The 144,179-nt window shown below is 33.0% G+C and overlaps 7 protein-coding genes and 2 long non-coding RNA genes across 9 annotated transcripts; 7 read left to right on the top strand and 2 right to left on the bottom strand.

The window, feature by feature from the left end:
• The first annotated feature begins 19,473 nt into the window (after window positions 1-19,473).
• On the top strand, window positions 19,474-21,060 carry LOC137811545 (ribonuclease 1-like). The gene is made up of 4 exons (XM_068613332.1): window positions 19,474-19,665; window positions 19,759-19,914; window positions 20,224-20,422; window positions 20,553-21,060. Exons 1-4 carry the CDS (start codon window positions 19,489-19,491, stop codon window positions 20,774-20,776), a joined length of 756 nt encoding a protein of 251 aa, XP_068469433.1. The 5' UTR covers window positions 19,474-19,488; the 3' UTR covers window positions 20,777-21,060.
• A 5,399-nt stretch (window positions 21,061-26,459) lies between these two features.
• LOC137811544 (uncharacterized) lies at window positions 26,460-29,284 on the top strand. The gene is made up of 7 exons (XM_068613331.1): window positions 26,460-27,214; window positions 27,523-27,594; window positions 27,796-27,863; window positions 27,977-28,133; window positions 28,436-28,516; window positions 28,623-28,712; window positions 28,911-29,284. Exons 1-7 carry the CDS (start codon window positions 26,942-26,944, stop codon window positions 29,028-29,030), a joined length of 861 nt encoding a protein of 286 aa, XP_068469432.1. The 5' UTR covers window positions 26,460-26,941; the 3' UTR covers window positions 29,031-29,284.
• Window positions 29,285-69,435: 40,151 nt separating this feature from the next.
• LOC137811543 (zinc-finger homeodomain protein 11-like) lies at window positions 69,436-71,740 on the top strand. Its single transcript, XM_068613330.1, has one exon. The coding sequence runs from the start codon at window positions 70,329-70,331 to the stop codon at window positions 71,430-71,432; it is 1,104 nt and encodes a 367-aa protein (XP_068469431.1). The 5' UTR covers window positions 69,436-70,328; the 3' UTR covers window positions 71,433-71,740.
• An 18,811-nt stretch (window positions 71,741-90,551) lies between these two features.
• Window positions 90,552-94,719, top strand: LOC137811542 (uncharacterized). The gene is made up of 5 exons (XM_068613329.1): window positions 90,552-91,445; window positions 91,557-92,947; window positions 93,220-93,633; window positions 93,953-94,182; window positions 94,282-94,719. The coding sequence occupies exons 1-5, from the start codon at window positions 91,276-91,278 to the stop codon at window positions 94,537-94,539; spliced, it is 2,463 nt and encodes an 820-aa protein (XP_068469430.1). The 5' UTR covers window positions 90,552-91,275; the 3' UTR covers window positions 94,540-94,719.
• Window positions 94,720-101,174: 6,455 nt separating this feature from the next.
• LOC137811541 (large ribosomal subunit protein eL34-like) lies at window positions 101,175-103,000 on the top strand. The gene is made up of 4 exons (XM_068613328.1): window positions 101,175-101,370; window positions 101,486-101,565; window positions 102,473-102,582; window positions 102,679-103,000. Exons 1-4 carry the CDS (start codon window positions 101,292-101,294, stop codon window positions 102,770-102,772), a joined length of 363 nt encoding a protein of 120 aa, XP_068469429.1. The 5' UTR covers window positions 101,175-101,291; the 3' UTR covers window positions 102,773-103,000.
• Window positions 103,001-111,204: 8,204 nt separating this feature from the next.
• On the top strand, window positions 111,205-111,754 carry LOC137809709 (uncharacterized). Its single transcript, XR_011080800.1, has 2 exons — window positions 111,205-111,268; window positions 111,348-111,754. It is a non-coding gene; the product is annotated as an uncharacterized lncRNA (long non-coding RNA).
• Window positions 111,755-113,882: 2,128 nt separating this feature from the next.
• Window positions 113,883-118,585, top strand: LOC137811539 (TMV resistance protein N-like). The gene is made up of 5 exons (XM_068613327.1): window positions 113,883-114,585; window positions 114,809-115,910; window positions 116,126-116,404; window positions 116,516-117,298; window positions 117,401-118,585. The coding sequence occupies exons 1-5, from the start codon at window positions 114,083-114,085 to the stop codon at window positions 118,439-118,441; spliced, it is 3,708 nt and encodes a 1,235-aa protein (XP_068469428.1). The 5' UTR covers window positions 113,883-114,082; the 3' UTR covers window positions 118,442-118,585.
• A 232-nt stretch (window positions 118,586-118,817) lies between these two features.
• LOC137811540 (uncharacterized) lies at window positions 118,818-120,619 on the bottom strand. Its single transcript, XR_011081094.1, has 2 exons — window positions 120,096-120,619; window positions 118,818-119,252 (listed from the first exon to the last, which is right to left on the bottom strand). It is a non-coding gene; the product is annotated as an uncharacterized lncRNA (long non-coding RNA).
• Window positions 120,620-123,810: 3,191 nt separating this feature from the next.
• On the bottom strand, window positions 123,811-125,722 carry LOC137809708 (protein FEZ-like). The gene is made up of 3 exons (XM_068610802.1): window positions 125,350-125,722; window positions 124,938-125,242; window positions 123,811-124,791 (listed from the first exon to the last, which is right to left on the bottom strand). The coding sequence occupies exons 1-3, from the start codon at window positions 125,531-125,533 to the stop codon at window positions 124,075-124,077; spliced, it is 1,206 nt and encodes a 401-aa protein (XP_068466903.1). The 5' UTR covers window positions 125,534-125,722; the 3' UTR covers window positions 123,811-124,074.
• Window positions 125,723-144,179: the final 18,457 nt, after the last annotated feature.

Raw genomic sequence — 144,179 nt, 5'->3', positions numbered from 1 at the left:
GCCTGCAGCAAGGAGCTTCTATGTTTCTTCTCTAATCGCCTGCCTCCTTTCTTCGTTGAACTTTCTTCTTCTTTGTCGCACTGGTCTCACCAAGCTGTCCATCGCCAGATGATGGCACAGGAAGTCGGGATCAATTCCGGGCATGTCCGAAGCGGACCATGCAAACGTGTCCAGATGCCGCTCAATCACCTCGGCGATCTGGTCCTGGAGCTCAACCTCTAGAGATCTTCCCAGCTTGAAGATTTTTCCCCCGATCTCTTTCTCGAGCCACTGCTCGACAGGTTTTGGTCTGGATTCTCGGGCGATCACCGCCCTGGCGATTCCCTGTTCTCTCGCTTCCTCAGGGCGATTCTGCGCCTCTTCCTCCTCCAGACCAGCGTTTCCCTCTACTAGCTCAGCGTCCACCATCTCCACGTCCCTTCCGGCGATCTCGTCCGCTACCGTCGATCTGGGCTTCACACTGGGAGGTGGGGTGGTTGTTACATAGCTCACTGATCTCTTGTTTTTCAGGCTATTCTCATAGCACTTTTTCGCTTCTTTCTGATCAAACTTGATCGTGATCACCACCCCCTCCATAGACGGCAACTTTACCTTCATGTGCCGAGTCGACAGAATGGCGCCTATCCTGTTAAGCGTGGGCCTTCCCAACAGGATGTTGTATGCTGAAGGAGCGTTTACGATGAGGTACTTGATTTTCTCCGTCCTCGAACCAGCCTCATCTGTAAACGTGGTTCTCAACTCAATATACCCCCTGACCTCCACCTGGTCACCAGCGAACCCATATAGGCACCCTCCATAGGGCCTTAGCTGGTCAAGGGGCAACTCCAGCTGCGTGAAAGTCGGCCAGAACATCACGTCTGCCGAACTTCCTTGGTCCACCAGAACTCTGTGGACCTTCCTTCCCGCCGTAACCAACGAAATGACTATGGGATCGTTGTCATGAGGCACAACGTCCCGAAGATCCTGCTTGGTGAACGTAATGTCCACTTCCGGCGAGTGATCTTCAAACATATCCACTGTCATCACCGACCGCACGTACTTCTTCCTCTGCGATGCGGTGCATCCACCACCTGAGAAGCCTCCTGCGATGGTGTGGATTTCCCCATGGATAGGCATTTCGTGTTGCTGGGCTTCTCCACCTGCTGGCTGGGAACTCGACGCTCCCTCCGTCCTCCTATCCAGCAGATAGTCATTTAGGAACCCGCTCTTAACCAGATCATCGAGCTGATACCCTAAGGACAAACACGAGTCCAAAGTGTGGCCAAAGCCCTGGTGAAACTCACACCAGGCGTCTGGCTTTGGTCCCAGCACCTTGTCGCCCACCTTCTCAGGCGCTTTCAACCTGCAGATATGTTGGGAATGGCGATCAGGTCCGCTAATCCCATAAAAATCTTGTGCTTAGGCGGGCGATTGTATTCCCGGCATGCTGGTTGCTGGCGCCCCTGGCTCCTCCCCTTGTTCCTCCTATCGTAAGGATGGCGAGTCCTCTGGTCCTTCCTGGCCGCCGCCGCTGTTTCCAGCACCCTTTGCGGCTGGATTCTGGTCTGGGCGCGTGGCCTAGCGGGAGCCACGCTCCCTCTCTTCTCAGCGACCTCACTTTCGTCGGCGATGTGAGCCACCGCAAGTCGCCTGACCTCAGCAAACGTTGCAGGGTGAGCCCTGATCAAGGCCTCGCAGAATGGTCCCGGCAGCACGCCCTTCTTGAATGCATAGACCAGCATTTCTTCATCTTTGGCCGGCGATCTGACCATCTGCGCTCCAAAGCGATTCAGGTAGTCTCTGAGGGACTCTCCCTGGTACTGCCTTATATCAAACAAATCATAAGACACCCTGGGCGGTGCCTTGTTCACGATGTATTGCTTGACGAAAACCTTCGAGAACTGCTGAAAACTGGTTATGTGACCGTTAGGTAGGCTCATAAACCACTCCAACGCCGTTCCCTGGAGCGTGCTTACAAACATCTTGCAATACACGGCGTCTGACCCTCCCGACAGCATCATCTGCGTATGGAACGTGGTCAGATGGGCCTCTGGATCCTCCACGCCGGTAAAGACAGCCTTGACAGGGACCATGCTCGTAGGAATGGGCGTGTCAGTAATCGCCTGAACAAAAGGCATAGGGAAAACGCGAGGTGGCGATGACGGCGCCACCTCTTCATCAGAAGAACGCCCTTGCTGCTCCTGAAGAGCTTGACGCAGCTCCTCAGTCACCTTGCTGAGCTCCTCATTCCTGGCGCGAGAGGCGACCAGGTCCTCATGCATTCTCGCCTGCTCTATACGTGAAGCTTCCACAGTTGCCTGCAACGAACGCATCATCTCCGCCATCTGCGCCATGGTCATGGCAGCGGCGCCTTCAGCAGCGACGGGCGCAACCGGACTTGAGCGATTGCTTCTCATTTTTCTCATGAAACTCAGCGAATCACAGAATGCAGCGAACAACACTTACTTTAGCTACGATTGAGTCAGCGATCAATCGGAAAAACTATGCGAGACTCCGCGAGAAAACTCAAGAACACCGCAAACCTTCAAAGAAACTTGCAACTTCACCAAAAACCACTGCTCTTCCCACGGACAACCAAACGAGCGAAAGAACTCAACTCCACCGAACAAATTACGCGTAACAGCAGGAAACCCTTTCTTCACCGATCGAAAACCCAAACGAACGGTATAAAACGCGAATTCACCGAACGAAACTCAAGCAAACAGCGAACGATGGTTGCACCAGCACACAACCACGCAGAAAACTTCGAAAACCTCCAAGAACTCACGCTGTGGATGGGAGCAAGTTTTACACGGCCCCACGGTGGGCGCCTGATGATCCTGCCTGTTGACCAGAACGCTGGAAACTGCCTCGTCAAAGGATCGACGTGTGCACCGCTTCACACCTCCGTTCCTCTTCGAGATCCACCTCGAGAACCTGCAAAGAAACAGAGCGGCGCCGCTGCGGCCGATCGCACTCCAACGCCCAAGTCAGTGACCGAATCACCAAATACTAAGAGAACAAGAACCGTGCAAATCCTCTCTCACAGTCAGCTCTATAACTCGCAAGCGTAAAGAGTATAATCTGAACGTGCGTACCTTAGAAAGTTCGTTGAGAACTCTTATATACCTGGTTACTTTCTCTCTCTTGGCAGTTACAGACTTGGACACGTGGCTCGTATCCAACTGTACACGTGCCATCATCCGGAGCCTCCTTGACTTGGGCGCTGCTTCTACTCTTGTTTTACTAAGTTACCCATGCGTGGTACTACCCAGTACATAGCCAACTTGGGAGTGCGATCTCTACTGGAACTGGCGAGTCAGGGTGCCTTCATACACCTTCCCTGTGGTCTCGCCGGCCGCCTTCATAATCTGCTTCTCCTTCATCTTCGGCGATGTGCTTTCTCTGGCGATCTCCAATCGCTTGGCCGCCTGAGTTCACATCTGGCGACTTCATCTTTAACCCGGTGATCGCCTATTCTGGTATGCTGGAGATCGGAACACGCCAACTTAATAACTGGCGACTTCACGAGCCCCCCGACTTCCTTCCCTTCTGCCAACCTGGCGCCTTGCCAACACGCCTATACTGTAGCTTGACGCCACGTCATCACTTCCGACTACCAGGGCGGTACAAGTCTTTTATAGGTCAGACAAACAAGGACCTATGGAGTCACTTCCTCTTTTTGTTGAACCATCACAAAACTTCTTCAAATATTATCTTAGTTATGCATGATGCACATTAAATAATTTTTATAACCTTATACAAAACTATGTTTTCTAACTTCTTGTTTGCAAATACAAGCAACTTATCATAAACCTCATAATTCCCTCTTTACTTCCATATTGAAATTCTTAGTCCACTTAGTTCTTAACACTACTAATTTGAATCTTTAACCCTTACATCTGGAACTTGTCCCGTGTCTAGTCTCTTTTGATCAAACAAGTACTTAAGATTCTTAAAATATTGAATGTAACTAATAAATCTCTTGTAACAATCAATTAGGGATGTCTTATTCCTAACTAGACTTGTAACGACATCGTTACTAACTTTTACCAATCATATTGGGATCTATAGGTTGTCTTATTCACATCTTCACTTTTTTTTACTTAAATTTTTGGATACTCGAATCTTATGTCTACTTGGAAAATAATGATGTTTCATGCAATTTGATCCATCATACTATTATCCCTCAACAATCTGGTATATCTTTCAAAAATCCACTCATAATCTACATTTGTCATCCTTCTTCATTACCAACAATATTGGTATTCCTCATAGTAGCATACTCGACCTAACAATTATTTTTTTCCAATTTGTTTTTCAACTTTACTACTCAAATGAAGTTATTTTATAAGGTGTCATTAATGCCAACTTTTCTCGAGCACCAAACCAAAGAAAATTCCACTTTTATATTTGAAGACAACCCTAACACTTGCTTTGGAAAAATGTGGATAAAACTCCACTCTCCCGAAGTACTACTTGTCTAACCTATATTATTTATCTCTATTTGAAGTCAGATTATGAAATAAGTTACCTTAATTCGAGTAATGTTCCATACTCGTTGTGAAACTACTCATTCCATATTATTTCAATTTAAAGATGTCACATTTTTATTCATCATAATTAAAAATAAAGTGATTGATATAAATTCAATTCATCTCCAAAGATTATACCTAGGTCCTCCAAAGACAGACGGTAAGAAAAACCACCTACCCTGTATATATATAAAAAATACTACACTAAAACAAATGTTGGTGTAAAACTATTAGCTGAAAAGACCGCTTTAAAACATACAATCAAACACTTACACTGATTAAATTTATTTCCTAAAATAAATTTGTGTTCAATATCAACTTCACAATATATAGAAATAACCATCCCAAAACATATATTAAAAAGTATACTCTACTTTTAGAATTAAGATAGAAAATCATCTTGATTTAGTCATGAGTGTGCACCCTCACCACTTTATCAAGATTATTTTCATTCTTAATACGTTCATCCTTTTTCATAACAACCAGTTTGACCCAAACACAAAAAGGATTTCAAACAACAACTTTGTTAAACATCCTATTAGAAACTTTTAACTAAGTCTTGAAGCTAGACTTAAACAAAAATCTACATGTAAAAGAAACACAATAAACCCACTATCATCAGGTCATCTTAAGATGAACCGCTCTTTTACCATTAAATGTAACACCCCAGAAAATACATCTAACTATTACAATACAAGTTTTACCAATTTCTATACAAACTTGATGTTTTTCAAAATATTTCTATTACAAGATTATGACTTATAAAAATACAAATATTAACAATATAAGGTTCAAAACTACATCCCAAAGCCCTCCAGACCCTCCGACACCTGAATGATCATCTGTTCATGTATGTTTTACAGACATCGTAGTTCACAACACAACAAGAAAAGCAAGGGTAAGCTAATGAAAAGAAATTCCATAACATATTTAATTCATGCAAAAAGAACGAATCAAACTAATCATTTATAAACATTTATTTAAATGTTGTCATATAAATCTCAATACGAATTTCATCATTCATATAGACCACACGTGGATCTATTTTCAATCACAATCATTGAATTTCATTTCAATCCCACTGAATACACATGAATCCATCATCTTCTGGAATACTCATTAAGTATGCATCTACCAGAGACTAACACCTTATCCAAAGATTATTAGCAAATCCAAGAGAAATGATCAGGGTAAGTTCAAACATCTAATAATGAGTGTCTACAGTGGGACCCGGTGTGTATGAACCCCCTCTCAGCTTCTCACCACCTGATATCTTAGTCTATATGACTTAGATCATCAGTGAAGCTAGAGCATCTCCGTTAAACATAGACTTTTCATATTTAATGTCATCAAACAACAACTCATACACTATCTCAAATATATGACATTACTTTCATGCAATTTTCATCATTCACATATAATACATATCATTCAATCACATAACAAGTAAAAATTCATACCATTCAAGCACTTTTCCAACATCAAAAACAATATTTAACTTACAAACTATCGAAATATAATATTTATACATATTCACACAACATAAAATTAAACAATTTTATCAAATAACATCACTGCAAGAGAAATTGAAAATTGGGATCACGTGCCCTGCATATTCAGATCTTCTAGCCTAGGGTACTATTGAAAGTTAAAGTTAGCTTCTCTAACCTAAAATTCCACTTATGAAAATTCTACCTCAAACAAAATTTAGGAACCTAGAACAAGTTATTCAAGTATTACCAAATTTTAGTATGGGCTTAATCAAGTTGAGAAAACACGTTTCTCAATTGGTCTCACTAAGATTGATAACTAAAAAAATAGATAATAAAGAATTTTTATAGTAAAAATGAACTTACTCTATTTGAAAATTTGATCAGGTAGAAATGTAGTCTGACTCCTCTGAGTTACAGCAAGGCATGATCAGATTTTGGAATAGATGAGATATGAGAGAGAAATTGAAAAGAATAGTGAGAGTGAGAAAGAAAAAAGAAAAAAAAAGTGTTACCATATTTACGCTCTTACAAAGTCTCTAATAAAATATATTTATTGGTTAGGATCATCATATAATTAAATATCATTTAATAAAGTTTTTTTTGATTGATTTTTGTGCAGAAAACAAATTTCTACCATAAACACCAAACACCATTTTACTAAGAGTGGTCATGGATTGGATTTTGGGTAATCCAATCCAAATCCAAATATTTGGATCAGATTTATAATCTAAATCCATATTTTTAATTAAAACAATTTGGATATCCAAATCCACATATTTGGATTGGATTTTAAGTAAAAATCCATATTTTTATTAAAAAATTAACATAATATTAATATAATAATATATATCAAAAAGCTAAAATATTATATAAATATTAAGAAAATATAATAAAGTTATAATTTAATAAAACTAAAAAAAATTAAAGATAACATAATATATACATTTTTAACATTAAAATATACCTACCTATAATACTTTAATTAAACTTTGAAAATATTATATCCATTTATTATGTACAAAATATTGGAACAAATAAAATTACAAAGAAAATGTAAAACTTGATTGCATAATAATGTAATGTGTGTGAGACACTAACTAAAATTAAAAAAGTGAATAAGAGGTGGAACCAAGAGGTGCAGGAGACTCAGAGAGAGAGAGAGGTGGAACCAAGAGAGAGAGAGCAACTAAAATTTTTAAAAGTGAATAAGAGATGCAAGAGAGAGAAAGAGAAAGTATAGAAAGATGGTTTGGATAGAATAGAGAATTTGGATTGAAAATCTGGATCCTTATAAACAAAATGGATAGCTTCTCTGAAAATATAATAAAATATGGATCAAACTAAAAACTGGATTTAAATAAATAGATTTTTAATGGATTAGTGCAATGCAGAAATGGAGCAATTTTTAAAAGTGAATTTTTTCCCAGCCCTACATCTTACATAACTTCTATGAATGAAGGGTATTGATTTGAATTTTGATTGCATGCAATGGACAATGGCACATGATCATGACTTGTACGTTGATTGAGGAAATAGCCAAACCTTATTATTACACTGTAGTTGGCAAGACACATGTTTTTGTCCTTAAGCTGCAATCAATAAGAATCAAACCTTACCGGTTAGGTGTGGTAGGCTCCCATCCATGACTCAAGTTACACATTTTGTTCCACTAAAAATATTTCAATTATTGATCTTTGTTACCATAACATTCATTTTTGCATACAATTAACTTAAATATAACACTTATTTAAGCTAGTATAAAAGATAACTTAATTAAGTAAAATAAAAGAAATAAACACGCATAAAAATGAAAATTAAGATTTCACATTTTCTAAAATTTAGAAACTAAATGCAAAAAAACAAAATAAAGGGGCCAAAATTATACTTATGGTTAAAAATTCAAGTATACAAATGCATCCTAATTCGAGGGGAGTTGGAATAGGTTCTAATCTTTAAAATTAAAACTGGTGATTAGAAAGAAACAAACTAAGTGAGAAAAAAAAATTAAAGATATTAAATGAGGAAAAGCAACATGAAAGAAGTAGCTAAATATTATTAGATGGAGAATGAGTAAGTATTCCTTTTATGTATTAAGTTTTGGATTTAAATTAATTTTTTAATAAACTTATATAGTAGGTATCATTATGGAATCTTTACAACCTAGTTAGACTCACACTTCAAGATCATCAATTTATTAAAATATGTTTGTAAAACAATTTTAAAAAATATATATTTTAAAATAACTTTTAGAATATACGTTTTGAAATAATTCAAAAATATTTTTTGAAATAATCAAAAATATTTTTTAAGATAATTCAAAAATATGTTTTTGGAATATTTTAAAAAATAAATATAAAAAATAGATTCAACTAATTTTAATGAACTAAATATTATTGAATTTTAAAATATAGTGAATGAACTATTAACTATCTGTAAACTTAAATTGATAAATTTGATCTAGTATATATCTCAGTAATAGATTAATTGAATGAACAATAGATAAATAAATTCATTTGCTACTCTTTGTATTGTGTTTGGATTTTTTTTAATTATGTTTGAATAATATTTCTTTGAATTATATCTTGCTTGGATACTTTTATTGTGGTTATTAGTTCATACAATTTTATTTTTATTGTTGTTTGTATTGACTCTGTTAGCTTATATATACATTAAACTGAATGTCTAGGAATTTATTGTCACATGAAAATATAATTATATATGAATATATTTGTTGGTAATGTTGATTTTGGTTTAATCCCAAGTCTCACATCGGTGGGTTCATTGTTTGGGAAAGAGGTTTAAGGGTTATAAATTAAGCTCTCCTCCTTCACTTTTATATATCCCAATTTGTAATATCTTCTCTCATAATAATAAAAGTGAGTTGTATTTGCTGTGCTCGGAGATTAGGCTAAATTGGTCGAACTCCGTTAACAATTTTCTGGTGTGTTTTTTTTTCTCTTTATCTCTTTTATTATTCCGCTTTATTTATTCAATATTATTTGTCGGGTAGCTCTGTTAGGGTTCTGTTTTAGTGGGAAAATTACCCGTTTTTTCCAACAAGTGGTATCAAGAGCCAAAGGTTCGCCTTGGGTTGTTTGAAATTATTTGTAATATTGAATATTATATTTTGAGTTTGTAATGGCAAATCAAGAAGAAGAAGCGAAGGATGTATCCAGAGTGTCGGGCTCCTCGTCATCATGGTCGAGGTTCCCAGTGTCCACTTTGAAATTGGCGGTGGAAATATTTGATGGCACTGGACATTTTGGCATGTGGAAAGGAGAGGTCTTGGACTCTCTTTTTCAGCAGGGTCTTGATATTGCTATTGAAGGAGAGAAACCAAAAGAGGTAGAGGAGAAAGACTGTCCAAAACTGCAGAAGAAAGGGAAGGCTCCGCAAGATGCAAATGTTGCACAATGCAAAAGTGATGTGAAATCAGATATCTCTTTAATTGTCTCGCTTTCAGCATCATCGTATCCAGATGAGTGGATATTGGATTCAGGTTGTACCTATCATATGTGTCCCATTCGGGAATGGTTCTTTGAATTTCAAGAACGTGATGGCGGGGTTGTTTACATGGGTAATGATAATCCATGTAAGACAGCTGGGATAGGTTCAATCAAGTTGCGGAATCATGATGGATCCACCAGAATTTTGCGGGATGTACGGTATGTGCCAAAGTTGAAGAAGAATCTCATCTCATTGGGGGCTTTAGAATCTAAAGGCCTAGTTGTGACGATGCGAGATGGAATTCTTAAAGCAACTTCAGGAGCACTAGTGATGTTGAAAGGTGTGAGGAAGAACAATTTGTATTATTATCAAGGTAGTACAGTGGTGGGGACAGTAGCGACAACAACTTCTAGCTCTATGAAGGATGCTGAGGCAACGAAGTTGTGGCATATGAGATTGGGACATGCTGGAGAGAAATCCTTGCAAATTCTTACCAAGCAGGGATTGTTGAAAGGAACGAAGGCTTGCAAACTTGAATTTTATGAGCATTGTGTTCTGGGAAAACAACGAAGAGTGAAGTTTGGCACTGCAATTCACAATACCAAGGGTATTCTGGATTATGTGCATTCAGATGTGTGGGGACCTGCCAAGACTCCGTCAATCGGAGGTAGGCATTATTTTGTCACTTTTGTGGATGATTTTTCCAGGAGAGTTTGGGTGTTTACTATGAAGAACAAAAATGATGTGCTTGAAATTTTCCTTGAGTGGAAAGCTCAAGTTGAAAACCAGACAAGAAGGAAGATTAAGGTTCTCCGAACAGACAATGGAGGAGAATACAAGAGTGATCCGTTCCTGAAGGTATGCCAAGATTGTGGCATAGTTCGACACTTCACTGTTAGAAAAACACCACAGCAGAATGGGGTGTCAGAACATATGAACAAGACACTTGTGGAGAAAGTTCGTTGTATGTTGTCTAATGTTGAGTTAGGCAGAGAGTTTTGGGCTGAGGCTGTGACATACGCTCAACATCTCGTCAATCGTTTGCCATCATCTGCTATAGATGGCAAAACCCGGTTAGAGGTATGGTCTGGAAAACCTGCAACTGATTATGATTCTTTGCATGTTTTTGGTTCTATTGCATATTATCATGTGATTGAATCAAAGTTGGATCCACGGGCAAAGAAGGCTCTTTTCATGGGCTTTAGTCCTGGAGTGAAGGGATGTCGTTTGTGGTGTCTAGAGGCAAAGAAGACGATTATCAGCAGGGATGTTACCTTTGATGAATCTTCCATGTTAAATAAGGTAAATCCAGAAGGAGCTGATAGTACTCCACAACAGGTGGAGTGTGCCCGGAAGCAGGTGGAGTTTGAGCCGACAGTGGTGATCCCAACACGAAATACCACAAGTGACTCTCCTATGGCAGAAGAAGAGTTAGATGAGGAAGAGGTTCCTACCCAAGAATCTCAACAGCAATCAGCGCCAATTGCAGTTAGAAGACAAAGACGAGATATTCATAAGCTTGCTCGTTTCATGGATATGGTTGCCTATGCAGTTCCAGTTGTTGATGACATTCCATCCACTTACCCAGAAGCCATTCTGAGTTCAGAGAGTGGTAATTGGGCAGGTGCAATGGAAGAGGAGATGCAGTCTTTGAAGAAGAACAAGACGTGGAAGCTGGCACAATTACCAAAAGGTAAGAAGGCAATTGGGTGCAAATGGGTATTTGCAAAGAAAGAAGGATTTCCTAATAAAGAAGATGTTCGCTACAAGGCAAGGTTGGTTGCTAAAGGCTTTGCTCAGAGGGAGGGAATTGATTATAATGAGGTATTTTCTCCAGTTGTTAAACATTCCTCCATTCGAATTTTGTTGGCCTTGGTAGCACAGTTGAATTTGGAGCTTGCTCAAGTTGATGTAAAGACCGCGTTCCTACACGGTGATTTGAAGGAGGAAATCTATATGACTCAACCAGAAGGATACAAGGTTGATGGTAAAGAAGATTGGGTTTATAAACTTAGCAAATCGTTGGATGGACTGAAACAATCTCGAGACAGTGGTACAAACGATTTGATAAGTTCATGAAGGATCAAAAGTACAAGAGAAGCAAATATGATCACTGTGTGTATTTGCACAGACTTGAAGATGGTTCCTACATTTACTTACTCTTATATGTTGATGATATACTGATTGCAGCAAAGAGCCAAGTTGAGATTGACAGGTTAAAGGCTCAGTTGAGTAAAGAGTTCGAGATGAAGGATTTGGGGGAAGCCAAGAAGATTCTCGGCATGGAGATAAACAGGGACAGGGAGAGGGGAAAACTTTGGCTGTCACAGAAGCAGTATTTGCAAAAGGTACTACAACGTTTTGGTATACACGAAGATACAAAACCTGTAAATACCCCACTTGCTCCTCATTTGAAATTGAGTAGCCGTTTATCTCCGACGACTGATGAAGAACGAGAATACATGGCGAAAGTCCCATATGCAAATGCAGTTGGAAGCTTTATGTATGCAATGGTGTGTACGAGACCAGATATTTCACAGGTTGTGAGTGTTGTTAGCAAGTACATGCATGATCCAGGCAAGGGACATTGGCAAGCTGTGAGATGGATTCTACGGTACCTCCAAAATACCTTAGATGTTGACATTTGAGCAAGATGAATCACTTGGTCAATGCATAGTTGGATATTGTGATTCTGATTATGCAGGTGATTTGGATAAGCGACGGTCTACAACTGGCTATTTGTTCACTTTAGCAAAAGCGCCAGTTAGTTGGAAATCTACCTTGCAGTCTACGGTGGCTTTGTCTACGACAGAGGCAGGGTATATGGCGAGGTTGTGAAGGAAGCAATTTGGCTTCATGGGTTGCTTAAAGACTTGGGAGTTGGTCAGAAACAACTTGAGTTATATTCTAACAGTCAGAGTGCTATTCATTTAGCAAAGAATCAAGTCTTTCATGCACGGACGAAGCACATTGATGTTCGCTATCACTTTGTGCGTGAGATTCTCGAAGAAGAGGAGATTGTTCTCCAGAAGATTCACACTACGGAGAATCCTGCAGATATGTTCACCAAGGTGGTTACAAGGACCAAGTTTGAACACTGTTTAGACTTGGTTAATATCTTGCACATTTGAAGTTGGCGCCCGGAGGCGCAAATTTGAAGCACTGCAAAGTTTGTTTTTGTTATGTTTTGAGAAGATTTGTTTTAGGTGGAACTTGAAATTAAGCTAAGGTGAAGATTTGTTGATTTTGGCTTAATCCCAAGTCCCACATCGGTGGGTTCATTGTTTGGGAAGGAGGTTTAAGAGTTATAAATTAAACTCTCCTCCTTCACTGTTATATATCCCAATTTGTAATATTTTCTCTCATAATAATAAAAGTGAGTTGTATTTGTTGTGCTCGGAGATTAGGCTAAATTGGCACAACTCCGTTAACAATTTTCTGGTGTGTTTTTTTTCTCTTTATCTCTTTTATTATTCCGCTTTATTTATTCAATATTATTTGTCGGATAAGTCTGTTAGGGTTCTATTTTAATGGGAAAATTACCCGTTTTTCCCTAACAGGTAATTATCTAGGAATTTCTTTTGTGTAATTACCTACAAATTCTGAACTTAACTATCTAGAGATTCATCTATTATTTATAGATTTTTATGCGCCTAATTACCTACATATATTTTCACACATAATTACTTATGGATCCATCCGTACATAATTACCTATAAATTTTTTCGTAAATAATTAGCTACAAATTCATTCGTACATACGTATATACAGAAATTACCTATAAAAATCTCCATATGAATTTAACTACAAATTTAAAATATCCATATATAATTGTTACCTACAAGAAATTTACCTACAAACTTTTTATAGATAATCCGTAAATAACTTTGATTTATCTTCGGATTATTTATATATACTAATTTCGACAGTGAATAACCATGATTTTTCTTATAATGCTTAACCAATTTCATCCATTTATTTAAGAATATTTATAAATAATAATTATGGTCGTTCAATTTGTAAGATAGGATAGTGTTAGTAGGTATGATCAAATGATCAACTATTAGATTTAACTAAAAAAAATATGTGTATTGAACTAGAGATATAGTTTTTTAAAACTGAACTAAGCTACAAAGCGGTTTAGATGACCAAGCCTAAATTAGTTTTAGATTTTTTGAACTATTTTCAATTGTTTTGAACTAAATTGTTTTATAAATTATTAGTAAACCTTATAAAACGAAATCATACTATTCTATAAATAATAACATATCGTATACTTGTTATGTTTGATAAAATTAAATATTTAAGATTAGTTAATAAATAGAATACATATTTGATAAATTTTATAAATATGTATGGTCTTTAATTTATTAAAAATTTAGTAAAAAGTCCTTCATTTTATCAAAAAATTCAATTTATATTAAACTTGCGCAACTAAATTTATTTCAACATGAGAATATTTATAAAAAAAAACTACAAAAGACCACGTACTAAAACCATGTATATAGCCTATAGCCTAATATGTGATGTCATGACTTTAATAAATAGACAAAAAGCAGATTAGTTGTCGAAAAGTTATCACGAAAAAAAAAACGATGTTACTGAATTGGTACAATCCTAGTGTGATTTGGATATTAATATTTATGCTTTATTTCTTATAAATTTAGTTCAAATTAAATGTGTTTTTCTACATTTATATTTTTATAAAAATTTCACCACTACTTTAAAAATAAAATACTTTACTCGATTACTTAAACATTTTTCCATTAGTTATTATATTCCAATATAGAAAGTGAGGTATATTCTATATAGATTTTTAAATCTGTGTAATATATGCAAATATTACAATAGTTATAAAGTAACATCTACTAATAAGAGCTAAAGTATAAAAATAACATATTACACTAGTTATTGCCTTTACTCATGTAATATGTTCATCATAGTCTCATCATATAGTAATATAAAATGATGTAAAAGAGAGACATCTTAGATAGATTATTATCTCAACCAATATAATATGTCATTTTTTTACATAATTTAATATGTCCCTCTTTTCCATTAACTTTTACCTTAATAGATGTATATTGTGTTTTTTTTTATATTTCTTATTAGATTTATCTCTTTCCCAACCTATAATTGTAAACCACTTAACAAATCCCAGATTTCAAACAAAATAAATTTCAATATTTATCTATGCTAATAAATATCAAAACCTGTCCAAAAATTAAGTTAAGTACATGAAAAGCATTAAAACATAACTCAACCAATAATAACTACTAATACAAACTAAACTGGTTATATCAAATGACAATGGACCACACATAATTCTAAATCATAACACATACTAATTTATAATGCATAAAAAATGTCTTGTTCATTTTTGACAAAAAATTTCAATGGTTTTATGTTCAATGATTCGTAATCAGCAAAACATATATGTTATATTATAAAGCATCTTGTGAGTTGGATTTTGTGCTAACCAGTGTAAATCTTGCACTCTATGAAATATACCTTGTGAGCTTTCATTATTCTCTTTGTAGAGAGTTTTCTCATATTTTTTAAAGGTCTTGATCTCAGGGGGAAATTATAACTGATTATCTTGAAAGGTGTAAGAATCCTTATGTACATGAAAAAGTGTAGAATACTCGATGACCTGGAGAGGTGTAGAATACTCGATGACCTAGATAGTTGTAAGAATATTTGGTGACCTGCAGAGGTGTAAGAATACGTACCAGGAGAGGTGTAGAATATTTGTGTACTTGGAGAGATGTCTAATACTCATGTCAGTGGAGGCTCTTAAGCGAGTTGCTTAAGAGAATTGGACGTAGTCTTAATTGTAGGATGAACTAGTATAAATATGTGTCTACTTCTCTTTACTCTATATTATTCTAAATGCTACATTTGTTGGTTTGTTATTTTGTGATTTGAGTTCAGATTCCATTCAACCTCCTCCCCTTTTAAAGCTAATTGCTCCTTTAACATGTACTTATAGACAAGTTTCCTTTCATCACTCTCGATGTTGAACCCTAAAGGTCTCAAAAAAAAGTTAGTATTCTAAAGTTTAGCCATAATCTTAACTTCATTCATTAACTCTACTAGACCTTGGTGTGAACTAACTTTTTATTTTAATTTTGTGTCCATCAACTAATCAACTAATGATCCTTGAAATTATTATCATATCAAATACATATAAAAATAATTTCAATTTAACTACGTGACTTTGATTAGTTATACACAAGACCACCCTCTCCCAACTTATTATCACAAGAGAATTTTTTGTTTTGTGGCAAGAATAATATATTTTCAAATTGAATATTTCAATCTCAATTATTTCCTTTCTTTCTTCTTTCTTGCCTTTGCCATATTTTCCCATTGCATTACCCCAATCTCAATTACCACTTCCTGTTGCTTTTATTTTTCTTAGATGAAAATAAAATACATTTGAAGTTATAATCAATGTTGGTTTTATATGAAAGAAGATCAATAAAACAAGCACTACTAGATATATGATAAATACTAACATAAAAAATATCACTAATTTTTTTAATAATATTTTTTTAATGAAAATTAATATTATAAAATTTTTACTACAAATTTTTAGTAACTTTTTTTAACTAAGAAGTGACATTTTGAAAATGTTACTAAATTTTTTTAATAATATTTTTTCAATAAATATTACTAAATTTTTAATAAAGAGATGACAACTTAAAAATAAAAATGTTACTAAATCGTTTTAGAAATATTTAAGAAAAAAAATAACATTATAAAAATGTTACTAAAAATATTTTGTAATTTTTTTCAATAAAGGGATAACATTTTAAAAATATTATTAAATCTTTTTAGTAATATTTTTTAATAAAAAAAGTGATATTTTAAATTTTTTATTAAAAGTGTTTAGTGATATCATTTTTCAATAAAGGTAACATTATAAAAATTTCACTAATATAGATATTTTGTAACATTTCAACTAATGTTACTAAATTATTTAATAGAAAATTTGTTTTATTACTATCAATAAGTGAGATTAGAAGAAATATCATCACAAATGTTATTTCAAAGGGATTGATGTTTGAAATAAATCTTCAAATGTTTCAATAACTAAATTAGATTCATAAAATTAATGGTGCTAGCTAAACTATGAAAATATATATCTCCTTCTCCTTGGATAAGTAACAGAATGACAATTGGGAAGGGAAAATACAATACAAATAAGATTTCTTGGATAAGTAACAGAATGACAATTGGGAAGGGAAAATACAATACAAATAAGATTTCTTAATTTACAATGCAGACATATTGTGAGAGCAAAATTCATACATTAATTCATTAGTAGACTATATCAGCATAGTATTGTATTAACACTAGGATAAAAAACTACCACTGACCATACAAATTTTCTATACAAATGAATGTTAGCATGCTTTGTAGGAGATAATAATACATACATGTTTGTTTCCAATAACCTAAAACAGCATAATCACCAGTTAGATGTAGGAGGTTACCATTTTCTAAATCTACTTCTACAATCCAAATGAACTTGCATAACTCGTTAATATACTTGGTTGAATTTCCTGCGAAATCAGACAGTCAAGGTTTTTTATTCATTCTAAACTGGAGTAAAATATATTAAGACAACATGATTTTGAACTTTATTTACGAAAAGGTAGAGTTTGTACCCATATAAAAAAATGTATATTATTGAGGGGTTATTTGATAGTAAAAATGAAGAATGAGAAACTATCCTTATATTATATAAAAAGACAAAGAGAAACATGCACACAATTCCAAGTATTTTATTTCTTTAAAATCAAAATATCAAAAATAGTTTATCAAACATCAAGAACAAGGGTTGATATTGTTGTATTTAGCATACTTCTACAATAGATTTGGGTCAAGTTTTCTAGATTTTTCCTCCATTTCATGCAAAAAATAGTGTTTATTCATCAACTTTGTTTCTAATTATTTACAATAACTTAAAATTTTATATTCATACACACTGCCACAATAATGAAAACCAGAATGACCTTTGAATCATAGACTTTTCAGAGTATCAACCTATGTCCTCACCAAAGTTTAAAATACAGTAATTTCAGGAGTAGCTATCAGCATTAGTCAATGCACAATTTGACCAATGAAAACTTATATTAGTTATCAGCATGTCTTTCGTATCTCTTATGACATAAACCATAGTGATCCAAGCAAGTTTGAAGCAGCAAAATGCGTCCTAGGGCTCCAAATTTAGCAAATTGTCAACCACACAAAGTACAAGTCAATAACAAATTCAAAACAAACAGTCAAATATAGAGAAAACTCCAAATATGAATAAATTACACTAAGTTCTTGAGCTCAGTAATAAATATACAAGGTTAAAACATTGTGGAGATTTCAAACATTGTTAAAATAGTGATTTCAAACTCATCAACATTAGTATATCAACTTTTTTTAAAAAGAACTAGAGGAAAGGTTTCACAAAATCATTATATTAACACCATATTCCTTATTTAACTTCTCTTTTTAATTCATTGGTGTGCTTACTCCTTTGCACTTCTTCAACTTTTTTTTTTTTTTTGCATATTTTTCTTGGCAAATAAACACATCATTCTCACTTTGTTTGATCTCTATTCCAATAAAATAATTCAGAAGACCAAGATTAATCATCTCAAAAGCCTACATCATTTCTTTTTTTTTGAACTCCAAAACCAACCTTATAATCTTTGATTACCAAAAGATCATCAACATAAAGGGAAATTAAAAGAAATTCATTTCCCTCAAGTTTAACATAAAGAGTGGAATTAGATAAGTCTTTTACAAATATGGCTACATTACATATTTGATAAATGTTTGACAACAACCTTGTGCTCTTTATTGAAGATTCATCTTCTAATTCATTTTTACAATACTTTGTTCTTTGTTTCTTGAGTTGATCATCTTCAATATTTGTAAAAGATTTAATTGTTGCATGTGTATATTTCTAATTTTATTACTAATTTTTATTTAAAATAATGCACAACTCTAGTTATAATCATTTTGACACTTAGAGGATGATACACTTTGTAAGTTTTTGAGATTGAATTTTATACTACAAAAATACTTATAATTCCATTCTTATCAAGTTCGTCATGCTTAACTCGTGGAACAAGCACAAAACAAACATAACCAAATTTATTAAGAAAGGTTTATATCCATACCAAGCCAAAAAAGAGTTTTATCTTTCAATGCCTTAGATGGAAGTTTATTTTGAACAAAAATTGTTGTGCTGTTACTTTTGCCTAAAATTGTTTAGGTAAATCCTTTTATAACATATCCTTTATTGACCTATTTCTTCTTTTACTAACTCCATTTGGTGTGAAGTGTATGAAGATTTACTGAGAAAATAAATTAAATTGTTACAACAACTTTGACTTTTCACCATTTTATGCCTAAATTTTAAAAGAAAAATTCAAAAATTCATGAAAAATCTTATATGAAAATAATAAGCAGAGACTACCTTGTATTAATGGTGTTCTCTAAGGTGCTACCTTATGAATTAACCACGTGTGTAAAAGGAAATCAATTCTCACCGACCAAGTGTGTAAGATAGACTTTCTAGTAAGCCTATTTCCCATGTGAAAGGCAGCTGTTTTTTTGGTCCCGAATGTGAACGCATCCAAAACAGCTGCCTCCGTTTTGGGCTTTTTTGTACAGGTGCCCAAATTACTATTTGCCCATCCCTCCCAAAAACAAAACAAAAAAGCCCGATAACATGTCTGCATAAAACAAATAAAAATCAATAAATAAATAGATACACGCAATCCCATTCGACACAATCATAAACACTTCTTTTTCCAATACATTGTATTGTGTTGTGTGTGGACTACGGAAAGAAACAAAATTGGTGAACCGACGTGTAGCTATTATGGTGTGATTAGTTGCGCACGTAAACCATAGTATGAATGATTAAGGTAGTTAAGTCAGTGACCGTTATGTATCTTTCATAATCCAAGCTTTCACACCTACTCACCTTCCCTTTCACATCTCTATAAATTCATCAATCCATGCCTCCACCAAAGTATCATAATCCAAAAAACCTCATCAAAATTTCTCTGTTTACTTCTAAAATAGAGGCAATCATGTTGTCCAAAGGGTCCATCTCGATGAAGCTTTTGCTGCTTCTGCATTTGGCCATTCTCTGTGTTTCACAGGATTTTGATTTCTACTACTTTGTTCAGCAGGTTAGATTGTTTCTTTAAGGTTGCCGAAGGTCATTCATTAGATTAGTATGGTTTTTATTCTTTTTCTTACTTCCAAATGTGTTCTTTTATCAGTGGCCAGGATCTTACTGTGACACACAGAACAGTTGCTGCTACCCAACCACTGGGAAACCCGCTGCAGATTTTGGCATTCATGGGCTGTGGCCTAATTACAAAGATGGCTCTTACCCATCTAACTGTGATTCAAACAATCGTTTTCAGCCATCCCAGGTACTTTATTCCACTCCAATTGCTCGCACCTTTGATTTTATCTTGATGCCGTTACATTCAGCAATCTCTTGTTCCCAAGCTCATTATTGTTTACTGATTTACAAATCTGGTTGGTCTAGTTCAGAATATTTTCAATCTACAAATAAATAGTACCCATGTTGCAAGGATTACTTTTTCATTATCTTTTATTTCACCGTACTTGCTTACTTCTTTTGAGTCAAGATTACTTCTTTCCCCTAACGAATGACTTGATGAATAGGTTAAATATGTAATGCTTCAACCAATCTAATAAATTACTTATGGTGTCAGATATCAGATTTGACAAGCAGTTTGCAGAGAAATTGGCCCACTCTAGCATGCCCAAGTGGTAACGGGGTCCAATTCTGGACCCACGAATGGGAGAAACATGGCACTTGCTCCGAGTCACTCCTTAAGCAACATGACTATTTTGAAGCAGCTCTCGATCTGAAGCAGAGAGCCAACCTCCTCCGAGCTCTTACGAATGCGGGTACGTAATACATTATTGCTTGTTCAAAACTGGTTCAATGATTGCATATATAATTTTGTAATGTCATAGCAATGCTTTTATTAGTGTATATTATGACCGTGTCTCTGATAAACACGCATTTGGATTAAAGGGATACAACCAGATGGAGGGTTTTACAGTCTCAGCAGCATCAAGGGGGCTATAAAAGATGCAATTGGGTACACTCCATACATTGAGTGCAATGTGGATGCATCACGTAACAGCCAGCTTTACCAAGTTTATCTGTGTGTGGACACTTCAGGGTCTGGCTTCATCGAATGCCCTGTGTTCCCTAAAGGCAAATGTGGGTCCCAAGTAGAGTTCCCAACTTTCTAACACTTCTAGGAACCACTTGGTGTGTCAAGTGCACCTTCCCCTTCATGTCTGTTGCTGATATGATATTTGCATTTGTTTGCATTATAGTTTCTCTCATAGCAATTAATTCTAGTCCATGCTCTTCAATTGTAAGTGTGCTTTAGTCCATGCATGACTTGGTCAGGCAACTAAACCTTTATAATATTGAATACCAAGTTGAGGTAGATTATGCAGCTGAGAACCATGAAAAAATTGTTTTTAAAAGCACTGAGTATTAATCAAAATTTATTGTTATGTTGTTATTATTTTCATTTTCGCTCTCCAAATATGTAAGACTTCATTTGCTTCCAATATTATACTGGTGGTGGGGAAGTATCACTAGCGATTTCCATGGATGTAAGTGGGCCAATAAAGAAAATTGCCTTTGGATAATGAGATTTTTTTTCTTTTCTTTATAATATAGAGTTACGTGTCAAAATGCACAAGTACTGAGTTGGAAGTCATTTCTTATTTTAGATTAAAATAATAATTTAATAATTTTATTTTATTTTAGCATTCTTGTGAAACAAATTGAAAAGTCACATAAATTTAAATTGTGTACTCTAATGGAGCAAATTTTTAATGAAAGAGATCAATGGTGGTGAAAAAGATTGGAATTAGGTGTGATTAAGTTTATACAAGTCACCGGTTAAACTATTTAAGTCTACGAGCGTTTTGGTAAAATAAGTCTTGCAGTGTTCATTAATTAAAATTTAATATTATTAATTGAATTAAACTGTTATAATTCTCATTTTCGAGATATTCTAATTATTAAATTTTTAATTTAAAAATTTTCTGAATCAAATATATAGTTTATTTAAAACCTATTCAAATCTCCACCAGCAAGGTCAACTTCTCATTCTTAACTTTTAATGAAACTGATCTCATAATATTATTGTATTTAAACATATTTTCGAAGTGACGTGATATATTTGGAATTTTTATTGTGCTGATAAAAAAACTATAGATTATTACAAAAATAAGTTAACAAGTTAAATCGTCACAAATTTAATAACCGTTAAAGTTACGTTATTCCTCTCGTACTCATTCTGTTACTTTTTTAAGAGTTTTTTTTAAGAAAAAATATAATAAAATTTTTTAACTTCAATAAAATATAATAAATTTTCTACTTTATTTTTTTTATCACATTTATAAATTAATTAATTGAAAAATATAAATAATGAAAAAGTAATTAATTTTATTTTTAATTTTACAATTAAAAAGAAATAACAAAAACACTTTAAAATAATTTAACACTTAAAAAGTAAGAGAGAAAATTTTAAATTTTTATTATGAATTAATTATCATTTTTATGTTTTGTTTGTTTCCATTACTTACTTGTTCATGCACAAGAGAAAGTGTGAAAATAGGTGGCGAAGGAGGTAGGAGGTCTATTGACATGTTTCCTCCCAAAAGTAATGTGAAATGTTTAGAAAGACAAGTTGGTATTGGCAAATGTTTGTTGCTCTTTGTAAAACTCAAACACTTTGAATATAATTCATATTTTATGTGCTATAAACTAGGTGCAACTATCCTATGTGAAACACTAAGAGTCCATTTGGATTTAGGACATTGCGATTTTCTCTCGATTCTCAGGTTAATTGTGTGTTTGGTGGATTATTGCGATCTTCAAAATGTTCACTAAAATTTCCAAGTTGCATTTGTCTCGTATGAGAAAAATCTGAAGGTTCCACTTAATAAAAGTAAGTTAGGAAAATGTTATGACTTTCATATTTGAAATTTGGTAGTTGGCCTTTATGTGTAATGATTTTGTGACTTTTGGCAAAAGAAGGTCCCCTTCACCAATTGTTTTCATGTTTTTACAATTAGGCATTTTCTTCAGAGTTTTTTTTTTCAGTAGTTATGAATTGAGTATATTTCATAAAAAACACTAATGTTCTTGTGTTCTCACCAACATACTTGGGAATAGAACACCAGAAAATGAACCTTCCAATGTGATCTCACAAATCATCAAGCAAAAATATGATGAACCCAATCCTGCATGGAGGAAGGTTCGTTTTGAGCTCAGAGATAGATGATTTGGAGAGTTTAAGGAAATTTGAGTTATGATTACGTTTAAAATGTTATTTAATATTCTACAATGTTTGTTTTCTAATTGATTTTTCATGCAGAAAGAGTATAGGTGGGATCCAGAACAAGACCAACTCATTAGATCCATTTTTGATACAAAAGACTCTCATTCTTTAAAAATACTATGAATAAAGTTAGGCACATGATCAAGATAAGGGGACATGAGTTCTACAAAATTCCAAAATAAGAGTGTCATTGCCAAGGCAAATCGGGTTGTTGAGAAGAGAGCCTCAACCTACCGTGGTGGTTTCACATCTATAGCAGCTCACTTTGAGAAAATGGTAATATTATTTTTTTTTATATTTAATTTAATTACAATATATTAGACTTAGTTATTCAATTATATATTTTCATTAATTTTATGTAGGTTAAGGAGTTTGAACGACAACCAACTTCTTGAGAGGTTGTGGAGAGAACGAAGAAATTGAAGATTGGAGAATGGGTCAATGACAAGACTTGCAACCTTGCGGTATGTTTAAACTTTAATTTATAATTTAATTTTTACTATATGTTTTCTTCTCAATAATCAACTTGATTCCATTTTCAGGAGAAATATAAGCAACATCGAGAAAAAGCCCAAGAACAGTAGATGCTTGAAGGCTCATCTTTGCAAAACTCTCATGTTGCCTCCATTGATGATAATGAAATATACATTTATGTCGTTGGAGGTGGAAATAAAAAAGGGAATGTATATGGACTTGTTGTATCGAGCAAAACATTTAATAGTTCTACAAGTGCTCACTCTGCTACAAGCGAAGCTCCAGTAGTCCATCAAATAGGAGAAATGCATGAGACTATTCAAAAGCTAAATGTTGAACAAATGACAAAAGATGTCAAGGATAAGCCATCGAATAGCCTCCAGGTCTCCAATTTAGCCTCCAGGTCTCCAATTTGGCCAGCGAATTAGCCACCACAACTTATTTAGTTTTAATTAATTATTTCAATCTATTAGCGATAAAAAATAATGTTTGTTATCACTTTATACTTCAGCGACAAATTTAGAAACTGAATTCCCATCAACAATTGGTCACTAATTTGGCCTTGAAATTTTGGTGAGCAAACTTTCTGCGACGGAATAGCAATCAAAATTTTAGTTGCAAAATTGCGACCAATTTATCATTCGATCTTTAAATGCTTTGTGACTAGGATTTTCGCTTCCATATTTATTTGGTAGTTATTTCGGTCGCAAATGTACTTAGCAACCAATTTTTGTGGTCGCTAAAAATGTTTTTTTTTTGTAGTGAAAAATATTAATTTGCTACTTTAACATAATACAAATGATATTAACAAATAACACCTGCACAAGTCAGACTCTTTCTTCCTTGAGGGCTTTTTAAATATGTACAATTAGAGACTAATATTTGATCCAATCCGAAATTTGAATTGACAATGTAAGCTCTCCAAACATCCATGGTTTTGTTTGTGACCTTTTGATGAGTGTGTGAATAAAGAGTCTTAAATAAAGAAATGTTTGTAGAATAAAGTTTATTTGCATTTAATTTTAGAAATAAGAATTTACTTTTATGTGTAAAATAGATGCAAACAATAATTTTGTATTTGGATCTATTAAGTCCAATAAGCTAACAAGGGTGAATATTGGAGGGTTGAAAAGCAAAGACTATTTAGAAGCCAATCAAGGCATGGAAGCCCAATGTGAATCCCAACCAAACGTGTAAGTCAAAGCCAAAGAAAAGTTAAGGGAAAAACTAGGTAAGGCAATACGAATGATAAATAAACACATTCTCGGATGTATTGGATCAATTTGTCCCGATTTTAACAAAAAATCTTCATAATGACGAGGTATGAGCATGAGTATGGGTAATATCTGATTTTTAAATTAGGTATAGTAATGATGATGCACATATTCACCTCGTCCCCTCAAGTCGTTCCTATACACATCCACATCCTTATATATGTCGATGTTTTAAATTACTAACATACTCATAGTTTAATAGGTAACATAACAAATTCATCTTCATTATTCTCTCTTTCCCTTAGTTTAATTTCATTTGGAAAATCCTTATTTCTTTCTTTTCCACACAATTTATTATTCTCTCTCTCAAGTGTTGTTCAACTTCTTCAATATTTACAAAGTTCACTCTGGTTCTTAATTACAAGCAAACATATTAACCTGAAATGGATTACAAGTTACGAACAAGAGGTCCCACAAGAAGGACTCATGTGAATCATTATAATCGTAACTCGTTATATCTCCTTGATTGTATGATCGTAAAATGAAAACTATTGTCATATCCTAATATTATAACAAAAAAAACTGTTAAGTCTTTTCAATGAGTCATTTGACACAACTAACAATTATTGTAACCTCTCTTACATCTTCTCACAACTCTTCATCACTAGTAACTCCTCAAACCTCAGTATATCTTTATATATAAAAAGATATCAACAAAAAATATGAAAATTTTCTTTCAAAGATCAACATTTTACTCAAATGTTTTTCACAACTTATAAGCTCTCGTGTATAATTGAGAAAATCTGGATCAAAGATATAATTTTTGTTTCATAAGCCTCTTGATATTCTCCTCCAGATTTTTTTTGGGGGTGTTTAATGTACTATTTGACATTAAAATACTGTTAGTCACCTTACACGATCTTCCGACAATGACATTACATGCCTAATAGCACACGCTAATGATGTATTAAGACTCTTGGATCAAGTTGATCTAAATATAGAAATAATATTAAAATATTATAAATATATTGACATTTTCAAATAAACATTATTCATTAATTACACACTTATTACACAATTAATATTCTTTGATGACTTGAATGTTAAATTGTCTTTCCATACACTCTACCCTACCCATAGAAAATAATACGAAAACTGAGAAGTGCATGTTTTTGTCTGGGTAGAAAATAAGAACATATAAAATGACAGTTAGTGAAAGAAAATATTCTTTCTTATAAAATCGTTTTAGCCTTTTTAAGAAAAAAATTATTTTAGTAAAGCTCTCTTATGTTAACTGTGACTAAAAGATTTTGAGTGTTAAATTCAAAATCAAACTTTGTAATATTATTTATTTAATTTTTTTCTAATGGTCTCATAATTTAAATATTAATATTAATTTTTAATTGAAGTTTCTTTGAAATTAAAGTTATTAAAATCTTATCTACAATTTATTATGTAAAAAAAAACGATAAAATATGGCTGTGCTCATTTTTAAAAAATAATTAATTTGTTGAAGACAACAAAAATACCCGACCATGGTAACGGCTATTTACAGTAACATTCAATGAATAATTCTAAATCAAAAGATAAAAATCATAAAATAAAATTTCCAAAAACAAAATGCCCAATCCAATAATTAGACAGCAAAGACTAAAAAGATAACAAAAAATGGAAGAAAAAAAAAGTTTGTTTAGCTGTCTTCAACTAAACATGAAGGTAGGACCAAGATTAGTTTTTAAATAATTTTATTTAAAATTAATTTATTCACGAGATAAAATTAATTTATATATGTATATATATATATATTAAACTATAAATATTTTATATATTTTTTAATTTTATTTATTAATTTATATAAATATTACAAATTTTGAAGAGCTTAAAGAGAGAAGAAGGTTGAAAAGTCCTAAGATGTCCGGTGTGGTTGGTCCCGAACCCGATCCGGGAGAACGGGTCGTTTACGCGGCAACGCAAGACGCCAACGATAACACAATTTCCTCATCTTTTTCAAAAAGACCATAATGGTCTTTTCAATGTTCCAAACTTGCAAATATTAAAAAATGGCAAGAGAGAAAGCTAAGACCATGAGCAACACCCCCTTCCCTGTATATTCGCCCAACGCCATTTAACACACGCACACACTCTCTCTCTCTTCCCCCTTTCTCGCTCAACCCTCTCTCTCTATTTCTTACAAATTCTCCTTTTTCTCCGGCGAGTCTCAGATACCCTCATTTACTCGGGATCCGCCGATTCACTTCGCGATCCCGGGGTTTTTCTCGAACCCGTTCCACTTCTCCTTTCTCTCCCTTTTTTTTTTTGATTTTTTTTTTTAAATTTTGAAAAAAAATAAAAAAAAAGGATCAATGAGCGATCATCTGGTGCTGTTCGTGGACCGTCTGGTACGGCCCGTGCCGGTGGTGGAGCCGCTGGCCCAGCACCCGGTCCAGCCCTCCCCCGAGCCCTCGACCCCCGTCGATGAGGCTGCGGCAGGCCCCTCCGGCCCCGCTTCGGTGGCCCAGGACGACAGCGACGACGAGGACTCGCTGCTGCTGCCCTTGGCGGAGTGTCGCATTTGCCAAGAGGAGGATAGCATCAACAATTTAGAAACGCCCTGCTCCTGCAGCGGTAGTCTTAAGGTACGCACACGGATTCCGATTAATAATTTTTTTTAAAATTAACGTCTTTTTATGAAACAAACAATGTTATTATGATTATGAAGCTATGATGATCCAATTGGGTCTTTTTACTATTGAGAGGTCAGAGCAATTTTCATGGTGGCCATATGTATTATGAATCTGTTTGGCAAGTAATTGGTTCCGTGGATGCGAAGAATAATGGGGAACAATGTTGTTTGTGTGGCATCATTGGTTTCTTTTGTATTATGTACGCTTTCGTTTCTGTCTTTCTCTCGATAATTTGATATCCGTTGGGATTTTTTCCGCAGTATGCTCATAGAAAGTGCGTGCAGCATTGGTGTAATGAGAAAGGAGACATAATTTGTGAGATTTGTCACAAGGTATGATTCTTTTACATGCGATTTTCTCATCTAGGGGAACTTTGCCTTTCCAATTTTTGTATGGTGGTTAAATTATGGTAATGCTCATGCGTTATTTTAACTGGTAACCTTTATTGAAGAATACTTTTGTGCTATGGTGTCTCTGGATTGATCTGTGTGTGTGTACTGAGTTTGTTTCAATTTTGTTCATGTAATTCTCAGTCGTATGAACCTGGTTATACTGCACCACCACCTCGTCCTCCGCCTGAAGAAACTACGATTGATATAGGGTAAGCTTAAAGTTTCTTCTTTGGAAGTCTCTAAGTTTTTTGGTTTTGTGTATAAACGATCCATTTTTGTGTTTCAAACTCTTCTCACTTGTGAATTATGATCATTTTTGCAGTGGAGGCTGGACAATCTCTGGCATGCCATTGGATTTGCGTGACCCCCGCCTCTTGGCAATTGCAGAGGCAGAACGTCAATTCTTGGAAGCTGAATATGATGGATATGCTGCTTCAAATGCCAGTGGAGCTGCATTTTGTCGTTCAGTTGCTCTGATTGTAAGACACATTAATCTTGAAATCCTTTTTAACGAATTGATATTAGAGCCCCAGAAGTATAAACCTTTAGGCATTTTTGTTCGGAATTTTAAGGAAATCCATTGTACTTGCTAATTATCTTTGGGTTCTTGATGCACATTGACTACGCAAGTAGTATAATCTTTTGTTATATTTGTTTGGAAGATTAAGGAAATCAATATTTCTTTGGTATGATCTTTAGGGTTTATATTCATAATTGATTATGCTAATAGTATGCTAATAGTTGGACATAATTTTAATCCAATCCATTCTATTTGATTCAGTTAATGGCCCTATTACTTTTGAGGCATGCACTTTCTGTCACGGATGCTGATGCTGAAGATGATCCTTCTACTTTTTTCTCTGTGAGTAACTTTAGTTCATTTTGTATAAGTGGTTCATTTCATACAGAAATTGTATTGCCCTAAATATGTTGTCCACGGTAACTTATTAAATGACCATTTTCTGCAGCTTTTCTTGCTTCGAGCTGCTGGTTTTCTTTTACCTTGCTATATCATGGCCTGGGCAATCAGTATTCTGCAACGCCGGCGACAAAGACAAGTAAGTTTCAGTCCCAATTCTGACTCATCTTTGTTTCTATTTTTCTAATTTAGTGTTGGTATTTGTTTTCAATATGCTTTTGGGCTTCCATTTTGCTCATATCTCTTGGTCATGTTGCTGAGAAACTGTAAAGCATGCAGATGAATTAGTTGTTGTGTTCTAGGAAAGTCTCATTGTTTTCATGTTATGGTGAAACAGGAGGCTGCAGCACTAGCAGCAACTCAAGTTGCTTTTGTTCTACAATCTGAACAACGTAGGGGTCTGCAGTTTGCCATAGCACAAGGACCAACAATGAACACACACCAGGAACAAGTGTAGTTTGATGGCAGCATTTGTATCACTGGCGTGTTTACCATGGAAAGAAGGCTTTGTTGTTATGCCATGCATTTTTACTCATGATTTTCTAAGCTCTAATGTATCTATTCACTCTGACTTGAACAACTTTGAGATGGTGCTTAACATTTTTGGAAGCATAAACCTTCGAAAAGAACATCTCATTTTGTTATATTGGGAGTTCAAGTCTTTGAAAGTTGTAGCAGTGTTACTACTAGTAAATTTTCCGAGTTACTCCATATCGATAATGTTGTGCCTGTGCCTGTTTTTCTGCTCTTGTTTTTCTCCTCCGTGATAATTATAACTGAAGCAATCTAAAGAAAACGATGGAAGCAAACAAAATTTTGAATCTCTCATTGGTAATTGGTGGTTGTTGGCTTTCTATCCTTTCTGCATTGTTTCCAAATGTCATAGCGATATTCATAGTTATAAGTAGTTTCTATTGAATGCAACCAAGCATGCATTGTATGTATGCTGTAGAGGAAGCCTATTGAAATCAACCAGCAAATTGATCATTGATGAGTAACTTTGAACTTATAATAAAAGATATTCTTAGCTTAAAGGGTGATAAAAATGATTGTCAGTTTAGCAGCTTCAAAATAATCATTATTCTTTATTACAATCTAACCTTAATTTGAAAGAGTGCACTAATCACTCAAGGGTAATTCACTTCCTGCAAAATAAAGTAAGGTATGAGGGTAGTGGACGGGCAAACACTTCCTGTATTTTAAATGACTTTGAAAACCAAAAACTGAAAATTTAGAACTAGTCCAAACATGGCATAATTATTGGTTATCTCAAATCTCTATTTTCATCCTTTTTATGTATCTTTTCTCAAACTTGATGTTTTTGGTTATGGTATTTCTTTTTTTATTGATTGTGTTATCAGTTGGGCTTAGATAATTAAATTGCGAATATTCAGTAATTGACAATGAGATTTTGTGACAAAACTAAATGGTAGTTCATCCTTTTCTTTCCACAGTTTCTATCAAGTCGAGTCTTTTAGCTCTTCTCATAGACCAGCTTTCAACATTGCATCCTCAAAAAACCATTTAGAATCATTAAATTGGTCTTCACTAAATGAACACAACCACATTCCCTGTCTTTCTGTCATAAATCCATTTGGTCTGTCTAAGAATGCAAATGAAGAAAGTAGTTTTTCAAAGTGTTTCTCTCATTGGCATATGAAAAAGTAAAAGATGAGAACGCGCTTTTTTTTCCCTTTTCCAAACATGCCAGTATAGAAAATTAGATAGAAGAACAATTAATACACACAAGAAATACAATTAAATTTATAACAAACATAAATGTACAATTAAATGACAATGGAAGAGATTGGTTTACACGTATCAAACAAACAAATATGACCACCACTTTATTAGAAATAAATCTTTTATATATAGTCAAAGAATGACATCATCTAAGAAGAAAATATCTAAAACTTGTGGTGTTGACTACATATGGAGAAAATGAAATGAAAAAGAAGTAAAAGAAAAAATCGAGTCTTATATTTTACTGTGTGACTGACATCCAACTTTTCTTTTGCGTGTTTTGGTCAATCTTTTTTACACAAGACTGACATGGTAGACATTCAAGAATAACAAGCCAATTAAATTACTGATCATTTATCTTTAAAATGTAATATATAAATATTAACAATAGAAATTGTTTTTTGTACACACTTTTATCCTTTTTACCTATTTTATCGTTATGTTTTCTGATTAATTTTTTAGATTATATAATCTATAAGAAACTATTCATAATATTTTTTTACATATTTTATTGCAGTTTTACTTTTCTATGTTTGGAGAATTATTTTTCATTGTAATAATAGTTATATTGATTCTTTTAATTATACTTTTATTTTTTTTATTATAAAAAGTGTGGAATAGTAGTGTTGGTTTATGTTGTTTTTACTAGTCTTGATTCCATTAATATATAACAATTAATAGTAACATGCAACTTTTTTTATGTGTATATATTTGGTTATCTTTCTTTTTTTTTTTTTTTTTTTTTATCTTTTACATGTTTATATTTTGGCAAATTATTCCTCCACCTCACGTTCCTTTTCTTTCATCTCCGTATTAATTGTGAAAAGTCGATTTCAACTTTTTAAAAAATTTAAATAATCCTAAATAAAACATAACTTCATACTTTCCTTCTAGTCGCATGTCTTTCTTTCAGCCATAACACTTCTATTTTTCTTCAATTGTAACGTTTGAGAAAATATTTCTTCAATTGTAGCATGTGAAAATGTTGACGAGAAGATTTTGGATTTGACATTTACCACTGCGACCACTTAAAAATAAAGAATAAAACATCACACTGTTCACCATATCTAGAAGGGTATTATTGAAATTAAAATAATATAAATATTGAGGATAAAAATATGGAAATGTAGACAGAATTTGCTTTATATCTTTTAACAGTCGTTTTAGTTTTATATGAGAGGTGAAAAAATGAATTAGTTTGACCCACGGGGAATGAAGTTGGTGAGCTGGTCTATCATGGTCAGGTAGGTTACAAGTTTTAATTCTCAATTTTTTTAATTGTGTTTTACATTTTAATATATATATATATATATATATATATATATATATTAATTAAAGCCACACTTAATCATAATCATGTAAATAATTTTTAAAATTTAAATTAATTAATATTTCTAAAGAGATAATTTAAAAAATATTTTTTTTAAATATTAAATTATTTCATTATAATTAATAATTCAAACTAAGTTTTAAATTTTAATGATTAAGTTACTTTAATGTTACATGTTTACATTTTTTCAAATAATATAATATGAACAAACTAATGGTCTAACTTATCATGATCGACTTAGACTTTGTTATTACTAACTGTTGGAGATCCCACATCGACTAAAGATGAGAGCCTTTCATAGTATATAAGTGGGTGCAAACCTCACTCTATTGAGCCGGTTTTATGGGGTTGAGTTAGGCCTAAAGTCCATTGTTATAGTAAACTATTATTATCTTGAATGATTGAAAATATTTTATTATATAATTATAAAAATTATTAAAAATAAAATTATTTTTGGTTATTTTTTAATAATTTATTATAATTTTATCTTTTATATGTAAAAAATATTTTTTTTCCATAAATTATTAGGGACGGTAATGCAGGGCCGGGCCGGTCCACATACCGTTACCAAAAAGTGCGGATGCGAGCTTACTAATAAAGTTTGCTAACCCGTTTTGATCCGTTCTGCATAACCCGTAGTCCGCGCAGGTCAACAACGGGACGACGGGTTGACCCAATGGTTCGCATAAATAAAAAAATATTTATTTATTTTTTTTAAAAAGAAAATCATACCCCATTCACCAATTATTGTAGTGTGACCTTTAGTTTATTTTATATTTAAAAATATTGAATTTAATGTACTAAAAAAGAATGTTTTAGTTTAATCATCATAAGGAGTTAGTATTAAGAGTGATAATGAATTTAGTTTTAAGTAAAATCTTATATTTAAAATTTGTTAATAAAACATAATATAAAGAAGAGATTTCAATAGGATAGTTAAAAATTTAGTCACCTTCATTAAAATATTTTGTAGTAAAACTTTGAGAATATACTTTTATATATTTTCATACATATATAGGGAAAAAATAGATGCAAAAAATTAATTTTAATCGAGCCTTCTAACAACCCTCATACTTGAATTTATAATTTTATCTTAATTGAATGAATTGAAATACAGATAAAATTTTAATTTTTCAGTAGTAGAAATAAGTTTTTTTTTTCAATAATTAATGAAATTTTAATTTTTGAAAAAAAAATAAAGTTCTTATTCCAATTTGCCTGCTTGACCACATGTTACCTCTTATGCAGGATGGACGAGTGAAATGAACTCGCACTCCTTGCGCGGGACTAGCCTACCCGACCTGCATTTTGCAGGTCAAACACGAAACTAGCTTATGTGAGAGATGTTAGCCCACATTACCACCCGTATAAATTATATAGAATTATAAAGTCATAAAAATTATGAAACTATATAAAGTTAGTAGTATATAAAATTTTATATAAAAATATATTATATTGTTTGTGCCATATAAATTATAAAATTATATACATATATAATTATATAAAATATATATATATATATATGAAGTTCTATAAAATTATAAATTTCAATAAAGTTATATAAAATATATTATTTATATAATTTGAACAATAAAATATTTAAATATATTATTTATATAAAATTACAAATTAAGAAAATTTATCATTAATCTTGAAAAGAGGATGGAAAGGTTATTCTTAAAAGAAAAACAAACTTATTAGAGGTTCTCATGATAGATTTTAACATTAGAAAATCTTTTATATATATCTATATATATATAAAATATGAAATATATTCAATTTTGCGTGAAAGGAATATATTTGTTGACAAACTTGTTAACTTAGAGTTTATTCATAAAGAACAGTTTCATTGGTATAATAGATTTTCATATAATCTTTTCTTATAATTCTTTATTAATAGATATAATTTAAGTAGTTTTTCTTAGATTTTTTAGACATGGTTTTGATTTAATCTCCCATATTTCTTCTATTTTCTTTCTTTCTTTTAATAATATTTTTTTTTCATGTGATGGCAGATGATTATTGTTATTTGAGATGTCAAGTTTCATAATGATGTCTAACACGAAAATTTTTATAAAAAAAAACAAATATTCACATTAACTAAATCGTTTTCTAAAATAATTATCTTTAAGATAAAACTTTAACTCAATTTCTATGTCTATAAACATATCAATTGAAGAGTTTCACCAAACACTTAATCTACCTTACCTTGGTCCACTATTAAAAAAGGGGCACATTGTTAAATATCTCAATCACCAATTTGAACCACATTCTTACTCTATCCTAATCCATTATGGATTCACAACATGCTCAATTACTATCATAAGAGTCTCAATTTAAGCACTGGCATCTTCACAAGCAGCAGCTATGGGCTTAAACCTATTTTTCTTCCTCTCATCCCAAATCCCATTTTCTATATGTCTAACCTGAATCCATTTGAAAGGTTAATCATATTTTCAACCGAACAGATGTTATCTTAACAAATATTATGTATATTGAAATTTATTAGGATCTATCTTCTTCAAGTGAAGTAATTCTTATATGAAATGTATAAATTTAAAATATAATATATAATTATTTAACTTTAATAGTTATTTTCTTTGTTCGTAATACCATGTTTAGATGTTTTCGGCTTATGCCTTTATAATTATTTTAGTTTTTTTTTCTATAAAATGATATTTAAAATCATTTTGAGAGTTTAGTTTGAGCTATATATATGATTTGTTTTTTAACGACTAAGAAAATAATTTTAAAATAAAAGTGGTATAATTAAAATGATATCTAAATATTTTATTATTTCATAAAAAATGTATATAAAAAAAATGTTATTGAGGTTTCATTAATATAATCACCATCTCTTTAAGAATTATTTTTTTCCTCTTTTGTCTTTTCTCTAAAATTTTGACCACCTCCTTAATCACAATGACAATCGAAGGTTACCATTAGGTCCCTGACAATAAGTAAAGTAATACAATCTGATCAAATTTTGGTTAGAGTAAGTTCATTTTTGCTCATTTTTCCTTTGAGTCAGTTTTGAGTTTTAGTGTTTAGTTGAGTAAATGTGGTTGCATGTAATTTTTATAACTTCAGAATTAGTTCCTGTTAGTTAACAATCTTAGTGATATGTTTGGATCATTGACCAAGAATCTGTGGTGCAAGTTAAGTTATCCTTGTGTTCTTTATGAGTTGGAACTCTTTGTGAATATGCCTACTTCTAATCAGGTAAGGAAAACTAGTTTTACTCTTCAATATAACCCCAGGTTAGAAGATTTGGATGTGAATATGACCTTGGAAGTGTTTGAAAGGTAGTATGAGGGATTTGAATTATAAATATTGAAGAATTGTTTATTTTGAATTTGAACGAATTAGATCTAGAAATCATGAATATATAGATATATAGATTGATATGGAAATTCTATGTTGTCAAACTTTGAGCAAGGTGATATCAATTTTGGTTTGATATGTTTTGTGAAAATACATATTTGGTATTTAAATTTTTAGAGAAATCTTCAAGTATATCATTTGTATTAAGTTTATATTTGTTAATTTCGCTCAAGCAAGATATTTTCACTTAAGCAAAATATCCTCAATCAAGCGAGATTAGGACACTAAAATTTACCTTGCTCTCGGTTGTATTTTCACTAAGCAAAAAAGTTTTCACTCAAAACAAAAATGGAAGAAAATTGGCTTGTTCTCGGTTCTATTTTCGCTTAAGCGAGGGATTCTCACTCAAGAAAAAATAATACTGGAACTGTTTTCAGCATCATTTCCATTCAAACGACAAAATTTTCGCTCAAGCTAAAAACAACTCAAACTTTGAAGTTTGCTTTTGGAATACTTTTTTTATAATTGTTTATTGTTTTAATTAAATTTTATGTAAATATTTATTTATATATATAATTGAAAATAATTAGTTATGTGTTTATATCATTTTTAGATATCCTTGGATTTAAAAAAATATATTAATTGTTGTATAATTGAATGATGTAGTGATGTCTAGTATTAGATATGGATTATGTGAAAATCCGATCTAGACATAGTATTTTCAGAAAAGAAAATAGTGTGTTATGATTGTTACGATATGCATTGACTAGGGATTCATCTAAAAGGAGGTATTCTGACTCTCCTAGTATATTGAAATCATATAGATCAAGATTATAAGGTGTTGAGAATCAAAAGAGGTTCATATAATTTTTGTTTGCAATTTAAAAAACAATCTGGTCTGACATATCATATGAATTAACCATGTCATATGAGGTTATCTGATGTTGAGATTTTTATGTGCATACCTGTGTGGATTTCACAATGAGATAATATGATATGTGAAAATATGAGTATAAGTCAATACACGAGTGTTCTAGAAATAGAGTCAAGTGTTTATGTATGTTGGTAAGTGAATTTTTGACCTGAGGAATATTGATTATGAATTATTTGTAGACACTTTGACCCCCTTATTAAAATGTAATGTATGGAAAGTCATAAATTACATGTTCATGATTGGAAGCTAAGTTGAAAATTTTAAAACACTAGTTTACCCTACTTTTTATTTTGTATTTGTTTTAAAATTTGTGATGATATGGGAGTTGATGAAGTTGCGAGTGGTAAAACTCCACATTAAACAAATGAAGTGACATACATTTATATTTTTGTTGGTTTGATTTTTTATATATAGTTCAGGTGATGCAACTAGAGATGTTATATGTTTTAACTCTTTAACCTAGTTAGAATTTGCATATGAATTTTTATTTATTTATACTATTTTTCATTTTTTTTAGTTTCATTACTTGTCATATTTTAAAGTTATTAGCCTATAATTTCTTCAAATAATTTATTATGTGTAAAAATTATTAAATGTTCCAATTTGTATATTTTATAAAAATGTATATCTTATAATTTAACTATTATGTGAATGATTTATCTATAACAAGTATTATTTATATAAATTCTTTTAATATTATTACATTATATTGTAATTTCTTTTCTCAACCTACATGAATTAAAAAAAAAGACAATCTTGCTATATTGTATATTTCACAATGGTTTATATTCACTATAAGAAAATTATTAAATAGAGATTAATTTTAGAGATAAAAAATAATTAGTCACTATATTAACGAGAGTAAATATTATTTTAAAGACTAAAAAAGTTATAATATCTAAAATAATTTTTATTATTAATAAAAAAAATTAAATTAATATATTTCAACTACCAACTTTAAAATCTAATTAGTTGGTAGTTAAAATTTTGATAACTATTTAGATAACAATTTAAAATTTATTTATTAATAATAGAAATTACTTTATATATAAAATAAAATTTAATTTTTAAAATAATATGTAATTTAATTAATACATGTAATTAGGTTCTAATAAACTTTAAATATCTAACTTCTAAATTTAGGTTCTACCTAATATTTTACTGTAGTGATTTATTATATGTAATTAATATTTTTAAATCTCAATATCCTATAATATTTCTTACTATGATTGTATATAAATGCACCTAATATTTTATAGTATAAACTAAGGAGAATACAAATTTATAACACTTATCAGTAATGGTAACATATAGAGCTGGATCTGCTTGTGTAATTCTTACACTATATGAATGTAAATTTATACATAATCTGTAACACATTAACTAAAGGTGTGTAACTCCTTGATTTCGTTGGTTACTCGCAATCCGGTCATACTAGGTTTAACAATTTTTTTCTTTTTCATTTTCCCTAATTTAAGAAGGGCACTCTCTCAATTTCTTCTTTCTCTTTTATGGTACAGGGGCTACGTTTTTTGTTTGTTTGTTTCTCTAGTCCTTTTCTTCTTTATTCAATCAGTGCATTGACTTCAAAGTTCTATAGTAACACGAAAAATATGGATGTATAGAATTCTGAAGATTTTGATTTGATATTTTTATTAGATAAAAATTCTTCTAATTTTATAATTAGTCATCTTGGTAGTCTACTGAATAATTCAATAATTGGTGCGATCTCTAGAAAGTGGTATACAATTAAACGAGTGGCGATAAAATATTTGAATTTCAGGATATAATATACAAATGACTAACTATTATAAGAAATTCAAGTATAGAGGAGTAACATAAAAATGAAGAATATAGAGAGAAAAACCCTGCAACCCATTTTCTTCATAAAATGTGCACTGAGTCAACTGAGTCCGGTGTGATATGAACTCGAAGGCAAGTTTGGATGAGTCTGACATGAACTCAGCCGCAACAGCAACCCTGTCTGAGTCCTCCACAACATTCTACGACATCAACTAGGAATCTTCCTTTTGTGTTTGTGCCTGCTGCTTTGGCCATTGCGGATTGTTGTTTACGATAATTACTTGTGCCTGTTGAATTTCCTTAACTCATTGCTCCCAATGTTTATAATATGACTCAAGAGTAACATCACTGCCAATTAGCAATGCATTGTACATGGACGACCCTTATATCATTACCATGCCACGCAAGTTTTGCAAAGACTAATAACAACTAGTTATGAACAAGGGTTAATATAATATTTTGTTATTATTATTATTTATGATTTGAGTAAATTAAAATTAAGGCACATATAATAATAATAATAGTAGTACTAATATATAATAATAATTTTTGTGTAAAAAAATTATAGGATTAATGTACCAAACCACATATTATAATAAAATTCTTATTTTTACTTAATTATTTACAGAGCTCATAAAATTTTTATTAGCTTTAAAGTATGGAAAAATAATTGAATTAGGACTAAAATGTATTTGTATATATTTCCTAACTAAATGTTTCATTTTATTCATTTTTATCTAATTTGAAATTTTCTATACTTTAATAATCTTTCTCTTTAAGTATAATTTTTTTATATTTAATGTTCTACATCAAAAGGAGTTTTTTTTCTACCAATCCATTTTTTTTTTCATTTAACTAAAGTAGTTGAGTCATATAATCCAATCCAACTATTATAATATTAACCTAATTTAGTGATATACAATTTTAATGTGATTGTAAGTATTAATTATATTTTTACATATTTATATGTTTTATATTATATTTTTTAAATGTTTATCAATTCACAATTCGAACTATGAGGCTTCAAATTTGATTTACACTTTTTTTTTTTACATGATTGAGTACAATAAAAGTTTGTTCATTTGGTTAATCTTCCAAAATACTTTCAAGTTCTAGATATTTTAACAAAACTTCTATCAAAACCATTCTTTTATAAATATAGAGATAAACTTATTTATAAGTTTAGACCCACCATAAATTCACGAGAGAATGATAATAAAACCATTATAACAATATATAATAATTTTCATGTTATTTCATTTTGAACTCCTTCCCCTTATATATATTTTAGAGTGTTAAACTCTTTTATGTGTAATAAACTCATTATATCTCTTCTCCTTTCTTCCTAAGAGAACATATGTAAGTATTTACATGGAAAGTAAATTGAATTTGTTAAATTGAACATCTAAAATTATATATTTTGGTCCTAAGATTTATAGGAATTAGTCGGCAATCCCATCTAAAGATGAAAATGTTTTAAGGTTCAAAGAATAGAGACAAATTATGTGCAAGATCCTATCATTTGTCCGTTCAATCAATTCTGTAGTTTGATTTTTTTTTTATTTTTTCATTTTGTCTATTGAAACCGTCATATATGCTAACATTGCTACTCGTTTGTGGTACAAAATTTATTACCAATCAGACGTGGTTTGAGTGGATAAGTTTCACTTACAGGAAGATGCTGCTTTAAAAAGTAAAGCCAGGATAATGGTTATCCATCATGATTGATAAACCATTTCATGCATATCAAATTTGCACAATCAACATTATCCATACTAAACATGATTTTTTTTTTGTATAATTTTAATTTTAAAATATTTATTATATATAATAATAAATTATATATTAACACATGTCAATTAACTAAAGGTTTAAATAATACATCTCTATAAAATGTTTTGTTTACTTTTCTCTTCTGTTAAATTTGAAATCAGTTCTCCAGTCTTTATAAAATGATAGAATTTTTACTTTAGTTTCCCTAAAATGTTTTTATTTGTTTTTCATCTTTAAAATAATTAATCTTAGTCAAATATTTATTTTAAGATGAATAAATAAAATTATTTTTGTACATTTTATAATTATAATAGTATAAAGGTTTCAATATCTAACAATATATAACATACTAGTACGTTGGAATCTTCAATCCACATGTTTTTCAATACACGGTTAATAAATATCACGTAATATTAAGAATAAAAACATAACTTTTAGTATTAAAAGAACTAAAAACAAAAAATCACTGCTAATAAAATCAAAATTCACAATTAAAACTCTTATTAGAAATTGGATAAACACGAATGTTGAAATTTATGCAACATGATTTAACCAATGTATTGATGAATTAATCCTATTCGATATAGGATGATTCAATCAAGAAAAATGTTTAGTAGATGCACTTTTTAAGAGATAACAAAAATTCGATTCAATTATTAGTTTTTGAAGATAAGATTTTTGCTTGATTCTCTCTCCTTCGAAAGGTTTTGGTGTTGTTAGGGTTTGTGTGGGTGACCGTTTATTCTTCAACTTGGTGGTGGACAGTGGTGGCGTAAGGGTCGTGGGTGCTGATCGGTGGTGGCTCGGTAGGCTGTCGAGACGCTGGTAGTGACGCTACGACTTTCTACATCTACATTCAAGGTGTATTCTTTCCTTAAATTTCTTCTTGTAAATTCTATTGCACACAACCAAAGTTGTCACCTTTTTCATGTAGCCAGTTCTAATTTGCGTTAAAGTCACAAATTTTATCAAAATTTGTGGTAAAGTCATGATTTTTATCAACATTTGTGTTAAAGGCAAGATTTTTAGGTGGTGCGGCTAGTGGAATGGGGGCGGCTGATGTAGGCTGGTCGGCAGCTTGTTAACCTTTGAGAATGGCTGAAGGCTCTACGAGGTTCCTCATCCCATGGGCTTGTTTGATGGATCAAGAAGTGTTCTCTAATAAGAAAGTGTCTACTATGTCAAGCCAAAGGAAGACTTTTGCTCAGGCTTAATACATGTGACATTCCTTTGTCCCAACTACCTACTCCTTGTATTAAGGGAGACATGGTTGTTGTTCGGGTTGATGAGGCAGATTACTTGGCTGGTCTTGAGGATTGCAAGACCCATTTACATGGTCGGATTATTCTATCTAAAGGGGATAAACCTCTCACACACCTTATATTTAACTAAAAATTTGCAGCCGGTGTGGAAGGCTCTTGGACTATGGAAAGAAATTTGTCTTGGGAAGGGTTTCTATGAGTTTGATTTCATTTCTTTAGAAGACATGCGATAGGCCCTCGGGATGGGTTCATTGCAGTTATCTCCTGGTTTCTTGAGATTTTTTGCCTGGACTAAAGACTTTATTCCAACTACTATGAAGGGTACTAAAACTCTGGTCTGGGTTAGAATCTACCATTTGCCTTTGGAGTATTGGAGATCAATGGCGATATTTTCCATCACCAGAGGTCTTGGTACTTCTTTGTCTTTGGATGATCATACCATGAGAAAGAATAGGGGTTTGTTAGCTAGAGTGTTGATGGATATTGATTTGTTTTCCCCTTTTCCTGATCACCTCTTGATTGAATGTCAAGACTTTGCTTTTGTAGCTAATGTGGAATATGAATGACTCCCTCCATTTTGCTCTCACTGTAAGATGATTGGGCATGAGCTTGCTCAGTGCCGCATGATTCATGATTAGGGTCGTGTTCCTGGACCTCAACATAAACCTTATCAGAAAACAACTTCTGATGAACAAGAAAAGGGGAGGGTTGCAGTTCCTAAACAACGTAAAAAGTATCAGAAGAAAGATTCGCAACAGAAGCTTGTGGAAGGCCCTATTGATAAATTGACAACTAATGCTCCTAGCGGGGAAAATGAAGGGTCACTCTTTATGATAAAACAGATGAAGGGGGGATGATTTTGCAGATATGCCTCCTCTCGAGGATGCCTCAGATCATGATAGGTCCTCACTCAGGCAGGGGTTGTTCACTCCCACTTCAGATATTTCAGAACCGGGGATGGTAAGGAATTCACCTGCTGTTAATATGTTATGCAAGCCAAGGGTCTAGAGTCACAACTTGTAGTACATTCAGTTACGACTTCTATTGATGATCATCATGTGGAGGTCTCTGCTCCTATGGTTGTACCATCTTCGTCGCGTCTTACCTCTCTTCAGTGGGCTAAATCACCTGGGGATACTAAATCACCAATTAAAAATCCTATTGATAGTCATCATGTGGAGGTCTCTGCTATTGTGAATGTACCATCTCCGTCGTGTCATGCCTTTTACTGGATCTTGTTATACTTGTTGTAATGGAAGGAGAGGGTTGCATAGAATTCATAGAAGACATGATAGAGCTTTATGTAATGGAGTGTGTCTGGATTAATGGGATTCTTATACTTATCAGGTTCTTGTCAAAAATTGTTATGATCATTCCCTTATTCTTTCTAGTCTTGCTAGTAATTTTTTAAGAAAGGTTAGTAATTTTCATTTCTTTTCGCTATGACTTCAGGACACTTCATGTATGAAGCTTATTCATGATTCTTGGGCTAATAAGATTGTTGGTTGTCATATGTTTATTTTGCAGTATAAGTTAAAAAGGTTGAAAAATGAGTTATGAGACTGGAATAAAATTTCTTTTGGTAATATTCACAATGCAGTTTTTCTCAAGCAGGGTCTCCTCCTTGGTATTCAACAAAATTAGAGACTACTAGATTTTCTGATATTGATGGGCTTTTCTATCAAGAAAAGATTGCTAAGGAAGAGCTTCATCATGCTCTTCACTGTCAATATTTGTTTTGAAAATAAAGGGCTAAGATGTTATGATTTAAAGATGGGGATCAAAATACTTTTTTTTCCATATCGTGGTCAAGAGGAGAAATAATTCTAGTTGGATTCATTGTCTACGGATTGATAATGAGGTTATTAAGGATCCTAAACTCATTGAGGATCATATTTTGGACTTTTATAAAAATCTTTATGTTGAGTCTATTTCTAATGTTCCGGATACAAGTAATATGGAATATTTTATTGGTACTTATATTCCTAAGCTAGTTTCCTTTGAGGAGAATATGATGTTGATTAAATGTCCTGATTTTTTGGAAATCAAGAATGCTATATTTAATCTTAATGGTGTTTGCAATGTTGTTCAACAGTTTTTTAAACAAAACTGGGTTCTCCCTGGAATGAACAGTAATGTGGTATCTCTTATTCCTATGATTCAAGGTGTTGACTCCATTAAAGATTACAGGTTAATTGTTATTGCTAATTTCAAATTTAAGATTATTTCCAAGATACTAGAGGATAAACTTGCACTTGTGGTTGCTAGAGTCATTTCTCCTAATCAATATGGGTTTGTGCAGTGTAGATAGATTCAGGATTGCATTGGTATTGCTTCTAAAGTTATTAACATACTTTCTAAAACGATTAGAGGAGGTAATGCGGTTTACAAAGTTGATATTCATAAAGACTTTGACACTCTGAGTTGGAAGTTCTTATTATTAGTTTTGACACGCTTTTGTTATCACCCCTCGTTTATCGGTTTGATTAGTACAATTATATGTTCAGTTACGCTTTCTATAAGAATAAATGACAGTTTGATGGGTTTTTTTCCTTGTAGTACAGGTGTCAGACAAGGTGATCATTTGTCTCCTTTACTTTTCTGTCTTGCAAAGGAAGTTCTTAGTAGAGGTATCTCTAAGCTTGTGAATGATAAGAAAATTCTACATATGGCTAGTCTGCAAGGTTATCTCACTCTCTCTCCTATTTTACATGCTGATGACATCTTTGTTTTTTGTAGGGGGATAATATGTCTCTTAGAAATTTGAGTATTTTTCTTAAAACATATGGTGATTTTTCTAGTCAATATGTTAATAACTTTAAGAGTAGTTTTTTCACCATGGATAATTCTGCAAGATTTATCACCAAAATTCAACGTATTCTTTCTTATAGTCATGGTTGTTTGCCTTTCAATTATTTAGGAGTGCCTATCTTTGTTGGTGCTCCAAAATGTCGATTTCTTCAACCTTTGACTGATAAAGTCAAATTGAAGTTAGTATCTTTGAAAGGTAAATCTCTTAGCATGATGGGTCAGATTTAGTTGGTCAATACAGTGATTACTGAATTTCTAGCTTATAGCTTTAATATGCATAAATGGCCTGTTTCACTTCTTAAGCAAGTTGAGTAGTGGTGTCAAAATTTTATTTGGACTAATGATATTATGAAAAAAAGGCATAGTTACTATGAATTGGGATACGATTTGTTCTCCTTTTGAGAATGGAGGTTTAAATATTATTAATCTTTGTCATGAAAATAATGCATATGTTCTTAAGCTTGTTTGGAACTTTGCTTATAGCAACAAGCCTTGGTCTTTTCTCCTAAAAGTTAGGGTTCCTAAATCAAAATACGAGTTTAGAATGGTTTATAGATCATCGTCTATTTGGCTTAGAATTAAGCAGTTTTATTGTACTGTACTTGATTATACTTCTTGGACTGTTGGTAAAGTTGATACAGGTACTTTTATTAATTTATGAAATGATAAATGGTGTTGTACTACTTCTTTAGCAAATATTGCAAGGTTATCTGATGGTGTTAGCATTCCGAATATAGTCCCTTAGTTTTGAGCAACTTGTGATTGAAATATTCCCTTGTCTTTATAGCAGATACCTCATTTTTTAATCATATCATGGTTGAGGATGAACAGGATATTCCTAATTGGATTCTAGATGAGTCTAGTCATTTCACTCTTAAATCGGCTAGGACTTTTTTCTTGGAATTAGGAGTTCCCTGTGGTTAGGGTAAATTCATTTGGTCTTCATCTATTCTGCCTTCGAAAACTCTAGTTCTTTGAAAAAAATTTCATGGGCGGCTTTCTATAGATCAACATATCCAGAATAAAGGTTTGTATATATATTCTATGTGTACTTGTGAATAGCACGCAGAATCTATTCAACATTTATTTTTTGAATGTTTTAATGCTTTGCATATTTGGAGTTGGGTTCGACAGATTTTTCTTACTTCTCATTTCTTTAATAAGGATGATATTCTTTCTGTTATTAAAAGTGATGGTAGTTCTTTGGTTATATTGATTAAGCTAGAGAAAGAAGTAACTTTATGGTGGTCATCTTTGCTACTGTAAGTAGTCAATGCCTTTTGTTTGTGTGTATGCCTTTGCTACTAGTCTTGCTTTATACTTTTCAACTGTCCCATTAGCCTTATATTTTATTTTGAATATCCATTTGCAACCTATGGTTGTTTTTTCCTTAGGCAGAAGAGTAGTCTTCCATGTTTGATTTGACTCCAAAGCAGATATCTCACACTATATAACTTTTCTCCAACAGTCATGTTTCACAACTTCAGAATAAGTGTTTGGCTCAACATGTGAATAAAGAGACATGCCAAAAGATGTGTAAGAAAGTAACAAATTATTATAAGACAAAACATAATTCAAAAGATATTTAACTCTTGAAGATGTATCAAAAACATTAAGATTACAATGATAGTCCTTTAGATACATAGGTAGTTTTTTTTTTTATTCTGGTACTCATTTGCACAGGTTGATCTGATTCAGAATTTTGTTGTGTCATGATCTTCATTGAAGTTTTGGTCTATATGGGAACAAAGTTCTTCTGGAACCTCAATGTCTGACTCATAGTTATTATTATTGTTATTTTCAACATTATCACAAGGTGCAAGAATGACTTGTAATGGATGACTCAAAACAAGTTGATCTTCAGTAAACAAAATTTGATCATGAATGTTAGGACTGTTAGTTTCATTGTTAGTATCTTGAACCATTTGATATGGAAAAACATTTTCATAGAAGACAACATTCCTAGACACAAAAAATTCTCTAGATTGAATATTCAACATAACACATCCTTTTGTCCCCCTTTTAAAACCAATAAAAACACATTTTGATGCCCTTGGATCAAATTTTCTTCTATTTGTAGACAAAGTGCTAGCATAGCACAAAGATCCAAACACCTTTAATCCATTAAAATCTGCTACAGTTTTGTAAAACATTTCATGAGGAAAGGAATTATTTAAAACAGGTGTTGGAAACATGTTTATAATATGCTCAACATGTATCACAAAATACGACCAATAAATTTTGTGTAAATGAGATTGTATCATGAGAGCTCTTGCTACATTTCATATATGACTAGGTTTCCTTTCAACTATGCTATTTTGTTGTGGAGTATTGACACATGATGTTTGATGCACTATTCCTTTGTTAACAAATAAATTAGTCATGAAAAATTCAGTCTCATTATCACTTCTTATTATTTTTATTATTGTCTCAAATTGTGTTTGAACAAAAACAACAAAATTTTCTAAAGTCTTGACAACTTCAGATTTTTGTTTTGCAAAATGACAAACATTACAAACAATAGATTTGTTATATTTAACAAAAGGAAATTTAGTCATGATAACATCAATATGTTTATTTGAAACATGTCCTAATCGAAATGACAAAGGGTTTCTAGATCACTAGTATTGACATTAACATTGTTGATGGTATGTGCATATTTGATGGGTTTGATTTGAAGCTGATAGGATGAGATCCTGGGTATATAAAGTCTATTTTGCATCATAGATGAACCAATTATTTTAAGGAGTTCTTGTTTTGAATGTGACAACCATTAGAGTCAAAGGTAAGATCACAAGATAAATTATCAATCAATTTTTCTACTGAAAGAATATTAAAGGTGAAACAAGGAATATACAAAACATTGTCTATGACATGATTTTGATTGAGAAAAACATTTTCAGAATAATTGGCAATGACTTTATTTCCATTTGGTAAGGATGAACAAAAGTGGTCAGTAGCACCACTATCAAGAATCCAAGAACTGAAGGAAGAAAGAAATTTATTACCAGTTTGTGTTGTCATGTTGAAAGGAATAACATACACTTAATTAGAAACATTGCCACTGGATTTGGACTGTTAATGTTTGATACTGCTCAAGAGTAAAACCAATTTGTTGAGACTGCACTTTTATCTTTGAACCTTCATGATTTTGCTCATCATTATAAAATCTTATTTGAAAGAATAAATCATTTCCTGATGATCAGAAATATGAATTATGTCTCGTGAGAACCTCTACTTTAAATGATTTCGTATGTCAAAGGCATTATGCATACATATGATGCTCTGTACGATGAGTCTTGAAACAACCTTGAACATCCAAGAAACAACCAATATATTGACTTTTTTGCCATGCTAAAAATATTAAACTGATATGAGTGAAAACATCTATGATTCTATCAATTATTTGAAATAAACAAGATCAATACTAATTTGATCTCTCAAAAATAATAAAAAATAAATTATTATCAGATAAACTAACATAATAAAAAAAATAAAAATTATAAAAAATCAACCAACTTCATTTATAATAAGTGTAAAAAAAAAAATGAGTATCACTTCAATAAATTAGAAACAAACAAAATAATCATAAATCTAAAAGTATATATTAAAGATATTTTTATACAAACAAATCACTCTTCAAAGTCCGTATCACTTTTAGTAAACATCATTAAAAGTATCGTTGCACAAATTCAACACCTCGTGTCAATTACAATAGCACTGTTTAATTTAAAATTCAATTAGTAGAATTGATCTTAGTTAAACAAATTAAAAATATTAAATATAATTTAAATACATAATTAAATTAATTATTTTAACCTATTTAATGTTTTACAACCCAATTATTCAAACACCTGACCCGATTGACGTACTTTGAAAGAGAGAAAAAAAAGGGACGATGGATAGTTGACCAGTGGACATAATAGTTTAAAAAAATTGAGATGCATCTAAAACAAAAATATATAGGAGATTATGAAGCATCATGCACTGAATAATAACCAGCTAAACCTTATCTTTTATTAAAAGTTAAAAATGCTTTTGTCAGAAGATATTTTGTTTTCCCCACCCTTCACCTTTTCTGCATCTGTAATATATTGTATGAAAGTTCATAAATGCCTTTAGGTGGATGCTGATCCACCACATTTCAAATTTACTTTGCTACACATCATTGCTTAAATAAATTTTTGGAAGGAAAAGAAAAAAAAAGCAACGGGTATGTTAATCTTGGGTCCACAATATGCATTTGACCTAAGGAATCTGGTTCTGTTAATGAAAAGCATGGGGTGCCTATCTCTCTCAACCAATGCAATGCAAGCTTCAAAATATTGCATTTGGGTTATGTCAGTGAGTCCCTAACAAATGTGTACCAGAATTGGCAGCAGCATTTGGTAACGCCATGCTTCCCTTACTATAACTTCAATTATTGCACTGAGCCCATGTTAGTTGTCTCCTTTACTATCTTTTCTTTTAAACCTAACCACAACTTCAATCATTGCAGTAAATCCATGTTGGTTGTCTCCTTAACCAGTCAAGTTTAGCAAAACAATTGTACCCTTTGTTCCATCACTCTCAGCTCATGCATGAGGGAAAGGCTTGATCCTTTTGCACAAGTTTTGACACTCCAAATTTCCCATATTTGGGACGTGGAAAGTTGGAGATGAGAAGGGGAAGTGGTCTTAAAATTGCAGAAGTTAAGGATGGGATATATGTTGTGCAGGTTGAGTTGATGAGGAATGTGAGTGGGTCAAAGTGTAATTGTCTAGTATTTTGTGTGACTCACTGCGCATGCCCCATTGATTGATGATGACAAAATTGTCAGAGTACTGGTTGATTGATTCATTGAGGATTTTATTGAGCATGAGATGAAAGAAAAAGCCGAATTTTATGGCTAAGAGTGCTCTCAGCCTCACACCATACAATAAAATCAGTACCCATCTGGTAGGTGATTAGATTTCCAATTAGCTAGCCTTCTGATGAGAAAATTAAGCAGATTAGGCACGCCTTAATCTTAACATGTCTTATCAATGCATATAGAGGATATCACTACCCCATTCCCTCACCAACCATCCAACCACGCATCTCTCTTTTCTTGGACTCTAGTGTAGCATGCATCATAGAGACCTACCTAGCCTTTCGGACAAAGAACAAAATTACACTACCGCATTCAAATTTCAGATTCCTTTTTATAAAACATAATTATCAGCAAAATTAATATTTCATTCTTCATTCATTTTTCTCCGTCCAACTACGTTAATTTAAGTTTATAAAATTTCTATTTACTTATATGAAATCTTTTAGTCAGTGAAATGAAAATATGGTTTACAAGAAGAATAAGTTTAATTAATGAACATTAATTGCTGTCACCAATAATCCAAATTGGGTGAAGCATTCTCTATAATCACCAAAAGATATAGCACTATAATAGGAAAGTTATTCAAAAACGAGTTTTGATAGGAATTTTAATTTTAGATTAGTTCTAAAATTGATGTAAAAAGAGTTGGTATGGAAAGTTGTCAATTTCATCGTAACTTCAAATATTCACCTTTTGTACTAGTTATTGTTATATTCAATGTAGAATACATGTAATAGATCGATTAAGTGCTAAAACAATGTTAAATTATCAGAAAAAATTGGATATCATCTACAAATTTTAGGTGTATTATGATAACATAAAAAAAAATACACAAAGCAGTTTTTTTTAATGTGTTATCTGTCTTGGGAGTATTTCCAATCCGTAAAATAAAAAAACCCAGTTATAGGCAAAATATAATTTATAATTTAAAATAATCTTAAACAAAAACAAATACTAAGTAATCTTGTACAAACTTATAAATAATTTAAATTCACATATTATTTTAAGTAAAAAAAAATTAAAATACTACCTTTTTTCCTATTTCTAGCTTCTACAAATTTGGTTATCTATCTTTTTTTCCTTCTCTAAATATTTACAATATAAAATAAATTATAAATATCATGTAAAATTGTATTGAAATTTTTAAAGTAATAAAAATTATTTTATCTTATTCCAACAAGTTCTAAATGCGAGTCATATATGATATATGATGATATAGTATTTATACGCATACTTATCACTAAAACCAAATATTATATAATTAATTGTTTAAAATAATTAGTTAAATTTGTAATCACACAAAGAATAGAAATAACTTTCATTCATTATGATAATTCATTGTAAATTGTTTAAGGTTTGGAATTTAGGTTTCTGTTTACTTTTGTATTAATCAAACTTCAAAACAAATTGTTAAATATAACACTAATTTTTTTTTTTAGAAAACTAGTCTATATCAGAAATCGTTTAATGAATAAAAATAACACAGGTGATTTATATTGTTTCATATTAAATACTTGGGTTATCTTTAGTTCTCCTTTAATAAACTCTTAGGTTGTGTTTGGATTGGGAAAAGGATTTGAGAGAGTGGATTTGGAATGATTTGAGAGAAAAGTGTAAAGAAAGTGAGGTTATTTGGATTAAGGTATATTAGAGTGGATTTGTGAGAAAAGTTTATTAAAGTTTGTGTGTAATAGGATGATTGTAAGGAGATTTTTATTTTTTTTAAATGTATAAAATGTAAGTTTACAAATTTATCCTTTTCTTAAAAAAATATTTCAATAAAATCAAATCAAAATTAAAATTAACTTTTATTTTTGTTAATATTATTATTTAATGATTTTATTTTAATTATTATTAAATATGTAATTTATATTTCTATTTATATTTATTGTTTTTAATTTATTATTATTATTATTATTCCTATTTTAAATATATTATTATTATTTCATAGTTTACATTTATAATACTAGTTTATTTTTTTTATTATTACTATATAAATACATTTATATTATTATTATATAAATATATTTATTTTATTACTATTATATTATATTATTATAAATTATTTTATTATATTTATATTATAAATATATAATATATAAAATATTATTTTATATGTGTTTAAAAAGTTATTGAGGGTAATTTTGAATTTTTTACCATATTGTGTAAATTTTGGCAAACTTTCGCTGCCTTTCTTCGAATGGCATAGGGGTTGTTTTTCTTCCTCATCCCGCAAATCATCGCCTTTCAATCTACTTAAATCAAATATTAGTAAAAATGTGAGTACAAAAAGCGAATATCAATCAACTAACCTTAGATTTCTTTCCAAAATTTTCATCCAACACTATCTAAATGGCCAAGCCATTTCTTATTTCCCTACACAACATATTGATTAAAACACTACCTTTTCGTGGTACCTAGACCAAGTTTCTTCGTGTCTATTACACTTATACATGAGACATCTAAAAGTAACTTTAAACGTCCATTTCGAACACATCATGTTTCTACTAGTCAAATGATCATCATCTCCTAACCTACTTATGACGAGATTATATTTTTCAAAACAGTTGTTTCACGAGGCCCCTTACAAAAATCAAATCCAAGTTATATTAACAACTCACCATTTATAATGAGCTCACCCCTCTCCTAAATAATCATAGTCAATATTTATCCAACATCAATGTTGGATCATTTAAATCCAATGAGGTAGATGAATGCAATGTCAGTACTAAGGAATTATATTTCTGGATAGGTCATGCATAAGAAACTTTGATGACGCGAACATAACATGTGTAACAAACGATGCTTGTGTTATCAGAAATCTTATCAAGGAACATGTCCCAATAGAGTTACCCCTAAAAGGTTTTTGTGATCTTATCATCACCTCTATTGATGACATCATCCCTCACCTTCTTTAAAAGGTTGACGAGAGTCATGTACAACAAGAGAAGACTTCCTTCCAAAAGAAGTACCTTGAAGCTTTTTTAGAAGTTGCATGTCTCGACAGAAGTTAATGCTAAGGTAGTAGTGGAAGATAAAGCCAAAGTTGATACTAAAACAAAGGCTAAGGTAGACATTAATGTAGAAGTCCTTGACAGAGATATTGTTGAGGCTAGACATGCTCATCATACTTTGTCCACAAAAATATATTTTTATTCATTAGGTAGCCAACCCTTATCGCCCTTTCTTCTTGTCGTTGCTGCAACTCATAGTTTGCACCAGTTGACATGGTTCAATCCATGTTGAATGATTTTGAGGAACACCTCTACAATAAAATGAATCAGAAGGTATTGTAAAGCATATTTATCAAAACATATTACAACTACTTAGACAAAAATCGACATCTACATCAATATAGTACCTTTTCCACCAAACTCATCCACCCAAACCTCTCAACTAAGCAATGAACAAAGCACCTCACACATTCCACCCAACATCTGATACAAAACAACTTATAACTCAATCAAAACCACCACCTTCCATCTGCTAACAACCACCCATGAACACCTCACTCAACCAACCTCTTCTATGATGTTCTTCCCTCTAACCCTTTTTCTTATGAAAAGGAAGAAATACATAAATATACATATATATATATATATATATATGTGTTATAACTTTATACTTTACACATTTTTTAGCTTAGACACACTTATCGTTGTTATTGTTGTAACACTAATGGGAAGTCTTCTTTATTATTTTAAATGAATGAACATATTTTAGCTAATATATCATCTACCCATGCTCTTGTTTATTTTTGCTTTAATTATCTTTATCATCCTTATGGTTTGATTATATATGTTTTTTTTATGATTTTTTTATGCTCTTATATTAATTGCCCCGATAATAAGTTATCATATAAGTTGTAAATGCTTTTATAATCTCATATATATATATATATATATTTGTATTCTAGACGAATCGATAAACAAGTATTTTCAAAAAAAGGAACTAAGGTTGATCTTTTAAGAAATAGTATGCTATGTTTTAATAAGTTTTTCCCTAAAAGTATAAAAAAAACCCAGATATATTATAAAAGCATAAGCAACTTTAATCTCTTTTATCTTTCTTTCACATAAGCTCTAATAACTTTTTTAGAAGAAAGCTCTTAAGTTTCTAAACTTGTTTTTACTCTAATCCTAAACATCATCTACAAGTTTGCTAAACCCTAAACCTTGATCCTTTGAAAATATCAAAGTGTATCGAGCAACTAGATAAACTAAGAGTAACATGTTTTCTTGTTATGCATAAAATTGATATTATGTGTCATAATAAAATAGGGGGAAATTCTTAAAACATAAATGGCCTATCATGTATAGTATAATTCTTTTTAAATCAATACAATCTTGTACAAAATGATCATGATTTTTATCATAACAAATAATAATAAATTTTGGTTGATCTAATAAAAGCTACTAAATGTATATCAAGAAAAGAAAAACGAGTACATGAAACATCAAAGTTTATACAAAGTGTGCAACATTAGACAATTTCCTAAAGCTTATATGATGTTACAAAGTTCTTGATGTTATACAAAGTTTAGTTGATGTTGCACAAGGTTTATCCAAGAGTGCAAATGACTAGACACATTTAGATAAACATTAAACATGAGAAGTAAGCCTAATGTACACATGGTATCACAAGACAATCTTGAATTGCTTGATCGTCTACTAATTATAAATGTTGGCTCACCTATCCCTAAGATGATTCTGACACAATAGATCAACCTTTTGAGTTTGTATGTTGAGTTTGGTAATATCAATACTACGAAGGGGTTTGTGTGGAAAAAGTCATCCTATGCTTAACATGTTGAGTTTTATAGAAAAAGGTGTCATCCAAGTCGAAATCATAATCTGATAAAGAATTGTCATAATGAAACATATCAACAAGCAACATGGTCGTATTCAAGACAACTACACATAGAAGCTTTGCATGTAGACATGGCTAAGAATTCTTATGTTATTTTACGTGAACTTGTTGTTGTACATACAATAATTTTTGTAAAGCTTCCACATGTTAGATCATAAGATTGTCCACTAGACAATTGAGAGAGACTCAACTTTATTTATAAAATCTCATTGTGTGAAGTTATTCTCTCACATAAGGAGTATTTATACATTATATTCTCTCTAGTGGGATTTTCCTTGTAATCACGTTCAAACAACTTTTTTGTAAAGCTAAAAGTGACATTGTATACTTGGGAAAGCCAATAGTGACTTAGTTTAAATAAAACTTGTGATGTAAATAAGGATGAAGAAGATCTTATTGAAGAAATATGGGAATGAGTTAAATGAATAAAGATAAGAAGTATGAAAAAGAAGATCAAAGAAGAAGAAATATAAGAGAGATAATAAGGAAGAATGACTAGAGGAATACTCAAAGCTTTGGAGGATGAGATTAGAGGACTTGTACATAAATAATTTCTCAGTTTATAGCTGAACTTGAGAGAAGTTAGAACTTCAAGTAAACTTGAGAAAGACCTTAGACGAAATTTATGCACTCATGAAGTTAGAACTATCTTTTTAAGCTTTTAAACTACTACATGTTACTTTCAAGTATATATGTGGTATTTTACTCTTCCATTGACCTTTCAAGCTTTCAAGAGTCTTCTTGTGTCCCTCAAAGAATAGATAGACATCTAACATGTGACTTCTCCAAGAGTCATCATTGTTTTCGAAGTGTAATCATTGTATTTTCCTAGATTCAAGGAACTACCTATGGACACTCTCTAATTTCAAGAGATTATCATGTGTTAATCATGCTTAGTAGATTCTTGATTAGCAAAATTACTTCTAAAGTTAACATATTATTTGAATAACATTTACTAATTTTATATATGATGTAGCACCAAATTTACTATCTAGAATTGCAACGATGTTACTTACATGTTCAAAGAACTCGAAAAAGGAAGATAGAACAAAAGAACATGAAAAAAAAAATAGAGTAATACTAAGAGAAAGAAAAAATAAAAAAATTTATAATAACAAAAAAATTGTGTGGTCACATGGTAGTGACACACTACCAGAAAATCATGAAATAGAAACTAATTTTAGAGACCAAAATTAATTAGTTGCTAGTTGCTATTGTTACGAAGTGGACTTTAAGCCTAACTCAACCCCATAAAACCGGCTCATAGGGTTGAGGTTTGCACCCACTTATATACAATGAAAGACTCTAATCTCTAGTCGATGTGGGATCTCCAACACACCCCCTCACGCCGAGACTGCCAACTCGTGCGTGGGACTATATATTATGGGTGGTCCGATAGCGGCCCGATAGCGGGTGGCACGATAGGCCCAACAAATACTCTCTAGGATAGGCTCAAAATGGCTCTGATACCATATTACAAAGTGGACTTTAAGCCTAACTCAACCCCATAAAACCGGCTCATAAGGTTGAGGTCTGCACCCATTTATATATTATGAAATGTCCTTATCTCTAGTCGATGTGCGATCTCCAACACACCCCCCTCACGCCGAGACTACCAACTCGTGCGTGAGACTATATATTATGGGTGGTCCGATAGCGGGTGGCACGATAGGCCCAACACAAATACTCGCTAGGATAGGCTCGAAATGGCTCTGATACCATGTTACGAAGTGGACTTTAAGCCTAACTCAACCCCATAAAACCGGCTCATAGGGTTGAGGTTTGCACCCACTTATATACAATGAAAGACTCTAATCTCTAGTCGCTGTGGGGATCTCCAACAGCTATAGTGACTAAATTAGAGACCATTTTAGGGACTAAATAAATTTTTGGTTTCTAAATTAGTTTATATTATTGTTAAATGCTTTCTAAATTGGTATCTAATTAGCAATCAAGATTTTTGCTACCAAATTTAGAATATAAATAATTGTTAATTAAAACTTTGGTAGCTAATTAGATACCAATTTAGAAACTATTTAACCATAATAAAAACTAATTTAGAAATCATTTATTTTAGTTTCTAAAATGATCTTTAATTTATTTATTATTGTAACTAATTATTTTGGTATCTAAAAATTAGTTTCTATTTGATGATTTTTTGTAGTGACATGATGAACAACAAAAAATAATAGAGAAAAAATAATGAGCAAGGAAAAAAAATATGAGAACCAAAAACAATATAAAATCTCAAACAAATTTTAAACACATTTTACAAACACTTTGTACATTAAATGTACATAATAATCAATCTAAAAAGTATCATTTTATATACTTGAAGTAATATAAACTTAGAATGATATCATATTTGGTATACATTATACATAATGAACTTATAAAACAGTACAAATTTACCACTATAGTTTTTTCTTGGTTATTAAATAATTTATGTAGAATTCTATTGTGGATTGTACTTATAGAGTAGTAACATCAGAAGAAGACTGTAGCTTTTGATAATCAAAATTTGGTTAGTGAAAAATAGCATTGGGATGTGTTAACAAGAATTAGAAACATATAGATATTAATTAACTGAATATAATGTCTAACAGTGAAAGATGAAAGTTAAAGGAAGAAAAAAAGTATCCCAGGAGAAAAACACTTATAGAAGAGTTCATGCACGAGGTAGGGGCTGATATCATATGAAAAGAGAACACGTGGAGAAACATCAGAACTACTTGCACTGTAGAAAAGATGGCCCTTGATCAAGATTTCAGCTTTGTATTTTAGTTTTATTATTACAAGTCTTACTTTTATAAGCAGCTCTTCTTATTTGTCCAAATTCATGCGTGAACCCAAAAGGGGTGTCAATTTGTCATCATAAAAGTTTTGGCTTCTCAGTGATGTTAAAAGTTAATGATAATAATTGGTTGGACAAAAAACACATATCTTTGATTTGTAATTCAGAAGAGATTTTCCAATTCAAAAGCATAAGATTATTCATTAAAGAAACCCAATCCAAAAATATTTCCATCTGTCTTCTGATTCAACAATTATTACCTTCAAGCTTGAACTATTTTGCAAGTCTACAAAAAGTCAATTTTAACATTGAAAAGTAGATGGAATATTTGTTTCATGCTGCACTGTAAAGAACTATAATGGTTTTTATCTAGAAATGTTAGTTCTAAGTATATTAAAAAATGGTTGATTAGTTTTTCTTCTTTAAGAAATACTTTAAATATTTTAAATAATAAAATATAATTAAAAAACAAATTTAAAAAATAACTTTATATTCTCAAATTTTAACTTGTAATTAGAATACATTAAAACATGATATCACTACTTTCTAAAAAATAAACAATTTTCAGAAATGATTTTAAGAAACTCATAATAATAAGGAAAATATATTATATTTATTTTTCATATTTTCTTAAATGATTCTTTAATCCGTAAACAAACAAACAATATCAAATGTGTTTAATGATCTGGGTGCTAAAACAATTTACATTGCCATTAATTATATATAATTATTATATAATTTTTAAGATTATATATATAAATAAAAGAGTGTAAATTTATTTTAAATTATAAATGGATATAGCCAATGGTCTCTTTTGAATTTATAGAGAGATAAGTAGAAAAAAGAAAAAAAAATAGAGGAAAAAACTTTTGCACAATGTTTTTACATCTATTAATAAAAAGACGGAAAAGTATAAAATAAACTAAGTGATATAATAATGTGGTATAATGTAACATTAAAAAAATATATGTAAAAACAATAAAACTTCTAAATTTTAGAGTGTTTAAAATTTATAAGAAATTCATCTCTTTTCCTTTACATTGAAGACTACATGATGATTTCTGTATCTAAATTTTCAAAGAAACAAAAATCTTCCATGATAATAAGATAACAACACTGAGGATGGGTAATATGGTTTCACTTGTAAAATAAAAATATGAGATAAATTAGACATAAAAATATGAAATAAAAATATAAGTATAAATATAAATATTATTTTATAATTTTATTTTAATATTATATAAATATATCATTATTTATTTTAATTAATAATTTAATAATATTTAAGTTTATATTAAAAAAAATTGTTTTATAGATGTAACATCTCAATAACTATTGTATTAGTACTAATCATAAGATAAATAAACATTTAGATAATATTTATATTATACTTTACAGTTTTTTTTTCAAAATAAACTTTCCTCATCAAAATTAATACATATATTTTTTCTCCTTTCCAAAACATCTATTTCTATGGAGATTTTTTTTTATGCAATATCATATGCTCCTTGTAACACATCATTATCACAGGAAAATAATAACAACTATATAGTGTTTTAAAATCTCATATATATATATATATTCATAATTTATAGAAAACACAATTCATAAATTCATTAAGTATATATAAGAATAAAGTGTTTTGTCTTTTAGCCCAATTGAATACCTATATAGTCATAAATAACAAATAAATATCTCTTTTATCATAAATAATAGACATCAGTATCACAAACACTTGATTCTATTGGTGAAAGACACTTTCTTGCTCGGAGACAGTACATTAAATTAGACTTAGATATAGATATTTGAATCAGTCACATCAAGCTACATAATTGGTATGCATTCACTCATGTGACAATGTAATTTCCTATGATATATCAAACGTAATTCTTTTATTGCAGACTATATCATAGGAACTTCATTCGACTCTCACCACCTAATATTTTATTTATGTAATTCAAATATCAGTAGAATCAAATATATCATACAGAATCTCAATTTAATATACAACTTAAACATCTCATCATGGTATTTTCGCATTGAACATAACTATGTGTACTATAAATCACATGAAGTATATCACATAAACAAATAAATATATATATATATATATATAATCTTCTTATTCACCCAATTAAAGTAATACAAATTTTAAAATAAAAGAAGTTTCCTTGAATGAAAATTGTTCCAAAATCAACTCGAATTTCCATTTTAAATTTCACTTCAGCGACAAAGTTTTTGTTTGAACAAAAACTTATCATATATATATATATATATATATATATATATATATATATATATATATCATTAAAAAAAATCGTGTAAAATGTGACAGTTTTAATATGGCGGTTATTAATAACCACCACAAATTTCATTATAATACGTCATTTGACTAACTGTCACAATTATCTTTCAAAATATGTCATTTTCAACCGCCACAATTATCCTTTAGAATAAAAAAAAGTTTTCCTTCTCTCATTATTTCCAATTATTTTTTAAAATAATTTTGAAAATTTGGTTCGAAGTCCTAAACGCTCCTCTGCTCACGAAGATCTTTCAACGTCTGCAAAATAAACCCTAAATGCTCTCACTAGAATTATTATCACAACGTCGGCTACCAAATTTAGAATCTAAATTATTAGTAGTTAAAATTTTGGTAACTAATTAGATATCAGTTTAGAAACCATTTAATAATAATAGAAACTAATTTAGAAACCAAATTTTTTTTAGTTTCTAAAATGGTCTCTAATTTAGTTACTATAACAACTAATTATTTTTTGTTTCTATTTCATAATTTTTTTGTAGTGTGCATATTATTGATATCGCCAACCATGAATTTAAAAAAAATGTATATACGAAATACAATTTCAAATAAAAATCATATTTCGTAAATACGTTTTATAATATTATAATATATAATTATATATAAAATTTAAAAAAATCGTATATGCGACATATACCTTTTTGTTATATTATAATATATAATAATATATAAAATAAAAAGAATTAAAACTTAAAGTTTGTTTACAATATTTTAATATAGTTTTTTTTTAATATTTAGATAAGTTTAATTTACTATTTAAAACTTTTTTATATATATAATTAAAGAAAATTAGTTTTTTTTTTATATAATCGACAAAATTCAGAATTTGATGGTTAAGAGCTACTCACTGTCCAACTACGATTGTGATGCCTACCTATGTCATACACGGTAAAACTTAATGGCAAGTGGTATGATTATGGAGAGTTTCAAGCTCTCTAGCTTTCTGTGTTCATGTTATCATTATTTGTTCGACATGTCATTTATAACTAACAACATTTGTTGATCATATCTATAATCTGCAGTATATTGTGAAGGCTTATGAAGTTGAATTTCATCCCGTTCGAAATCAAGATTATTGATCTACTTATAAGGGATCCAATTTCATCCCGGACCCCCACATGCATCCTAAGGAATAAGACAGATCAACAACTAATCGTATACAAAATAAAATGGACGAACCACTTTCAAATAAGCTATTTTTTTACTTTCTATGACAATTAAAGTTTCTGATTAACGTTTGTTTCTGATTAACGTTTTGCATTTTAACTTTTCAGTGGTTAAAGTTTCTTATTTATTTTTAACATTTTGAATTTAGGGTTTTACCAACTTAATTTTTTTATTATGGATTAAATTTACTTTAATAATTTTTAAATAATTAACTTATAGTATCTTATATTACGAAGTGGACTTTAAGCCTAACTCAACCCCATAAAACCGGCTCGATAAGGTGAGGTCTGCACCCATTTATATATTATGAAATGTCCTTATCTCTAGTCGATGTGGGATCTCCAACACAACCCCCCTCACGCCGAGAGTGATAGATAGAAGCTCGTGCGTGGGACTATATATTTTGAGTGGTCCGATAGCGGCCCGATAGCGGGTGGCCTGATAAGCCCAACAAACACTCGCTAGGATAGGTTTTAAATGGCTCTGATACCATATTACGAAAGAGTGGACTTTAAACCTAACTCAACCCCATAAAACCGGCTCGATAAGGTAAGGTCTGCACCCATTTATATATTATGAAATGTCCTTATCTCTAGTCGATGTGGGATCTCCAACATCTTATATTATTAAATTATAACATCATTAATTTTATTAAAATTCAAAATAATTTTAATGTATTTAATTTTTTAATTATATAATAAAAAATTATTTTCAAAAACATAAGCTATTCTTTAATTATAAATAATAATAATAAAATATTTTATAAAATCTTATTTAGTTAAAAAAAATATTTTAAAAAAAATATTTTATAAAAAACTAATTTTCTTTAATTATATAATTTTTTTATAAATAGTAAATTAAACTTATTATATATTAAAATATTATAAACGAATTTTAGGTTTTAAATTTTTATTTTATTTTTTATATTATATTATAATATTACAAAATGTATATGTTTAATTGAAATCGTATTTTTGTATATACAATTTTTAAAAAAATTTTAACACAATTGGCGGTTTCAATGAATAAATTGCATATTCTGTGTTCGGGATTTACCCATTTCTAAATAATAAAAAAATTGCCCATTTTGAAAAATTTAAAAAATAATTACATAATTTTAAGAAAAAACCTCTATTTTGATTCATTCCCGATCCTCAACTATATATCTTCACTCTCGGAAATTGTTCATAAAATACTAACTAATTAATGTGATACTAAGTGAATATCAGCATGTTTGGTTCCTATCAAAAATTAATTTTATGTTTAAAAGTAATTGTATGCTAATTTTGATCAGATAAAAAAATTTATGCTGGATTTTTTTTCCCAGTTTACTTATAAAATAAAAATATAAAAATATCTATACATATGAATTCTTTCTATTGTCTTTGTTAAGTGTAGCATTGCCTTTAGGCATAAATTAATCTAACGGGGATGTAAATCATAGTTAATTTATTTGTTCTATTACATAATGTCTTCACACAGAATCAGCTAAAGACTTTTTATTCATTCTAATTTATTAACTTATTTTTCAACAAATATTTAATGGCATAATTTATCATTAAACTACTCTTATTTTGTAAAGAATTTCATTTAATATTTTCATATTTTAATACTATATATTTTTGTTTCTATATATTTGATGGACTCCTTAAATGTATAATGATTTGTTTCATGTTATAAAAATGTTAAGAAAATAAATGTCTTATAAAATACAATCTCAATACAGAGACAATGAGCTATTATTTTACATAAAGATAAGAGAGAGAATAGAAAATAAAATAAAATGCTAAAGGAAAGATTATATCTGTATGTTTAAAATAAAACTCAAACCATACAACTAAAGAGTTATAAATGTTCAAGTCAGATGTTAACTCATATAAGCCTGATAACTATGGATAATATATGATATAGAGGTTAATGAACAACTAGTAAGAATTCATAGAACTCTCCTTTTGGATGTTGAATGATTCGAAATGTGTATGTTAAATCTTAGTACAAAAAAATTTTATGTGATAAAACTTTAGTGAAGGACAAAACAAATATCATTATTCTTCAATATATGTATTAAAAACATATTCATTTCTCCTTCTTATAAAAATTATCATTATTGACGAAATCCAATTTTCTGAACTAATGATTCAAAAGTTAAAACTTGGATTTTTTTTTGAAAATAAATATGTTAGATTTTCTCGAGAAGATCTTCTGAATTTTTGTGGGATCTCCAACACACCCCCTAACAAATACTCACTAGGATAGGCTCAAAGTGGCTCTGATACCATATCAGAAAGTGGAATTTAAGCCTAACTCAACCCCATAAAACCGGTTCATGAGGTTGAGGGTTGCACCCATTTATATAGAATGAAAAGCTCTAATCTCTAGTCGATGTGGGATCTCCAACAAAGATCATCCCTGAAAAAGAATTTTGGAAAAATCTATTTTTTTATTATTTTGCTTTAAGATATCATTATTTTAATTGAGCATGCATTATTGTCTTCATGATCTGTCATTTTTTCTAAGAATACACCACAAGTTTGTCGAAAATGGTGAATGACAAATCTCAATCAAACACGTACGTGACTTATCTCATGAAATGTGAAAACAAATTGTCCTGAAATCACATTGTCATTGCTTATGAACAAGCAAATATCTTATTTGTGATCCACCGTTATGAGAATCTGACCCTGCATGTACATAATCTATTAGTTACAATTTAAAAATATTTGAACAACACAAATACACTCTCATTGTACCCTTTAATGAATTATGTATGTTTTACTTCATTCTAATATCTTGTTACAATAAAATTATTAAATAAAAAATAATTTTAAAAATTAAAAATAATTAGTCATTATATTAATTAAATTATATATTATTTTAAAAATAAAAAAGTTATTGATATTTAATGTAATTTATATTATTTAAATTTCTTATAATTAAAGGTGAAAGAACTATATCTTACTAATAAATTTATGGTAAATATTATATCAGGTCAAAGTATTAGCAAGAATATTAATACTTCTTCTCTAACTAAGATATGGTACTTTAGGATCAAAGGAAATCTACATTTTTCTCTTTATGTTTAAAATGATCTTTACCTACATTTAAAGAACTTACACTATTGGAGTGAATAGCCAATAATGTATTATCCATATAGAACCTTTTAAGTATTTTTGTTACATAAGTCTTCATACATACAAAAATATCTTTATTTAAATATTCAATTTGTAATTTCATAAAAATATAAACTTTATCCTTCCAAAATTCTTCATCTCGACAAATGAACTATTTTTAATATCTTTTTTTAAAAAATACTCACTAAGATTATTATACCACGTGTATCCTAATTATTTTAATCCATAAATGGATTTTTTCAATTTAATTGAATAATCCTTTCTAGAATTTACATTGTTGAGGGAGTCTCGTATAAATACCATTTTTAAGAGATCTATACAAATAGGTTCTGACAACATTATTAGATGAATTTTAAACTTTTTTGCAATCAAACTAATTAATATATCAAAATGTAGTTGTATTCAATATAAGTGAATATATATCTTCAAAATCAGTGTTAAATCTTTATGAAAATCCTTAAGTAACAAATTGAGGTTAGTATCCAATGATTTCACCATTCTTATTTCCGTTTTGCACAAAAAACCATTTTGTACCCAACTACCTTAATAGTCTTAAGTGTATATACTACAAGTCCATAAACATTTTTCTTAGTACCTAACTTTAGTTAATCTTCAATTGTATCTGTCCTTTTTTATCCCTGATTTATTTTGAGACAATCTCCAACTGACATTGATCCTTCATCATTAGTGTCATTCATAACATTTATCACATTATATGTTAAAACATCATCAACATTGATTTCATTCCAATTCCATATTATCTTATTTATGACATAATTTATTAAGATCCCATCTTTCACTTTTGGAATTGAAATATTAATTATGTCATAAAAATCTTTTTAATTTTTCACCCTTCAAATGACTTCAAATGAATCTTTTGGGATTTTCACCTCTTCAATTGGATCTTCATATTTTCAAGCTCTCTTTCTTCATTCAAGGATTTTTATCATTGAAACCAATAGGTTAAGTATGCTTCAAGAATGTTTAAGACTCATTTGCAATATCAGATTATCCAAAAGGGACATCAATTCTAGTTGGAACATTATTGATGACAATCGTCCAGTCACAAACTCTATTAGAGCAAGGATTAGAAGATTCAAAGAAGAATGGAACTCAGCAAGGACTATAAGAGGAACATTCTTACATTTTTTAGACCTTGATCTAGTTATTAAATATTAGAATAGTATTTCATTTTCTTGTAAAATAAATTGGACCTACCAAATTAGGTCAAGTAGTGTAGATTTTGGGTTTGTATTTGGCCTTGAGTAGACTAGGGTTAGGGTCAGAGTTTTTAATATACCCAGAGTTTAATTCGGCTCAATTTTGACCCATCATAAACCTTAGGTCGGTCATGAAAACCTAGAAGGTGCACATGAGTCACATTGCCTTCACATGGAAACTGTGACTTGAAAATGACACCACTTTTGAAGTCAATTTCTCCCTCTATTTCTTTTGTATTTTGGCCAGACCCTATACCTATAAATAAGGGTGCTTGGCTCATGAAAATGTAGATCAAATATATGAGTTATGCTGCAAATTTTGCATGCCAAACTCTTCTTGTCTCCTTTCTTTAGGGTAGACACATTGTTTGATCTCTTTCTCATGTGATTAGGCCAAACCTATCACTCTCCATGACACTCCAACAATCCAAGAGTTCTTTGAAGCTCATCCTTGACCTCCATTCTTCTTTGCTTCCGCTAATCAATTACACCATTGAAGAACCAAGCCAATTCATGGAGGTTTCAAGCTATCAATTATAGTTCATATATGTGACTTAATTCCCCTTTTATGTTATTAAATACATATGATACTTCTTTAAATAATATTTTTAAATGAATTATCTTTCGAACTTCTAGCTTAGATTCTTTTGTATGAGGATAATGATTATTCATTCGAAGTAATATCATTTTCGAATTGTTTTTTTTTTTGTGCACCTAATTTTGGGAAAATAGATTCATCAAAATAACAATCGATAATATGAGTCGTAAATAAATATCATGATATTTTATTATTGATGAATATTCATATTTAAGAAAAATAAGAATGAAGAAGAGCTTCTTCAATATTTGTAATAGGTTGCGCTAGATGATCTAGTTTTTTTAGTTTTAATTTCTATTATTGAAATTGTTTTTGAACGCATGTTGAAGATTCAATTCTATTCTTTAATTGAAATTTTTGTTTAGTTTTCCTTATTATGAACAATCTCTTGAACGCATAATTCCATAAGTAAAAGACTAAAAACTTTATAAGTAAATGCATGGAGCGAGTAAGGTACTAAATGAATGAATTAGTGGAGGCATGTTTGGTTAATTAGATTCCATTGATTTGGTTAACAAATGTTTGACCAATTCGATCTTGTTTGGAGATTAACTAAATTATATATATATATATATATATCAATTGATGAAGAATTAACTACCGAATAAACCTGAGATTCAACTTGTTCTTTAATATCTTCTATCGTCTACTTTACTTTTCTTCACAACGATCTCAATGCCCATTTATTTTACTATTATTTCTAACTTTTAATTTCTTGTGGATAAGTTTTGAACAATGTTTAAGTGGATTCATAATTATTTTCGTTGGGAGACGACATAGGATAAATTGGCCATATTTATTCTATCATCTTTTTTTGTGTTAAACGGTTTAACACTATGTTAGACGGTCTATACTGAAACTTTTAATTTGATTTTGAAATGACAACGATTAACTATAGATACATAACAAACTACAATAATAATAATTGCCCTATCATCAACTGACAGGCAGGCTCAACATTACGTCATCTTAGCACAAAACAAAATTTTAACATAGCATATTGAGGCCCTCACTCAACAGATGGTCAAACTACCATAGCAGTTACATGTTGTGAATGTTAATCAAGTGCAACTAACTCAGAAATGTGAATTATGTGAAGGTTATCACCCAAGTGACCAATGCCAATACCCAAAATTTGGTCCAGAAGAGAAAGTCCATCATAAGAACAACCAGCGGAGGTAGGAAAACTTTCCTAAACCTGAAATTAGCCTTTATGTTGGCAATTTCTCATAAGGGTGGAGAAATAATCAAAGGCAAAGTTATGATTGGAATCACAGAGCAGGGTCATCTGGTAGACAACTGCCATATTAACAACAAAATTGTCCCTCTGTGTAGGAGAGGCAATAAAAAATGAAGGATACCTTGGATACCTCTAATCACAAAAATACAGAAGCCTCAATTAGAAATATAGAAACACAAGTTGGAGAATTAGCTCGACAACTTTCAGAGCAGTAAGGAAGTCTTTTCAGCCAACACATAACTAATCCCAATAAGCACTACAAGTCTATCACAACAAAGAGTGGCAAAGTTGTAGGCATAGGAGTACGTGACAACCAGAATGTTGAGAAGGAAAGCTTAGTGAGAGAAAAGAATGTAGAAAAAAAATGAATGTGAAAATGGAAAGAGGAATGCAATAAAAAAAGAATGTAAGTAGTGAACAAAACAAATAAAAAGAATAAGAAAACTTTTGAAAAAGGGAAGGAGAAATATAAGGTGCAGGTTCAGATGAAAAACAAACTTTATCCTCTTGTGCCCTCAAAGAAAGACAGTTTGCAAGATTTATGAATATTTCAAGCGACTACAAATCAATATACCTTTTCTGGAAGCCATAGAAATAATGAAAACTTATGATAAGTTTATGAAAGAGTTCCTTACCAAGAAAAGTTGATTCACATAAGAGACTCTAAAGTTGGAGGCAGGGTGCAATGCAACAATTCAGAAATCATTACCTCATAAACTCAAAGATCCAGGCAATTTCATTATTCCAATCACTATTGGAACTCTTCCAGTGGGGAAAGTCCTACTTGATTTGGGGTCTAGTATCAATTTGATGTCTTTATCCACATTGAAAAGAATAGGAAAACTAGAAGTTAAATCAACAAGATGACTTTACAATTAGTTGATAGATCGGAATAAAAACCATATTCTACATCAGACCATTGTAGAATGGTGAGTTTTACCTTGGTCATTACAAATACACACTTAATATAGAAAAGTGTAGTGTTGATTAGTTAGTTTAGAGATCTATTCTACACTAGAGTTTATATATTTATGTTTTGCACACTTCGTCTAAACTTTTCTAAATCTTTACTTTTCTAAATCTTTCTCAATAAGAAGAATTGTTGTTGATGTTTTCTCTATACTATTATCCAAAACAATTGTTGTTTTTTTTTTTCTAGTTTGTTTATATGTTTTTCTAAGACAATGATCACCTATGCCATTCCTTCCCCCTCTAGATCAAACAATATATGGAGTTTTATTTGAATGTTAAGTTAGCAAAACAAAGTGAAATTGATTTATAATTAGTCTCTAGTACAATAAAAAAAAATATACTCGTAATAGAATAACAAGAGTGTTGGGCAGTACTTTATCCTAAGAAAAAAACTATTGTCTTTTAAAATTAATGTACATAAATTTAAAAAATGACAAACTTTCGTTGTATCTTAACTAATTAAACACATTTATTTGATCAAATTTTATTTAATTTAGTTAATTGATATAGTTTTATATTATTTATTTGTAAAACTATTAAATCAATGACAGTTATAAAACGTAATGAAAACTTAAATTTGTAAAAGTCAAAGTGTACTTTTCTGAAAATCAAATTGTCAAAGTAAATTTCTACTTGAGACTTTGTGTATGATAGTATCTGGCATGTTTTGCCATTCTACGACCTTTGCACATTAAAAGCACATTTAACTCTGTGAAACTCGCTGTCTTTAATTGATTTTGTTCACCGCACCACCGTGCTTTTGGATGGTAGCCAAACAGACCATAATCGATTAAGGGCGTAAAGGGTTTGTTAGAAAAGAAACAAAATGGGGAAGAACTGGTATTAGTTTTGTTAAGGTTTGGAAAGGCAGAGACAAAAGCTGAGCATTATAAGATAGTGTGCTCTTCTTATGAATTCAAAGTTGGTACATTTCCAAACAAGTCCCTTTCACCTCTACATATTGTCGGCCAAAAGAAGGGGGGAAATGCACAACTTATGAAATCAGCTCCTAATTCATCATCAAATATATCACATGACCTTCATTCACACACTGCAAATATTTGTGGGCAATTTTTTTCCAGCTTATTTTTTTTTGAATCATTTAAAAGTCATAATTTTAAAATAACTTCAATTGTTTAATGTTTAAGAGTGAATTTGAGATACGGATTTGAGATTATTTTGAAGTATGAAGAAAGTGAGTTGGTTTGAATTAAAGTAAATAGAATAAAAAATTAGGATGAAAATTTTGTGAATGAAATTATATATTTTTAATTGATAGAAATGTAAATTTTTAAATTTATCCTTATATTTAAAAATTGTTAAAAAATTAATTTAATTTATTTGTTTATAAATTATAATTATTTTTAATTAAAATATTATTTCGATAATGTATTAAAGTTAATTTTAGAAAAAATGAAAAATGATATAAATTTGATAAAAAAAAATATTTAAATATTTATAATTATAAATATTTGATAAAAAAAATTATTTGTATATTAAATAACATTATTATTTTTATCTTTATTTTTTATAATTAATATAATTATTATATAATTTTTTATTATTAAAAATATATTTATTATTATTTATATTTATAATTTAATATATATAATATGATTAATTTTTTATTTTTATAATTTTAATTATATTTATTATATTTGAATTGTAATTCTATTTTAAATAAAAGTAATAATAATTTAAGTTTAAAATAAAAATAATTAAATAAATTATATAAATATATATATAATTTTCTTCGCAATTGAGAAGAAATTTGAAACGTATAAACATTTTATTTTTAGTGTTTTTTATTAATTAAAATTTCGTTTTTCATGTTTTATCTGTGGATAATAAATATTTGCATTTCCTCACTAGAAACAAAGGTATAAGGGTGTAAAGTAATTTGTGAAAATGTATCTAAACTAAACCAATTTTGTTACTCTTTTTTCTCATTTTTTTTTCACTGAATATTCTTGGTTTATAGTATAGATGAGTTCCACTGCTATCAATTTTTTTTTGCAAATTACACGTCTTTTTTTAAGAATGAGATTATGTTTTAGTTAAGATTATTATCGATGGTAACAAAATTTCTAAACAAATTAATACAATTATATATCTAGAACTTGATGTCGAAATAACTAGTTAAACTTAAATTAATTCACTTACAAGGTATAAACCGATTTGAACAGATGATTTAAAAAAATATTTTTGTTTACTTTTTAAAATTTGATATCAATATTTTAAAATAAACAATATATATATATACATTACAAATTGATATTAATGATTTTATCAATTTTTTTATAAAACTTGTAATTTGGTTATTTATATCAATTTCTATTTTTCATGTTTGACGTGCACATAATTTTGTATTATATTAATTCGTCATTTTTTTTATTTTGTATGTAAATTTATTTTTGTTAATAGATATTATTGTAATTTATTTATCAGTGATTATAAATATTTATATTTATTTGATAGTTTGAGAGTGAAAGAATGATATTGTGATTATTGAATTATTAATTGTGAAAAGTGGTTGGTAGGGTTGAATTTGAGGGAATTGGGAAGATTAAAGTTAAAATATGGATGAATGTGTGGTTGGAAAGTTGGAAAATGTGTGTGTGTGAAAGGAAGTGAAAGTGTTATTTGCGTGAGCATATGAAAAGATGAGGTAAGGTTTTGTTGGGAAGGAGCAGGAAAGTGGTGAGTTTATGAAAGGAAAACCAGAATTGATGTGTTTGCATTTGCAGGGCAGGGGAGTGAGTTGGCCCAGCTGTGCCTCCAATGCACCATCTCCGTACCACCCTTCAATTCTCATCTTCTCTCTTCTCTCAATCACTCACCTCAACCAATATATTCTTGCCTAATATTTTCAGACAAATTTATTACCCCCAACTAACACATCTCCTTCATATAACTCACTTACCACACTATTTGGCATATTATTCAATATTTTAAGACAATTTAATTTCTATATGCACCGAATAAAATATCATTATTATTATAACTTTTTAAATACTTATTACATATCATCCATGATCCATTTTAATTACATGATTATCAAAAACAATTCAAACAGTTAATACATTCTACATTCTTTACTGGTTTAAAACATATATAAAGGTGAAATACATCTACATCTACATCTACATCTATTTCCCCTACCCCTAGTAGATACTAGCTCTATTATCTGAAACCTTTCATTCATAAACTCCTTTGTTTCTACCAAAACCTACTATGCAAATTTTATCTTTTCTTTTTATTGTTTTGTTTCTATTCTCTTCTCAAATCATTAGTGGTTGAGATTTTGGACCCTAATGTGTTGTTGTATCCCTCTTTCTGCTCGCAACCCCATTTAAACCTCAGATTTTGTCATCACTTCTCATTATAACCATCATCATCGCCATTTCTACCTGCATCATCATCACTCTCTTTCCTCTACACACACCATTAACCCCATCACTTGTTTTTTTCTTCTTCCTTTCCCCTTTCAACCCAACAATTCACCCTTTCAACAGAATGCTTTAAGCTTGTCAAAAACCCTAATCTCCTCTCTCTCTCTCTCTCTCTACCTCTCCCTCCTGTTATATCATTCTTGAAGACACAACGGACATGGACCTGACCTCCAGCAGTACCCACACAGTACAAACCTTGGATGCAGATACTAGGATCACACCACCCATCAACCCCACCAACAATACCACCCCAAAGTCTCTATCTTTCACCAACGGCACACCCAAGCGCCACCCCACCACCATCGGTGCTCCACTGCCACTACCACCGCCCATGGTGGTTACCTACAAAGAATGCCTCAAAAACCACGCCGCCAGCCTAGGTGGCCATGCACTCGATGGCTGTGGCGAGTTCATGCCTTCCTCCTCAACCAACCCCACCGATCCTCGCTCCCTTAAGTGCGCCGCGTGTGGCTGCCACCGCAACTTCCACCGCCGTGATCCTCAAGAACACAACAACCTCAACTACAACATTCACAGCACCAACACCGCCGCCGCCGCCAACAATAACCCCACTTTTCTAAGCTGCATCTACACGCCTTCAGCACCAGCACCAATCTCTCAGCGAGCCATGAGCCAAAGCACGAGTCCGAGCTTGAGTTCGAGCCCGAGTCACAGTCCGAGCCCAATGTCAAGCCCCTCACCTCCTCCACTCTCCCACGTGCCGCCGTACCACGCTTCAGCACCCCACATGCTTTTAGCCCTCGGCACTGGCTATTCTACACCCTCCGATGAACATCACCACCACAGAGGCCTCACCTTTTCGAGCGTGATGTTGAAGAGCGAGAACCCGAAGAAGAGGTACAGGACCAAGTTCAGCAAAGAGCAGAAGGAGAAGATGCATAGCTTCTCTGAGAAACTGGGGTGGAGAATGCAGAAAGGGGATGATGGATTGGTCCAGCAATTCTGCAATGACATTGGGGTCTCTAGAGGGGTATTCAAGGTGTGGATGCACAACAACAAGAACACTCTTAGGAGAAGATTGGATCAAGGGGAAAATGCAAATCCAAACGCAAATGCAAATTCTTCTCAAAGTGTTGGGGATCATGATGACGGCAATAATACCAGTGGTGGAGGTGGTTTTGACAGTGATATCAACAACCCCTACAATCCAAATAGCAACAACAACAATGACATTCACATGAATGAAGAAGATGATGGATGTCGCAATGTTCATGTTTCTCTTAATGGGTTGTCATCTTAGCTTCCTTTCTTTTGTCAAGAAACTTAGTTAGACGGGAATGGAGCTGGAAGCAAATTTCGCGATGATCATTATTGTTTATTACCATCCTTTTGGTTTTATTTTTCTTTTTGAAGAAAGTTAAGACTATAGGAAAATTCAAGGTTGTCTTGGTTTCTATTAAAATGTCATATTACTGTGTTTATGTTCATAGATGATGTTTGTATCACCACCAGGACATGTCTCACCCTCCTCCTGATAGCTCTTATTGCTGTCACGTTTTCTCCTTTATAAAGAGCAGGTATATATTTTAAGTGATTTAACTGTCAGAACGTAGATATTATTTATTGTGCATCTACTATTCTTTGAAATTTCCACCTTCCAAAATGCCCATATTTGTTTGGCCAATTTCACGACCTTTATCAATTCTGGGGTTGAAATGGAACCTATCTGCAATTTTGTCCTTATTCATTTATGGAGATCTCCTACCACTACAAGATTTTATCTTGGAGATAACGCTGTAGATGCGTCTGGTGAAACATTGCACGAGCAAAGTTCTAAAATCTAATCTTCCCATTAATTTCTCTTTTATGGGTGTGCAAGTGGTCCTGGGTAAGTTATCTCCTAAGAAAGAAAGAAAAGGATTAGACCCATTAATCACATTTGACAAGGACATTAATCCATTCCATCTGCTTTGTTTGGTCTCATCTTCCTAACTTCTTAAAACCTTATTACAAGCAATTATCTTGGTACAAAAAAGGAACTAGAAGGATAGTTGATTAGAAGCATATAATACGCTTTTGGAATATTACAAGATGGCATTGAAAATGCATATTGTCTATTGTGGTGTTTATCTATTATTATTAAACATCATTTAATTACCATAATCTTCTGTTTGTCTATGCTTAGAAGGCAAGCAGCATGATTTGGTTAATCAATAATTAATGGAAAGTAATGCGGCAGTGCTGTCTTATTCTGCCAACATTCCATTTTTAGTTAGTCAAATGAGACGGCAAATTTGTTGTTTTGCTGTTTCATTATATATTTAATTAGTTTAAGGTGGGAGGAAGTTTTTATTCCAAGATTAGTGTAAATCTATCATAGCTTTTGTGTGACCTTACTCACTTATAAATGAGGACTTCCTTATTTTACTTAAAGTCTTGCCTAGAGAAGTTAAACCTGTACTTTTCTGTGCTGTTAACATGCAATGATAACCCATCTGAGATCATCACAAGAGTCACTTGCTTAATTATAATTGATGAATTCAGATGTAAGTTTCATGAGGATTAAAATATGTTTCATTGGCCTTTTAAGCTGCCACGTTGTTTTCTTTCCTTTCAAGTTCATAGTTTATAATTGTTGGGACGAAATGACCCTTTGTAATGAGTTTTTCATAGAATAGGTGTATATAAGATCTCAGCTTTTACAGAGAATGGACCACTCAGGAATTAATGCCATTTTGGAAGCTTTGTTGCTGCAGCAGTGTACCTCTATTCTTTGCTTCTTCTGTGTTTTATTTTCATTTGCTTTTTTATATGGGACCAAATCTTTGATCTTGTGCTTTTCCTCTGGTTTATGAATCAGGCCCACTTGAAAAAGGAATACCACTACACAGCCCAAATAAAATGCTATTATCAGGAGTGGGTCACAATTTTTCATGATTTTAAGCATCAAGATTTTTATATCCATCTAACTAAAACTTTTTAGATTTGATTATTAAAAAGTAATATTATAATTTATAATTAAAGGATACTGTAAAATATATTTATACTGTGAAAACACATTTTAGTTCAATTTATAAAACAAAAGTAAGTAACATGGTCATTTTCACACATAGACTGACGAATACTTCAAAGTCACACCTCCACTTGCAAATACACACAGATTTGAGGGATGAATAATTACGTATTTTAACGGACAAACAAACAATTTTTTTTTGTTTATTAATAGTATAAAAGTGTATACTAAAGGAAACAAGGAATATAAATAAATTAACATAAATGTGTTTAGCTTATTTTTCTTATTTTGATTGGTGTCTTGATCTTCTGATTTGTATATATCTGATTTAGTGGTGTTTTTGAGTGTTGATTTTTTCTTAGTTGTTTGGTTAGATGTTGACTGTTGTGTTCCTTGCAGTATTAGGTGTCTTTGATTCTATTAGATGTGTTAGAAGTTTTTGCCTCTGCGCAAGTAAAGGTATGGTCTTGGATTGCTGCAAAGTCCCGCGAAGTTTACTTTTCCTACCCCTGTTGGGTTATGGATCCTTTGACATGTATACGGCTGATTCGGTAAAGCTAGTTAGCGCTTGGTTTGGTTGGTCCTTTGTCCGACGATTTTGGATGTCAAGTTAGGAGTTAGATTCTATGTGTTCTTGTAAAAGGGTTGGACCACCCCTGAAGTGGTCCCCATTTATTTATTTTTTATTGTTGATAAAAAAAAAGGTGTCTTTGATTTTTGTTTTGTTCTCAAGAGATGAGTTAATGTTCTGTATGAGGATTGGGTCATCTTTAAAATAATTCATATTTATTTAATTTTTCTTGTTGATATTAAAAACTTCTTTAATAATTTTGATGTGGTGTAATATTTTCTTACTCTAGATTTAATCATTTGAACAAACGAGTGATGTCGATTAAAGGGTAACTCTATACATGGAGGAAATAGATAATTTCGAATTGATAAATTAATTGTTATTTTAATAAACAAAGCAAGATATTTTCATTCTAATTATAAAATAAATGTGTATAGTTAAAGAGGAAAAAAGAGTATATATTACATCGTGTTAAGAATATGCTATATTAATATCTCGTTAATTTATTGTGTGTTTGTATTTTGGTTTGAGCACTGGTTACACTTGTTTCAAGATGTTAAACTTGACTGAAGGTTTCTAATGGATTAATTCTTATTGAATGTAGTTTCAAGGTTTTGCAGACAATTTTTTAATCATTAAACAAATTTAAATGTCTCTTTAAGAGTGGTGGGTCTAGAAGGGAGGGACAGATAAACATTTTTTTAAATATGTTGACACTGTTTCCTTAAAGAAAATATTTAAACACTGCTTATTTGGATCATTAATAAACAAAGTTGCAAGGTCAATGTGATGAACATTTTTAAAAAAAAAATTGTATGAAGTAAAGATGCTCAAAATAGAGTTTTCTGAATATATTAACCATAAATTATTTTTGAATATGCATTTGAAAGAACTCTTAATTCATGATCATAATTTTAATGTAACCTTAAGGAAATCTTGAATTTGTAATTTGAAATCTTGATGCAAAACCGTAATGAAATGAATGAAAGGAAAACTACTTTATGTGTTGTGGTTACCAATATACAAGGCGTGTGCCAAACTAACTTTACAACAATTTTATATTAGAGAACAAATAATCCTTCACTCTTTTTCAAAGATAAATATCATTAAAAGAGGGGACTATACGTTCAAATTAAAATAAAAACATGCATTCCTTAATTAAAATAAAATATTATTTTTCAACAATAAATATTACCTAATATTCTCCAATCTCTTGTAATTCTTGTCCCATTCGGTTTGTTTGGCTTGTTCGATCAACGAACTGACCAGAACATGCTAGACACATTAGTCTAAACGATTGGCCCTTGGCCCATCAATAAGCAAGTATCTGGTGAGCATTTTGTAACTTTAAATATTGGCCCAAACGTAATAAGATCCAGTGTTTCTAAAAAGAGCGTCCACCTCTCACTTTTAGTAAAATTAAATATGATCCAAACGTCAAGGGAAGATATCATTCGTTTTGAGTTGGTTAGAAAAGAATACTCTCAGTCAGATACGATACTCTGCAACAGATGTACTTCTGAAATATAAGGAAGAATCTTAACAAGTAAGAAACTCAGTTATGGATATTGGATGACACTATAAAAGGGCCCCGAGACCCTAACCACCAAGTAAGTTGATTTTACACTTTTTACACTACAGTATAATATATAAGTGCTCTCACTGATTTGATCATCAGAGTGTAATATAGAGGTGGAGCACCCTCTGTTGGAGAATTTCAGGAGTTTCTAAGTGATAGTGACGGCAAAGACAGAATAAGGAAGCATCCACCACCGGTTCCTGACCTAAGTCAACCGGACAAAACAATTCTAAATATTTTTTTAAAAAATTATTTATATTTACTTGCATTTTTACAAAGCCTCATCTATCTTCATCCTAATGAGAATACAACCACTCCTTTCGTTTTGTTTGTTCTTTATGCGATGAACTATCACTCTTTGAGCAAAATTGTTAGTTGAGTGAGTAAAACAAGATTGAATTCATTCTTGGTACCACTTCTCCACCAAAAAAGTTTGGTCCTTCTTTCTCAGGCTGGAGTCGCTGCAAGAATATGGTGGTTTCTTGGTTGGTCCACTCGGTCTCTCTCCCTATAAGACAAAGCTTAATATGGATGGATATGACACTTGACATTTGGAATGATCTGAAAGCAAGATACTCTCAAGGGGACCTATCTCGTATTTCAGACTTACAAATGGAAGCGTCTAATCTGAATCAAGGTGATCTATCTGTTACAGAATACTTTACCAAGTTACGAATTATTTGGGATGAGCTTGAGAACTTTAAACTTGACCATATGTGTTCCTATCAAATCAAATGTACTTGTTCTTTGTGGCCTAAATGATCAATATAACAACATTAGATCACATGTGCTTTTTATGGAACTTATCCCTCTTATAACAAATATTTTTTCTTTTGTGGCATAGCAAGAACGCTAGATGATTAGTAATCTCTTGATTGTTAACATTAACATTGTCAATCTTAATGTAAATAAAAATGTTGTCTTTGTCACTTGTTCTTTTTGTGGAAAAAATGGTCATGTTGAATCCACTTGTTATCAAAAAATTGGTTTCGGGTCAACATAATAAAAATTTCAAGAATAATGGAAATAGAAAAGTTTGAGTTTACTGTGGTAAAAATATCCACACGATAGATTCATGTTATAAGAAACACAACTATCCTCCGAGTCACAAGCTTTATGGTAGCAAACCCTCTCAGATTAACAATGTTACTACTGTTGATGAAAACTTCACTAAGAAAAGTCAAAATAGATCATGAGATTGGAGATATCCGCATAACGCCACAACAATATCATATTCTCTCATATATCTTCAAGCAGATCATCAACAACTATAAACTTAATCAAGCTCAAGTCAACCAAGTTGGTTCTTTCTCTATCAAGTCAACAAAACATGTTTCCGACCTTTCTCCAACTGGTAATATCTTTTCCTTTGGAAATTTAGAAACCATTAAACACCTTTGGATTTTGGATTCTAGTGCTACAAATCAAGTATGCATTTCCTTATCTAAATTTTCTTCCTACCATTGCATTAAACCAGTTTTTAAAAGTCTACCTAATGGTCACACTATTTCTGCTTATGACTCTGGAACTACACATTTTATGTATAAATTTTATCTTACTAATGTGTTTTATGTTCCATAGTTTTCTTTTAGTCTTTTTTCTACATCTAAGTTCACTTATGCTTTTAACTACAAGTTGATTTTTTCGTCCACTGACTGTGTTATACATGATGTCTAAACAAACAAGCAGATTGATTTAGTTTATATAAATGTTGGATTGTATGTTTTTAATTCATTTACTAGTTGTCAAACTCTTATTCAAACAAAAGTTTCTACTTACAACTGTAATCTAAGAACACAAGTTTGTGGCACTATAGACCAAGACATCTTTTAAATGAAAGATTAAATATTTTGATATCTCAATACCCTTATATTACTACTAAAAAATCTTATGTTTGTGATACTTGTCATAAAGCAAAGCAAAGGAAACTTCATTTTCATATCAATAATGCTCACACTACCAAATATTTTGAATTGTTACATATGGATATCTAGATCCTTATTCTATGACTTCTGATAAACGTCTAATTTCAGTAATATTTCATATTAAAATATAGGCACTTAATAGTATTAATTGCTAAAATAAGTATAAAAGAACCCCTAACTTATGAATTTATACCTTTTTACATGTTTTTTTATTTTTATTTGAATAAGAGCGATTTATTCCCAAATTCGTGTTAATTTCAAGATTCTATGGAAGGTTGGAGTACACTAGCACTCACCAAAGTTGCCCAAACACGCAAAATAGTCATTTCACCACCAGGGGAGCTCGCTCAAGCGAGCCATATCTCACTTGAGCGAGATAGCACCAAAGACATTGGGCTAGTTCAACCTTTCACTCGCTCAAGCAAGTAAATCTCGCTTGAGCGAGAGTCCACTTAAGCCCATGAAAATTAGGTTAAATAGGGGGCTTGAGGCACAACCCTAGTGTGCAAGATTGAGAGGAAAACACCATTGAGTGACTTATAACCCAATTGGGAGAATAAGAGGTGTGAGAAACATTAGAGGAGGCAGTCGTCAAGGAGAAACATTTTGGATCTTCTTTTCATGCTCTCCCTACGTGTAATAGTCATCATATGTACTAATTCTACCATTTGGGATTGGGAGTAATTTGTTCAAAATTTTATGTATTGAGGTGATATCTAAATATAATATTTTTTTTATTGATTGATTATTGATATTATTCTTTTTCTTCTAAATGCTTGGTTTACATAATCTAGAATCTTAAATTTGACTGGAAAGTATTTTTAGGGTTTTGACATAAACGATAATACTTAACATATTTAAGTGTTAGGAATAGACTTGATATGTTAATTGCCATCAACGTTTAATCTTAACGATAAGTTGTTTTTATGAATATGTGAGGAATCGATATTTAGGAAGCATCTTAATAATTTTATATGTGAGGAATCGATATAAATAATTTTTATACAGGCATCAATATCAATCAAAGGGAACAATATTGTCATGCTAATCAAAATACAAAAGAGTGAGAAAGATGAAACTCAATCCCTATTTTCCCATTTGAAGCAACAAACTCTTTGATTTGTTTTCTTATTAATCATTGTCATCATAACAATTCTCAACAAACTTCTATTTTTTTTTTATATTTAGTGAATATTTTACTTGATTATTCAATTGTTCCTTGTGGATTCGATATTCATCCTTAGTGACACATTATTACTTCTGACAACGCGGTGCACTTCCTGTAAAAAGTCATCAGCTTTTATGCATGGTTATAGATTTTTCTTGACTATTATTGATTATTAATCACATTTTACTTTGCTTTTTCCTATGATTGAAAAATCTAAAGCTCAAAATCACATTACTGGTTTTATTGCATATGTTGAAAATAATTTCAATACTACTATTAGAACTATCAGAACTGACAATGGTTTAAAATTTGATATGAATAATTTCTTTTCATCAAAAGGTATAGTACATCAAAGGACTTGTGTTGAGACACCTGAACATAATGATATAGTTGAAAGGAAACAACATCTTTTTAAAGTGACTTGTGTTTTATTGTTTTAAACTATTTTACCTTCACTGTTTTGGAGTTTCGTCGATCAACAAGCTATTTTTCTCATAAATTGAATACTCACTCCTCTCTTAAAGAATTTGTCTCCTCATGAAAAGCTTTATGGAAAACATTGTGATCTTCCTATCTTACGTGTTTTTTAATGTTTATATTATTCTAATACTCTTATTGCATATAGAAACAAGTTTAATAGTCGTGTTGTTTCTGTGATTTTTCTTGGTTTTCAATCTCATATAAAAGGGTATGTTTTCTTAACCTTAAAAACAATAAAATTAAGGTCTCAAGACATGTAATATTTTATGAACATCGTTTTCCATATCAATAGAATACTAATATTCATGAGAGTTCCAACAATTTATCTTTACCCGTTTTTAAAAATTATGAACAAAATTATATATTCTTATTTATGAAACTAAACAATGTAACATTATTTATGATGAAGTGGACATTGTTCTCAGTGATGAGGGTAATTCTATTCCTCAACAACAGTCTACCCGCAATAGACGCCTCCCATCATATTTATAAGACTATCAAACTTCAAGTTTACATAATATTGTGAGTACTAAATATCCAATATAGTCTTTTATTTCATATAATGCTTTATCCTTTGATTTTAAACATACTAGTTTATCTATCTCTTCACATATTGAACCCAAAAACTATGAGGAAACTTCCAAACAATTTTGTTAGGTGCAAGCTATGAGAGATGAATTGCATGCCCTTGAGCAAAACATAACTTGGACCATCACTACCTTACCACCTGGAAAGACAATTATTGGTTGCATATGAGTCTACAAAATCAAGCACAAGTTTGATGGCTCCATAGAGAGATACAAGGCAAGATTATTCACTAAGGGGTATACACAACAAGAAGGCTTGGATTTCATGGATATTTTCGCTTTTGTGGCAAAGTTGATCACTCTACGTCTCTTTTTGGCTTGGCCGCCAACAACTAGTTTTGTAAACAATTAAATATAAACAATGTCTTTCTCCATGTCAACCTTCACAAAAAAAGTTTACATGATACTTCCATCTAATTTTCCATTTTAGAGGTCTCTTTACATCTTAAGAAAAGTTGGACGAAAATGATAATACACCTGGCCTTGCCATAATGGCAGCTTATTCCAAGTCCCCTTTCTTCACTTTTTTTTAAAATAAATAGCATCTATTGAAAAATAAACATTTTGTTGTTTGAAAAAGTAAAAGTGATTTATATATTAAAAAAATCATGAAAAGGTTGTGAATGTATTGGTTGATTGAAAGGTATACGAAATTAGGGTTGTGTTCAACAAGTATTCCTTTGATGTCACTTGGAATATTGATGGTTGTATCAGTTTCGCTTATAATACAACATAGTTCAAGTATTAGTAATGGTTCAGTTTTTTGTTTTTTTATCAGCAATTAATGAATTAAATAAATGAAACACTTTAGAGGTGTCTCAACCCTTATACAAGATCTAACTTCAAACAAACAGAATAAACAGATTACAACTTTTTATCTATTTCCATAACAAGCACCCAAACTAAATCACATATGGCTCTGCTCATCCTATTTTTTGTTCCATAGAAATTTATGCAGAACAGCCTGCCCCCTTCCTATACAATTAGAAATCAATTAAGTATGGTGGTGCCCTACAAAATCTATGAATGTTGTTATTCTCCCAAAACCTGCAAAAACTCCACTTGAGAGAGTGTTGAAAACAACTTCTATTTTAGTTGTATTAACATCCCTTGTCATATAGTTTACAGCATTATTGCATTATCTTTATCATTCAGTCCAGAATCACACCTGGGGCCTTTGTCCCTACTGCATAACCCTTGATGTTGTAAGTCCATGGCTCATTCAAAGTTATCCATTTCTTCACTCTACCTCCAAGTTCCTTGCAGCATAGTTCTACATAGTCTTTTTGTCACTAGCTCATTGATATTCAATTCCTTCTTCGTTTATTCCTCCATTTCATTGGAAGTATTCTTGTCCAAGGTATGAAAAATCTGTAGCCATCCACATTCATATCCTCCATAATCACTTCACGTTCTCATCCTTCCAATCCTACACAACCTGCACATATGGATACCCTTTCCTAGCCTTTAGCTAAGACAATGTCACATTATTACGACTAAATGAACACATTACAGATAACAACACACATAACAAACAAATCACGCGTTTGTTAATCCTTGAACAGCCTCATATAATACTCTCATCCTAATTTTAATCTAAAACTTTAAATTACTTTTTACACTAGAGACCGGTTACACCTTTTCCCCTTTATACGTTCTTAGTTGTCCATCCCCCCACAGAATTAAACTCACCCCCACAGCATCCTATTCTATTGCTCACCCCGCCCCCAATTAGTAATGGTTCAGTGATTTAACCAGTGATCTATGAACACGATCGAGTGAATACCCAATCGGTTTTTATAGTTGTTAACAATAGCACTGGTTTGTAGGCAACGAAAAAGAGTTTTAGCACTTTAGTTAGGTGTTAATATTATACGTGGCAAAACGGGTTATTCATTCTCGTCCAGATTATTATGGGTTGGTTATTTGATTGATCAACTCAATCCACTTTATTTATGAGCACGATGAGTTAGTGGGCATGAATTCAGAAGAAAGAACATGTGAGAGAGAAGAGTGGGAGAGGAGAATGGAAATAAGGGTTAGACTCTTGTTAAGTTATGTAAGTTCTTTTTTATCTTTTATCACAGGTTTGGAAATAATCTTAGAACAATTGCTTCCTGCACTCACTTGAACCCAATCACTAAGGTAAAATGATCAAAATGTTTTCTGTAATTTTTCAGAATCCTTTTTTTTTCAATATGTTTAAAAAAATACTATGGATTTTTTTTAAAATGTATTTTTTATATTCTTGAATTATTATTTTTTTAAATGAGGTTTTGGTTTTTCAATTTTATAATAAAATTTTATTGTCGAAACACAAAAATCTTTTTTTTTTTTCTAAAATATGTTTTTTAATTCTAAGGTTTCAAGTTTAGAATAAGGGTCAATTCTAGAATTTCAAAAGTTATTTAGGTGCATATCTAAAATCATTGGGTGCAAATAACCAATGGTGTCTCACCACGAATTCAACCGGTAGATAGGTGAGGTTACAGTTTTCAAGATGTTAAACTTGACTGAAGGTTTTTAATGGATTAATTCTTATTGAATGTAGTTTCAAGGTTTTGCAGACAAATTTCTAATCATTAAACAAATTTAAATGTTTCTTTAAGAGTGATTGGTCTAGAAGGCAGGAACATATAAACATTTTTTTTAAATATTTTTGACTTGTTTCCTTAAAGAAAATATTTAAACACAGCTTATTTGGATCATTAATAAACAAACTTGCATGTGATGAACGTTTTAAAATAAAAACTTTCTATCAATTACTTTATATTCTAAAATCAATATAAATTTCTATCAATTACTTTATATTCTAAAATCAATATTTAGATTCTAAAGTGAATAGTTAAAATATTAATAGTTAATTAGATATCAATTTATAAATTAGGTTATGTACTTATAGATAAAGTGGGTTTAGAGAATATATAAGATTGACAGTAATAATAATTATGGTAGATGTCAATTGTTCCTCTTGTGTTTGGTATAGTTCTTTTTTGGTGTCTCAGCTTTTTAGTTTTTTCATTTTTTGATGCTTCAGCTTCTTAGTATCCAATCGGAAATAAATTTGTAGAAAGTTTTCCAAAGATCAAGTATTAGAAATTGAGCAATGTAAAACTGATAAAAGTGTACCTTACTTTATTATAAAAAACTTATTTATAATGTTTTGTATTGGACTATTTGATTTATAAACCGTATATGATATGTATCTTCAATAAATCAATGTTAAAAAGATAGAGAGTAGACTTGATTATTAATATTAATAAGTTAAAAAAAAAAATTAGAAACTTTTGGATATTACAGTACACGTTTGTTTGTTTTTTTTTTTGCTTACACCTAATTAGTATATGTAGGAAAAAGTGCGGATATGTGTAGATATTATTCTTTGTAGTGACATGAACCTAATTATCATTTTTTATATCATCATACATATTAATTTACATATAAAAAAAATTAATTTATATATTAATTTGATGAGTTAAAAAATCTAACCACTCTTTACTTCTCTGTTTGTATGGTTATCCTTAAAAAAAAATATGTTGATAAGTTGCATTGTGTAGGATCCTTTAAGAACATTTTTTTCTTTTCCATTGTTAGATGTTTGACCTCACAAAAAAAGAGATGATGTAATCTAAAAATTCATTTTTGAACAAATAAGTTTTTTGTTAGAAGACTTTTTTATAAAACCATTCATGAGGGACACTTGAAGGAGAAGAAATGAGAGGAAAGAATAAATCTCAAAGTCTTGTCTCTTGAGACTTACACCATATATATTATGTACTTCATGTAAAAATATATAAATTTAATTAACAATTACATGCGTAATAATAATAGAGGAATTGTTAATTTCAACCCCTTAAAGTAAATGATAAACATGTTTTTGATACGTGAAAAGTTTTATATTACTTAAAGACTTGGGAAAAATATTGTTTATAAATTAACTATCTTCTCAATCTATCAATACCCTTTTATTAACGACAAAACCACCATGAAATAATTCAACATAAAACATATAATACATGAATTGCAACAAGTTTAACAAGATGAATACAATTTAGATAAAAATATTGGGACTAAACTAACAATTTAGATAACTTTATTTCTTAGTCTTAACTAAAGAATGTGTTTGAATTTATTAAAATTTTCACAGTAACAAAACCTTTGTGGTAATTTTTGTTCCTCTTTATTTTTTAGGAAGGTCTATAACTATATAACTTCTAGAAATGAAGGTTTGGCTGTGGAATTGGTCTATTTTTCTTCCCAAAGACCTCGTTACTATGTTCCAAATTACATGTCATGGAATGATTGCGACCCTTTATCACGTAGACCTTTCTCCCTTCTCTAACTTAATTACCTTTTTTTTTCTTTTCAATATAAGTATTTATTAATACTCTAGAAGGTATGGAAAAGGCAATACAAATTCCAAACCATTTCCTACTTTGTACGGATCGAAGTTTAAGTAATTTTTGTTCCATTGACTTCGTCGCCATAATCCCTTTGAACGCACAAAGAGTTGAGACCACATTGGGCCAAAATTCCAATCACCGTAAGCAAGTTGCACGACTTGAAGTCTCAATATCATAACCAATGTTGTCGTGTGCCTTTTGGCATTGGAGATGAGACGCAACTTCAACATTATGCATGCCGTGAAGATCAAACAACTCTCATATAACAATCATGTCGGTAACATTGTTTTTTCTGGATAAACATAAAACACTTGTGTGTCTCTTGATATGTCTAAAAATTTGAACTATATATGTACTGATATTTGAGACCAACCAAACATTCGTATATACTTTTTCTAGAAACTAAAACTTACTTCCATTTTAATAAGCACCATACCATAAAATACCAACGATTTTCTTTAATTTTGAAAATTTCAAAACTTGACCGTTATCATGAGAATTTTCAAGTTTAAATTCAAAATGTTTACCGTGTATATAATATAAAATGACAACAAGGTGAGGTATTATGGTGTTATATTTAACTACCTAAATTTTAAGAGAATTTTGTGAAACATTGACCATCTAATCTCTCTCAAACATTTGACACTATTGCTATCAATTTTTCTATAACCGTTATCCCATCACAAGATCAGCAATTGTCATCAAAATAATTCTAACTAACAACATGATACTTCAAATTTAATTATTTAATTGTAAGTTGATCCATCTAAATTGATTATTTTTCTCATCATAATTAAATCAAACTCTTCTAATATACCTAACTTTTATCACATGACATGTAACTTTTATGGAGTTTTTTATTTTTAAGTTATGAAGTTTATTATCATATTAATAACAGCAACCAACATGTACTAATAATAAAAATATAGACACTAATGGAGCTCTTTTTTTCTCATATATACTAATGTCTAAATTAGTAAAATATAGAACAAATAACTAGGTAAAAAAAAACATTGAATCACCACACTTCATCTTAGTTATTAGTGTTCCATAATGTTTAGTGTCAAACTGAATTTTAAAATATTATTTAATTTGATTAAATTTTATATTTAATTAAAATTAAGTTAAATTAAATTACCACTTAAAACAAAGGCGTGACAGTTCTGTATTTTTTAATTTTTCATAAATTTATATATATCAACATTTTATTTTATAATATTTGACGTTGTATCTGTATTTTATTTTATAGTATTTGATAATGTCTTTGTATATCATTGTTTTCATCTGATGTGATGTTTTGTGAACAATAAAAATTTGTTTCATGTACTTTCAATATTATATAATAATATAATATGTATACGCATATTTAATATTTAATATGTATATACATATATTTTAACAATTGAGAGTGTTTTGTGTATTCTCATTTGCTATTCTTAAAAGTGTCAAATATTTAAAAATTTAAAAATACAGATACACAAACGTAGTTAAATATTTAAATATTTGATAACCAACGTTGTCAAATAATAAAGATACACAAACATTGTTAAATACTATAAAATATAAATATATTGTCAAATATTATAGAATATAAATACAAATGAGTTTATGTAAAAAAAATAAAAAATACATATACATATAAATCTATATTTCATTGGAGACACTAGTTTTTATAAGAATAATATCTTCTATTATATTTTTTTAATTATTAGAATTGAGAATCCTTGGAAGTAGAAAAATATTTTGAAAGTTAGTGATATTGAGTGTTTCAAGACTGGTATCAAATCTAAGGGAAGACTTTTTTTTATATTATTATTTAGTAACAATTGAGTTATACTATGGTTCAATTTATATCAAATCTAAGGGGAGAATTTTTTTATATTATTATTTAGTAACAATTGTGTTATACTATGGTTAAAATTAGAGAAAAGAAAAATATTTTTAATCATTTTCAAGGAGAAAATGTATTTTGAGAACAAGTGATAGTTATGTGTTCAAAGACTTGTGTAGAATATAAGGAAGTGTGCAGTTAATGTAGGAGAAGTTTTTGGATTGAGGTTTTTTACATCTTAAAAATAATATGATTTGTACATTAGAAGAATAATTAGAAGGAAGTTGATAAATGAAGAGAGATTTTTTTTTTTGTAAATATAAATATGGATGACAAAAATATCCATTTCCGCAGATAAAATCTGTTATGGGTAGAAAATGGATACTTTAAACGGGTACCCGTGGGATGGGTATCATATTACCGGTATCCACGTGTATCCATCACCAGTTAAAAAATAATTAATTAATATTAATTCTATTGTATTTGTTTTAAGAAAATAAAAATGTATTGTAAAAAAAAATCTGTTATCTGTGGCTCAATTCCCTATCTAGCACCATTTACATCTTTATTTTCCTATCTAGCACCCTTTTGTTTTTATTTCCCTATCTAGCACTCTTTTGTTTTTATTTCTCTATTTAGCACTCTTTTATTTTTTATTTCCCTATCTAGCACCATTTTAAAAATAAATAAATAAATAATAAATTATTATTTTTTATAATTTTAATTTTGAATGCATTAAAAATAAATATTTTTAATGTTTAAAATAATTAGAAATATAATTAATGAATAAATAAATGAGTTTTTACAAAATAAAAATAAAAAATTAATAAATTAAAAATGTTTAGTTTAAAATTATTATTTTTAAAAATGAAGAAAATAAAAAATTAAACTCTACAACAACATAAAAGTTGAATCTATAAACATAAATTAGTATTTATTTTTATTATTATTGATTATATAATCATGTTAATTTCAAGTAAAAAATACAGGACATATTTATAAAAAAAACCAAAGTCAATTAGTATTAATTAATAGTGGACACATAAATAATATTGAAGTGTTTACCTAAATGTAAAGTTCTAAAAAAAATTAATACAAACGTTACACTTAATGCTTAAAAATGAGAAGAAAAAAATGCAAAAATAAATAAGTCTAGAAAATAAAAACAACAACAATAAAATAAAAACAAAAACCATAAATAAATAAAGATTGACAGAAAAAATAATAATAACTAAAAACATAAAAGGTATAAAATAAAGGAAAAACAAAATAAGATAAAGATAAAAGATATAAAAAAAAATCAAATAAATCAAAACAAGATAAATATAAGAGATATAAGGCAATACTAAATAAGTATATGTTGATCATAAAAAGGAAAATAAATGAGAGATGATCATTCATTTAATGTGTTCTTCAATGGTACATTAAATAGTTTGTGCGAAATGAAACATAATTAATGATGAAAAGTAGACGGTCTAGTAATGTTGGGACACGTTATTTTTGTGTGTCCTGGTGTTTGACAATATTATTATTTTTTCTGTCATTCTTTATTTATATTTATTTTTTGTTTTTATTTTATTGTTGCTGTTTTTTTTTCTATACTTATTTAGTTTTGTATTTTTTTTGTCTCATTTTTAAGCATTAAGTGTAGCATTTGCATTAGTTTTTTTTTAGAATTTTGCATTTAGGGTAGACACTTTAATATTATTTATGTGTTCACTATTAATTAATACTAATTGACTTTGGTTTTTTTATAATTATGTCCTGTATTTTTTACTTGAAATTAACATGATTATATCATCAATAATAATAAAAATAAATGTTAATTTATGTTTATAGATTCAACTTTTATGTTGTTGTATAGTTTAATTTTTTATTTTCTTCATTTTAAAAAATAATAATTTTAAACTAAATATTTTTTAATTTATTACTTTTTTTTTATTTTGTAAAAACTCATTTATTTATTCATTAATTATATTTCTAATTATTTTAAACATTAAAAATATTTATTTTTTAATGCATTCAAAATTAAAATTATAAAAGAAATAAATTATTTATTTATTTATTTTTAAAATGGTGCTAGATAGGGAAATAAAAAATAAAAGAGTGCTAGATAGGGAAATAAAAACAAAAGGGTGCTAGATAGGGAAATAAAGATGTAAATGGTGCTAGATAGGGAATTGAGTCGTTATCTGTTGTATTTAAATTTTCTATTGGTTGTGTTTTATTATTGATGTTGTTAATACAAACTATTGTTGTGGTTAATATATATTAAATTGTTATGAGTAATATATAATATTACAAAATTTTAGGAGTTGATATTTTAAGAATGAAAATTGTATCATTAAAGGGAGTTTATGATTTCTATGTGAAAAGAGTATATGTGTGAGGATGTGATTATGAGAAATACTTAATGGAAAATCTCTCAAATTAATTAAAGGGATGTGTGGATCAAAGAAGAAGTGGAATGAATAAACTTTAAAAATATAAAATTTTAGTTAAAATATTGATTTTTAAAATCAATAAATTAATTAATTTATTAAATAACCATGTTGATTGAAAATTATACGTGTATTGTGATTTTTTAATAATTATTTATATTTATTGTTGATGATGGTTGTAATAATCTTTTAAGAAAATACGATAAAAGAAGAAGATATGTAATGGGAAATCACCTCATAAGAAATTTCATTTTGGACTTGTTAATTAATTTAAAAAAAAATATTTTGGATTATATCATCTAGATTTGATTAAATAATTATTTTTACAATATAACTTATTTTCTAAAAACAAATGCAACAGAATCAAATATATAATATAATTAATTATTTCCTTAAAATAAACTAGATTTAAAGCACTAAAATTAATTTCTTAATTTAAAATACAACATACTTAATTTACCATTTTTTTTTCAAATAAGAACCAATATATAATAATCAAGTTTATTGCATATTATAATTGCCAAATAACTTTCTTTTAAAACTACATCATTAACATTTTTTTTAATACCCATCTCTTAATCTGATACTATTCTTTTCTATCATAAGCTATATAATAATTTTATTTAAAATATCACATGATTTTAATTTTAGGGTGTAATAAAATCAAATCTGTTATTAAAATCATATATAATTTAACTAAAAAAAATTATTAAATAACAATCATAATTAGATAAAAAAAATAATTTGTCTTGATTAAATTATTTTTAATTTTATATTTAAATTAACTGGTCTCAATTACTAATATTTTAGATTTTAAATTAGTCTTAAAAAAATTAATAGAAATTAATATAATATAAAATATTAATGGCTAAAATAACCTTAATGGTTAGGTATAAATTTATAAACTACTTTATAAATTTTTATTAATAATAGAAACTACTTACCAATAATTTTTTTAGTTTATAAAATAATTTCTAATTTAATCATAATAACTCATTATTTTGGTCTCTACAACTATTTTTTATTTAATGATATTAAATTAAACATTACAAGAGACTATTTTATGAACTAAAATAAAAAATTATTGGTATCTGAAATAGTCCTTATTAATATTAGAAACTTATAAAATAGTTTCTTAATTGGTATCTAACAATTAGCTACCAAGATTTTAGTTACCTATTTCTTTGTATTCTAAAGAAGTTTAAGATATTAATAGTCAAAAACCTTGATAGTTAATTTAGATATCAATTTAAAAATTATTTTATAAATTTTATTAATAATAAAAACTACGTTAGATACGAATAATTTTGTAATCTCTAAAATAATATCTAATTTAGACAATATAGTAGCTAATTATTTTTAGTGTCTAAATTTATTGTTCTCTAATTATTTTCTTATAGTGCATAATATAACACAATTATATTATTATTATTAAAACAAATATTTCCTTATATTTTATATCAGTCTTGAAACACTTGACATCATAGGTTTTCAAAATAGTTTTCTCGTTTTAAAGATTCTCAATTCTTTATCTCCAATTCAAACAATAATATAAAACAATTATAATATAAGTATATGATATGCCTCTAGTTATTGTTTATCAACCATCGTTTTGTAATAAACTACAGTTTTATTCTCATTATTTCCCTTAAATATCATTGATGGGAGTAGTTATGCTAATTTTTATTGACATTAATGCAATAAAATTGTTCAGCCAACTTATTTCTTTTTAAAAATATTTATATTTTCTTAATAATTAATTTTAATAAACTTATTATTCTCTTTTTTCTTAACTAAAAACAACTTACACAAAAAAAAAGTGTTTGTTGCTTATTGACAATAGCCTAGCTTACCATTGCCACAAATAAGTGATTTTCATAATTTAATGATTGTTATGGCCATAAAAGCACGTTTTGATTGTATTAAAGTGACATTCACCGTCCAAAAAAAGACTTCAAAGTACAGATGAGAAATGCCGGCAAAGTTTTTGTATATTTCTGCTGACAAAATCAGAAACATTGTTCAAAGTTATATCGTAAAGGTATTCTTTCATTTAAAATTCAGTTTGCAAGGTTCTCCGATAAGATACGTTTTCAGTATGTAATATATAATTATATAATTATGATTGGTTTAAGCATATATTTAAAGTATTTTCAATCGTTTAAATAATTTATTCCCCCAAATAAAACAATTTATCATTAATTTGAATTATTGTATTGATACTATTAAATACTAATAATATTTTTATTAGTAAGACTGTAGTTTCAAAACTGTATAATTGAGCAATTGAAAACTTTAAGAAAACAAGTGAAAGAAAAACCATAAACGCATCCATAAGATACTCGTTTTTGGTGATGACTTTTCATTCGTAGAGATGCAAAAATTCACCCTTTTAATACACAGGTTATTTCCTCAATTACCATGTTTTAAAGTTTACTTTTTTACTAATATTTCTTAAATCAATTCTTCATTCATTGCATTGCTTCTACTTGCAGGTGGGATTGGTTTTTTGCCTCAAATCCAAGGGGCAGGTTTTGGACTTAGTTTCAGAAAGTGATCCTCTAATACTGTTTCACAAATTCAAGAAGAAGTAGAAGAAGAAACCTTCAACCTTCCCAACTAAAAGACATTGACTTCATGAATCCAAAGATCACCGACGAAGTCCAACCGAAGAAAACCAAATAAAAAATGTCTCACAATTGCCTTAAAGCCAAGCACAGTAGTCACTTTAGCCAACCTTCACAATCACAAGTCCCAACATCTTACACGTTTCAACCCAATATAGTACACAGAAAATGTACCACAAAATTGTTACATTAACTGCAAACCGTTCGTACTCCAATACCAATTGACCAAATCAGATTCTTATTCATTTTGAAAAAGCAAAACCCTCTTGTTGCTTTCTAACAAAATATATGCCTAATCTCGCATATTTAGGTCCAAAAATCAAGTTATGCCAAGATATTATTCTGCCACCGATTTGGGTGTGCATTAGTGAGGAGAGTTCACTGTCTCACAATGAATCCTTTGACGGGGAAATTTTCTTGCTCCCAACTCTCCTTCTTCTTATAACGTGGTTTGAAATCTTTCTGAAAGTAAGAGTAAAGTCTTAGTTGTGGAGTGGGTTTGGCCTAGTTTAGCATTAATGGGTGCTAGAAACCTTGTTATGCTCAAAACACACGTTGAATCTATCAACTTCTCTTTTGCAAATGGTTTTGTTTATGAAAACGTGCTTTGGGCCTTGGCTCCTCTTCGGGTTTTCTTCTACAACTATGTTCTCTATTCCTTGGGTTTGATTCTCAAACATATCTTCAGGTTCGATGAATCTCTCATTTGGGTTATTGCTATTTAGAGTTCTTGTTTCTATTTTTTATTTCCTACGTAACAGGAAAATTGAATAATGATTCCCTTTATTTCTTGTTTCAGATTTCATGTGGAAGACTGGAAAAGCGAGCACCTTATTCAACATGATCTACTCGATCAAACCAAGAGAAATCAGATTCAAGATTCTAACATTGACGGGGTCGCAGAAGAGTTAGCTAATTTGCTGTTTCCGATCTTTGATAATTTTCATGTAGCAATTGATGAAAGAGAAGGAGAAACAAAGTGCCCTGTTTTATTTGTGAAGGACTCCGATACAAATATTCATGAAGATGCTGATAATTTACAAGGAGAAACAAAGTCCTCTGTTTTAAGGGAGATAAACTCTGATGTTCTTCAAGATGCAAATAAATTAGAAGGAGAAACAGAGTGCTCTGTTTTAGAGGAGAAAGACTTGGATATGCATGAAGATAGTAAAAGAAGAGAAGGAGAAATAGAGGGGTCTGTTTCTATGGAGACTCTCTCGTGTGTTCATGAAGATGTTAAGAAAATAACTGAAAATGAATCAGATAGCTCTGTTTCCACGGAGGCTGATTCCAATTTACTTTCAGAAAATGAAGAAGAAAAAACAGAAGATTTTTTCTTCACAAATAGTGACCCTGTTAAAGCCAATGGTTTGGTAGAAGAACCAAGTTTCTTAACCTTCACTTTCCTACAAAATTATATAGCTCCAAATGCTTCCGATAAACTATTTTCCAGTAATGAAAATATTTCAAAAATGGAATCTTCAGAGAATAATTTGGAGGAAGGCCTTGTTTCTCAAGACGAAGAACAGAGAAACATCACAACCAGTTCCACTTCTGGTCCAATCTTTCAAAGTAACGCGTTTTGTGCAAGTGATTCATCTGATGATGACAATCTAAATGATAACACGTTTCAATCTGATTTTGGGTCAGAATCATGCAATAACAATATTGACTATTCGGTAGCACTTCAAGTTCTTAGTTCTAAGCGTTTTGGTGAAGGATTTGGTACTGAGGATCTTGAGGGAAATAATGGTGAATTTCGTGAAGAATCTCAATATTCATGTGACAATGAAGTCTCACACGATCTCAGTTTTGATCTTGTTGAAGACAAAAATCAAAGGGAAAGCTCTTCCTACCATGGAGAAGACACCATGTGGGAAGATAAATGGGATGAATCAGATTTTGATGAAGAAGATGATGATGATGACTTTGATTGGGAGAATGATGAGGTAGTGGAACAATTGAAAATGGAACTTAAAAATGCAAGACAAGGAGGGCTTGCCACAATTTTAGAAGAGGAAGAAGAAGAAGCAAAGTCTCCAAAAGTTGTCGAGGATCTAAAGCCATTGAAGATTGAAAAGAAGATAGAATTCAAGGATCACATAGTTGAAATTCAAAAGGTTTATAGGTGCTACGCAGAGAAAACTCGGAAACTGGATGTTTTGAATTACCAGACCATGCATGCAATTGGTTAGGACCATGCTAATTTCATTTCATTTGCATGCATTTCACCTTAGATTGGAACAATTTCAACGTTCTGGTAATTTCTTTAGCATATTATTTAGAGACTAAAACATGGAAATCCTCACAAAAATATCAGGGTGAAGCTTTTTCGACATTAATTTCATAAGTTGTTCAGTCACATGATCTTTTCTTTTATTGAGTTCTTCATTTGTTTCTTTAGCATAATCTTGTTCTTGCTTGGTGATTAACTTGGTCACGGACTTTGTTGCTGTGTGTAGGGCTTCTTCAACTAAAAGTCCCTCCAAAATTAATTATAATCCCGAAATCTACCGTCCAAAGTGTGAATCCCCTAATATCTCAAAATTTGTGGCCACGCAAGGCACAGAAGCAGATATCTGATCCAATACTGAAGTTTGTTCAAGATCTGCATATAGATTTGGAATTGGTGTATGTTGGGCAAGTTTGCCTCTCGTGGGAAATGCTGTGTTGGCAGCACAAGAAAGTAAAAGAGTTACAACAATATGATTCCCAATGGCCTCGTAGCTATAACCTTGTGGCAGGTGACTTTCAACTCTTTCAGGTCCTCTTGCAACGCTTTTTGGAAGATGAACCATACCAAGGCCCAAGAATTCAAAACTACAACAACAATCGATGTGTCATTCGCAACCTGCTCCAAGTTCCACCCATTAAAGGTAACAAATTTTAACTTTTACTCCTTTCAAAAATTGCTGCAAATTAATGATATAGATTTCTGGGAAAAAAATGTATTTTTAGCGTATTTTCTAAATTTATCTACTTTTTAATTATCTTTATCACCGTTTAAGAAGGACGTGACCTACTTTTAAATATATCACATCAATAACAGATGATATGTAATGTCATATATCTACATTGTACTAAGTTTTTTAAATTATGAACCACCAGAAAGTATTTAAATTAATAAAAGTACGCGTACAAACACATTTGTGTAATATGTTATAATTGTAATTAACTATGATCTTATTACTACAGATGACAATACCAAAGACAAAAAAATAATTAAGTTGGGTGAAGAGTATGCTGCAATCAATAGCGAAAGGTTGGCAAAAATCATCTCAGAGTCCATGCAGATGTTCTGGGAATTTGTGAGAGCAGATAAAGATTATGGCAATGTGATCAAAGCTTCTCATAAAACAGGAATTGATCTCAAGGACCAATCAATTTCGGATCTTCTTGGGAATGTTCGAACTCAATTGCAAAAGGTTTTTTTTTCTTTCTTGAAAGACTTACATTTTCACTACGTAAACTTGACCCTGTTAGATGATTATAATTGACCATCTTGGGTTAATTAAATGTTGCAGAAGGAGAAGAAGCTAAAAGACATAGTGAGGAGTGGGAATTGCATAGTGAGGAAGTTCCAAAAACACAATGAAGATCAAATTCAACTTGATCAAGAACAGTTGCTTGCTCAAGTGGGATTGAGATTGGTCTCAAGGGTGTTACACATGAAAAAGTTGAGAAAAGATCAACTAATGTGGTGCAATGAAAAGTTGAACCGAATCAAATTTGTTGGCAGAAAGGTCCAAGTGGAGCCTTCTCTTTTGTTTTTCCCTTGTTGATTCATTCATCCAGAGCCCTCCCAGTGTATATATTGTTGGATGCATAGACACCTGTTTCGGCAGAAAATTACACACTAGCATACACAGAAACTGCATTATTATAAATTGTTCATGACATAACATATGTTATACATCAATGTTGACATAGTGATGGAATACTAAATCAGTTTTGGGATCAAATTTGTTTTCATTGTGGTGCGTGTTTGAGGGGACGGGTAAGGACCAATTCAATTTAACATTTTTTTTCATTATATTTCGTTAACCATTATACTAATATTTCTAGTATAACTACAATAACAAAGGTTTTAACCTATAGCTCCATATAAACGACTCAAAACTTCCACCGTTAAGCATATTGATGTGAAAGAATAAAAAGTCCCTCTTAATTATATTAAGTTTATATTGTTTACCTAATTTAAAATATATGTCATTTGATTTGCTTTTATTTTAGAGAGAAAAAAAGCATGTTTCAAATTAATTTTAATTTTACAAATTAATGATAAATATTAAATATTTTTGTTATAACCATCCTAATCAATGCTTTAAAAATTAGACTAATAATCAAATCAGTTTATACATTGGATTTGTAGGTTAGTGGTTGAATCAATGAATAAATATTTGAATAATATGAATAAGTTTATCTTTAATATATAAAAGCTAGATACAATATTATATATATAGTTACGACTTTAAATGTGAGTTTGAATCTCATATTACACAGAAATGAACAAGATGAGCGAAGCAAAGCGAAAATACTGTCTGAACTCCTTTTAATCAAAGATTCTCCGAACGATCTTGACCACATACCCCTTATAAAGGCTTCCACAAACAATCGTTTATTCGGCTGAGGAATATGTACCATCACCTCGCTAAATCGACACAATAATTGCTTTATAGACTGCTTCTTTGCTTGCTTTAGTTCAAATAAATCTGCTACCTCCAAAGGTTTCGCTTTGTTTGCCAAAAAATGAGATATAAATAATCTCGAGATAGGCCGACCCTGAAGCTTCTTGTGTGGTCCGACCCTAAAGCCTCTTTGGCTTACGCCAAAGGCTGAGGGTCTGTGTGGTGAGAAGTCAATCCAGTTAATTACCTTAACTGATTGGTGCTGAGGAGATTACCATCAAAGAACATGTGTAATGGACATTTAAGTAATCAATGAAGTTACAAAGAAAAGGAGGAGGCAAGAAGACGCCATGGAAAGCTATATGAAGGAGGGGAGACCGACTGAGGAGAGGGGGGGAGAACAACATAAGAACTAGAGTGATGGACAATCTTGATGTTCTAGGTCAAGGGTTATTTGTCTTGGCTAGAACAGGTTGTAACTAAGACATATTAACTAGCTTCAATCAAAACATCTTTTAACATCGACTAAACATTTATTTGATCAACCTCTCATATTAATTAGGGAAATTTTCTCTCTCAAATGAATGCAGGAAATCTTATGTTGGCCTTAGTTAAGGCATTACCAATTCAACACTAGTAAACACACTAACATTAGTAAACAATTGGTCTTATTCAGGTATAAATTTGCTCAATGCATATGCTTTTCTTTCATTATACAGGCATGTGAATTTCTATAGTTTATTTTCATAATATATTTCATTTAAATTACGAAGTGTAAATGTTCATTTTCCTTTCTATGAAAAATAGGTTTTACAATTGTGGTGCGATTTTATAGCCATAATTACATATGTATGAATGATGCCTAAATTAAATTAAAAAATATATATTTCCCTTATAAATTATTTACAACTTGAATAATTTTTTATTTAAGTTTCAAAATTTATTTGGGTGTTTTAAAAAAATAATTATCATTTAATACTTTGGAATAATTTGAGATCCTATAATCAATGGTCCTTATATTTCATAATATAAAATTGATGGTATTGAAGAAGAAAAATCACAAAGTGATTGGAATAGAATTGAATAAAAGAAAGTTCAATATGTCTACAAAACGAAAAATATCATAACCTCTGCATTGAATCTTAATGAATTTTTTCATGTATCTTAGTGAGACACTTTGAAGGTCACACACAAAGGAACTGAGGATGTTAAGAGGGCAAGAAAAACACAATTGTTCAAGAGTATGAGATGTTTAGGATGTATAAAGGAGAATATATCTCAAATGTTTAATATAGATTCACACACATAATAAATCGCTCCATTGGTTTTGGGAAAACACAATTTCTCATATAAAGGTTTTATAATTATGTTCACAAATTTTTTATTAAGAAGTTTTAATAGACAACTAGGAAGCAATTTGCTAGTAATAAAAAGAAACATTGAACACTTTAGATTTTATACCAGTTTACCCAAACCTAGGTTATGTTTAGTTGTCCAATGCAAAATTCAAAGGGTTTCACAAAAAAATACATTTACAAGTATTCTCATTCCCACTTATCACTTACAAAAGTATACAAATTCTTTCCAAGCTATTTGCTAAACTCCATATGAGTTTAGCAACGAGCAAACATTGGACTTGAAGAGCATTATCAAAACCTCAAGTGAAGTTTTTTTTTTATGATGTTTGAAGACGTTGATGCAAAAGATGTATTGAGTGTTTTAACTTCATGTAATGTGTTTGTGAGTCTTTTACACAAGAAATTCACAAGGTTTTTAGTTAAACACACAACTTATTTTAACATTAATCAAAAGAAAAGTGTTTTGAAAAGTTAAAAACATGAGAAAAAGGTTTTATGTTAATCGATTAAGGTTTTAAGTAATTGATTAAACTATTCTTTAGATGTTTTAGAACAAGACAATTGATTAATTAACTGATTGAGACAAAGAGAAAATTTATGTGTTTTCAATGTTCTAAAAAATTAGCCGATTAAAATATTGCATAATCAATTAAACTTGATTTTTGAATTAAGTACAAAGTTGAAATAATTGATTAGCTTAAGACACTCATGTCTCACGTCCTGGTGATAGATGTTGTTTTGTTGTCAAATTCTAGCGTAGACATGTCTAACACTAGAGAGATGATAGTATAATTGTGGTCAAATGACTCCAAGTCGTCTTCCAACGAATTCAATAGTAAAATCATTAAATCAGTGTTTAAAATCTATTTGCAAGAATAAGAGTTACCAATAACAATAATAATAAAAGGGGGCTTGTAAAGGAATTTTAATTGCATGATTTTTAGAGAATATCCCTACATAAATTTGCATTCAATTCCCTTTCTGAGATATTTGCAGATTTAATTTTCTAATTCTTTATTTCAGATTTGGTCTCCTGTATCCAAAAGAAGCAACTTAGATTAAAAATACAAAATTAACATAAATAACAATAAAGACCCAAATAAATCCAATTAGAAGAATATTAATTAAAATAATGGATTTATGTATTATTACATTCCAATAGTTTATGATTAAAATTAATAAATGTGAATAAAATTATGTTCATCACTAGGCTTGTTGCATTCGAAGTAGACAATGTCTAGTGAAGAGTCTTCATCCTTTTTCTTGTATGAGTTTTCTTTTATTTTAATAGAAAATATTTTATTTTCGTGTCCCCTTCTTTTAAGCAATTGCTAAACCTTCACTCAATGATCATATATTTAAGGAGGATTTTGCTTGTAGTCCTTTCTCTACCACAGTTACAATCTCCTTTTGTTCTCTATCCTATAGGTGAACTTCATGAACTCTCAAAATTCCAAGAAGTTCATCCAATGAAAGCTTCTTAAGGTTTTTAGCCTTAGTGATGACTGTTCTTTTGGGTTCCCAAATCTTGGGCATTTTGTCCAACAACTTCATATTTATTTGAGTTTTGGAGAAGCTTTTTCTAAGGGCTTCTAGACCATTTAGAAGATTTTGCATTATTCTAAACATGTCATCCAGGCTATGTCCATCCTTTATGGTGAAGGATTCAATTGACGAGTAAGATTGGCTACTTTTCAGAGTTGAACATCTTCATTTCCTTCACAGTTTACCTCTAAAGAATCCCATATTTCCTTTGTGGGTTTTAACCTGCACACTTTCTAATATTCATTTTTGAAAAGTGCACAAATAAGCATATACCTAGATTTGTTCCGAGAGGGATCTTATTATAGTCTTCCTCATCCCAATCCTCTTTTAAAGATATGTTTTTTGCATTTCCTTTGATAATGATTTGCCATAGTTGACGGTGTATAGATTTTATGTACATCTTCATTCTATCTTTCTATTATGGGAAGTCTTCTACAAGAAATGCAAGAGGTCTGGATAGTGAAGCTCGTTTCACGATCAATTATGGTTCCATGTTTGCCAAAATGATATTTTTCCTATGATGTTGTCAATTGCTCAACCCTTTAGTGGTTGAGCTTTGATACCAACTTTGAAAAACATGAAATAACACAAGAAAGGAGGATTGAATTGTATTTTGAAAATTTTACAATTCTTCATTGATATTGTCTCTTATGGTGTTGTCAAACGATATACATATAAAAGTTTTGAGAAATATTTGAAGGATAAGTTTTAATTTTTCCTTCCTTCTTTAGTTATTTAAACTGTAGAATAATATACAATGTAAAAGATTAAGGAAAGAAAAGATACTCAATATTTTTATATTGGTTGTTGGTATCATCTCACATACTACATCTAATTATTGACTAACTAGTCAAGTTCCACTAAGCAACCTACCGCTGCGAAGTATAAGATATTCTTTTATCAAGCCACTCTTGGCTAACACTGATTATTCTTAACACTGGCCACTCTTGGTTCAATATTAAGTACTTTTGACACCCATCACTCATGAGTCAACACTGAGTATTTTTTATACTAGCTACTTGTAGCTCAACACAGTTACAAAGTATGAGTAATCAACAAATCACTAGTTATTGCTCACTAGAGAGGATATCGTCTTTCAACGTATACAAGATTTGAGATCTCTCAACTAGTAGGCAAGAATGAGCACAAATGATGTTCTTACAAAGCCTTAGGCCACAAAAAAATAAAAAACAGTAGAGTTTCAGTGCTTGCAAAGTAGGGCTCATTTTTCTTTTCTTTTCTTTGAAGTATATCTTCTTATAGGCTTTATAAAAGTAGTTTTTGCATTCCCTTTCCTTGTCGTTGAGTAGCCTTGAACTCTTTTGTTGTCTCTTTTCTTCGTCATCGTTTGATGAACTCTTTTGTGGATAAGCATTAAATGCATGACATAGAGCATTAAATTATTTTCTCTTATTTACACCACCTCTCTGATAGATGACAATACTTATCCTCCTCCGTAGTAGATCATTTTGGTTAAAAGTGCACACCGTATACGATAAACAACTGAGTTAGAGTTGAAACTAGATATGTTAGAGAAATTGGTGGTCATTTCAGCTTTAAGTCATATCCCAAAGTATTTTTTTAATGTTGTTTCTTAGCATAAATCTTTTTGGGACAGACATAAAAGACATTATCTATTTCTCTAGACATAAGCTTTAGAATATTCTTCATAAATGTCAGATTGAAATCTTGGTTTGTACTTATCGTTTAAGTGATATTTAATTAACTTATCAAATGAAGTGGAATTTGGTTTTGTCGTATGTCAGACAAATCATATGCGTTTATGATATTATCATTCTTCAAAATAAATATATGCATTTGTGATCTGAACAGTGTGTTAGACGCAATTGCTTTGTGTATTCCAAAAGCTAGGCTTGTTTTTTTTTAGAACATAATAAATATATATTTAAGTTGTTGTATTTTTTGCTTAATAACATGTTTGGAGGCCAAAAGATTCAATAAATGTTGCTAACAATTCAGGATCCAACAATTGATATATGGACCTAATTTTATTCAAAATTTAGTTTATATGTGTACTTGAAGGCCAAGGAATCATTGTGATATATTGTTACTACTTGTCCAAGGCACATACTAGGAGATAAGAGCAAATTCATTAAGTTTTCTCTCAAAATGATGGATATGCTACCCGTGGTTCAAGAAATGTTGGTAACATCTCATCTATCCTTGTATAATGTGTGTTAATTGTTGAGACCCATATGTCTTAGTTTTTCCTTTGATTGTTTATGTTTTTATTTAATGTAATTGTTAAGTTAATTTCTTTGTTCTTAATCCATGTATCCACCTTTGTTCTTACATTCTTTTATACTCATTTTATAATAATAGTATTTACCAAATATCAAGCTCTGATGTATCCACCTTTGTTCTTACAACTGATATCAGCTTATTACACTTGTATTATTATTTTTTATAATAATAGTTTTTACCAAATATCAAGCTCTGATGGTGCAATAATTTCACTTTTGTTTAACATTCTAATCACTTTTGCTTGTAGTGAATTATTTAAGAGTTCTAACTTACATTTCTTTACTAATATATATATATATATATATATATATATATAAAGATTTAATTTTTAAAATATTGAAATATCTTCCAAGCAAACTCTAAATTTTACTAAAATACAAGTACTTTAGGGTTTTGATCAATACATTTTTATTTATTTGAACATAACTTAAAAATTTAATTACCTTGGTGTCGTCTATGTAATTTTTTTTTGTGTTAAAATTTTGTTAGTTCAAAGAAATGGCCTTCATTATGAAAAAATAAATAATGATACAAAATTTAATCCCTTTTTCTGAAGTGCGACGTGTGTCATTCGACACCGTCCAATATCATCCAAAGCGGTAGCGATGATGTTCTCACTACCCTTGGATTTAGGTCGTGAAAAAAGCACTCTTTTTATATACTACCTCAGCGCTTCTTCTTTTCCTCTCTGCTTGCCGTGGAAGAGAAACCCTAGGTTTTGGAAGCTGATCGGAAACAATGGTGCAGCGTCTCACCTACCGCAAGCGCCACAGCTATGCCACAAAATCCAACCAGCACAGGGTCGTTAAGACTCCCGGTAATTTCTCTTCACCCGCTTCACATCGTCGTTTATCCTCAATTACGTTGCGTCGTTCCGCTCTCCAGGGTACGGTTGAGTGTAACGTGCTGCTGTGTTTGATTGTCAAATGTAGGTGGTAAGCTGGTTTACCAGACCACGAAGAAGAGGGCCAGTGGACCCAAGTGCCCTGTTACTGGAAAGAGGATTCAAGGGGTATGCAATATTTTTTTCTCACTTGGGGTTTTATATTTCGAAAAGGATCTTTAAAATGTTATTCTTTTGAAAGCTATGTGACACATGATTTGATTGAATTAGTAATTATTGATAGCGAAAAGATAGTAAATGTGTTCGGAGAGATTGGTTCGTGCTTCTGCTTGTTTCTTTGTAATTGGGATTTTAAAGTACTTGTTGTGTAGATAAACCTTTTAATTGTGTAAATCAGCACGATATGACGTGCTAGAGAATTTCTGATGTATTGTGTAGTTGATGTTTTTGTATGAAGGTATACAAGGGCAAAAGCCACTCTCGGGAAATTAGGGTTTTTTGGTTGATACCTTGAGGCAAAATGTTCCAAAAAATGAATGCCTTGATAATGAATGTTGTTAACATTAGTGGAAGAATACTTGTTATATTTGATTATTTAGGGTTGGTTTTACATATAAATTAATTACTCAAAATTTACATTCTTAGTGAAAGTCAAAGATTATGCTGTTTGATTTAGAAAGCCCTATGTTGTATTGCAACTCAAAGGTTATGTTTGATTTAGAAAGCCCTATGTTGCATACTTTCAAGAGGTCCCAAAGTCCTTGCTACTAGTTTTTTGTTTATATCTAACTAGTTTACTCTCTTTAGCACCTCTGTTTGCAAGCTGGATGTTATTTTACTGTTATCCTGACCGACCTTTTAGCCTTAGTCATATGTCATACCTTTTGGGGAACTTCCACCTGTTCTGTATTCTAAATTATTTTCCCTGGTCAATGTTCTATTTGGTTTTCTTTTTAAAGCAGTTTTTGATTTTGCACTGCATAGTCTACATTTCTTTGATTGGTAACAGATTATGTAAGAATGACGCAAGGCATAACATTATGGTTATTAATACTTGCTTGGCAATTCATTGCAGATTCCACATTTAAGGCCTGCAGAATACAAGAGATCAAGGTTACCCAGAAACCGTAGGACTGTGAACCGGGCTTACGGAGGTGTGTTGTCTGGCAGTGCTGTTAGAGAAAGGTTTGTTTTTTCAATCTTCTTAGTCTGTGGTATGTTTAATTTTCATTGCGCAAATTGATAGAGTACATTGCTGAATCTTTGTGTCCGGTTCTGTAGAATTATTCGAGCTTTCTTGGTTGAAGAGCAAAAGATTGTGAAAAAGGTCTTGAAGATCCAAAAGACAAAGGAAAAGCAAGCACTGAAGGGCTAAGTTTTGTGAAGGGATAGATCTTTTTGGAGAATTTTAGGTTTGGGGGATTACAGTAAAGCATGAAATTTATTATTAGAGCTGTTTCCATGTTAATTTGTGTTTGGCTTTGTTGAACTCATTCTAGTGTTAATTTTGTCGACAACTCCATTATGATACAATTTTGTATGTCACGATTTGCTCTTGTTGGATTAATGTTTTTCTATCGGTATATTGATACTTGCTCGTAAACCTTGTCTCATCTAGAATAAAACCAACTAGTGGTTTTAAAGTTTGAAAGGTCAAGTTTACTAATACCATTGGCTTTACTAGATGCATGGCTAGTTTAACGACTTATGTGGGTAAGTAGAATATGTGATACAGTAAATTTGGATGTGAGAACGAACGAAGACATAGCATATTAGTAGTGAATCTTTTTTATGAAGATACCACTGGTATCAATACGACTTTTGTTTGCATTCTACTGCATATTCCCTAAGACAGTTTTATTTTTTCGCAAGGCAATATGGTATCGTACTCCCGTGAGTGGTTGTTTTGGTTTACAAATGAACCTGCTTATACAAGAATTATTGTTTTGTATAAACGTTTGTTAAAAAAATTATGCTTAGTGGGATAAATATGGTTGGAGATGATTTAATGCAGTAATGTTTTAAGCAATATTGTTTTGAACACTCATTATAACAATGTTGACATTCGAGTAATTTTTTTGAAGGGTGTTGATATATTAACATCTTGAATAGTAAAAACATACATTTCCCACCAAATGTATGTTATTCTTGGTGTGAACAAAACTTTTCTCTTTTGTAAAATGCATTGTAAGACTTGTAAAATTAACATAAATAAATTTATTTATTATCAATTTAGATGTTACGATGATAAACAATGTCATTTAACAAAATTCATGATTGTTGCAAAATTACTCTTGTTGGTATAAAAACAAAATATTTATTTATGCAATGTTTTTCCAAAATTATGTTATCAACTAAAGAGATTAATGAGTAGGGAGATTATTTTAAGTATACCAAGTTAATTGTAAGATTTATAAAATTAAGTTTAATAATTAAATGTATTATAAAAATATTATATTTATTAACTGATGAATTAAATATTTGATAGGTGGTTGTGAAAATGATATTTTAAGAATAAATATTTTTAACAAATTATAAGAGTAAAAGATTTGATATTTGAAAACCATGATTAGTCTAATTTTTTTTTTATATGTATGTTGTCTTTCCTTCTGGTGATGTCTTGTTTATGGGGTGTGAATCATTCATGTTTGGATCAGTAAATGTGAAGATGAGTGTAAGGATGAAAGATTGAGGGAGCGAAGTTTTTCGTTCTTCTATCATGAACAGAGGAGAGTAATGCCATGTAGTCTTAGGAATCTTTCACTGATTTTGCAAATTTTTGCTTTAGAAACTTGAACCCGTGAACTTGTGTCATTGTGTAGAGAGTTTGGTTTCCTTGTCTAGAGAGCTTTCATAGGTTTCTTTAGCCCTATTTCAACCAACTTGTTTGTTTGAGAAAGATTCTGTGCTTGAACATCAAAGTGAGGATTTATGGAAAACGTAGAAACATTGATCCAAAAGTTGGAGGTGAGTGAAATCGATTACCATGCATGCTACACAAAAGAAAAAATCAAGTTTTTAAGGGTCTAAAGATGTTAAAAATCGCTTAGCATGCACTTATACAGAAGGAAGAATCAGTTTTAGAGTTTTACTATGTTGAAAATCAATTTTCATGCACCTTATACACAAGCAAGAATTGATTTTAAGGTTTTGTTCATGCTGAAAATCGATTACCATGCATCTTATACACAACATAAAATTGATTTTAAGGTCTTCATGTTACTATGCACCTTATACACAAAATAATTGATTTTAAGGTTTTATTTGTTTTGAAAATCGATTACCATGCACCTTATACACGACATAGAATCAATATGGCTAGCTTTAATTTTTTTTTCACTTGATTTCAGGTTGGATCTTGGCTCGTGTTTTCCAGAGTCGATCTTGTTGGGTCGTCTTCTTGGCTGGTGGTGTGGTGGGTTGGTCTTCTTGGCTGTGAGTGTCAATTTGTTGGTTGGTGATGGTGTTGTTGTTGACTCGTGTTTAAAACTGAGTTGTAAGTAGTCTTTGTTTTCATTTTTAAAAATCCAGTAAATTTTAAATCAATTTTGTATAACTCAATTTTTTTAAACATGTTATTTTAGATGTATTTTTTTTCATGAATAATATGCAATGATATATGTTTGTTGGTGATTTGTGTTTGTGTAAATTATTTTGTTAAACACAGTTATAATTATTTTTTGATCACTCTATTTTTATCACTGTTTTTGACATGTTATATTTATATAAATTGATTTTTTACATTTTAATTTTGTTTATATGAATATCATATTGTGTTTTTTTTTTTTCTAACTTAGTATTATTTTTTGATTGTCAATTAACTCTTTCCTAGTAGGTTTTAAGTTTATCTATGACTTCTTCACCAATGAAAAGGAAAAAAACTCGTAAAGGTAAAGACCCAACACATGATAATGCAGTTCCTATTACCCAACCAACGAAAAGACATGACATTTTGGATTATTCATGATATTTGGTATTTCAAAATGAAATTTCTGATGGTTGCATTTGAGAAAAAGTTTCACGGTAGACCAATGATACCACCAAAAGTGATGGATTTTCCTTTTTTTTGCCACATTCAGGTTTCACTTCAACCAACATTTGAATTTCCAAGGATTGCAACCATTTCTTAGGCTAAGACTTCCATATTATGAGGACCTTGTCAGAGTTTTATATTCAAATCTCCATTTGACGACACATGGTTACATTTTTACTCAGATTGACACACACACCATTATAATAAGACATTGGGATTGGATGAATGTGGCTAATTTCAACTATTATGATACTTTGTTAACCCTTGGTACCATCTCTGAGAACCTATATTTTAATCGTGAATAGGCCCTGTCAACCATGACAAGAGAAGACTTGCACGGTCAAAATGTAAGAAATGTAGGTAGTTTGACTATGAATAACAAACTACTTCATTACGCATGGGTGCACATGTTGTTACTTCGGGATAACAATTTCTCTCAGCTAGTGAATGAAGATATTTTCATGTTATGGTGCATGAAAAGTAATATATTGATTAACTAACCACATGCTATCTTGCAATACATGATAAAATGTCGTGACAACAACATGTCTCTTCACTACGAGTCTTTCATAAAACACCTAATAATGCTCTATGACATCAACTTTATGGTTGAGTCAACAATCATACTAGGGTGGAATAAAAATTTCAGGAAGAAAGTCATGAAGAAGTTGAATATCTTCGAAGTTAATGGTGTTTGGCAACTTGGTAGCCTGAAGAGAAACATGAAAAACACGACGAAGACCTACCATTACCAGAACAACATGTTGAAGGTGATCAACCTGAGTCATCAATCCCCAGGATGTCCAATTGTTAATCCAATTTTGGAGCAAGATTCAAGACATCCTGTAAATGATGACGAGCATTGGATATTCACACACATTTGGACATGTTTGATACACGGTTTGATAAGGTTAATGAAAGATAGAGCAACTGAAAGATTGAATGAATCAAATTGGACTGTGATCAACGACATTGATTGTATTAATAATATTATTTAATTTGAATACAAATTAATGTAATAATTAAATTTTATATAACTTGTGAATATTCAATTTATTTATTTATTTAAATTTGACAATTTAAGATGTTTATATTTATTGATCATTTTCCACCTAATTTTTTTTATAATTATGAAAAGTTGAAATTTCAATTTTAAAGCAAGCACAAGAATTTTTTGATACAATTTTATTTTTTGACAAGTTGACATAATCTGGATTTTATTCCAACACAATTTTGAAAATAATGTTTTAATTACAAACAACTAAAATCCACAAATAAATAAATAATATTTAAAATATATTTATATTAGTATCATTTTGTGTATCATTTTTTTACCCGTCGATACCGGACGAGTCAGCCTCAGTGACCGACCGTCCGAGTCAAATAACATATAACATAACGAATACAATAAATAACAGTTATCACTAGCATTAGCATTGAATGAGTAAATGCACATATGAAAATATTTGGAAAATATCTCTAATATATAACGGATAAAACAGATTAAACTAAATATACACTTCCCTGAGATTAAGGAACTGCTACACGTTAGTTAACCACTGATCCCAACACATTAAAGTCAAAAGCCCACAAAGCAATACTAAAAATAGAGCTCTAAAAAAAGAAGTAAGGTACGTTTTACATTCTGCGAGAATACAACTAAATCTGAGCATGCGTCGGAGTGCAATCGCAGTTACCCCCTTTGGTCGAATGAGCATCAATATTGAGGGAAGGAGGCTTAAGGACATTTGGAGATCACCGACACATCAACAATTCTACATCAAACCATAGGTACTATCTGGACCCCTCAGTCTATACAAGTACAATTTTTATGACAACTTTCATTGTTCCGATAATTTTAACAAACCCATATTTTTTGTAAACATATTAATTTAACGCTATAAAAAATAATTAACTAAATTTCAATTAACTCAAATATACCCATAAATTCATCATATTACATTATTTAATTGCATATCAATAGAATGCGTACAAATTACAACCTTTTTATTAAAAATATACCAAATAACATACATTAACTTCAGAACAAGTCCTCACCACCCTCCATGACACTAATATCACATATTTAGTATCATTTGGCTACAAATTAAAATGATATAGAATCTCAACCTCATGCATCAACATTATTAACACATTTATTTTAATTTTAGAATTTAATCGAGTTATATATATATATATATTTCAATAAAAGTTTGTTGAGCATTCTCATCAATATTTTATGGTTGTTGATCACAAACTAATATGCTTTATGGTTATTGATCACAAACTAATATGCTGAGTTTGTTCTAAATTTTTTTTTTATTGTGTTGTTGATCACATAATCTCTCAAACTCACTATGTTATTGTTGGAGGTAAACTTGATGCTATTGTCGAATGAGTTCCAGGTCTTTTGCAACTCGAACTCAAATATTCTTTTCATTCTATTCTTGAATGGTTACGATTCGATTTTGCACCGATTCGTTTTTCTTTTGAAAGGAACTCTTTGTACGTATTTTGAGGTTGTATAATTGAAGAAGTCTCCATTTTATCATTCGAGAAAAAGGAGATAATGTTTGTTTATAATAAGAACCATAAATGTGAGTGACTTGCGAAATATTTTGTGAACTCTAAGAATGAGTTTTGATTGAAATACAATACTTGAGTCTATTTTTAAGAAGAGTCTTCTATTCTCATGTTAGAAAAAAAAATAGAATAATTATAAAGAATAAATAGAATTTGGTGATACTTCCTTAGTAATAGTGTGTATTTATAGGCTTTAAAACTTTTGTGATCGAAGCTCGACCACATACTAAATATATTTATTTGTCGTGCTTTCTGAATTGCTACATCAATAAATACTAAATTAACAAATGAACTTGTAATTAAATACTAAACTAGTGTATTTACATTCAGATATCAAAATAAGATATATCCTAATTTAAATATCAATGTTTAGTGCTTTCTACGCTGAAGAACCAATAAATACTAAAGTACACAATTTCCATTATAAGTTTAGTATTCAAATGATCTTGTCATTGAATACTAGGCTACTGTATTTACATTCAAATATCAAAATAAAGATATATCATAATCCAAATAGCTTTGAGGGAGATCATTAAAACATTACATACTTTTTTATTAGCTTATATAAAAAGTAAATTTCATAAAATTTGTGTATCAAGATCTTAAAAAGACTATTACTTTAGAGCAAGAATATTTAAAAATTATAGTTTAAGAGTTAAAATAAGAAACAATTTAATTTATTATACGAATATCAAATGTATATAAATTATTTTTACTCTATTTACTTATTTTCTAAAATACTAAAAGTAACGTCTACCAATTTTTCCTATTAAAAAAACTTCAAACAAATACAAAAATAAATACGACTTATTTTAATTTTAATTTAATATAAATTTAACAAAATGAAATTTAAACGGTTATAAAATATTTAAACACTATTTTTATAAAAATGTTAAAGATTTTATGATTAAAAAATGTTGAAACCTATTATGGAACATTTTTTTTATAATTATTATCCAATTCGTAATTTTAAATTTTTATTTTTTATGAATAAATTATAAAACATATAAAATTATATTAAATAAATAAATAATTTAGTTTAATTCTTAATTTTCAAACTAAAAAACAAACTAAATATTTTAGTTGAGGACTTTTGAAAATAATTTTTGATTGGTTTCAACTTTTTTTTATTTACTTTTTAAAATTAATTCAGTTTTAAAAAATAATAATTTATAAATGCTTCTCAAATAAGTACAACTTTTTTTACATCACATTTAATAAATTTAATATTTAATATTTAATGTTTATTTTAATTTTAATTTTTTTCTTTCATGATGGTTTTATTAAATATTTAAAAATTTAATAACATTTGTAATCTATTTAATAAGTATTTAATGGTCATAACTTAATTAATTATTGTATTTTAAAATATTGTAATTAGTATATTATCAATAAAATTGAGTTAAATAGAAAACATTTAATAAAGTTTATATTAAGATCTGAAAGTTGTAAGTAGCGTTATTAAATATTTTAAAAAATTATTAATAAAATACTATATTAAAACCGTCATTACATACTTGATACATTATTTTTTGTAGTGCACAAAAAATAAGTTTTAACTGAGGTTATTTAGTTGAAATAAACTTAAGAATTAGAAGTCTTTTAATATTTCTTAAGTTCTAAATATTATTCTAAAATCTTAGCAAAATAATGGAATAGTTAAATTTCAAAAGTTTATTTTAAAACCTCAACAAAATAATGGAAGTTTCAAAAGTTTATTTTACAATCTTAACAAATCAATGAAAGTTTTTTTTAATAAATAAAAGCTTTCACTATGCCACTTGAGATCTCAGCTAGACTTACACTTCAAGTAACAACAATCATTTGTCATCACATAAAAAAAGTATTATTAAAAAAAAATACAAAAGTATTTGGGGACTAGACCAAAACTCACATGTTAACAAAAAGGATACATATGTAAACTATACTTATTCATAAAAAATTCTAAGAACAGACTAGATGGAAGCTTATTATACCAATGAAAAGATTTTTTATGAATAAATCCTAAATTAACCAACTTATCAACACACACATTCACTTCACGAAAAATATTAGTAACCCTAAACCTAATTTTCCCATAGTAATTAAGACAAGTATTCCATCAATTACGAAGCATTCAATGAACATTTGTCTTAGCAATAAATGCAACACAAATCAAAGTACAATCGCATTCCAGTCAGACATTAGTAAATTAATGGAAGTCTTTTAAATCTTTGTTAAGTTTCAAAAGTTTTATTCTAAAATCTCAATAAAATAACGAAAGTTTTTTTAACCTTAGTTAAATTTAAAATTTTTATTATAGAACCTAAATAAAACACTTCAGATTATCAAATTTCAATAAATAAATAAATAAAATTAAATCTATTTATAAACAAATAATTAAAAACTACATAGTTTTAATATATTTTATAACTAAATTCGTTAAATTACAAAGGTTTATTGTAAAACCTGAGGTTATCTTAACTTTAACTTTTAGTAAGTTTAAAAGGTTTATTCTACAAACTCAACAAATTAATGAAAGTCTTTTAAATCTTTGTTAAGTTTCAAAAGTTTATTCTAAAATCTCAACAAAATAACGGAAGTTTCTTTTAATCTTAGTTAAATTTTAAAAATTTATTGTAAAACCTCAATAAAACACTTCAGATTTTCAAACTTCAATAAGTAAATATAATTAAATCTATTTATAAATTTATTTAAAATGCATCTAATAATTAACTCACAAAATTCTTAACATTAATTTTGTAACTAATAATTGACATATACTAGTTAAAAATTATGAAAATTATAAATAGTTAATAGAACACAATTTAATAGAACATAATTTAATAAGGATTCAATTAAAAATATTAAAATTTATTAACTTAAAACTTACTTAGACCTTAAATATTTACCAAAATTCATTTACAAAATATTGACATTGAAGAAATATTGTATCTAATATAAAGTTCACTTAAAAAAAATTAATAACATTTTTATTAAAATGACAATTAATTTAGTTGTCAGGAGTGTTATTAAATATTTAATAAATTTTGTAATGAAATGTTATATTTAATAAATAGTAATAGAAGATTAAATTTTGAAAAATATATTAAACATCTTCAACATTGTATTTAATAATATTTTAATAAATACTAAATATAACTTTTTCTTTAGATGTATATAATAACTCAGACTTTTCTCTTAGTGCTATCAAAAAGACATACTCAACCATGAAATTTCTCACGATAATTCTTTTCTTTGTTCTTGTTTCTGAAGGTATTGTTTCTTCTGAAGCCATGAGTTTATTAAATTTTTATGAATGGTTGTTCTTAACTTTTCCATGTCATGATGTCAGGTTATGGTAAATGTCTTTTGCGTGATATCTCTGTAACTCAAACTAGAACAGGAGTTATAGTGAATGGAAAACTAGAATGGAGTGTTACCATCACCAACAAGTGTCCTTGTGCTCAGACAAATGTGATCCTGAATTGCACTGGATTTCAATCACTTGAATCCATAGATCCTTCAGTTTTGACACTATCCCACACTGGTTTTTGTCTCCTCACACCAGGTCAACCAATCAACAAATATGGTATTGTTAGCTTCAAGTATACTTGGGAGAAACAATTTTCACTTAATCCCATTTCCTCACAAAGTTCTTGTTCTTAAATGTACAACCAAGGATTTAGCCTTGTACTATATGTTACCTTTTATATTAGAAGCATTATAATTTCATAATAAACTATTGATTTTAAGTGCTTATATTGGGTATGCTTTTCAATTTCTCTCAATTTTTTTTACCAACCTTGAATTAATAGAATTAAAATGAAACACTTCAACAATGTTTCACCCCTTATACATACGTTACTCTTAGTTTAAGGAATTAAATGACACATCACTTAACTCACCAAACTTAAACTAGCTAAAGAAAACCAGGCCAAAAAACTGGTACCGCATAAAAACACACCATTTTGTGCTCATAGTACAATAACTTGCCTCCAAATAGAATATAAGATTCTAAAGTCCAAATAAACTAAGGGCATGAGTGAAACAATTGAATGGTAAAAGTTATATGAATGGGTTTAAAGTTAGAAAAGTTAAACTGTGTCCAAAATTAATTTTCAAAATCTGTTTCGTACACAAAAGTTTAACAAAATTTTTTTTTGCATATATATATATATATGCTCCACGAAAAATATTATGTTTTTTTGCCTATAGATGTATTTGTGGGATGTGACTTATGTTAACCAAACATGACTTTTAATAATTTCGTGTTAAATAAAATGAAACAATTCATGTTACCTGTTCTCTTTACTTTATTTGCAGCAAAATATTTTTTTTTCTCACTTAAACAACACATAAATGAAACATATTATAGAGAGATAAGAACATTAAGTTTTTATATTGATTTGTTTTGATTCAAGACTAATTTCAATTCTAGATAAATCACCAAATTTTTCCACTAATAAAGTATTCTTATTTTTTACTTTTCTTATTTGTGTTTACAATTCTAATTTTAATTTATTTATTTTTAACCGTTCATTATTTGCGTTTCAAGTTAAATTACTAGTAGGTCTTTGAACTACTTGAAAATTTCAAATAGCTTACCAAACTTTTTTTTTAATTGGGTCTCTCGTTATATAATTTCTTTTAATCAAGATTCTTAAGTGAAAATAAACTAAGGACATAAGTGAAACAATTGAGTTATAAAAATTATATGAATGACCATTTTAAAGTTAGAGAAAATTTTCAAGTTAAATTGTGTTTTAATTTTTGTTTTTAAGTTAAACTGTGTTTTAATTGATCACTAAGACTATAATGTATTTGTGGGATGTGATTTATGTTAACCAAACATTATTTTAATATTTTCAGTTAAATAAAATGAAATCACTCTCTCATGTTAACTGTTGTCTTTACTCCCTTTTTTACAGCGAAATGTTTTCTTTACTTAAACAATACATAAATGAAACATATTATGGAGAAATGAGAGCATTAAGTTTTTATATTGATTTATTTTAATTCAAGACTAATTTCAATCCCAGTTAAATCAACAAAATTACCACTAATAAATTATTCTTATTTTTCACTTGTCTTAATTGTTTATAAATTCCAATATGTAATTTAGGTTTAACCCTTCATTATTTCGTTATTTAAGATAAATTACTAGTAGGTCTTTGAATTATTTGAAATTTTTTAAATATCACCAAACTTCTACTTTTTTTAATTGGGTCTTTGGTTATATAAATTTTTAATTAAGTCCCGTGATTCCGTGGTTGGTTGCTCTGGCATCCTTACTTATTTTCAATTTTGACTCAATTTAATTTTTTTTATATATTTTACAAAATCTGTAATTTTGATTTTCAATTATTTATTTATAATTTTTGTTCTAATTTTTTTGATAACTTTATTTATAATTTTACGTATATTTTTTTTCAATTTTAATCATTCATACTTTTATTTAATTTTTAGTTTAATTATGCGTCATTTTTATTATTTTCTAGTTAGTAAAATGGTGAAAACACATTATAGCTGTATTTCTTTTTCTTGGATTGAAGACGAAAACAATTATAAAATAGAAGACTGATTTTTTTTCAAACTGAAAATTAAACAAAGATATGAATAATAAAAACTAAGGGATGTGTAAAAAAATTCAAGACCAAAAAATGGATGATTAAAAATCAAAAGATTAAGTTGTGAGAAAAAAAACTACAAGACCGTAAAATATAAGATGAAAAATACAATGGTGATTTTATTTTAATAGTAAAGCTTTATAATTGTAAACATCTTTTTAATTATATTTTTAGTTACTAATAATATTTTAAGTAGTTGTTACTAATCATTTCAGACATGTATATGACTTTTTTCTTGCAAAAGCAACTTATTCAAATATTTGCTAATGAATGCCAGAAGTCAACTAGATGTTCACACTTTCAACGAAGCTTCGTGGATATTGCACGCTGCTTCAATCAACTATGTGATCTTCTTTTATTGTTTGACTCATTACAGCACCTACGGATTCTTTCACAATCTTCACAACAAGTTCCAATTTTCACTTCTGAAACTAAAGGCTTTTGTTACATAGTTACCATCATGAGACAGCTACCGTCTTCATCATCATCTTCTTCTTCCACTTGTGAATGGACCCATGATGTGTTCCTCAGTTTCAGAGGCGATGACACTCGAAGTGGCTTCACTGGCAACCTACACAAGTCTCTTTGTGACAGGGGAATTCACACCTTCATAGATGATGAGGGGCTCAGAAAAGGGGAAGAGATTAGACCTGCTCTTTTCAAGGCTATTGAGCAGTCTAGAATTGCCATTGTTGTTTTCTCTGAAAATTATGCTGAGTCAACTTATTGTCTTGAAGAACTTGCCATGATCCTTGAGTGCATAGTGAAAAAGGGTCGACTTCTTTGGCCAGTGTTTTACGGGGTTACCCCATCTTATGTGCGGTTTCAGAAGGGTTCTTATGGGAAAGCATTGGCCAAGCTTGGAGAAAGATTCAAGAATGACCAGGAGAAGCTGCAAAAATGGAAGCTAGCTCTACAAGAAGCTGCTGATTTGTCTGGTTGCCATTTCAAACTCAAACAAGGGTACTCTGTCTTTGATTCTTACAAATGTTGATTCTGTTGTTGTTTCTTTCTTTTATTTTTCTGATATGTTTCAATATAATTAAGAAACACAAATTCAGGAAAAAAAGTTCGTAAGTAAAATATACTCCTTCACAAAGATATACTGAGATTTGAATTTGTGCCTGAAAATGGGCATGGATTTGATGCATTTGGATAACTTTATATGTATTTTGTATTTGGGTAGGTATGAACATGAACTTATTGGGACAATTGTTGAAGAGGTTTCCAAAAGAATAAATCGTAGCCCTTTACATGTGGCTAATTATCCAATTGGACTGAAGTCTAGAGTACAAGACGTGAACTCACTTTTGGATGTTGGATCTAATGGAGGAGTAAGCATGGTTGGGATTTACGGAATCGGGGGAATAGGTAAGACTGCAATCGCATGTGCAGTGTACAATGTCATTGCTGATCAATTTGAAGGTCAGTGTTTCCTTGGTGATATTAGACAAAAATCAATGAAGTATGACTTAGTACAACTTCAGGAGATAATACTTTCTGAAATGGTTGGGGAGAAGAGTATCAAGTTGGGGAGTATTAATAGGGGAATGTCAGTATTGAAAAGCAAGCTTCAAAGAAAGAAAGTTCTTTTGATTCTTGATGATGTTGATAAATTGGAGCAGTTAAAGGCACTTGCTGGTGATCTTTCCTGGTTTGGTGATGGCAGCAAAATCATTGTCACAACAAGGAATAGACATTTTTTACGTGTACATGGTGTTGAAAGAACATATGAAGCAAAAGGATTAGATGATAAAGAAGCACTTGAGTTGTTTAGTTGGCATGCTTTTAAAAGCAATGAAGTTGGTCCAGGTTACTTGGATATCTCCAAGCGTGCAGTATTTTATTCCAATGGCCTTCCATTGGCCTTGGAAATAATAGGTTCTAACTTGAATGGTATAACAATGTCTGAATGGGAAGCAGCATTAGATACCATTGAAAGAATCCCAGATGAAGATATTCAGGAAAAACTAAAAGTAAGCTATGATGGTTTGAAGGGAAATGAGAAGGATGTTTTCCTTGACATTGCTTGTTTCTTAAGAGGCTACCATTTGAAAGATGTCATAAGTTTATTGCTCCAAAGTCGTGGTTTCTCACCTGAGTATGTTATTCGCATGTTGGTAGATAAATCTCTTATAAAGATCGATCAATATGGTTTTGTGCTAATGCATAACTTGGTAGAGGACATGGGCAGAGAAATTGTTAGGCAAGAATCACCATCAGAACCTGGAAAACGCAGTAGATTATGGTTTTATGAGGATATTGTTGATGTTTTAGAAAATGACAAGGTACGTGTACTATTATGTTTTTCTTTTTGCACTTGCACAAAACTGTTTTGACAAGTACGCTATAGAGGCCATGATTCTTAACTTCTTTTTTGAAGTTGTATTCATAAAATTTGTTAACAATTGGATAATTTGCTTTATGACTTGGAAACTTGTCTAAATTTGTACATGATATTCTCAACAAATAATAACTTGTTAATATTCTTTTGGCTTAAAAGGGAACTGATACAATTGAAGTAATCATGCTACACTTGCCAAAGAACAGGGAAGTTCTATGGAATGGAATTGAGCTCAAGAAGATGACAAACTTAAAAATGCTAAGTATTGAAAATGCTGACTTTTCTAGAGGCCCTGAATTTCTCCCAAGTAGTTTGAGAGTACTAAAGTGGCGGGGATATCCTACACAGTCTTTGCCACCTGAATATGATCCAAGGAGACTTGTTATGTTAGACTTGTCTCTGAGTCGCAGTATATTGTGCAAACAACTCAACCTGATGGTATGCACAATTGATATCTTTCTTGAAATGTTTTGTTTGTTTTATATATTTATATTTATAAACTGCATCTGGAAATTTCCAAAACTAATTATTTTTAGTTTGGCTTACCAGAAGTTCGAGTCTCTGAGTGAAATGGTTTTAAGAGGATGCAGATTCATAAAACAGGTACCTGACATGTCTGGAGCCAAAAATTTAAGAAAGCTGTGTCTTGATAACTGCAAGAATTTAGTGGAAGTTCATAATTCCATCGGACTTCTTGACAAACTAAAATGGTTCACTGCTATTGGATGCACCAGTCTAAGGACTTTTCCCCATAGCTTCAAGTTAACATCACTTGAATATCTGTCTCTCAGAAAATGCTCAAGCCTCCAGCGTTTGCCATACATATTAGAAGAAATGAAACATATGAAAAATCTTGACCTGTGTGGAACTAATATTGAAGAATTGCCATATTCGTTTAGGAAACTCACTGGGCTTAAATATTTAGTACTAGACAAGTGCAAGAGGCTTAATCAGATCCCAATAAGTATTTTGATGTTACCAAAACTTGAGAGATTGACAGCTGTAAAATGTGGACGATATGTAAATTTGATCCTTGGTAAAAGTGAAGGACAAGGAAGATTTGTTTCATCTGAGTCTTTGAGAGATTTTAGATTAAACTACAATGATTTGACACCCACCACCAGCTTCCCCAATGTAGAATTCTTAGTCCTAACTGGCTGTGCTTTCAAAGTCCTTCCCGAATGCATCAGTCAATGTCGCTTTCTAAAGAATCTAGTTTTGGACAACTGCAAGGAGCTTCAAGAAATCAGAGGGGTTCCTCCAAAGATAAAATATCTGTCGGCAATAAATTGCACATTATTGTCCCGTGAGTCTCGAAACATGTTGAATCAGGTAAGGTTTCTTACTCTCTTTATTAATCTCACAAGCGCAGTTGTCTACATCCTGTTAACTGTTAAAACTCATTATGCTTTTTCTATATATTGTGGCCAACAGAGATTACATGAGGGTGGGGGCACAGATTTTTCCCTTCCAGGAACAAGGTTACCAGAATGGTTTGATCATTGTACTAGGGGGCCATCTCTGTCTTTCTGGTTTCGTAACAAATTTCCAAGGATGGCTCTAGCTGTTGTTGGAGTTTTAGACAAGCAAGGCAGTTTTCCCATGTCCAGATTCCACCTGCTCATCAATGGCATTCAAAAGCTGCATTGCCATTTCACTGTGCAATCAAAATTAATCGCATATCATATATTCTTGTCCGATGTGCAGCTCAAGTCCTACAATGGTGGATTGGAAAGTGTGTATGGGGAGGATGGGTGGAACCATCTTGAGGTTTCATACGTGGGACCAAGAGCCTTTCCACATTCATGCAGAACCAAGAAAGGAACCATTAAGTGGATGGGAGTTCATGTTTACAAGAATAAAACAAACATGCAGGATATCCGGTTCATAAATCCTTGGTGTCCAAAAAGAGCTTTTAGTGAACTTTCCAAGCCTGATTTGGAAGAAAGTTTTCAGTCATTGCCCAAAAGAATCCGTGTATCACAACGCAAGGAAATTTGTGAGGCACCACGTACGAAGCAGCATCAAGCTAAGCGTGGTTATCATGGTGTATCACAGAGGCTATGGTTGGCAATTTGTAGCATTGTAGCTCCTCCAGATGTTAAAGTCCTGATGTGGAATATTTGCCGAGATGATTTGCCAACTTTTGAATACCTTTTCAGGAGAAAGCTTGTAATTAGTCCACTCTGCCCCATTTGTGGAACGGAGCCTGAAACAGTTGAACATGTGTTCCTGTTTTGTCCATGGACACGACCCCTTTGGTTCGGAAGTGATTTCCAGTGGCGCGTTGATGTTAAAGAAGTTCAAAGCTTTCAACTTTGGCTTTGGCATAAACTGATGGAGATTCAAAGGGTATATCCAGAAAATGCCAACCAAATATCTGCTCAGGTAGGAAGTATTTGTTGGTCTATCTGGAAAGGAAGGAATGAATTTGTTCTTGAAGGCAAACCTGTCGATCCTTTGATTTTAAGGTAGCTCATCTTGTGTATATGATGAGAATGTAGAGGGATGGAATTTTCACATGTGTGATACAAGTCTAAGAAAAATATTCCCAAGAACAAAAGAAAAAAAAAAGATATCTACATCTTGACCTAACAAACAAAATAAGATTTTGAGATACGTCTCCATGTGTTTGATGTAGATAAACTATAAGTAACCTAGTCATTTGCAAATAACTAAATATAGGATTCTTGAACAAAATTTTAAGCATATATATATCAATCTTTCGAGATATAGAAAATGCATAGTTGATACCAACAAGTTCCATTTGCTTATCTACACAAATACATTAAAGGATAAGTGACATCCCCAACAATGAATTTAACAATACAAAAGCCGAAAAGACACTCGATTATGCATTAAACTTAGCTTTGTCCTTTCTTTGTTTGATTGAAAAAGTAGTGGAACATACATGAAGAACCGTTTCCAACATTCTGAAGTGGCTAAGTGGGGCTATATGCATGACCATTTATTATGTATACATTAAACTTAGAAACACGCTCGTTGCAGAGTAGGAAAATGAAAACAGGCTACTATTTCACAATGTAGAAACACTAAAAACTGAGATCATGAGGGGCCTGAGTACGTTTCAGAATCTGAACTTGAATCTAAACCTGAATCTGAGGTCTCATCGCTATCCTCTTCGTTCCAACTTTTTGTCCGTGTGGGCCAACAATATTCTATATTATCTGCAAGATTCACATTAAGATCACACAGCTTCCTTTTCCCTGAGTTGTTGCAATTCTTCTCCTTCCTTTTGTTTGATATTTCAGTATTCAGATACCACCTATCACCGTATTATATAGATTATGTACAAATGAGAAAGAAAATGATAATCTTACAACCTAGTATATAATAAAATATGTACTTAAATGTTTTACTTATCTAACTTCTTTTTTATATTATTGCATTTATGGTATGAATTACTACACCTTGTGTACACATTGACTTGTTTCTTTTGATTGATTTGAATGAAATAAATGCGGAAGAACTGAGAGGGATTGTAAATAAAACAACTTTTGATAGTTAGAAACTTCAATAGATAATTGGGTCGACAAGTCACACATTGAGTCAAATTAAATATATTTTTTTAAAAATTAACTAAACTTATATTGAATTGAAAAAACTTAATTCAAATTAATCTAGTTAAAATGAATATTCATTTCAAATTAATCTATTTTATTGAATGCAAATTAAATTTACATTAGATTTAAAAAAAAAAACTCCTCTATAAATCCCTTGTATTCCATGTTAAAAAGATAAATCTTGTTAAAATAAAAAACTGAGGGAGTGATTACTTACCCCCATTAAAATAGACCCTTAAATTGTTATATACTGTATCATATTTTTTGTTAATTTTTACAGTAATTGGTTTAGGACATATGGAGCAGACTTTTCAAGTTTACGTCAAACACGACAGAATCCAAATCCGTATTTAAATAAAAATTAAAAAAAGAAAAGTAAAGAAGAAAAGGGAGAAAGAGAGAGTGCCTTGGTGAGGGTGAAGTTCAACTGGTGTTAGATTTGTAGGGTTTTTTGTTAACCGTTCTGTTAATGGGTTGGGGCGATTGGCTGTTAAACGGTCAATCGGAACATAAGCAAATAAATGGCTATGATGAAATATACATACCTTGTTTTTCTTTCATTCTCTCGGTGCGTTTTTTCTCTGGTGCGATCGGAATCTCGTCTAGGTTTCCCTCCTCCTTGTGCTGGTGTTCTTCTGGATCTCGTAAGAGAAAGCGTAGACCCTTTAGTGTGTAGCACCTGGGTACAACTACAACAGGGAGATTGGGATGCTATCCGACTGCGCTTAACGGAGCGAAGTAACGTGTCGTCGTTTTGAATGATACATGAACATTCTGTGTTGATCAAATCGTACAACTCAAGCTTGGGCAACAAGTCAGCAATGATAGCAGCTCCACACATGCCTTATTATACAGAATAGGGTTTGCGGGCTTTTGTAGTTGGTAAGCAATTGCAACCAATTTGATTAGAAATATGATTGTATTATATAAAGATGTGAATCGATTCTTACGCTGATAAATAGTGAGATGAGCTCGATGTCGCAATCAAACTTATCTCTCTGTGGGTTTGTACTATGTAAACTGTGTGCCGGTACTTGGAAATATCACTCCATTGCACCTTCAAATCAAACTCATAGAATGATAACACCGCATAAAGTTAGGCTTTGTTTGGATTAGAGAGTGGAAAGTTGAGAGTGAAGGGAGTAGAAGTATGAAGAAAGTTAAGGTTGTTTGGATTGAGATATATTAGAGTAGATGTGTGAGAAAAATTTATTGAAATTTGTGAGTGATGTGTTGGTTGTAAGAATATTATAAATTATTTGTGAGTGATGTGTTGGTTGTAAGAAAGTTAGGCTTTGTTTGGATTAGAGAGTGACGAGAGTAGAAAGTTGAGAGTGAGGGGAGTAGAAGTATGAAGAAAGTTGAGGTTGTTTGGATTGAGATATATTAGAGTAGATGTGTGAGAAAAATTTATTGAAATTTGTGAGTGATGTGTTGGTTGTAAGAATATTATAAATTATTTGTGAGTGATGTGTTGGTTGTAAGAAAGTTAGGCTTTGTTTGGATTAGAGAGTGACAGAGTGGAAAGTTGAGAGTGAGGGGAGTAGAAGTATGAAGAAAGTTGAGGTTGTTTGGATTGGGATATATTAGAGTAGATGTGTGAGAAAAATTTATTGAAATTTGTGACTGATGTGTTGGTTGTAAGAATATTATAAATTATTTTAAATAGTAAAATTTGTAAGATTACAAATTTACCCTTGTATATAAAAGAAGAATAAATAATGATGAATCATTTTTCATATTTTAGTTAATTAAAATAATTTTAAGTTTCATTTATAAATAAAAAAATATAAAATTGAAAGAAATCATGAATTATAATTTTAAGTTTAAGTATAATTTGATTATTTAACATTTTATTTATTTTATTTTATTTTTTACTTAACTGAATTTATTTACATAATTTTAATATTATATATGAATTTTTAAATTATGTTATGTTATATATATAAATATATATAAAATTAATTTTAATAATGATTATTATTATTATGAATAGAAAAATGAATATATTTTAAAAAGAAAATAAATATTTAGAATATAACATGAATATTGTCAAAATATATAATATAAAGTCATTATATTTAATCTAGAAAGAGATATAAAGACACGTTAATTTGTTTGTAATTTTGAAATTATGTAAAAATGAAGAACATAATAATATTAATTAGAAAAGGAAAAGACACCCTCAGTAATAACATTTTAATCATTCTTGTGGAGACCTTCAAACGGTTTTCTAGAAGACATATCTTATTCCGTTGTATGATAATAATTGCATCTTGTTCATCGGTAATGTCTTCAATGCACCATTTGAAAAAATTACAGTCTAGAACCATGCCACTTCTAATCTGTTTTCAAGAAAACAATAAAATTGAACAATGAATAAGTTCAAAATAACATTCTTAAGTTTGTATTAAACCTAATTAAATAAATTTTACCTTGTAGTTGGGACAACCCCAAAAAATTTTCCAACATTTTTTCCTGTTGTCGCTATTCTCAAAACAACAAACTGTCCACAATCACAAATAGGAGCAACGAAGGTACTTATGCTCCCAGTAACATGGGTAAAAGTACCACGTTTTTGCACACTACAATCAGTACAACTAGATGACGACGTGTTCTGATACACAGACATTGAATGACACTTAACCAATGTTGTCGAAGTTCCGTATTAGGGTTTAGGGACACAAATATGATTTATGCATAATAGAAATAAAATGGTAAAAAGTTGCATTCAAAACAATATGATTATGTAAATAAGTAGCATGAAAAATAGCATAAAACCTTAATATTAAATAACAATTTGTCAATGATCAACGACAAAAATAACAATAACAATTAATTAATGTTCAACATGAAAATTAGAAATAAAAATAACAATGACAATAACATAATGATAACACAATCAATGGCCTTGATGACGTCGAATATCATTCAGAGTATCCTCAATTTGGTTCATCCTTTGATCAACCCTATCAATGCGGGTATTCATGTTTTGTATGTCGAACAAAATTTGAGTTAACAATTTGGTTTGATTGGGGATTGCCGCCTTAGGTTGACCACCTTCAACATCTTGTGTTGGCAATTCATCCTCTTCATCATCTTCTTCGTGTGCATGGTGAGGCCTACCAAGTTGCCATACGCCATTGACCTGGAATATATTTTATTTAATTTTGTCATACTTTTTTTCCCAAAGTAATGATTCTAGCCTAGCATTATTGCTTGTTCATTCGACAAGTCGAAGCCATACACCTGCAAGATCCTCGTTATCAAATTTGCATATGGGAGAGACATCTTGTTATCCCGACATTTGATGATGTGTTGCATGATGTAATGAGGTCAATTAATGAGTACAATATTTTTTATTAACCACAACATGAAAATATCTTCATTCAGTAGTTGTGTAAAGTTGCTTCCACGAGGGCACAAGATATGCACTCATGTGTAATGCAACAGTCGGTCATTCATTTTCAAACTACCGACATTTTTTAGATTTTCACCTTCAACATCTTCACGAATCATGGACGATAATGCCAGTGCTTGATCAAAATTCAGTTCCTCAGGGATCGTCCCAGGGGTTAACTTAAGACTGTCATACTGTAGATGAGCAATGGTCATCCAATCCATTTCTTGAATGTGTATCATCCTTCTGCAAATGTCAATGGCAAGGTGACCAACATGTGTGATTTTTACATTTGTATAAAATACTCTTACCAAGTCCTCATAATACGAAAGATTAATTCCAAGGAAAGGTTGTAAACCTTGCCAATTCAGAACATTATGGAATTCAAATCCTAATTAATAATAATATGTATAAATTGTATCAATAATAATAAGTATAATAAAAATGGTAATATGATAAAAAATTTGTTTAGTCTAAAGATAAATAAAATTAAAAAAAATATAATAAATAAAAATATTTGAGAGATACTCTAACCCTATTAAAAAAATCTATGTCCAACCCCGCACGTCTCACTTAAACCTGAAGGATTTTTTTCACATATACTAAAACGCATTAAGTTCCCACTATAAAATCATCACATGAATATACATAGAACTACCATTAGGGTATTGTTTTACACTCACACCTTAATATAATTAGCATAACATTTTGTTTCACGAGGGAATTGAATTCAATTAAACATAGAAGTTTTAACCAACACACTAGGTTGGTTTTAAAATAAAAATAATTATTATTAACATTTTATTATAAGATTTTAATTTTGAATCTAATAAGAAAATATATAAAAAAAACTCACAAAATTTGAATATAGAAATTTCACTTTCTCTTAAAGTCATTTTTTAAAACATAAACATTGCTTTCAAAATTCTTTCTACAAACATTAGATAGTTGACATCTTGTCTGGAGTAACAAATTAAAAAGGTTCGGAGTCCTAACTAAAAGATCTACATGCATGAAAACTGAATAGAAATACACTAGCTAATCCCGGCTTGTTAGAATTGGCTTCTAATATATGTAAATTGGACCAAGTATAGTCCTTGGTTGTAGAATAAGTACAAGGTTTATCACAAGGACAAAGATGAACTATCCCAAAGCACATTTGGCTTCCATGCATCGCCAATACTGATTGGAAACCCAGTGGATCGCACTGTCTCCGATTGTTGCTCACCAACATGAGCCACATCCACATTAGGAATCTTTATAAATACGTTGTCATCGTGGTTGCCAAAGCTCCCTTGCATTTCACGTAGTAGTGGTATTTGGTAGCCATGCTCCTGTAACCCACCAAAGTTTGTGCTCAATCCCTCAGAGGTCTTACTATTAAATTCCCCAAGCACTGAAGTTGAGGTACTCATTAGCAATGAAGAGACATCCATCGAAGATTTAGCACTGTTTGTTGAAGTTTCAAGAGGACATGAGAATATTAAACCAGTGCTAAGGTCTCCATTTGAAATGGGTAACAGATCTAAGGGCTTGTAAAGCATTAATGGATTAATAATTGGTTTGTTATAAGAAGATAGAATATCTATAGGACAAGGGGTGCTAGTAGTAGTGGTTGAGTGTTGTGTGTCATTGTGATTAAAAGTACAAAACTGGCTGGCTAAGCTAGTTTTCTTTGGAAATAGCATGTTTGCTGTAGAAAATTGGTTGCCATATCTATCAGTGCCTAACATATGATCTGAAGTGGTGGTTTCAGGCAAGGGTGAGACCCAAGAGTGAGAGAGAGCTCTTTGTGCTGTAGCATTGGTTTTCTTGAAGATTCTGCAGATTGCCCAGGATTCCTGCAAGTTCAAAAACAAGTTATTGGCAATAAATAATAAGTCAAACCAAGAAAAACGTTGTCTCCCATTGTTTTTCCTATATCATTTTTACCAAATAATCCTAATATGGTGGTTTTTGAAATATTGGTTTTAGAAGTTTTACTCACGTTAGCAGGAATGGTCTTGTCCATGAACTTCTTAGGGGATGAGGATGGGTTAGTGAGAGAAGGTAGTCTAAACTCATGCATCATCCAATCAGTTTTAATCCCTTTGGCAGCTCTACCTTTGTAGAACACAAGGGACTTCTTCAGACCAATACACTTGGAACCCTCCGAGGAATATATAGGGCGATCCGTCCCTGTAGCCTTCCAGAACCCAGCTCCAGTTACCCTATTAGGCCTTGCACTGTTCCTGTACTTTCTGTCTCTTGGACAGTAGAAATACCACTCTTTCTCCCCAGTGGTGGCCAACTCTACACATCACAAGCACATAAAAAATGAAAAGTTTGTTAGATACTTGGATAAAATAAAAAGGGTACAACAGTTTATACGTGAATTAAGCCAGTGTGTGTTCTCTTACTTGGAAGATCCCAAGGATCATACTTATAGATATCAAGCTGCTTGATGAGCTCAATAGAAAGAGGACTCTGCTGAATCTTTCTCTTAAGGTAAAATCCAACAAGCTCCTCGTCTGTTGGATGAAACCTGAAACCCGGTAGCATAACCTCATCCAGTTTCTCACCATTATCATTTCTCTCTTCCATCTCTTAGCCTAATCTTGTGCTCAAAAATAGAAAAAGATAGACCCTTGTTGCCCCTATAAGATTTAACCAAAACTTGTGAAAAAGAGAGATGCGGTTTAAGGGTTTGAACTAATTAACCCTAAAAGAAGTGCATTAATTTGAAGTGCAGTTTGAGAAGAGTAAAAGAGCAAAGAAGAGGAAGGAGAGAGTGAAATTCACTCAATGTGAAGAAGCCATTATATGCTTCCTGAAAAGGGTTCTGCATCCGAAGGTTCAGCCACCTTTTGTGGTGACGTTTAAAGGAGTGCGTGTTTCGCGAGGCTTGGTTTTTAGTTGATATATACATGAGAAGAAGAAGCAAAAGGCAAGGCTCTAAAAAAGAGAACACCCGTACTATACCATGAAACAAATCTAAGTCACGGAGATTTTAACAGCCATTTTTTTCTGTGATTAGTTTATGACCCAAAAGGTGGAATCTCAATAAACCACCAAAGTAGCAGCATCTAGGGATTACGATCAAATACCATTTCAACATATTAATCTCATGAAAGCTTAGGCATATCCGCTACAAGCCAAGACAAAGCAAAGTTCCAAGAAAATGATATATTTTATGCATTGTGTTTGTAACTTTTGAAATATCATTTGGAAACGTGGACCAGAACCAGATTCCAAAACACAGCTCAAATATATAATTCAACACAAACTTCCAGTTAGACCCAGCTACGATTATATTATAGGTTTCAAGGCTCCTCAGAGTCCGAAAATCCCGTTTCTATTCCATTCCCCAGAGCTTCTATTCCACTGGTTTTGTCAGGATGAAAAGGTTTAATACTAATTAACAATTCGTTTCTGACAAATTTCAGATAACAACAAACGGACGTGTGATCAAAGTCTAATGTGGTTGAGGGTCCGCTTGAATAAATCATTATTGTATTCCTAATAAATTAAATACAATGTGTTTGCCACCGATTTATCTAATGTCAGAACTGTTAACTTACAACTTCAGCATAGTGCTTCAGCCTATAATACCTTAATTATTTCTCCCGGCTTTCTTCTCAGTTAAAAACTACTTATTTCTACCTTTCTCTTGGCTACAAATGCTTTATAATGTTCGCAGCGTATGATTAAATTAGTTTAGTTTGAAGACAAATATATTTTCTTCATGACTTCTAAAATTTAGAAATGATTATTTTTCGTGAACTGCTATGTGTTGACACTTTTTTTTTATCAAATATATATGTTGATACCGTTATAACATAGGAGATGAAGCAAGACAGGAATATAGATTTTTTCTTCAATGAGTGTAAAATACAATAGGCAATTAATACATATTTATAGACTTGGAGTTATATATTAAGTATGTAAGAAAATATACACACTTATATGAATACAATAGGCAACACACTTATGTATAAGGTTGGAGTGTTCCTATAAGATTTTTAATTAGGTATACACACATAATAAAAGCTTGTCAGTTAGGGGTGTATATATTTGTGTTAATGTTATAGATTGTAGTACAACTCGTCACATAGGCGAGACATTTGAAGTTTCAAAAACTAAGTATAAAAATATTTGAATATTATTATTAAAGTTCACCAAATAAATTATGAAAGTTTTCCAAATATTCAAAATTATTATGAAAGTTCACCAAATGAATTATGAAAGCTCGTCAAATGAATATTTGAAGAAGATTATTATAAAAGCTTTTCAATTAATATTTTACGATTATTATGAAAGCTCGTTAAATGAATTATAAAAGTTCGTCAAATGAATTATGAAAGTTTGCCAAATGAATCATGAAAGCTTGCCAAATGAATATTTTAATATTATTATGAAAATCTCACCAAATAAATATTTTAATATTATTATAAAAGCTTTTCAAATGAATTATGCAAAGCTTACCAAATAAATATTTGAAGATTATTGCCAAATCAATAATGAAAGTGTTAGAAAATTATATAATGTAAATTAATTTTATAATGTGGCTTATGTAAAATAGATTTTTGGCTTTGGACTTAAATGTGATTTAATAAAATAAATTACCCATTGATTAATGTGAGCGGTTATACACATCTTATTATATCTAATCAAAATTAATTTGATGGAGATTGAAAAACATTAAGAACATGGGGTTTTGTCTCTTGAAAGAATGTTGTCTCATTGTTGGCTGTACCGCCCTGGTGGTCGGGTGTGATGACGTGGCATCCTCCTACAGTATAGGCGTGTTGACAAGGCGCCAGGTTGGCAGAAGGGAAGGAAGTCGGGGGGCTCGTGTAGTCGCTAGTTGTTATATTGGCGTGTTCCGATTTCCAGCTTACCAGAATCGGCGATCGCCAGGTTAAAGATGAAGTCGCCAGATGTAGATTCAGGCGACCTAGTCATTGGAGATCGCCAGAGCGAGCACATCGCCGAAGATGAAGGAGAAGCAGATTGTGAAGGCGGCCGGCGAGACCGCAGGGAAGGTGTATGAAGGCCCCTAACTCGCCAGTTCCAGTAGAGATCGCACTCCCAAGTTAGCTATGCACTGGGCAGTACCATGCATAAGTAACTTAGCCAAAATGAGAGTAGAAGCAGCGCCAAGTCAGGGAGCCTCCAGATGATGGCACGTGTGCAGTTGGATGCGAGCCACGTGTCCAAGTCTGTAACTGCCAGGAGAGAGAAAGCTACCAGGTATATAAGAGTTCTTAACAAACTTTCTGAGGTACGCACGTTCAGTTCATACACTTTACGCTTGCGAGTGATAGAGCTGACTGTGAGAAAGGATTTGCACGGTTCTTGTTCTCTTAGTATTTGGTGATACCGTCACTGACTTGAGCGTTGGAGTGCGATCGGCCGCAGCGGCGCCGTTCTGTTTCTTTGCAGGTTCTTGAGGTAGATCCCGAAGAGGAACGGAGGTGAGAAGCGGTGCGCACGTCGATCCTTTGACGAGGCAGTTTCCAGCGTTCCGGTCAACAGGCAGGATCATCAGGCGCCCACCGTGGGGCCGTGTAAAACTTGCTCCCATCCACAGCGTGAGTTTTTGGAGGTTTTCGAAGTTTTCTGCGTGGTTGTGTGCTGGTGCAACCACCGCTTGCTGTTCGCTCGAGTTTCATTCGGTGAATTTGCGTTTTGTACCGTTCGTTTGGCTTCTCGATCGGTGGAGGGAGGTTTCCTGCTGCTTACGCGTAATCTGTTTGGTGGAGGTTCGGGTTCTTTCGTTCGTTTGGTTGTCCGCGGGGAAGCGTTGGTTTCTGGTGAAGTTGTGGTTTTCTTTGAAGGCTTACGGTGTTCTTGAGTTTTCTTGCCCAAGTTTCGCGCTATTTTCTCCGATTGATCGCTGATTCGATCGTGGCTGAAGTGTTGTTCGTTGCATTCCTGTGATTCGCTGAAGTTCATGAGAAAAATGAGAAGCAATCATTCAAGCCCCGTGGCGCCTGTCGCTGCTGAAGGCGACGCCGCCATGACCATGGCGCAGATGGCAGAGATGATGCGCTCGTTGCAGGCAACTGTGGAAGCCTCACGAGTAGAGCAGGCGAGGATACATGAGGACCTGATCGCCTCTCGCGCCAGGAACGAGGAGCTTAGCAAGGTGACTGAGGAGCTGCGTCGAGCTCTTCAGGAGCAGCAAGGACGTTCTTCAGCTGAAGAGGTGGCGCCGTCGACGCCACCTCGTGTTTTCCCAATGCCTTTTGTTCAGGCGATTACCGACACGCTAATTCCCACGAGCGTGGTTCCGGTTAAGGCTGTCTTTACCGGCGTGGAGGATCCAGAGGCTCATCTGACCACGTTCCATACGCAGATGATGCTGTAGGGAGGGTCAGACGCCGTCTACTGCAAGATGTTCGTGAGTACGCTCCAGGGAACGGCGATGGAGTGGTTTGTGAGCCTGCCTAACGGCCACATAACCAATTTTCAACAGTTCTCGAAGATCTTCGTTGAGCAGTACATCGTGAATAAGGCACCGCCCAGGGTGTCTTATGATCTGTTTGATATAAGGCAGTACCAGGGAGAGTCCCTCAGAGACTACCTGAATCGCTTTGGGGCGCAGATGGTCAGATCGCCGGCCAAGGATGAAGAAATGCTGGTCTATGCATTCAAGAAGGGCGTGCAGCCAGGACCATTCTGCGAGGCCTTGATCAGGGCTCACCCCGCGACATTTGCTGAAGTCAGGCGACTTGCGGTGGCTCACATCGCCGACGAGAGTGAAGTCGCCGAGAAAAGAGGCAGCGTGGCTCCCGCCAGGCCACGCGCCCAGACCAGGATCCAGCCGCAGAGGGTGCTGGAAATGGCGGCGGCGGCCAGGAAAGACCAAAGGACTCGCCATCCTTACGATAGGAGAAACAAGGGAAGAAGCCAAGCACGCCAGCAACCAGCACGCCGGGAATACAATCGCCCGCCTAAGCACAAATTTGTCATGGGACTAGCGGACCTGATCGTCATTCCTAACATATCTGCTAGGTTGAAAGCGCCTGAGAAGGTGGGCGACAAGGTGCTGGGGTCAAAGCCGGACGCCTGGTGTGAGTTCCACCAGTGTTTCGGCCACACTTTGGACTCGTGTTTGTCTTTAGGATACCAGCTCGACGATCTGGTTAAGAGCGGGTTCCTAAATGACTATCTGCTGGACAGGAGGACGGGGGGAGCGTCGAGTTCCCAGCCAGCAGGTGGAGAAGCCCAGCAACACGAGATGCCTATCCACGGGGAGATCCACACCATAGCAGGGGGTTTCTCAGGTGGTGGATGCACCGCATCGCAGAGGAAGAAGTACGCGCGATCGGTGATGACAGTGGATATGTTTGAAGATCACTCGCCGGAAGTGGACATTACGTTCACCAAGCAGGATCTTCGGGACGTTGTGCCTCATGACAACGATCCCATAGTCATTTCGTTGATTACGGCGGGAAGGAAGGTCCACAGAGTTCTGGTGGACCAAGGAAGCTCGGCAGACGTGATGTTCTGGCCGACTTTCTCCAGCTGGAGTTGCCCCTTGACCAGCTAAGGCCCTATGGAGGGTGTCTATATGGATTCGCTGGCGACCAGGTGGAGGTCAGGGGGTACATTGAGCTGAGAACCACGTTTACAGATGAGGCTGGGTCGAGGACGGAGAAAATCAAGTACCTCATCGTAAACGCCCCTTCAGCGTATAACATCCTGTTGGGAAGGCCCACGCTTAATAGGATAGGCGCCATTCCGTCGACTCGGCACATGAAAGTAAAGTTGCCATCCATGGAAGGGGTGGTGATCACGATCAAGTCTGATCAGAAAGAAGCGAAAAGGTGCTATGAGAATAGCCTGAAAAACAAAAGATCAGTGAGTTATGTAACAACCACCCCACCTCCCGGTGTGAAGCCCAGATCGACGGCAACAGAGGAGGCTGCCGGAAGAGATGTAGAGATGGTAGACGCTGAGCTAGGGGAGAGGAATGCTGGCCTGGAGGAGGAAGAGGCGCGGAATCGCCCCGAAGAAGCAAGGGAACAGGGAATCGCCAGGGCGGTGATCGCCAGAGAATCCAGGCCTAAACCTGTCGAGCAATGGCTTGAAAAGGAGATCGGAGGAAAAATCTTCAAGCTAGGAAGATCTCTGGAGGTCGATCTCCAGGACCAGATCGCCAAGGTGATTGAGCGGCATCTGGACGCGTTTGCATGGTCCGCTTCGGACATGCCCGGGATTGATCCCGACTTCTTGTGCCATCATCTGGCGATGGACAATTTGGTGAGACCGGTGCGACAAAGGAGAAGAAAGTTCAACGAGGAGAGGAGGCAGGCGATCAGGGACGAAACACAGAAACTCCTCGCTGCAGGCCACATCAGGGAAGTCCAGTACCCTGAATGGCTGGCAAATGTCGTGCTGGTGAAGAAGAGTAACGGGAAATGGCGCATGTGCGTCGATTTCACCGACCTGAACAAAGCTTGCCCAAAGGATTCGTATCCTTTACCAAGCATTGATGCCCTGGTTGATAGTGCTGCAGGGTGCAAGTTGCTGAGCTTCCTGGATGCCTTCTCAGGCTATAATCAGATCAAGATGCATCCCATGGATGAAGAGAAGACAGCCTTCATGACGGAGAGATCGTGCTATTGCTATAAGGTGATGCCGTTTGGGCTGAAGAACGCGGGGGCCACGTACCAGAGGCTGATGGATCGAGTACTTGCACCAATGCTGGGAAGGAACGTGCAAGCCTACGTCGATGACATGGTCGTGACCTCGCAGGAAAAAAGCAAGCACGTGGCAGACTTGGAAGAATTGTTCACGACGATCGCCAAGTTCAAGTTAAAGCTCAATCCGGAGAAATGCATTTTCGGCGTGGAGGCTGGAAAGTTTTTGGGTTTCCTCTTGACTGACAGAGGAATAGAAGCCAACCCGGATAAGTGTGCCGCCATCTTGGCGATGAGGAGCCCAGCTACGGTGAAAGAAGTCCAGCAGCTAACAGGTCGGATGGCAGCCCTATCTCGCTTCGTGTCAGCTAGCGGAGAAAAGAGGCATCCCTATTTTCAATGTCTGCGGCGCAATAATAAGTTTGCTTGGACGAAAGAGTGCGAGGAAGCTTTCGTCAAACTGAAGGAGTATCTGGCGAGCCCGCCGGTTCTGTGCAAACCGCTGGCGGGAATCCCTCTCAGGTTGTATTTTGCTGTGACTGAGAGGGCGGTGAGTGCGGTGCTCGCCCAGGATCAAGATCAGGCTCAGAAGCCTATTTATTTTGTGAGCAAGGTGTTGCAGGGCCCAGAAACGAGATATCAGGCCCTGGAGAAGGCTGCGCTGGCTGTGGTGTTTTCGGCGAGGAGGTTGCGCCACTACTTCCATAGTTTCACAATACTGGTGATGACTGACCTGCCCATCCAGAAGGTCTTGAAGAAACCCGACGTGGCGGGAAGGATGGTGAAGTGGGCAGTGGAGTTGTCAGAGTTCGATATCAAATATGAGCCTCGAGGCCCGATCAAGGGGCAAATCTTTGCAGATTTCGTGGTCGAGCTCTCATCAGAGGCGACGCGGGTTGAAGGAGACGATTTCCGTTGGGTACTTTCAGTGGATGGATCGTCGAACCAGCAGGGCAGCGGTGCTGGAGTCATATTGGAAGGACCCAACGGCGTGCTGATCGAACAATCTCTGAGGTTTGCCTTCAAGGCCAGTAACAATCAAGCAGAGTATGAGGCGCTGATCGCCGGGATTCTGCTGGCCAAGGAGATGGGAGCTAGGGTGCTGATGGCTAAGAGTGACTCGCTGCTGGTCACGGGGCAAGTAACAGGCGAGTTCCAGGCTAAAGATCCACAAATGGCGGCTTACTTGGCGTATGTGCAGGAATTGAAGAGTTCCTTTGCCTCTTTTGAAGTAGTACATGTGCCCAGAGAGCAGAATGCCCGAGCTGACTTGCTTGCTAAGCTCGCCAGCTCAGGCAAGGGGGGTAGGCAGAGGACGGTGATTCAAGAAACTCTGAAGACGCCAAGGGCATTTGTAGCAGATCACCTGGTCCTTCAGATAAGCAAGTCGACGGAGAGAGCACCGAGAAGCCATAAGTCCTTGACGCAAGAAACTCTGAGATCGCCGAGAGTTAGAGCATGTCGAGGAGAGAAGGTGAATGTGATGCAGGTCTGCGCCACCCATGAGCCAGACACTTGGATGACACAGTACAAGCGGTGCCTGGCAGATGGCCTCCTCCCGCTGGATCCGGCGGAAGCTAGGAAGGTAAAGAAAAATTCCAGCAAGTACACGTTGATTGATGGCGATCTGTACAGGTTTGGGTTCACTCACCCGCTCCTGGAATGTATACACGGCGAGAAGTGCACGAGAGTCATGGCGGAGCTCCACGAAGGTATATGCGGAAGCCACGTCGGGGGTCGAGCTCTGGCCGCGAGGACTCTCCGTGCAGGCTACTACTGGCCATCTATGAGAGAAGATTGCAAGAAATATGCCCAGTGTTGCAAACAATGCCAGCAGCACGCCGATTGGCACAAGGCACCTCCCGAGGAGTTGAAGTCGATCTATAGCCCTTGGCCGTTTCATACTTGGGGAATCGACATCCTGGGACTTTTCCCGCTGGCGATCAGGCAGATGAAATACTTGGTAGTGGCGATTGAGTATTTCACCAAGTGGATTGAAGCAGAACCAGTGGCCCAGATCACCGCACACAAGATCGAAGGTTTCGTGTGGAAGAACATCGTGTGCCGGTTTGGAGTGCCTAAACGCTTGGTGTCAGATAATGGGACACAGTTTGCAAGCCACCTGTTGAAGAAGCTTTGCGAAGGGGTGGGAATTCAACAAGTGTTTGCATCCGTCGAGCACCCTCAGACAAATGGCCAGGTGGAGTCAGCTAATCGGGTGTTGTTGAGAGGTTTGAAGAGAAGGCTTGAGAAAGCCAAGGGAAGTTGGGCTGAGGAGGTGCCCCGTATAGTCTGGGCGTACCACACCACCGAGCAGTCAGGAACCCATGAGACCCCGTTCAGCTTGGTCTATGGGTGTGATGCCATGATTCCGGTGGAGATCCAGGAGAGCTCGCCGAGATTCCAAAACTTCGTAGAGGAAGACTCGAATGACGAAAGAAGGCTGAACCTGGATCTACTGGATGAGGTCAGGGAAGAGGCGAGGTTGAAGGCTGAAGCTGTGAAGAGAAGGGTTGAACGAAGATACAACTCAAAGGTGATGCCAAGGCAGTTTAGAGAGGGCGACTTGGTGATGAGGAAGGCCCACCAATACGAGATGGAGAATAAACTGTCACCCAAGTGGACTGGACCGTTCAGAATAACCGAGGCGCTCGGGAACGGGGCCTACCGCTTAGAGACGCTGGAAGGAGGGGCGATTCCTCGCACCTGGAACGCCACACACCTGAAGTTGTACTATAGTTAAGAGCTTTGTAAGTAAAGACAAACACAAAGGTTATATTACAATGTCTCTGTTAAAACAGTTTGAAGGGGGCACTCTTTTTTCCCTAAGGAGGGTTTTTAATGAGGCCACCCAATAAAAGAAGAGTTTTCGAAGTACAAGGCGTTTTCTGGTTGCATGTTTGCTGTTTTCCAAAAGTTTTGAAGAAAGACCTTGTCACTTGTAAGTGATTTAAGGCAAGAAAAGATATATCGCATGCTTTCAGTTAAAGTTTTTAAGTCCTCATCGTTTTTCGGCGATTGGAGGCACCAGTTAAAGTTTTTAAGTCCTCATCGTTTTTCGGCGATCGGAGGCACTAGATGAAAGACCTCAACGCCCTCGCGCGTTCTGAGGCGAGTTAAAGACCTCCTCGCCTCGAGCGAGTGGAGGCGAGAAAGAGAAAAGGTCCTCAGTGCATCCAGGGGGGAGGAGATGTACACCCTGGGCAAGTTGAGGCACCAGATAAAGTCCTTCTCGCCGACGAGCGAGTCTAGGCAAGTTAAAGACCTCCTCGCCGTCGAGCGAGTGCAGGCGAGGAAGAGTAAAAGTCCTCCGTGTTTCTGGGGGCGAGAAGATGTAACCCCTGGGGCAATGTAGAGGCAAGATAAAGACCTTCTCGCCGATGAGCGAGTTCAGGCAACATAAAGACCTTCTCGCCGATGAGCGAGTTCAGGCGAGTTAAAGACCTTCCCGCTTACATGCGAGCGTAGGCAAGATAAAATCCTTCTCGTCTCGAACGAGTTCAGGTATGGCGCAGAGGGTGGAAGAAGTTTGGAAGGTGGCTAAGGTAGGTTCGAAGAGAACGCCTAGTCAGCCGGTCTTTTGTTCTGAAGCTCAGGGGGGCAAAGAAGGATCCCAAAAGGCATTTCTACTCCCAGATAAAGAAACGATTGCCAAAGCGGGAGGCTGGAAAGAAGCTGATATCACAAAGAGTTCTTGGCGATCGAGAAGGTTGAAAGACCTGTTTGATGAAGCAGGTCGAGTGGGACGGTGTTTTGAGCCAATAACTGAGTTACAGTTCGTTTCTTGAAGGGTATTCTTACGATAAGGTTAGTTGCCTTAAGAGTACAAGTTGGTTAAGGCGATTATTGCTTAAGTTTGAAGTGGTTCGAAGCAGTTAAGTCAAAAGTCGTGTTTGCAAAATCATTAAGTTAAATCCGATAAAGTTAAGCACGCAAAGAAGGATAAAGCGCTTAAAGAAGTCAGGAGAGGGAACACCCAAACGTTGTCGTTAAGATAAGTATCTGTTAAAGGCACATATACACGAGTTTATTACAGAATAATACAAGGGAAATCATAAAAGTAGCAGATGAAGAGGAGTTGATTAGTCTTCAGCAGGAACGACTTTTCCATCTACTACTTCATTGTTCAGTGACACCAGGCTGAGATCCAGGTCGGGGAATAGGCAAGCGAATTGTTCCCGCGCAGCTTCGAATCCAGCAGCCAGAATCTGAGCAGAATTTAGCTTGAGTTCTTCAATTTTCCCCTGAAGTTCCTCAATCCGCTTCTTGAGGTCTTCAGTTTGCTCCTTCAGCTCTTTATTCTGCTGTTCCAGCTCTTCAACCTGTTTTTTAAGTTGTTCGTTGGTCTCTTGAGCCTGGAGAAGGTCTTCAGTAACCTTCTTGGATTCCGATTGTGCTTGGGCCAACTCAGCAGCCACCTTTCCTTTCTCTTTGTTGGCCTCGACGAGATCAGCCATGGCGTCGTCCCTCGCCTTTTCTACTTGCCCAAGTAGTTTCTCTCGGTCGATCGACCTCTGCTCCAGTTTTTGCACCTTAGCGGCGTCAGCTTTCATGAGAGCCTCCAGGTCGACCGCCTTGGCACGAAGAGGCACAATTTTGCTTTCCAGCTCGACCTTCTCTTGGGCAAGTTGGTGAACTTTGCGGCGAAGGTCAGTAGCCTCCTTGCGCGCCAGCCTGAGCTCGGTATTCATTGCATCCTCCACTCGGGAGTGTTCGATTTCAGCGAGCGTCAGGCTGAAGGACAACTTCTCCGCCTCGATCCTCATGGTGCTGTTTTCGGTTTTGAGGTTGAAGAGGTCGTCCTGGAGCCTCCTGGTTGAACCCTCCACAGCCCTGGTTATGATCGCAGGGATGTCCTCTGCTATGGTCTTCAGCTTGGCGGTTAGAGGCTCCCACATCCTTGTGACCTCAAGGGGAAGGTTTGCGGCTTGCAGAGGCACCAGAGGCGCTGTGGGGGCTTGTTGTGGGTTCTCGTCGCCACCTTCCTTAGCAGGTTCTTCAGTAGCTGCTTCCTGGCGTGGCGACGCAATCGGGGATTCGGTAATCAGAATCGGAGAGGTATGAGCAACCTCATCCCCGATTGGAGCATTTTCTGCAGCAGAAGCGTTTGAAGGGGGCCCCCTCCAGCTGACACATATGGCGTAGAGGCGCTTGGGGGGTCCTCCAGGAAATTTGGCTCTTGGGCCTCAGCTGCAGGTGGCGCAGTGGCCAGTGGAACCGCTCGGACTGGTGAGGAAGGAGCCTCTGGTGTTGGCGATGATGGGGGAGGAGCAGGCGTCGATGGTGGTGTTGAGGATGGAAGAAGGGGTGGAACAGGTAGTGAAGAAGGTGCCACCCTCTTCCTCTTCGTAACGAGGCCATCCTCGGTGACCTCGTCATCCTCTTCTTCCTCCTCATGGATGACTTGAGGGGCTTTCCTTTTAGGTCTCTTAAGGACCAATTTTTTGCGTTGGGCGGGTTCCTTCGGTGGTGATCGCCCTTGGACAATGGCGGCCTCCACCACCGAGTTGGGCACCGTTTGGGAACCGGTCGCCAACCCGTGGTTTCGGGCGAGCGCCTTCAGTTCAGCAAGCATGTTTCTGGGCAACATGTCGTCTGCATGGAGCGAAGATGCATGGGTTAACTCAAGAAAAATAAATAAGTGCATAAGGTAATAAAACAACAAAGCAGATGATATATGCAGGAAAGGTAAAACCAAAGTCTTGCGCATAACGCACAAGACGCCCAGAAGCAGCTAAACAGAAGCAGTATCAAGACAAGAGTTTAATGTCCTAACCTATTCGAATTTCTAGCTGATCTTCGTAGAATTCGAAGCATATCAAGGTGGTGGTAAGGAATGTTATATTGGCGTCCGCCACCTTCTTCCAGAAGAGACAGAGGTCTCTGTCCAATGCTCCCATGCTGTCAGGACTTCTGGGCCTCCTGAAGCAGCTCTTGGACTCCTTCTTCCCCTTGTCCACCCAGTACAAGGGGAAGCCATCGAGGAGGGAGGCGTCCTTGTCGTTCGCACGTATTTGGACGAACTTCCCCTTCCAGTCTTTGTACGATTGCTGGAAGATGGTAAAGATGGACCTCCCAGCAATCGCATTCAAGCTGACCCACAGGCGCTCTCCTGGGTGTTTGGCTTCGAAGAGGAATAAAAACACGTCCACCGACGCGGGCAACCCCAGGTGGGCGCACATTACTTGAAAAGCTCGAACAAACGCCCAGCTGTTGGGGTGGAGCTGGGCGGCAGCAATGTTGAGCTCGGTAAGAAGTTCCCTCTCGAATCGGGTGAAAGGGAACCTGAGCTTGACCTTCTTGAACAAATTCGTATAGACAAAGCAGAAGGGCCCGTCGGCGCTTACTTTGTCATCAGCACACACGGGCAGATCGGCGGGGCAAGGCAGCACCATCATCTTCTCGTCGTGCTCCTTGTGAAACGATTGATAGATCTCGTCCCCCTTAGTCAGCCGCAAGACTGCTCCCGCAGTGTTCACAGAGGATGTCTCCCTCAGAAGGGTCGAGTTGGCCCAGGGATACAAAGTTTTGAAGTCGGGCAGGGGAACGGGGGCTCCTCCAGCGTTAGGTGGAGTCGCCTGGGCCAGGACAGGTTGGGAAGACGCAGGCCTCTCAGCCTGCGAAGATGAAGCGCCACGAACTTGTGTTGAGTCGTGTGCTTGTGAAGGAAGGTTTCGTGCTGAAGGAGGAGGGTTCGGGGTAATCTTTGTGCGAGTCATGATAGCAGCTGCAAAGGAAGAAGAAAGGAAAAACGATCAGGGGGTTACAGAGGTTGACTCGATCATAGAAGGAAGGTGAAAAACGAACGAATGTAGGTTCGTTGCGACGATTGACGAAGCCCTAAGTTGCGCAGAAGGAGAAATGGAAAAACAACCCACAGCGTATGCACCAGGCAGTTACAGGATGATGCGAATCGATGAAAATGCAAGAAAAACCAGCAGATGAAGGAAATTAGGTACCTTTCGATGATCAGGAAGACGATGGAGGAAGATGGTGATCTAGAGCATTGAAGAGCGTTGAGAGTTTTCACAGAAAGAAGTTGGAGCGTTTGCAGGCGCGAAGAAAGTGATGGAACAGTGGAGCGAAATGGGTTTAAGGGTTTTTCGAAATGGGTTTAGGAAGCGCAAACGGCAACTGAAGAGAGCCGTTGATGAAGCCACGCGTCAAACGATGGGTGAGGGGTTTGGTGGAGCGTCAGAGCAGCAGAAGGTACAACCGCTTGGAATTCTGCGTCATTGCCACGTAGATCGGTGTTAACGAAGGCTCTTTCAGTCTTTTCACTAGATAAATCTTCGCTTAAGACTGGGGGGCTTGTGTACCGCCCTGGTGGTCGGGTGTGATGACGTGGCATCCTCCTACAGTATAGGCGTGTTGACAAGGCGCCAGGTTGGCAGAAGGGAAGGAAGTCGGGGGGCTCGTGTAGTCGCTAGTTGTTATATTGGCGTGTTCCGATTTCCAGCTTACCAGAATCGGCGATCGCCAGGTTAAAGATGAAGTCGCCAGATGTAGATTCAGGCGACCTAGTCATTGGAGATCGCCAGAGCGAGCACATCGCCGAAGATGAAGGAGAAGCAGATTGTGAAGGCGGCCGGCGAGACCGCAGGGAAGGTGTATGAAGGCCCCTAACTCGCCAGTTCCAGTAGAGATCGCACTCCCAAGTTAGCTATGCACTGGGCAGTACCATGCATAAGTAACTTAGCCAAAATGAGAGTAGAAGCAGCGCCAAGTCAGGGAGCCTCCAGATGATGGCACGTGTGCAGTTGGATGCGAGCCACGTGTCCAAGTCTGTAACTGCCAGGAGAGAGAAAGCTACCAGGTATATAAGAGTTCTTAACAAACTTTCTGAGGTACGCACGTTCAGTTCATACACTTTACGCTTGCGAGTGATAGAGCTGACTGTGAGAAAGGATTTGCACGGTTCTTGTTCTCTTAGTATTTGGTGATACCGTCACTGACTTGAGCGTTGGAGTGCGATCGGCCGCAGCGGCGCCGTTCTGTTTCTTTGCAGGTTCTTGAGGTAGATCCCGAAGAGGAACGGAGGTGAGAAGCGGTGCGCACGTCGATCCTTTGACGAGGCAGTTTCCAGCGTTCCGGTCAACAGGCAGGATCATTGGCCATTAAGAAAGGGTGTGACAAGAAAAGACTTGCCAAGAGATAGATTGAGAGAAAATGATTGATGAAACCTCTCACATAGGGCTCTAATGGATAAATGTAACTGTCTATCTCTATTATAATTGAATGTAATGGAATGTGAGAATCATAATTTGTAAGATCCTTATGACATGTATGATTGTTCATTGTTATATGCTTTGATTTTACATGTAGTATCAGAGTTAGAACCAAGCTGCTCAATTTTTTATCCTCCATGAACAATGTTCCCAATTTTATGAACCTTAATTTTTAAAATTATTTAGGAATTTATGAATGGAAGTTTTATTTTCGATAATTTAATTTTTTTTCTCACAACATCTTTTTTTCGTTTGCGAAATTGTTATATGATACTAGTAGTGTTCCGTCCGGTTGACCGGGACGTCTTCGTGCGCGACCTCAACCGTCAGCTAAGGACTCCTTCCCACTGATTGCCTGTGAATTCCTGCAAAAAAGAGGACAAAGAGGCGCCCTAGCGGCCGTTTGCACTCCGACGCTCAAGTCAGCCAGCAAGAAACACCAAAATTGTCCACCCACGTATCTGAGCACCGCGTATGGCACTCTGAAGGTGGTAAAAGAAACTGTGTATCTGTGTGTGTGTGTTGTCCCCTTCAGGCAAAAATATTCTCCAATCACTTGTACGTAATCCTCAAGCACGGGCAAGCAACTAGAGAGTTTCTCCTAAATTTGTCAAAGGTTCCAACCCTTTTTTCGACATTCCCAGCGCTATTTAAACTGCCCTCGCATTTAAAGCGCCTTAAAGCGCTTTTAATCTCAGACGTAACGCACTCATTAAAGCGCTTAATTACGAAACGTAGCGCATTTAAGACGTTGAAACGCTCGGGAACCCTAAATAGTACCTGAATGCTCGAAAGGGAAACTGTATTGAATATCTTTAATTACCCGGCACCTGACTAGAGGGTGTTTCTATTCCGGCATTGCTGTCATACACGTGGAGGGCCTCACGACGTCATGACCCCATCTGGGGGCGTTTCTGCCCATCTGGGGACGTTTCTACGTGTGGGTCCTCCTGTTTGGGAGTGCTACTGCGCTAGGGGTGGCTTTTTGGGTGCCAACTCATGCCCCCAAGTATCTAGCCACTTACTCTGAGAGCGTTTCTGCCTTCCTCTCACACCCTGCACTCGGTTATCCTGGGCGTGACCTTCCTCTTGGGTCGTATCTGTCCCGAAGGCGTCTCTGGGGCGGCAAGGGTACTTCGCGAGTCAGGCTGCCCTTCACTGGTACTATCACTATGGCCTTGAAGCCACCTTTTCCTTCTCTTTATCACTTTCCCGAGATATCGGGACTTGAGGCTTTCCCACGACGTCGCTCCCTCCATGGTCTTTCCTACCCATGGGTATCGGGGAACCACACCGTGATTGCCTTGCTTTTACACTGTTCGATCCGGCGACGCCTTCACCTAGGCGACGCCTTCACCTGGGCGACGCCTTCACCTAGGCGACGCCATGCCTTAGCGACGCCTTGAGTTGACTTTGACCTTGACTTAGTCAACGCCCTTATACGGGACGGTACACAAGCCCCCCAGTCTTAAGCCGAAGACTTGTCTTCTGCGCAAAGACTAAAGCCTTGCCCCCGCCATCCACGTGCCTTCCTGATGACGTGTCACTCTCTGCTGACTCAGCAAATTTTCGAATTACTGACGCGACATTTTCTGAACCGCAGGGGTATTCTTAATGGGCGATTGGACATTCCCTGAAATGGGGATGATTACACCCTTTGAACTACCCTTGATCGCGCGCCACGTGGCCCATCGTGTGGCCCTCCTTTAGAGACCCTTGCGCTTCCCCTGGGCAATCGACCTTTTGACGCGTGGCTCGATCCTGCGACCCTCAATCTGCGCCTCTCGGGTTACAAAATGTAACGTTTAAGTTACCCCAAACCCCGCGCTCACCCTACTGTTACATTCATTCGCTCTGCAACTCCGCACTGTTCATCGCCTTCGAAAACTTTTTTTTTTCTCTGCGACTACGATTCTCTCCTTCCTGTGCCTTCTGCTGCCTCCATTCCAATAGCAAAGGTATGATCTCGGATACTCACGACCTTTCCCCTTCGTCGCATTAGATTGATTTGTTGAACTGCCTGAGACTGTTATTATTCACGTATTACTGCATTTCTCCGCTTCTTCTTCCTCCTCTGATTTTTTCCGCGTGGGTGACGCTTCCTGGGGTTTTTTCCCCTTCTTGCCATGGCTAAACTTGCTAAACCCTTTTTCCTCTCTTCTTTCTCCAGCTATCTATTTTCACCATGACGCGCGCGAACGCGGAGCCTGATTCTTCCCCTACGACCCCCAAGTCCAACTACAAAGCCTTCTACCCCTGGGCCTCCGATGAGCTCCTGAGTGAATGCACCAGCCTGACTTCCTTCCAGGACCTGGAAGCTCACCGGGGGGATCCCCATTTGTACAACTTTAACGCCTTCTGCCGCACACACGACGCCCACATATCCGTCCGTCCCGGCAGGCCTGGGGAACCTGTTTGTTTGGACGACAGACCTAGAAAGGGGAAACCCTTCTTCTTCATGTACCAGACCGTGTTCAAGCGCGTAGGAGTGCGTCTCCCGTTCACTCCCTTCGAACGGGAGCTTCTTACTGAAATCAACACCGCCCCCGCCCAGCTTCATCCCAATAGCTGGGCCTTTGTGAGGGGCTTTCAAATTCTTTGTGGATACCTGGGCATTCCTCCCTCCGTAGATGTCTTCCTGCATTTTTTTGAGGTGAAAAAACAGGGGAAAAGCTTTTGGGTAAGCTTTTCCGGGATCGCTGGCAGGATCCTCCTCTCCCTCTTCCAGAATTCTTACAAGAACTGGAAAGGGAAGTTCTTCAGGGTGTGCTGCGCCAAGCATGATCCCACAGCTTTGGATGGCTTCCCCCTTTACTGGACGGAACGCCCCAAATTGCTCAGGGCCAAATCCCTGGAAGAGTTATCCCCCGCCGATAGGGAGGTAAGCAAAGCCTTGGCGGGGTTGGGGATTGTCTTTGATACCTTGAAGCTGGTCGCTAGCGAGTACAATGCCCACGCCCTGACCACCTATTTTGGTAAGGGGCTCTCCCCTCATCTTTTTTGCTATAAGCAGCCTGCTATCAATCGTTTGTTTCCCCGGACTCTTATACTCATTTTACATTGTGCCATGTTACTTGCATTTCACGCCCCCATGTGTGTTGTAACTTTGCATAGCTGCTTTGGTCCTAATTCTTGCTGTTTGGCCTGTCTTGATGTAGGATCGGTGATGGGCGCTTCTAAGAGAATGATGCTGGCGAAGGCCATGAAGGAGGCACGTGCCGCCAAGGCGGGCGCCTCCTCCACCCTTGCTGCTGATCCGGTTCCCCCACCGACTCTGTCGCCGCCTCCTCCGATCACCGCCGAAGCTCCCCTGAGTTCACCTCCGTCATCTCCACACAGCCCCGCAGCACTTCAGACTCCTCGCTCTCCTCTACCCATCGCCGCCGTTCCCCTAGCCACGGCCTCGTCACCGGCTCCAACCCTCCTTGACAAAGGGAAACGGGTTCTGGAGATTCTATCAGATGATGAGGACTCAGGAGGCGTGGCTCCCTTCAAAAGAAGAAAATCTGCGCGGGTTCCTCTTTCGGTGGAGGAGTCGCCCCAGGGAGGGAACCCCTTCATGGATAACCCTCCGAGCGCGACCTCACTCCCTCCCATGACACTCAAAGAGGAAAGGGGCGAAGGCGCCGAATCTGCCCCGCCTCCGCCGCCGGCAGAAACCATTGCTTCTCCTGCTTCCGTCGCTGCCGCCCCTGACTTCATCGCCATCCCTCCTCCGATTATGCATCTAATGAGGGGCTTCAGTGGCGGGACTCTGCCAGAGGGTACCGACAGGAAGGAAGGCATGCCCTTCTACTTGGGGGCCTTCTTGGCGGTGGCCCTTGAATGGCGCGCCCAGGCCAGAAACGCGGTCATGCAAGCCCAAACTCTCCAGGCCTTGGAAACAAAGGCGACTACTCTGGAGGAGGAAATGAGGACCCTGGGGCGCCAGAACGAAACTTACCAAACCTCTCTGAAGCAAGCGCAAGAGTCCAAAGCATAAACTGAGAGGCAACTGGCAGAGGCATTAGAGCTCCAGGCTGGCTTCTTTACTCGTGAAGTCGCCCTCCAAGTCCAGGTAACGAGCCTTCAGGAATTGCTCAAAGCTGATGCAGAAATTCAAAAGGACCTGACGGACCGCTGCCGTGAGCAGGCTGACAAGACGGAGCGGATGGAGGGGGAAATGGCCACCCAGGCCAAAGCCATGGACCTTCTCCGGGCTGACTACGACAAACTACAGGTTGAGGTCAGTCGACTTCGCGTTGAGAAAGAGGCTCTGGAGAAGCAGGTGACCTCTGGGGACGCCGCCGTTGAGGAGCTGGAGAAGGAGAAAAAGTACCTTATCCAGGAGATGGCGGGTACTTTCGAGGAGGGGTTCCAGGAGGCTCTGAC

This window comes from Phaseolus vulgaris, chromosome 2 (assembly GCF_000499845.2).
Source record: "Phaseolus vulgaris cultivar G19833 chromosome 2, P. vulgaris v2.0, whole genome shotgun sequence".
Taxonomy (NCBI): Eukaryota; Viridiplantae; Streptophyta; class Magnoliopsida; order Fabales; family Fabaceae; genus Phaseolus; species Phaseolus vulgaris.
Note: the sequence above shows the minus strand (reverse complement) of the source record. Positions and strands in the feature narration are given on the sequence as shown.

Coding starts and splice junctions, on each gene's coding strand:
- LOC137811542 (XM_068613329.1), top strand. CDS start 91,276: ATGGGTGCTAGAAACCTTGTTATGCTCAAAACACACGTTGAATCTATC. Junction 91,446..91,556: donor ATTCTCAAACATATCTTCAG/GTTCGATGAATC, acceptor TTCTTGTTTCAG/ATTTCATGTGGAAGACTGGA. Junction 94,183..94,281: donor TTCGAACTCAATTGCAAAAG/GTTTTTTTTTCT, acceptor TAAATGTTGCAG/AAGGAGAAGAAGCTAAAAGA.
- LOC137811539 (XM_068613327.1), top strand. CDS start 114,083: ATGAGACAGCTACCGTCTTCATCATCATCTTCTTCTTCCACTTGTGAA. Junction 115,911..116,125: donor ATGTTTTAGAAAATGACAAG/GTACGTGTACTA, acceptor TTGGCTTAAAAG/GGAACTGATACAATTGAAGT. Junction 116,405..116,515: donor GCAAACAACTCAACCTGATG/GTATGCACAATT, acceptor TTGGCTTACCAG/AAGTTCGAGTCTCTGAGTGA.
- LOC137811544 (XM_068613331.1), top strand. CDS start 26,942: ATGAGCGATCATCTGGTGCTGTTCGTGGACCGTCTGGTACGGCCCGTG. Junction 27,864..27,976: donor GAAACTACGATTGATATAGG/GTAAGCTTAAAG, acceptor TCATTTTTGCAG/TGGAGGCTGGACAATCTCTG. Junction 28,713..28,910: donor AACGCCGGCGACAAAGACAA/GTAAGTTTCAGT, acceptor ATGGTGAAACAG/GAGGCTGCAGCACTAGCAGC.
- LOC137811541 (XM_068613328.1), top strand. CDS start 101,292: ATGGTGCAGCGTCTCACCTACCGCAAGCGCCACAGCTATGCCACAAAA. Junction 101,371..101,485: donor CAGGGTCGTTAAGACTCCCG/GTAATTTCTCTT, acceptor TGTCAAATGTAG/GTGGTAAGCTGGTTTACCAG. Junction 101,566..102,472: donor CTGGAAAGAGGATTCAAGGG/GTATGCAATATT, acceptor AATTCATTGCAG/ATTCCACATTTAAGGCCTGC.
- LOC137811545 (XM_068613332.1), top strand. CDS start 19,489: ATGCCTCCACCAAAGTATCATAATCCAAAAAACCTCATCAAAATTTCT. Junction 19,915..20,223: donor ATCGTTTTCAGCCATCCCAG/GTACTTTATTCC, acceptor TTATGGTGTCAG/ATATCAGATTTGACAAGCAG. Junction 20,423..20,552: donor CCGAGCTCTTACGAATGCGG/GTACGTAATACA, acceptor TTTGGATTAAAG/GGATACAACCAGATGGAGGG.
- LOC137809708 (XM_068610802.1), bottom strand. CDS start 125,533: ATGGAAGAGAGAAATGATAATGGTGAGAAACTGGATGAGGTTATGCTA. Junction 125,243..125,349: donor TGATCCTTGGGATCTTCCAA/GTAAGAGAACAC, acceptor TGTGATGTGTAG/AGTTGGCCACCACTGGGGAG. Junction 124,792..124,937: donor ACAAGACCATTCCTGCTAAC/GTGAGTAAAACT, acceptor TTGAACTTGCAG/GAATCCTGGGCAATCTGCAG.
- LOC137811543 (XM_068613330.1), top strand. CDS start 70,329: ATGGACCTGACCTCCAGCAGTACCCACACAGTACAAACCTTGGATGCA.